This window comes from Phocoena phocoena, chromosome 14 (assembly GCF_963924675.1).
Source record: "Phocoena phocoena chromosome 14, mPhoPho1.1, whole genome shotgun sequence".
Taxonomy (NCBI): Eukaryota; Metazoa; Chordata; class Mammalia; order Artiodactyla; family Phocoenidae; genus Phocoena; species Phocoena phocoena.
In genome coordinates this window covers 69,127,439-69,270,966 of record NC_089232.1, presented here as the reverse complement: position 1 = coordinate 69,270,966, position 143,528 = coordinate 69,127,439, and the positions used below count along the sequence as shown (strand labels likewise).

Genomic DNA, 143,528 nt, shown 5'->3' with positions numbered 1-143,528 from the left:
GCCACCAAAGGAGCATAACAAGGCAGTCATGAATTCCTAACTTGGCTGGTTTTTGCTCATGAGACCCATTCACAGCCCAAGTTGTTCCTGATAAAGAATATTTTCCTGTCATGTGGCCTTTCATGTTTGGTATTGGTCCTCATATAACCAAGTGAGTGAGATCAGATTTATCACTGCTTTAAAACCTACATTTACTGCTTGAACTCTGAGTCCCTTAAGCACTTAGCTATTTCATATCTCTTTTAATATAGGATTTAATTTTGTACTTTAAAATGTATATTCCAATATTTAATCAATTATAAAGCCACTTTAGACCATTTTGCTAATACAGCTAGTGTAATGTTTGCGTTTCATCAAATCCTTGTCCATATACTCAATGTAATTTTTACAGAGTTGTAACCACAACATGGATCCTATTTTGTATTTTGTTCTGTCATCTGACATTAGAAAAAAACTTTCCTGTGTCTCTACCTAATTTAGAAATGTAAACTTTTAATTGCCTATCATTTCATTGGAATGTACTATATTTAAACATTTACTTACTGATGAACAAACATTTAGATTATGTTCGATTTTTATTCCTTATTTTATTTAATTAATTAATTTATTTATTTTTGCGGTACGCGGGCCTCTCACTGTTGTGGCCTCTCCCGTTGCGGAGCACAGGCTCCAGACGCGCAGGCTCAGCGGCCATGGCTCACGGGCCCAGCGCTCTGCGGCATGTGGGAATCTTCCCGGACCGGGGCACGAACCCGTGTCCCCTGCATCGGCAGGCGGACTCTCAACCACTGCGCCACCAGGGAAGCCCTATTTTTATTTTTTAATAAATTTATTTATTTATGGCTGCGTTGGGTCTTTGCTGCTGTGCGCGGGCTTTCTCTAGTTGCCGAGAGCAGGGGCTACTCTTTGCTGTGGTGCGCGAGCTTCTCAAGGCAGTGGCTTCTCTTGTTGCGGAGCACGGGCTCTAGGCACGTGGGCTTCAGTAGTTGGGGCACGTGGGCTCTAGAGCACAGGCTCAGCAGTTGTGGTGCACAGGCTTAGTTGCTCCACGGCATGTGAGATCTTCCCGGGGCAGGGCTCGAACCTGTGTCCCCTGCATTGGCAGGCAGATTCCCAACCACTGCGCCACCAGGGAAGTCCCCGATTTTTAAAATTTTAGATAGTGTTTACATCTTTGTGAAAATCACATACATGATTTTATTACCCAGCTGATAATATGTTTTTGAAAATTGAGATTCCCTTAAAAAAAGCTTTTGGGGGCTTCCCTGGTGGCACAGTGGTTGAGAGTCTGCCTGCCGATGCAGGGGACACGGGTTCGTGCCCCAGTCCGGGAAGATCCCACATGCCGCGGAGAGGCTAGGCTCGTGAGCCATGGCCGCTGAGCCTGCGCGTCCAGAGCTTGTGCTCTGCAATGGGAGAGGCCACAACAGTGAGAGGCCCGCGTACCGCAAAAAAAAAAAAAAAAAAAAAAAAAAAATATATATATATAAAAAAAAAAAAAAAAAAAGCTTTTGGTGTGGGGGATGCAGTTTTACTCATAATACCCTGATAGTTCTCACATAAGGAGCAATGCATAAATGTGTGTTAATTCCTTGAAATGCATAATACGTGTCACAAAGTTCCCTGATCAGAGAATGCCTTCTAATCAGTCTTAGCTGGCAAGTTGTTTATCAAAGAACTTGTGTAAATGTAGGAATAAAATTGTCTGAGATAATCAATCATTTTACAAACAGGGCATGTAATAATAATTTGGAGCACAAAGGACTCCAAGCTAAGCCAATTTTACCAATAAATTCTATAAAATTGTGTTGTCTCAATAGCAGATAGCACCAAAAGTTGGCCATAGTGAAAAAAATGAAAGTTGCAAAGAGATGAAACAGTTATGAGAAGCATCTAATACATAGTTAAATTCTAAATATCTGCCAGTAGAATGCCAATAGCCAGGACCAGAAATGACTGTTGGAGCAGCCTAGCAAGTGAGAGAGGTTTGCTCACCATCCAGTAACTGGACTTAAGTTGCACTGAGCTGTTATTTGAGCTGGGCTCAAACCTCCTCTCACATATTTCCTGAGTGCCTGCAAGGAACAGTGTAATTTCCAGGAAGGACCTTGCACGTGGGAGAGAGATGGGGTTTGAATCCTGACTCTGCTACTTTCTAGACGTGAGAGATCTTGGACAAAGTCACCTAATCTTCCCAAGCCTCGGTTTCCTTGTGATTTAAAGGGTTGTTAATATCTTTCTCATAGGTTTATAAGGAGGACTCAAGGGAAAACATGCAGGGAGCCTGGTGGGTACGTCGTAAGCACTCAGTAAGTGGAGCTAATGGTATTCTCTAGGTGCTAAAGTTAGGTGCTTTGAGCTACATGAAGGTATAGAACAGTCTTGTCAAAGTACAGGATTGTCAAATGAACAGGCTGGACAATACGATAGCTGGTGCAGAGGGAATACAGAGCACCTGAGAAGTTCAGTCACAATGGTTCAGGTCCCTCCTCTGTACAGTGAGGAGATGGAGACTAGATTCTATCGGCAGCTCTGATCTGTGACAGCCGTGCTATGTTGCTGCTGAGACTGTCACAATTCCTTCCCAGCTCAAACCGGCAGACTTGCAGTTTGGTACCATCTATCAAAACGAAAACTGCACACACCCTTTAACTGAGCAGTACCGCTTCTGGGAATCTATCCTAAAGAGGTACAAGTATATGTGCATGACGAAAAATAGGAAGGGATATTATTGCAGCATGATTTGTACGAGCAAAAAAATTAGACCCAACCTAAATTCTCAGCATTGGTGAGCTAGTTAAATACATTATGATCCATCCTTACAAAGAAATATTATGTAGCCATTTGAAAAAAATAAGGCAGATAATTTCTGATCTGATAAAGAACAACATCCAGTATATATCAGTGACTAGAAAGGAAAGCAGGCAGACCAATATTTAATGCATGTTTGCCATTTATGTGGTATAAAATATATACATATATGCTTAAATATGCACAGACTGCCCTTGGAAAGAAACACAAGAAAATCCATGATGGTGCTTGTCTCTGGAGGAGGGGACTGGGGGGAACATTTCACTATTTCTATAGTTTTAAATGTTTGTCATGTGTATATTTTACCCGTATAAACAATAACAATAACTTGGCAGCCCTGGTTGGTTCTGGTTGGTCACCTCTCAGAGACTCGAGAAAACTGGAGAAGGGTAGAATTCTGGGCCTCATGCTCAGGGCTTATGTTCTCATATGGACTCCCAGATGGAGGACCCCTAAATAAGCCTGCAGAGTAGGGCTTTCAAGCCTACCGAAGAGACAGCATGTGTAGCCCGTTCAAAGAAGAAAGGCTTTGTGGCCAGGAAGTGAAGATGACGTACTACTGCTGATTCGCAAGTAGCATTTCTGATATTTCCCCTCGTGTTTATTTTTATTCAGGGAAATTTGATTTAAATCTTAGGATGCAGAAGATGAGAAGCACTAATGAGGCATCATGAACCTCCCACAGCGCCGCGTGCATGTGCTCATTCCTTCATCCCTTCCTTCATAGAATAGGTGCTCACTGAACACCTACAGCGGGCCAGGGGTCAACATAGGATATTGGGGCTAAAAAGACCTTAGACAACATTTAATCATTTCACAGAGGAGGAAACTCCGGGGCAATTTAACTTCCGGTGAGCTGTACCAGTGCAGACAGTTTCTGGTAATTGCCCTTTCTGGTCTCCAATGACAGGTTAAGAGACCTCTGGATCCTCCTGGAGAATCAGTTCCCTCATGTAGAGTAGAGTGTTGGTTCCATTCTGGTTACTTTTGGGGCATGTTTTCTCTGTAAAGGCTGTGAAGACAAACTCCTGGGTTCATACCTTTGTGTGATCTCTTCCTGTGACTTGCTTTTAACCAATAGAAGACAACAAAGATGATGGGGATGTCATTCCCTTGACTGTTACGTGATGTAAGACCCCGTCTTCTTGCTAGCAAACTTGCTCTAGACGCGCAGTTTGATGAGCAAGTGTCTGTGCTGGGAAAGCCCACTTGGCAGGAGATTGGGTGGCATCTAGGAGCTGGGTGGCCTCCAGCTAGAAGCCTGTGACCATAAGGAAATGAATTCTGTCAACAACCTGAGCGAGATTGGAAGTGGGTTCTTCCCAGTCAGACCTCCAGATGAGAACACAGCCTGTCCAACACCTTGATTGCAGCCTGTGAGGCTCTAAAGCAGAGAACTTAGGCCTCCTGGCCCACAGAAAGGCAGGTAATGAATATGCGTTGTTTTAAGCCACTAAGTTTGTGGTGATTTGTTAAACAGCATAGAAAACTAATTCACACCTCTCCTGCATCACTGTTTCTAGTCCATGTTTTCTTCACCCGTTTTACCCCGTGAACCCACTGCTTCATTTGTTTATCATTCTCTTTCTGAGTCTTTGCTCGCCCTCCCCCCGCCCCCCGACTCCTGACTTCTGGGGGATAGAGGTGGAGAGCAGCTGTGCTCTGACCCTGACAGGGCTGATGGAAGTCATCAGGCTAGTGGGCACTTCTGGCCCCTGTGGTGGAGGTCCAGCAGAGTGGGGGAGGGTGTTTTGCCCAAGTTGGTGGGGAGGGGGGACTGGGATAGAGCTCTGCCTAGGAATGTACTAGAAAGCAGTCGTGGAGGTGGTCAACACTCCATTTTGTGGCCCTTTTCAATGTATGTAACCTATTCCAGAAGTTGTTTCAGCCTGTCCTCCATTGTTTTTGTTGTGTTTTGTTTTGGTGGTGGAGAGCGTGCTTGTTGAGGACATTCTCCCATTTTAGTCCCTTTTTTGGACCATACCCTGGAACATCTGGCACATCCACTCCAACCTGTTTCTCGACTTATGAGTCAGGCTGAAGTGTCTATTCTTTCCTATTACTGCTTCTTTTTTTTTTTTTTTTTTTTTTGCGGTACGCGGGCCTCTCACTGTTGTGGCCTCTCCCGCTGCGGAGCACAGGCTCCGGACGCGCAGGCTCAGCGGCCATGGCTCACGGGCCCAGCCGCTCCGCGGCATGTGGGATCTTCCCGGACCGGGGCACGAACCCGAGTCCCCTACATCGGCAGGCGGACTCAAAACCGCTGCGCCACCAGGGAAGCCCTATTACTGCTTCTTAAAGCTGGCCTGCAGGCTTAGCTTGAAGCACCTGATGCAAGTTTGGAATAGCTTTGAAGCCTTTTTAACGGCATTATTGAGATGCAATGTAAATACCATAAAGTTCACCCATGTAATGTGTACAATTCAATGATTTCACCATTCTCTAATTTTTGAACATTTCCATCATCCAAAAAGAAACCCTTTACCCCTAAATCACTTCCCATTCCCCTCCCCGACCCCAGCTCCTGGCAACCACTAAATCTACCTTCTATCTCTATAGCTTTGCCTATTCTGGACATTTCATATAAATGGAATCAAATGTGGCCTTTTGTGACTGTTTTTTGTTTTGTTTTGTTTTAATTTTATTTACTTATTTATTTATTGGCTGCGACGGGTCTTCCTTGTTGCGCGCGGGCTTTCTCTAGTTGCAGCGAGCGGGGGCTACTCTTCGTTGCGGTGCGTGGGCTTCGCATTGCTGTGGCTTCTCGTTGCGGAGCATGGGCTTTAGGAACACAGGCTTCAGTAGTTGTGGCACGCGGGCTCAGTCGTTGTGGCTCGCAGGCTCTAGAGCACAGGCTCATTAGTTGTGGTGCACGGGCTTAGTTGTTCCATGGTATGTGGGAACTTCCCGGACCAGGGCTCGAACCCGTGTCTCCTGCATTGGCAGGCAGATCTTTAACCACTGCACCAACAGAGAAACCCCTTTTGTGACTGTTGAAGCTTCGTTTTTTTTAATCTTAAAAAAATAGGGACTTCCCTGGTGGCGCAGTGGTTGAGAGTCCGCCTGCTGATGCAGGGGACACGGGTTCGTGCCCCGGTCCGGGAAGATCCCACATGCCGTGGAGCGGCTAGACCCGTGAGCCATGGCTGCTGAGCCTGCGCGTCCAGAGCCTGTGCTCTGCAACGGGAGAGGCCACAACAGTGAGAGGCCCACGTACCGCAAAAAAAAATTCAGGAACTTCCCTGGAGGACCAGTGGTTAATACTCCACGCTTCCAGTGCAGGGGACGCAGGTTCGATCCCTGGTCAGGGAACTAAGATCCCACATGCACGGCCAAAAGGTTTATTTAAAAAAAAAATGCAGTATCTGCACCCTAGTCCACAATCTACCCTTTTTTGTTTTGATATAAAGTAAAGAAATATATATTTGGTCGTCATTCCCAATTCCTGGCACAGAGCTCGTAAAACTCTTAATTTTCTGAGTGATTGGTGTGAGCGGAGTGTCTTGTTATTCATAATAAGCCCCTTTCCACCTTCCCTGAGTTTATGCTAATAAGGTGACTCTGAGGATGGAGCTGGTTGTCAAGGGAACCAACTAGGTGATGGAGGTTTGGAACTGTCAGCCCCACCCCTCACCCCTCACCCCACCTCCAGCGAGAGAAAAGGAACTGGAGATTGGGTTAATCACCAAGGCCCAGTGATTTAATCACTCATGCCTGTGTAATGGAACCTTCATAAAACCCAAAGGAGTTTAGAGAGCTTCCACATTAGTGAACACATCAAGGTGCAGGGAGGGTGGTGCACCAGAGAGGGTATGGAAGCTCCAAGTCCCTTCCCCATACCTTGCCCTGTGCATGTCTTCCATCTGGCTGTTCCTGAGTTGTATCCAGTAATAGTAAGTAAAGTGTTTCTCTGAGGTTTGTGAGCTATTCTAGCGAATTAGCAAACTCCAAGAGGGCATTGTGGGAACCCCAGATTTATAGTTGGATGGTCAGAAGTACAGGTGACAACTGGCCTCTGCAGCTGGGGACAGTCTTGTGGGACTGAGCCCTTAGCTTCCAGAGTCCGCACTAGCTTCCGGTGGTTAGTGTCAGAAGTGCTGTGAATAGAGAAACAGTTTTCCCTTGGATAGTACCACAGGTTTTCAGCCATTCCCCATTGATGGGCATTCAATTTGTTTCCAGTTTTCTGGGTTTTTTGCCCTACCAGCAGTGCTGCAGTAGACTCTCTGTACATGTCTCCTTAAGTTCTCGTGCTTTTATGTCTATGGATGGAGCCCTACGAGTGGAGCTGCTGAGTCAGAGATCTTTTTAAAATTTTAATAGAGGCTTTCAGGCTGTTTCCCAAAAGTGTGTAATAATTTGCATTTCCATCAGCAAGGCCTACGCAACCTCTCCCAACCCCCACCCCTCCTCCCCCAAGTCCTGCCAACATCAGGTATCACTCTGGAATTTTTGCCATTTCTGATGGATATGAAGTGGCACCTCATTATGACTTTTATTTGCATCTCCTTGATTACTGGCAAGGTTGAACATCTTTCTATATGTTGTGGGTCATTTAGATTTGCTCTTCTACGTATCACTTATCCATATCCTGTGCCCATCTTTCTCCTGGTTGTATTTTTCTTATCAATTTGTAAGAGTTCATAGCTGTCATATGCACTAAACATGTTTTCTCAGGCTATTTATTGCTTATTGACTTTATTTCTATGGTATGATTTTTATATCAAATGAGATCACCTTCTGTAATATCACATTTAAAAATTTTTATAAGGTCAGAAATGTGACTTTTCTTTTATGACTTCTGGGTTTCTAGATTGACGTAAAAGGTCTCCCCTGCTTCTAGGTTATACATGTACTTTCCTGGGCTTTCTTCTAATATTTTTAACTGTTTTATGTTTTACATGTAAATAAATTCCAGATGGGTTACAGATTTGGGTATGAGCTATAAGGTAGGGAGCCAGCTTAATTTTCTTCCAGATAAATAGCCAGGGATGCCAGCACCATCTATTATTAAGTAAATCATTTTTCCCCCTGCTGAACTGAAATATCTCTTTTGTTGGATTTAATTGAAATCCGCTACCAATTGCCTTACTCTTTTCCACTTCTCTGTCTATTCATATGCTGATACCGTACAGATTTAATTACAGTAATTTCATATAGTATCTTTTATTATTTCTAAGGAAGTCCTTTACCTACCCCACAGTATTCCTTTCCATAATTTTCTTGACTCTTCTCAATTCTATTATTATCTGTTTCAAAATAAACCCTTTGGGAATTCTAATAGGAATTTCATGACACTTATCTATTAATTTTGGGATAATTGACATTTTATGATATTAGCTTTTCCTGTCTGAATATATTTGTTTCATTGTGTTTACATCCTATTTTATGTACTTTGAGAAGTTCTATAGGAGTCTGTGCCTGTCTTCGTTTTTTGTTTTTGGTCTCTTTTTGTGTGAAGTTGTATTGAGATATAACTTATATACAATAAAATTCACCCACTATAAGTGTACAATTCACTGATTATTAGTATATTTAAAGGGTTTGCCACCATCATGCAATTTACTTTTAGAAAATTTCTATCACCCCCAAAAGAAAACTCAAGCCCATTTGCATTTACTCCCATTTCCACCCGCAACCTTGGGCAGCCTCTAAACAAAATAGATCCAAATAGAGAAAATACTTTATATTTAGATTTGCCTTTTCTGGACTATTCTTAGTGTTTTATTTTTTTATGCATAAGTGTTTTCCAGTGTTCTTCACTATTGTGAACACAATATCTTTTCCTGTTTCTATTTCAAACTGGCTGACTGCTAGCATAGCAAAAAAATATTTTGATTTTATTTATCTTATAATCTGTTGTCTTACCAATTTTCATAGGTTTTCTAGGTATACAATCATAACACAATTTATCTCTTTTTTTCCATTTTATCTTGAGGATTTAATTTTCTTATTGCATTTTTAAGCAAATTGCAAACATCATTTAATAATCGTAGTCGGAGAAGGCATCCCTGCTTTATTCCTAATTTTGATGACTATGAGTTGCCGTCAAAATGTAATTTATTGACAACTGTTGATGAACTGCAGAGGCAGGGAAAGTCAAAAGAAGGTTGAGAGGGAGTTACCTTTCCGTTGCCATTTCTTTTAAGGCTGGTATGAAATAGTTATATGTTTCCTTAATCATTGGCTGCACTGCATAGTGCCTTAGTCACTTAAAAATAAATACAATTAAAATTTCAGTTCCTCAGTTTCAAGTGCTCAGTAACCACACGTGGCTAGTGGCTACCTCATTGGACAGCACAGCTCTTAGACCCTGGGTGGGCAAACCACCAGCAGCTTAGAGTGGTGGTTACAGTTTTAAGGGATTACTTAAAACAAAACAGAATATGTGACAGAACCCAAATTGGTCCAAAGGCCTTTTACAGAAAAAGTTTGGAGACCCCTGGTCGAGAATATTGTCTCTCCAACTGAGTCATTTTTATATACCTTCTTTCCGTTTTTCTTATTACAATATCATCTGTGAGATAGATGCTTAATATTTTTCTTTAAATAAGCTTGACTTTTTAAAAAAAGAAATATTATATCAATACCATAAATGGAAATGTTTGCCATAAATAAATAACTAGAAAAATAAATAGAATGAAAGCCAACCGATGTTATTAAATTCCAATAACAAACTAGACTTTGCTCTTTCTTTTGTTAAAAAAGAGAAATTAGCAAGTGCTAAGTATTAGACGAGACACATCCACCACCTGAGAGGTGTTCCATGATGTAATCAGAAGTAGAAAAAGAGAACTGAAAAAGAAACCGCCTCCTCACTCATGATTCAAGGTCACTTATGTCCGGGGACGTGTACAGGTGTCTCCCGCTTCAAAAGCTCATTTTATGGCTGCTTCAGTTTTACGAAAGACCTACATGAGTACCTGTTTTCGCTAACCGACAGAAAGAGGATTTCTGCTTTTAGGAACAAAGGCAAAAAGCGAAAACAGTGTTCAGCTTTTGTTTTGCTGAGACCCTTTACAGAGGCAACGCGCACCTCAAGATAGGAGTGGCGCCGCCAAGCTCCCTCCCCGGGAACTACACTCGGCGTCTCAGCATCAGGCTGCCAGAGCTTTGAACTGTGTCTGTGAGCACTTTATCTAGATTTATTTTGTGCATCCATTAGCAAGATGTGTCCTAAGGTAATTGCTTCTTTGCTTTAGGCCACTTTGCTTAGAAGGTTTTCATAGGAATGCTCTACCAATGGGGGAGGGAGGGACACATACCTTCTGGAATCACCTGTAGTGTTCCTCAATTTTGGAACACTAGGCTGAGGGGAGAGGAGGTGGGGAGCATGAACTTGGCATAGGCGATGGCTGGTGCTGGGGTGGCCTAACTAGAGGAGCAATATTTAGACACCTTCCTTACCATTACCAGTTCAAGGGTGTACAAGATACATTTGTGTCGCTTTTTACTCTAGGTTAGAGCACCAGATGTAAATTTATAATTGGACCATATCACTTTAACCTCCACAGAAATGTCATTGCTGAGTTAAAATTTAATGATATTTCCTCAGCCTTTTATTGATGTTTGCTCTATATTAAAAATGACCACTGGGAAAATATTTCTCCTCCTTCTACAAAACTGCAATAAAATATATCTATTTCTTATTTTCCTTAAAGAGTAACCCAATAAATTCCTTCTAGAATTATCTACATAGAGAGCAGACCTGCTTTCTCGAAAACATTCTAAGACCTTCTTTTGAATGTTCGTTTAGGTAGAGGAGAGCAGGGAATTATTTGGGATTCAAAATGCTTTTCCTTTGGGTGAATCGGAGCCTCCCTTTTATCCAATAATAAGAAGAGTTTTCCCCTTCCCTCCCAAACCATTTCACCCTTTGCTCTAACTGCCAGGAAGTTTGGCATTAAATATAATTCCTACTAAATTGTATCTCTTCTTTTTCTGAGTTCCCTTTAGCAGTCCTCTTTTTAATGCGTTTTTGTTGCTTTTAAGTCAACCTTGCTGAGGTGTAATTTACATAAAATATACATAACCATTTTCAGTGTTAAGAGTTTTGACATATTTATATACCTGCATAATCACTACCACAATTGAAATATGGAATATTTTTATTACCACCCAAAGTTCCCTTGTGCCTCCTTCTGTTCAATCCCCTTTCCTCCTCCCTCCCCAGTCAGTGATCTGCTATCACTGTAGAGCAGTGTTTCTCTACCAGGGGAGAGTTTGCCCCTTAGGGGCCAATATGGCAATGTCTGGAGACATTTTTGTTGTCACAACTGTGCAGGTGCTACTGGCGTCAGTGGGTCGAGGCCAAGAATACTGCTAAATATGCTACAATGCACGGGATAGTCCCTGCAACAAAGAATTAACCAACCCAAAATTTCAGTCGTGCCAAGACTAGGAAGCCCTACTCTAGGTATCCATTTGGGCAAGCAAACGGTATCCCACGGCTCAAATCCAGCCTCATTGCCTGGTTTTGTGCAGCCCATAAGTTAGAAATGGGTTCAATATGTACTCCAGCATGACTGGCTTCTTTCACTTAGCATGATGTTCCCCCACGTTGTAGCGTGACTCAGTACCTCTTCTCTTTTTATTGCTGAGTAATATTCCATTGCATGGATTTGACACATTTGTTTATCTTTCATCAGTTGATGGAGGTTTGGATTGTTTCAACCTTTTGGCTATTATAAATAATGCTGCTACGAACATTCTTGTGTGAGTTTTTGTGTGAACATATGTTTTCATTTCTTTTGGGTGTACAATATACTTAAGAGTGGAACTTCTGGGTCATACAGTGATTCTATAACTTTTTGAGGAATTTGCCAGACTGTTTTCTAAAGCAGGTGCATCATTTTACATTTCTACTGCAGTACATGAAGCTTCCAGTTTCTCTCCACATCCCCGCCAACACTTGTTATTATCTGTCTTTTTTATTATAACCATCCTAGTGGGTGTGAAGTGGTATCCCATTGTGGTTTTGATTTGCATCCCACGGATTGCTAAATGAGCATCTTTTCATGTGTTTATTAGCCATTCATATATATTCTTCAGAGGAATGTTGATTCAGATCCTTTGCCCATTTTTAAATTGGGTTATGTCTTTTTATTACAGAGTCGTAGAAATTCTTTATATATTCCAGATATAAGTCCCTTGTCAGATATCTGATTTGCAAATCTCCCCTTCTCTGGGAGTTAGTTCCTTTTTATTAATGAGTATTATTCCCTTGTTCATTTGGGAGTTAGTAGTGTACTCACGATTTGTTTATCCACTCACTTGCTGGTAGACGCTAGGGTTGTTTCCAGTTTGGGGTTATTATGAAAAAAAGTTATTCCAAGGATAAGTCTTTGCATGCACGTACCTTTATATCTCTCTGGCAAATATCTATAGAGTGGGACTACTGAGTCGTCTGGTAAGTGTATGTCTAACTTTATGAGAAATTGCCAAAATATTTTCAAAAATGGTTGCACAATCTTACATTCCTACCAGCGATGCACAAGAGTTCCAGTTGTTCCACATCCATTCTAACCTTGATATTACTGGTCTTTTTAAGTTTAGCCATTCTAATGGGTAGTGATATTTCATTATGGTTTTAATTTGCATTTCCCTGGTAATCAATGATGTTGACATCTTTTCATGTGCTTATTTGCCATTTGTATCTTTTTTGTGAAGTGTCTTTTCAAATCTTTTGCTCATTTTTTATTGTATTGTTTGTCTTCTTATTGAGTAAAGAAATTCTCTTCATGTTCTGGATATGTCCTTTGCAGGTATATGTTTTGCAAATAGTTTGTCCCAGTCTATGACTTTTCACTTTCTTAACAGTATCTTTTAAAGAGCAAAAGTTTTAAATTTTGATTAAGTTCCATTTATCAGTTTTATCTTTTAGGGTTCATGCTTTTTTTTTGTCCTAACCCAAGATCCTAAAGACTTTCTCCTATGTTTTCTTTTAGAGGTTTATAGTTTAGTATTTATGATTAGGTCTATTATCCATTTTGAATTCATTTTTTCCCCACATGGAAGTACATTTGCTTAGCATCATTTGTTGAAAAGACTACTTTTCCTCCATTGAATTACTTTGTCAAAAATCAATTGACCGTACATATATGTAGGCCTATTTCTGGACGCTCCATTCTGCACTATCCATATATTTGTCTGTTCTTAAACCAGTACCACACTCTCTTGATTACTGTAGCTTTATAGTAAGTCTTGAAATCAGGTAATGTAAGTCTTCCAGTTTTGTTCTTTTTCAAAATAAGTTTGCCTATTCTAGGTTGTACACATTTTTATATAACTTTAGAATCAGCTTATCAATATCCATAAGAAGGTCTGTTAGGGTTTTGATTGAGGTTGTGTTGAATCTCTAAATCAAATTGGGGAGAACTGTCATCTTAACAATGTCGAGTCTTCCAATCCACAAACAAAAAAGTAAAGATTTCATTTACTTAGTTCTTCTCTAGTTTCTGTTAACAATGTTGTGTAGCTTTCGTTGTACAAGTTTTGCACACCTTCTGTCAAATTCATCATGCTTTTGGTGCTACTGTAAATGAGATAAATGTTTTGATCATGTAAGCTGCCTCATTCTGTGGATCACTTGATGACCCTCAACAGAAGCAGGCAAATTGGGAAGGACTAGAACTGGAGTGGGTGGGGGTGGGGTGAGGGGACAACTAGTCACAGACACTGGAGCACCTTCGTTCCACTGCTCAGCACACCCACGATGGTGGAGACCACAGCTGGTAGGAACCCAGGCATGTGTCAGAAAACAGCAGGTAGAGCACAGTGACGGAAGTGTGGGCACAGGTGGTGAGAGGAAGCAGTTGGTGTCAGAAGAGTGTGCCAACAGGTGGAGGGGCCCCAGACACAGATGGGCAGGACTTGACTCCCAGAAAAGGCAACAAGAAGGAAGAGCATGCCAGCCTACCAGGCATGAGATAGTGGACCCTTTACCAAGCAGGGCTTGGGCGCAAGGCATCTGGTACCTGATGTGGAATCTGGGGTCTGACCCTCTACAGCTGAAGAGGTAGAGCGCACATTCAGGGCTTGTCCAGAACCAAGTGTCCTAACTGGGTGTCTTAGCATGTTGGACTCTAGTCTTTAGACTTGTCTTCAGGAATTGGTCCTTGGCCTGGGCTGGGGCTGGAGAGGAGGCTGCCAGGTACTAGGAACCTAGGGAATCTGGCCAGCCCTTCTGGGAAGGAAAGGGAAATAAATTGTGTTTATAAAGGTAATTGGGAGTCTGTCATCAGTTCCAGCTCCTCCCCTTTTCTAGTGTGAGCAGATGAACAAGAAAAAGAGGAAATGCTGGCATTCAGGGTGAATTGCATGGGCAGACAACCAGACTTCCCATTACTCCCATTTACTTGCTTTCAAGAGATGTAGACTTATTCATCCCTTTTGTTGGCGGTTACACAGCAGGTGCCCCACAGCCCAGCAAGTGCTGAAGGAAAGGCTCATTAGCTCTTTTTGTTTAAGTGAATGAAGGTATCTCTACTTTTTCAGACTCAACCACCAGGAAAAGCTTTTGGACCCGGAACAATCCATTGCACCCCCTCTCCAACTGTTCATTCAAGGAGGGCAGCAGCCAGATGGGCCGGGTTAGAGAGGGTGTTCAACTCCTGTTTTTCAGCCATTTGAAAAGACTCTGTCTTGTCTGGGGCCCCGGTGAATGGAGTGGAGGAAGGGGGCCATTCGCTATTGCCTGTGGAGGTGGCCCCCATTTGCTCTCTTCATTGAAGATGATGCCCCTGGTGCTGGCTTGGTCCCAGGGTGGGAGGTGGAGTGTCTTTCACTGAGATAGGGGACACTGGAAGAGGAGCCAGGTGCAGAAAGAGTATGATGAGCTTAGTTTTAGATGTGATGAGTTTGAAGGGCCAGTGAGACATCAGAGCAGAGCGATCCCATAGGCCATGAGATGTACTGATGAATGGTAGTTGAATAAATGTACAAGAGATGTTGACTTGCTAGTGGATTGCCTGCGCTGGCACAGACTTCCTCAGAGTGTACTCCAATGCTGCTGCTCGCTTGACCAGGGCTATCGTCAATTCCACAGCTAGTTTGTTATAAAAATATTTATGTAATCAAATAGTACCGAGAGACTGAGTCCTGCTGCAATTCCCTTTCTCTGGGACAACTGCAGTTAATAGCGTTTTATGCAGAAAGCTCATTTATATGTGAGTTTATGTATATAGATGAATATTTATAAATGAGATTTACATATAAATGAGATTTAATATTCATATATATATATATATATATATATATATATATATGAAATCTCACTTATATGTAAATACACAAGTAGATACACACACCACAGGTCCTGTTCTGTAACCTGCTTTTCTTAACTTAGCTCTGAATCGTAGACAGCCTCCCATGTCAGTACTTAGAGATCTAAACAATCCTTTTCAATGGCTGCACAGCCTTCTATTGTGTGAATATGCCATTATTTATTTAAACAGTCCTCAGGCTGATAGACCTTCAGCTTGTTCTCAAAATATTTGCTATTATAAACAGCAGTGCAACAAAATACCCACATAATACATTTTTGTGCCATGGTCCAACTGTTTTCTTAGAAGTTTTTAGATGTGGAATGCACATTTTAAGTTTTCATACAGACAGATTTCATGCAGATTTCCTTCTGATGAGATGGTACCAATTTGAACTACTAATGGTATCTGAGAGTGAGTCCATGCTTTTCTCACTTGCTCTGGGCTTTGTTCTCTTTTATCTATGCCATTATGATAAGTGAAAAATGTAATTTCATTGTTTTCATTCACATATCTTTGATTATTAATAAAGATACACATTATTTCATTTGCTTCTTAGCTGTCTATAGTCCCCCTACCCCTGTGGGTTACCTATTCATATCCTTTGCCTATTTTTTGTACTGGAGTGTTTGTCTTTCTCTTAAGATTCATAAGTGCTCTTACGTATCACAGTTATCCTTAGTTAGGGTTAGTTATATGGTGCACACATGTCATAACTAGTTTTTATTTGTGTTTGTTAAAAGTAGTTTGTGGTATCTTTTGCTGCATCACAGGTTTTCATTGTTATTTTAGTCATATCTACATCAGTCTTATGTTTTATAGTTTCTGGCTTTAGATTATGCTAAGAAAATCGTAACCCATCCAAAATTTATAAAAATATCTGTGTTTCCTTCTAGTACTTTATACTTTTATTTTTTATGTAAAATGTAAATCTAATGATGTCACTTCCTTCTTTGCCATATCAGCAAGCCTGCCTGATGCACTTCCGTAGCACTTAGTGTGGCTAGGCCACACTCTTGGCCTAGTCCACCAGGCCGTGGACGATCTGGGCTCTGCCTATTCTCCATCCTCATAAGTCAAAAGTATCAACCATCCCCAAAGCACTGCTCTGCTTCCGTTTGCAACGCCCATGCTTGTCTTCTCCCCCACTGTCTGGTGAACTCCTAAGCAACTATCAAGGCTCACCTCAAGGGCACTTCCTCTGCGAAGCAGCCTTTTATCCCAGTCAATGTTAAGTGCTTCCTGCCCCTCCTGGGACTGACACAGCTGTTCTCTTAACTCAGGGTGAAATTTTTGTTTATACATTTCTTTCCACTGCAAACTTGTGAGCTCCGGGGCTGGGGGGTGGGGGCGTGCAGCATCTGGCACTTGGTACAGTACCATTTAGCAGGTGCTAAGCCTGCCCCTGTGATCTGATTTGCATCTTAGCAAGCTCAATGTGCTAACAGTGTGGAGGCTGGGAGGCCAATTAGAACTCTCCAGGTAATAGTGATGTCCCCATCCAGGTAGCTGACAAGGACCTGGACTGAGGTGGTGGGTTTGGAGAAAGGAGTTTAAGAAACAGATTTAGTGGGTAGAATGGACAGTGCTTGAGTAGAGTGTTTTGTTTCAAGTGTCTCCTAAATGTTCAACAAACGAGTAAATAAAAATGTTAGCCTATTAGCACCGTCCAGACCTTTTGCTTTTGGTATTATTTGGTGTTTAGAATTACCCCTACTCCTATTCCTTTCCGTGAAGCTGTGTGATGTTGGCTAGTCATCACCTCCAGTCATCATCTGTCGAGTGGAGATAGCCTATCACCTCCAAGGGCAACTGCGAGGTTGTTTCAATTAAATGCCATGTGTTATGAGCCTTCACAGCCCCTAACATAGTAGCACTCAGTAAATGTTAACAGTCTGGCCTCCGCCACCTGCTTACCTTGGGTGATTGGGTCAGTTGCCATCTTCTGACTGACCTAAGGGATTCCTAGAGAGAGAAGCTGAAATCAGCATTTATTATTGCGTTTCCACACAGCACAGGCGTGCCCTGACAGCTGGTCTCCATCTGTCCGCAGCTCTCTGCTCGCTCTGTTTGCCCATGCTGCCATTCTTACTGTCGTCCCCAGTCTGTTTTCCTTTTCCTCCAGAGACCCTCCCAGCATTCAGTCCTTTCCAAGCTCTGCTCCTTCCTTTTCTATTCCGTGAGCATTACGTAATTAACCTACTGCATCCTCCTGCCAGGATCATAGCAGTCACTGCTCTCCCAGCCTCCCTTCAACCTGTGCCTGGTAAACAAGCAGGAAGACCCGCCCCCGAATCATGGTTATATCCCCTGACCACACTCAGCATCCTGCTGTGAATGCTCCAGGCCTTCCCAGGCCCAGCGGATCTCATTCAGAAGCCTGAGCCTCTTGCTCTGCACACCCTGGCTCTCCAAGCTGCTTCCTCATCCCAGCCTAACCTCTCTGCTCCAAGGCCGTTAGTCGGCTTGCCATTCCCAGCCCATCTTTGCTTACTTCTGCCCCTTGTCTTTTTTTCATCCCGCAGAATGCCTGCTTTGTTCCTCTGCCCCAGGCTTGCACCAAACACCCTCACAACTGGCACAGAACTCTCTTTTGAGATGCCTTCCTTGCCATTGCTAACAGCCCATTACTGTGGCTAACGCTTTGTACTCATAAAATGCTTTCCCACCGCTGTCTCATATGATCAATCCTCCTGCTTTCCTTCAACTGGCATTTAATGAGTCCACTCTGCATACCCACCCTGGGAAGGATAAAATAAGGTATAACCTTTGCTCTCTAGGAGCTCCAGTCTAGTAAGTACGAATTCCAACCCACAGTTTCCTTGGCCATAAAATGGGGATGATAATGTTTAATGACCTCACAGGGTTGTTGCAAGATTTATATGAAGTTGTGTGTGACACAAAAAGAGCTTAATAGCAGTGATGTGGATGGATGGTGCCGATGGCCACTTTATAGCTGTGCAGACGGGCTTGGAGCTGTTGAGGATGTGCCCACAGTCACACGGCTAGAGGGACAAAGCCAAGTTCGGTGCTTGTAGCACAGCCCTACCCCGTCGCCCACTCCATCTCCTCCCCATATCCCCCTTTGCTTCCTTTGTGTCCCACTCACTCTCAATCACTGCTCCCTTAAACAGGTCTCTGAAATACAGACGCAATCAGGCTAATGGCATCACTGCCCCAGTCAAGGGGAAGTTGGTCATTTTCATCCCTAGTCCTTTCTTTAAGCCTCCTAAGCATGCCCACTTGGCCTGCCACTCCAGGTGCTTCCCGCAAGTGCCCGGCTGTGTCACCCATGTGAGTTTGTCTCTAAGAAGCAGTTGATAAGCTCACCGTGGCTCACCCGCCTTCCTGCCCATCTCCCCAAAGTTGGGTTCCATTAGTCATGTCTGTCCATGGGCACTGATGAGGTTTGCTTCTCAGGCTCCAGGAATTCTGGATTGGGGTAAAAATACCCATCTGCCTCAGTGATGGAGGTGAGTCTGGTCCATGAGAAGGCAGCTGGCAGAAGCAGGCACAGGAAGAGGGTCACTGATTGAGCGGAAACACTAATGGTGTTAAGTCAATGGCAGGTAAAAGCATTGCATTTGGGAGAGAGGCCTGGAAGCACATTTTAAGCCCAAGTTGAAATATCTGGTACCTCTTTAAAGGAGTCATATCACAGAGAAAAAAAGTTTGTGTCCTTCAGAAATCTACTTAAGAGTCGATATAAGGAAGGAGATTGGTTTGTTTCAAAGCCCAGTCCTTTTAGGAAATCTTCCAGAAGGTGATAGGGTGATGGCAAGACCGACTGAAAAGAAGAGAGAACGTCTTTCACCTTATGTCCATTTATTTCAAACAATATAGAAGTATTTATGTCGTTTTAAATGACCATATTTACTTTTCATTATAAAATTAATATATAGAAAATTTGAAAAATCAGAAGGGGAAATCACCTACAATCCCATAACAGACCTTGTTGTTTATTTTCCTCTGGTCTATTTTTTGAATGCATATTTTCACATGGTTGTAATAGTACTTGACATACCATTTTTGTATACTGGCACGCAGTTCTGTTTTTGTTTTTTGTTTTTTTTTTAATTGTGAAATGTTTTATGGGATACATCCAGAAGAGCACAGAAAATATACGGACAGTTTAAAGAATAATTTAAATTACTTTAACTCCCACCCAGGTAAAAGACTCGAGTATTTACAGCTCTCAAGAAGCTTGTGGCCCTCCCCAAACACAGCCCCCTCTCCCCCAGAGAGACCCACCAATCTGACTTTTCTGAGAACCTTTTCCTTGGCCTTTTCTTCATAGCTCTACCACTATGTGCCTATAATTCACTTTTTCCTGTTTTTGAATGTTATATGAATGGAATCATACCTTACTTTTTGTGTCTTGCTTCTTTCCTTCAATTATTGTTTTCAAGACATTGTATATGGCTGTAGTTAGTTCATACTCATTTTCAGTTTAAAAGAGTAGTTTTATTTTCCTGCTCTGTTTCTATCCCAAATCTAGACTTTATCACGTAGCCCAGGTTGGTGATGCTTTCATAGTTGGGAGAACTCATTCCTTTCCCCTGCTTGTGGCTTTCCCCAACCTCTGCCTGAGAATGTAGGTCTCAGTGGGAAGAGCACTTCCCCTTTTTCTGGCCATGGCACTGGCCCTCTCTGCCATTTGGCTGGCGTTCTGGGAAGCAGCCACTCTGTGGGCCGCTGGAGACCCTTGAGCTGCAGCTGCCGTCCTTCCAAGGGAGTCGATGGAATTATTTCTGGGGCCTGGAGACAGCTGGCGAGAGCATGGAGAGCACAGCAGGGCTGAGGAATCTGCCAGAGGACTGGCCAGAACCGGGAAGGTTCTGGTGGTGGTGGTGACACTACTGGTCACGAAAAGCCAGGTGTTCTCTGGCTAAAGCCTCAGTCGGGAGTCAGGAAGCCTCGTCTCCAGTGTGTGCACACCTTCCTCTCCCCTTCTTCCAGGGCCCTGGAGCAGCTGGGCTCACGGAAGGGGGATTTAACTCATACTGGTGTTTGCTGGTGCCCAGCCTCTCCGGGTCTCAAATGAGCCTCCTGACCTCAGGGAGTAAGTGGGCACCTGAAAGGAGCTATGTTGCTGCCCAAATGCCAGAAACTGGGCATGCTGGGCTGGGATGCCCACACGGACACACACGTGTGTCAGCGCACGGAGAAGCCTGTTCCGGGTCAGCAACACACACACTCACATGCCCGCTCAGCTTTGCCTTCTAACAACTGCCCAATTTCTCTCATAGCTAATCTTGTCGAACAAGTGGCCCGCGGCTCCATTTCTTACCACTCTCTCACAGCTAATCCTTTGGAATTTCGCTTTTGCTCTCTTGAGCACTGATTGTGCTAGCTCGGTAAGCCGCACCCTGCTGGGCCGGGCCAGGCCAGATGAACCCATGGGATTAAAACCACTTACTTGATTTTAGCCTGTTGAGGACTCACCCCTGTTGGATTTGTATACACTTTCCCGGAAGCCAGGCCCACCTCTTGGACTTTACTTGTAGCAGCTCCCTGGTCCTAAGCTGGTATTTTATACTTTCTCAGGGGCAAGCCCTTCCTTGGTCATCACATTGACAGACTGCGGTCATCCCCTTTCCTGTTACTGCCTGAAGAGGCTGCCCTGGTGCTTGGCTCTCACCGGTAGTCTTGCCCTTTCCCGTCCTACCTGGTCTAGTTCCACCTTCTGTACCATGTGGTAGCAAAGGTGGTGGCAGTATTCCAGGTGCAGATGCTTCATGGTCTTGTACAGATGGTCCCCAGTTACAAATACCCTGGGCCAGCCTTCACCTGCCACCCATAGCCCTGACCCTGCCCAGCCCCTGGGTTAAAGGAAACAGGGCCCCTGGGATGGTAGAGGCTTCCTGGCTAGCCAGTTAGATGCAGAAACAGTGCGTTGCCAGCAGATGAAGGATACAGTGTGTCTCAGGGTGGGTGTAAAATCGGCCACAGCCTCTCTAGCCTCTGCCCTCACCGAGCTAGCCACCCCTTGGCCTGACCAGCCGTTCTTCCTGTCCAGGTCCCTGGCCTCCAGGTCCCCACCGGTCCTTGGAGAGCCCCAGATGAGAGACGGAGGACCTGCCCTTTTACCTCCCCCAGTTCCTCTTCCCACGGTTGACTTCTACTTCCAGAATCCCTCAAAACTTTTTGCACAAAACTCCCAGGTGCGTGCCAGCCCTCCTGGACACTGATGCTGGCCTGGGTTGGAGAGGGATCCAGGGAAAGTCCCGGATTTCCGGGTGGGTGGTGGGAACAGTGCAGTTGGTTTGGGGCCAGGTGAATGGTGCTGCCTGTAGGACATCCCAGTGGAGTGGTCCAGTGGGCGTTTGGATGATATTAAAACTCCCCCACTCCTTCGTTCTTAGCATAGTGGAGTTTCCCAGATTCCTTCTTACTTGGCAAGCAGAAAGCTAGGTGGTGAAGAAATCAGTCATAGAGCAGGTGAAGTGTGACTATGGGATGTGGGAAGAGGTCCTCAGGGGGTGGGAGCAGCTGTGATCTTGTCCTTTTGTTTTTCTTACTTGTCACCTAATTGTTATTAGTCATTAGTTCATACAGATTGACTAGGGGAGAAGTTACCTCCAGGAGGGGAATGTGGGTTGGGATGAAGGAGGTGCTGACTCTTGAACACGGAAATGACAATGTTGAGTTCCCAGGTGTTTGTGTCATTATTCTTTGTACCTTACACGTAGGTTATAAATGTTATTTAAAATCTACTCAAGAGTTCATAAAGCCAATTAAGAATTAGTTATAAAATCACACTGTGCTTTAGCATTAGTTAAGAACTGTTTAGTGCTTTACTATTTAGAAAGCAATTTACTTTTTAAAAAAAATAAATTTATTAACTTAAACACTTAGCTGTTTCCCACTCACCTCACACTTCTCTTTTTTTTTGGTTTTTGTGTTCTGCTGAACCGTTAATTTATTCTCATTTTCAACTCCAAGAGCACCCCTTTCTGGAATCGTTCCAGGGTGCTCTAAGCGCAAACAAACACCCCTCTCCCATTGTTCTGTCTCTCTTCCCTGTGTGCTGATCAGAAGAAGAAAAACAGCTGCATGGTTTTGTTTTCTTTTCCAAACCCGTGACATATATTGCCCTTTGATCCTTTAGCAAATGTTATCTGCTTGGAGCAAGGGACAAGACATGCCATTCACTTAGCGTTTCCCCTGTGACCTGAGCGGCTTCACCTCCCCTCCAGCTTCTACTCCGGGTTGCCATTAGGGTCGGCTTAAATGCCACAGACCCTTCATGTCATGGCGCAGTGTGTAGCTCTTGCCTATTCCTGGCTATCACAGTGACCAAGCGTGTGTAAAATCACACATTTTCCTGTGGATTCTACTGAAAGAGGAAATATGAGCCTTAAACCAGTGCCTGTTAAGAGGAAATATACATCTTAAACCAATAACTGTCAGGTTAGTTTTAAGGTCTTTCTGTGAGAAGTGTCCCTTTGCAGTCTTCTGGCTTGTGTGTCTGTGCCCAGCGTGAAGCCGCCCGGAGTCGGCCCCGCTGAGCTGCCGGCAGGAGGCAGCTGTGCCGGACAGACTGTGCCGCTCTCGTCTCACGCCTCCCTGCAGGCTCGGGGAAGTGTGGAAGGTGATGACAGAAGCAGGCAGCTCCAAACACGGTGTTGGGGTCGGCGGAACGAACACTGTGCACCTTCTAGGAGTGTGGGGCGTGTGCATTTCGTGAATGAGAAACAGAGCTGCCCGTAGCCTTGACTGTCCACTTGGCAGGACGCACCCCCGGCCGCGCGCATTCCTGCCCTGGAAGCTGCTCAGCAGCGGGAAAAAGGGCAGGAGGGTGGGCGGTGCGGGAAATGTACTGTCATCCAGCAAGACAGTTGTTGGAGGGCAGATGGCAATAATTGCTACTATTTTAAACATGAAGAGGCTTTCTCATGAAAGACTGAGCTCCCAGCTTACACTGCTGTCCCTCCCCACCCAGAAGTCCCTGTTTCCCCCAGCCTGCACATCACCTTAGCTCTGACCCACCACTGGTTTAGGAATATAAGGACCAGGAAATTGGGGGATACGAGCTGGGTACACCTGGATAAATCTTTGCATATTGGAGATATCCACCATCTTGCTGTGGAAGGTGTCATTCCCTGAATAAATTGTAAAATTCTTAAGATTCTTAATATTTGTAGCATAACACCACCCCATTAGTCCTGGACTGGTTCCCTTTGATTCAAGGTCACTGTTGGTAAAGTCCAGGACTGGAGGGAAAGTCAGAGGGGACTTGAATCTATGCAGCTCTAGAATTCCATTCCTCTGGTTTATTTTTTATAATAGCATTGAACTATCTGGCAGTTTTTCCCCATTTCTTCCTGGGAGGACAGATATGTGGTTTGAATCCTTTTGTTCGAATAAACAGAAGAAGTGGATGATCAAAGTTTTTGGTTAAACAAATGGGAGTGTGGGGATACAGTCAGAAGTCTTTAAAGGAGGTGTATTTATTTTAAGGCCCAGTTGTTACTCAAAGATGATTTGATTATAATATTTATTTCTATCTAATGTGGTATCTTAGTCAGCTTGAGCTGCTATAATAAGAATACCATAAACTGGGTGGCTTAAACAACAGAAGCTCACTCCTCACAGCTCTGAAGCCTGGGAAGTCCAAGATCAATGTGCCAGCCAATTCCGCTCCTGACGGGAACTTGCTTGCTTGCAGTCAGTCATCTTCTCTCTGTGTCTTCATATGGCAGAGAGAGAGAGAGAGAGAGAGAGAGAGAGAGAGATCCTGTGTCTCTTCTTATAAGGGCACTATATGACCCTCATGACCAAAATATCTCCCAAAGATCCCATCTCCAAATATTATCACATTGGGATTAAGGCTTCAACATATGAATTTGGAGGAGGGGGAGCCTAAACATTCAATCCATAGCATGTAGTAAGCCAGTGGGCGGGATATTGGCTCTATCTATACAGTTATGATGTTTGGGGATAAAATCGGTGACTCGAAGAATCATAAATTAGTAAAACTGATCCTGAGCTTCTTGACCATGACCATTGACAAGAATGTTCTTTGAATGTGCTGCCCCAACCAGAGCAGAGGGAAAGACAGTCATAGCTGGTGGCATTTGCACTGCTTAAGCATTGCAGTGTTTCAGCAACTGTGCTCAAATCCTTTCCCTTTTGGGGGGACTCTGAAGAGGTCCAAAGTATCTCCCCACTCACCCACCCCCTCACTCTGTAATGTTCATATATGCATAGTACACTCACAGACAGCAGGCACACTGTGGGAAAACATGTCAGTGGGTCTTTCCTTTCTTTCGTTTAGCAAAGACTAGCAGGGAAAGCTGTAGGAATGAGGTGCTAATGAGGTTGCTGGGGGAGGTGAGAAGCATAATGAATGTCAACCATCACACAAGTCAACAGCAAGGGGGGACCAGGAGGGATTAGACATCTTGGTGATGTAGACAATCTGGAAATGTAGAAATGTGGGGAGGATACTTGTGTAACAAGACACCCCTCCCATCACCAACCTGCTGGCTTCATCCAGTCACAGTTGTGGTGTCTGGTACCTGGTGAGAGGCACCCAGTGTCCCCTGGACACTTGAGCCACTTAGTAATGCAATTATTTGTGTCTCTTTCGCCCACTAGACTGAGTTTCTTGAGAGCAGGTCCTGTGTGCCTTCAGAGTTGTCTCCAGTGCTTGACACTGAGAAGGAGTGAAGTTATAGAATATTTTCATGCACACAAATGTTCATTTTAAAAAGATATTCTCCAAAAGCACCTTGGGCAGGGAGATATGATATTATCCAACCACACCAATCCAGGCCTGGAGTGTTCTAAGGCTTTGGTAAACCCAAAAGACTGAAGTCCTGCAGGTAGTTATGATGACAACAACCTCCAGTCTGAAGGTGATAGTCTACCAGAGGGTTGGAGGGAGCTGACAGTATTGTGCCTAATCAGGCCTAGCAGCCAGGCCACTATTTACACTGAAGCCATTATTTACAGAGTTGGTTTCCAGTGAGGAAATCTCTTCCTGGCTGGTAGCTGGCCACCTTCTCACTGTGTCCTCACATGGCCTTTCTTCTGCGCATAAGCATGGTGCACAGGGGTAAGAGGGGGTAGGGGAGAGAGGGAAAGCTCTCTGTTGTCTCATCTTATGAGCACACTAATCCTATCTGATCAGGGCCCCACCCTTATGACCTCATTTAACCTTAAAAACTTCCTTAGAGGCCCCATCTTCAAATATAGCCACTCTGGAGGTTAGAGCTTCAACATATGAATTTTGGGAGGACACAAACATTCAGTTCATAACTGCTCTGAAAACGACTATCTGGGTTTCAATTCCTACTCTTACAAACTAGCTGTGTGACCTTGAGGAAGTTCCTTTAACTTTTCTAAGCATCAGCTTCCTCATGGTAAAACTGGGGACAATAATGGTACCTATCTCAGGGTACTGTAAAGATCAAATTAGATGATGTATCTGATGGGCTTAGGGAGGGGCCCATTATCCAGTAGGTGTTTACTAATTGTTAAGATCATTAACAGCACCCTCCAAGTTCTGAGAATGAGTTCCCTCTAAGGTAGTCCTGGGAGTCCAGTCCAGCCTGGATTTCCAGGACTAGGTCAGGCTGTGTGAATGGGATTTCCAGACCAGAGAGGTTCCCGGACTCCCCAGTATTGTTGAGGGAGCCCAGCCTTTTCAGAGCCTGGTTAGCCTTCAGGGATTTCCAACAAGGAAGTGGAAAATGACCGGGTGAGTCATGGTGGCAGCCCAAGTGTTCTAGAGAAGGATTCAGTGTTATGGCTGGTGGTAGCAGGTTCTTTTTTCATCTCCTTGCATGGAGAGTGGCAGAGGGAGGGACTGAGCTCACTGGACCTGAATGAAGGGTCACATTGGATTCCTTCTGCCTTCTTTGTAGCTTAAAAAGAAGAAGAACAACAACAACAAAAACCTTCTTTTATGCGGTACGCGGGCCTCTCACTGTTGTGGCCTCTCCCGTTGCGGAGCACAGGCTCCGGACGCGCAGGCTCAGCGGCCACGGCTCACGGGCCCAGCCGCTCCGCGGCATGTGGGATCTTCCCGGACCGGGGCACGAACCCACGTCCCCTGCATCGGCAGGCGGACTCCCAACCACTGCGCCACCAGGGAAGCCCCAAAAAAAACTTCTTGACACAACTTTTCAGATTCTAAAAGGTAGTACAAGTTTATCGTATAAAATTTGAAAAATATAGAAAACTATCAAGAACATAAAAATCACCTGAAACTCTTCTACCCAGAGTTAACTTTGGTAACCTTTCCTTTAAGTCACAGACCTGGGTATGAAGCCCATCCTTCCATGCTGGAGTGGTGTGACCTTTAATGGGATACATGTTCTTTTCTTTTTTTTTTTAAGGTAGACTTTTTTTTTTTTTTTTTTTAGTATTTATTTATTTGGTTGCTCCGGGTCTTAGTTGCAGCAGGCTGGCTCCTTAGTTGAGGCTCGCCAGCTCCTTAGTTGCAGCACTTGGGCTCCTTAGTTGTGGCATGCAAACTCTTAGTTGCCGCATGCCTGTGGGATCTAGTTCCCTGACTAGGGATCAAACCCGGGCCCCCTGAATTGGGAGCTCAGAGTCTTATCCATTTACCTACTTCCTCATCTTAAAACGAGGCTAATACTTCCTGCCTTGTTCCTACTTCTCGGGGTTGCCATGTGAATTAAATTCCAGGCACGGGGTGTTAGCTTACTAAAAGCTGTTTTCTTATTTCTACTGAAGAAAACACCCTTGGCTTCTGATTCCCGCATCAAAGCTCAGATAAGAATCCCCCATAAATCATTATCGTATCACCCTTTCAGGGTCTCCGCCCTCCAGGAGTGTGCTATGAGCATGTGTTCTGGATTAATAAGCAAATCAATATCCTCATTTACCACACTGACATAATGACTATGCAGCAATTTCCCAGCATAAATATTCCTATTTCTCCTCTTACTAAAAGCTGCTTTAAAAGATGAGGATTATATATTTGCACAGAGGATTATGTGTGTCTTACCATCATTTCCCTCTGAGAACTTGCATCTCTCCTTTTGTGGTCACACCTGGCCTTGGCTTTGTAATGAGAGAGAGAGAGAGAGAGAGACTGCATCTCTGAGGCTTTCTGAACTTCCTTTGGCCAGAATGGCTTTGTCCGTCACTTAAGAACCAAACTCATTTCCTGATTATTGTGTATTAAATTAAAATTCCAGTTTTCAGATTTTAGGACAAAACTTCCCCGGAAATATGTCAGCTTCATTCCAGCTTCAGACAATGGGCTTATTGCTGTGACTGTACCTGTCCCCCCATCCTTATGGCCTACCCAACTCCTCCCCACTGCCTCTGCCCAGGGCCTTCCATACTAGGGGAGGGACCCCTCCTCCCCAAAGGCCAGAATGATACCTGGCAAGGACCAGATGTTCATGGAGGACAATGTTGCTGTGTAAGGGAACAGGGTTCACTCCCAGCCACCTGTCTTGTTTCCCAACACTGCCCCTAATAGACCACCCTCTCCTGAGAGCAGGAGGACCTGGTAATTGAGGCTGAATAGGTACTGTAAACTTGCTTGGTGTGGAGATTCCATGCACTCCAATCTGGTCAACTTGACAAAAAAACAACTGCCTAACCAAGTGTGTCCAGGAGAGCAGGCTAAACTCTCCAGATAGTTGACTTATTTCCTTACAAGAGCTATTCCTTCAACGGATTGTGAGACCTTTTCATCCTGGGACAAAGCCTTCCTGTACTTTGCCTAGTGGCAGGCAAAATGAAATGACAAGGATGAGAGATAGTATGTCGCTTCCTTTGCTCTGTTCACAGTGATGTGCTGTATTAGAAAAGGGATGAAAGTTGAGCATTATCCTGGACATAGAGTTGCCAAATATCCTGGACAACAAATATGGAATTGGCCTACCGCTTGTTGCTTTAAACCATTTGATTGTCAGGGTGCAACAAGTAAATGCAGCCAAAACTTCATTTGTGAACAGTTTTGAGTTTCCTATACTGGATGCTGGGGATGAGGACCAGGCAGAAACGCTGTTTGCTGCTACGCCTTTGACTTTGAGGACTTAGTCCAGAGGTGGAGATAGACTCCAGTGCCTCATGAAGGTACAGAGGGAGTTGGGGAAGGCTTCTCAGAAGAGGGAACAATTGATTGGATCCTGAAGAATAAGTTTACCGTGTAGAAAGGTGGGCTTTATTGAGCCCACAGAGACACTGCAGTGGTGTAGTCTCCCTCCCCCGGTCAGATTGTGTCCTATATTTTCTAAGCCTAAGTAAAAATCATTTCTGTTCAGATATTGAATGGTCAAGATAGTCGCCAAATCAACCTGCATTAAACGTATATATCAATTAGGGGAGAATTGACATCTTTACTATGCTGGGTCTTCCAATCCATGAACATTGTATGTCTCTCCACTTATTTATTTCTTTGGTTTCTTTCATCAGCATTTTGTAGCTTTCAGCATACAAATCCTGTATATTTTCTTAGATTTCTACCTAAATATTTCAATTTTTTTGTGTGTCCATTTGTTCATCGTTAGTATATAGAAAAACAATAGCTTTTTGTATGTTGTCTTGTACCTTGTGACCTTGCTGAACTGACATTTGTTCTAGGAGATTTTTTGTAGATTCTTTGAGATTTTCTGCATAGCCCCCATCACGTCACCTGCAAATAAGAATGGTTTTATTTTTCCCTTTTCAGTCTATATGCCTTTTATTTCATTTTCTTTTGTTATAGTGCTAGCTAGAACTCCTTTGTTGAATAACAGTGGTGAGAGTAGACATCCTTGCCTTATTCCCACTTTAGGGGGAAAGTATTCAGTCTTTCGTAAATTCTGATATGAGCTATAGGTTTTTTGGTGATGTTCTTTAATTTTTTTTTTTTTTTTGATGTTCTTTAATTTTTAAAATTTTTTTATTTATTTATTTTTGGCTGTGTTGGGTCTTCGTTGCTGCGTGTGGGCTTTCTCTAGTTGCGCTGAGCAAGGGTTACTCTTCGTTACAGTGCACAGGCTTTACATTTCAGTGGCTTCTCTTGTTGGGGAGCACGGGCTCTAGGTGCACAGGCTTCCGTAGTTGCAGCACGTGGCATGTGGGATCTTCCCGGATGGGAGATCCAACCCATATCCCCTGCATTGGCAGGCGGATTCTTAAGCACTGCACCACCAGGGAAGCCCCTGGTGATGTTCTTTATCAACTTGAGGAAGTTAACTTCTTTTCCTACTTTCCTGAGAGTTTTTTTTTATCATGAATGGTGTTAAATTTTGTCCAGTGCCTTTTCTGCATCAATTTATATGATTATGTGATTTTTTTCTTCTTTAGCCTGTTAATATGGTGGATTACACTGATTGATTTTCAAATATTGAGCAAGCTTTGCATCCCTGGAAGTAATTCCATTTGCATAGTGGGATTCTTTAATCCTTTTACGTATTGCTGAATTCTGTTTGCTGATATTTCGTTAGAAATTTTTGTATCTACATTCATGAGGGATATTACTTTATAGTTTGTTTGTTTGTTTGTTTTTCTGCACTGTCTTTCTCTATCTTTGGTATCAGGGCAGTACTGACTTCATAAACTGACTTGGGAAGGTTTCCTTCTCTATTTTCTAGAAGAGATTGGGGTTAATTCCTCTTTAAGTGTATGGTAGAGTTCTATGGCTTTTGAAAAGTTGATTCTGGGGACGCAATCTGGACCAAATAAAGCTGAATCGTGGGGGTGGGACTTGAGCATATCAGATGAGCTTATCAGTGTGCAGCCAGCTGTGGAGCTTCAGTGTGGTCGTGGACTTCTTGAGACAAACATAGGAGGGTGAACTGAATCAGAATCCATCTGAAGAATGACATGAATTAAGCAGCTGTGAGGCTTGGAGACTTTGGCTCTCTGAGACACGTCCCAGGAGCCTCTGATATCTTCAGGACCATATGCTATAGCGGGGACATTGGTCATACAAGACGTCTGGGTTTGACTTGGCTACTTACTAGCCATAAATTCCTTATTGGCAATTTCAGTTTTCTCGTCTGTAAAATGCCACTTGTTGGGTTGATTTAGGAATAAGATGAGACAAGAGACATGAAAATGCTTTAGAACCACCACAACTTCTTGAGAAGGTGAAAATTGATGTTTCTTTGGGCCCCAGCTTCACCCTTACTGCTGTGGTGTCATGATTCCCAATGAGTCCTGCTGTGAGGTCGGTGGGAGGCTTGTGACCCCAGCTGGCTATAGGACCAGTGTCCTCAGGCTGTGGAGAAACTTCCTCCCCATCCCTGCTCACTTACTCTGCCCATGGAGTTTGGGCTCTCACAGGAAAGGGTGGGACCTTGGTGACAGTGAAAAGGAATTTTGACCTTGACCAGTGCCCCCTCTCACCTTTCACAGGAACATGCTTGCCAATTCAGCCAGTGTGCGGATTCTCATCAAGGGAGGCAAGGTTGTGAATGATGACTGCACCCACGAGGCTGATGTCTACATTGAGAATGGCATCATCCAGCAGGTGGGCCGTGAGCTCATGATCCCCGGAGGGGCCAAGGTGATTGATGCCACTGGGAAACTGGTGATCCCCGGAGGCATCGACACCAGCACCCACTTCCACCAGACCTTCATGAACGCCACATGCGTGGACGATTTCTACCACGGGACCAAGGTAATGCTTCTGTTTGGGGAAAGTGCCTTCCTCGGTGGTTTCCTCTGTTTCTGGGGCTGCTCTGGACTAGATCCACATGAACAGGGTGCTCCTGCTGTATTGCTCAAAGGAGAAGGGTGCTCTTGAAGGGGCCACTGTGGCAACTAAAATAGGAAATTTCAGGCTAAATGTCGTAGATTTCTATGATTATGGAAAAGGAGGCATTTAAGCTTATTTTGCTGATCACATCACTTACTGAGGCACCCAGGCCAGGAACTGATTTTATTTTTATATTTTCATGTCATGTAGTACAGACCTAGAGGAAGAGGACAGTTAGCTGGACTTTGTTATTGTACATGTGTGGGGCAGGAGGTGTGCGTGTGGGGGGGGGGGTAGGTCTGAGGGACTGCTTTATGTATGATAAGCTAAATTAATTTCCCCAAAATTGTGAAAAATAGATATGCCTATTCTAAATGACGTTAATGCTAGAATTATGAGACAGACATAGTTAACTGTCTTTTATTATCTTTCCTAGCTTGTTCTTTTTAAAAACAGCTTGAAAGATACTGGTGGTAGGCCCTCTTTTCAGAGTGAATTATCATGGACAATATTTAAGAATTACTGAGCTGGGCCTGAGCTACTTTATGTCCCTAAATGCAAAATACAAAAATTCAGACCTGTGAAACAAATGAATCAGGAGGAATTATGTTTCGCCAAAAGAGTCACAAATAGGTTCTTTCACCCTTTCTCTGTGCTCCAGAATCCTGTCGTTGCTGTCATCCCTGTGTGTTGTAATTATCTGTAATACACAGGCCTCTCCCTGGACACCAGACTATGGGCTCCTTAAGGGCAAGACCTGACTGTATTCTTCTGCTTTCCCAGAGCCTGGCCTTGACCTGGAATGAGAGTAGCTGGCCAGCAATTGTTTGTTGAATGAATAAGTGATTGATACTTATCCATGCGGTCTCTACATCCAGCTGTGCATCAGATTCATCTATGAAGACTTTTTTCAAATGCAGAGTTGAATCAGCATCTTGAGGGTCAGAAGTCCCTGGCCCTGGCAGCAGCCCTCTGTACTGTCTGATTTATAAAGGACTTGGCCTCTAATGCTCCCTGGGTGAAAGGAGTCCACCAGTGGCAGCAGTCCTATGTCCTACTTTGGCCCACTGCCTCAAATCCCCATTGGCCCTGTACCTTAAAATCTCACCTGTGTTCTACTTGGGGTTCTCAGGGAGTCCCTCTCCCATGCTCAGTGCACTCCCCCTGGGATCCATCTTCCTGGGGGCTCCAGTGCTCCGGCTGTTAGGCACAACAGATAAGGCTCCCCAAACCCACCCTGAAGAGCCTGGCTGGGGCTGCCAGGCAGGCCGAGGCTGGCCCACCTCAGGCAGATGTCCCTTAAGGTCTCCCTGAGGATATGCCTCCTTCCCAGTCCAGACGCAACAGATCAGACCCGCAGAAGGCTGAGCTGTGAGGAGTCACAGTAGCCATGGCCCAGCCTCTGCTGAGGCAAGGATGCCGCCAGGCCTACTGAATACTCTGGCATCCCAGGCCACACCTGCCCACTTGAGCCCAGCCCTGGGAATAGAAGGGATTGGTGGACCTGCCCTACTTTCTCCTCTGAGAATTACTCCAGGGCCCTGCAGGTTAGGCTTCACTAATGAATGGGGAGCCCCACCCTCATAAACTCTTGCAGGGTCCTCTTGGGGGGACTCTGGTGGCAGTCGGGGCCTTTCTGAAGAGAGTGAGCACATCCAGCTCACCATCCCCATGCACTTGAGCCCCGCCAGGCCAGGCCTGCTTCATTTGTGGTTATTTTTATTGAAGTATAGCATACATACAGAGAAGCGCACAGGTTCTAAGGTACACAGAATCATCACAACTGAACACACCCTTGTAACCAGCACCCAAATCGAGAAACCAAACATTGCCAGCACCCAGTAGGCCCCCTTGTGCCCCCTCCTAGTCACTACTCCTCACCAAGGATAACAACTATCCTGACTTCTAATACCATAGTTTAAAAAAAGTAACAGCTTAATGGAGATATAACTCACACTCCATACAATTTGCCTATTTAAAGTGCAGAAGTGGGCGGTTTTCAGCATATTCGCCATCGGTTTTGACCGTTTGCTTTATGTGAATGGAATCAGGCAGCCTGTACCCTTGCGTTGGCTTCCTTGGCTCAACGTCATTTTTGTGAAATTCAGCCATGTTGTTGCATGTTGTACCTCACTGCTTCATAGTACTGTACTGTACAAGAGCCCACAGAGTACCTAGACATTCTGCTGTCAGCGGGCACTTGGGTGGTTGCTACTTCGGGGCTATGACAAATGCTGTTGCTGTGGATGTTCTCATCCGTGTCTTTTAGTAAACGTGTGTGCACATTTCTACTGGGCATATTCCTGGGAGTGGGATTGCTGGGTCATAGAAGACACACATGTTTAGCTCTGGGAGAGACTGCCACATTGTTTTCCAGTTTGGTTGTAACAGTTTATACTCCCAGCAAGAGAGTAAGAGAGGACCCGGTATTTACCACCACCAACATGCCTACCAGCCTCTGGGAGAGGAGGCTGGCCTTTCTTTGTTTTATTTTCCACATTGTAATCTGCCGGGGCCTCATTAGCCGGGAGTGACGAGTTTTCCCCTGAGAGCCTTCAGCTCTTTACAGCGAATGAAGACCTTTGCACGTGCATCTTTGTGCAAGGTGGTGGGTAACTTTTGATCTTTTCCAGGCTTCTCATCCATGGAAGCAGCTGTCTCTGCAAAAACACAGAAAAGCCCCTGTGTGATTAAGGGTCCCACCTCTCCCAGTTCCTGCAGGATCAGACACCCCCAATCCATGCCAGCCCCAAGTTATAGGAAAATTTAAGGCCCATAAACGCCAAGCCACTCTGGCTGCTCGCATCACGTAAACTGACCTTTTGTTACATCCACCCCCTAAGTAAGATCGGACCTTGTCCTTGTGCCGTAGCTCATACTGAGCGTCTGTTTCATAACACAGCCCCTGACGCAGTCCTCCCCAGACCCCTCTGGGAGACCCTGCCCAGAGTCCTGCCTCAGACATCCCAGCCTCCCAAGAACTGGCTTCCTGCCCCGTCCCCCTCCCCCCCCACTCCTGGATTGCTCCTCCCTGTTGGTGCTCCTATGGCTGGATATTTTGGCTTCCTCTTATCTCTAATTCCTGACAATCTCCTGGGGAGAGAAAATGCTCTCCTGTTGCACTGCTGATGTCAGGGATGCGTGGATTTAATTATTCACACAGCCTGTGGCACTCAGGCCCAGGCTGTGCGCCCCGATAGACTGCCGCTGACCTACTTTGCACCTTCTAAGAAAGGTAACGGTTGATTTGCTTTAAGCATCTGGGTTTATAATAGAATAATAACCCCAAGGAAAAGCTCACCCTTGTGATCAGCCTATAGAGAAAGAGAGATCGAGTTGCGCCTTTTAGTTCCCCTCTGACAGATCCGAAGGGCCTTGAGCTCTGCACCCCCTGAGCTATGGCCTGCCTGTCAATTGGGCGGCAGCAGCCAGGGCTGGGAAAACAAAACCGTTGAAAGCCTGGCTTTTCTGAGAGCATCTGGGTCTCCGTTGTACCGGGTCTGAAGGGGTTTCTCTAGCGCTTCTTTAACACACGCTTTGCCCGCCTCTGCTTCTGTTAGAAGCTGGGGCACGCTCTGCCTGGCTCCCCTTCCTCTGCCCCCCTTGCTCACAGCCCGGGCACTCCATCCTCCTCCCCGCCTCCTCCACGCCTCCAACCTGCAGGCCCCTCCCTCCCAGAGGCCCAGAACCTGGTCTCCAGAGATGCCAGGACGCCCTGCTTGTTAAAAATGCCCCCATGGAGGAAGGGGGTTATCTCCTGTGGGAAGGCAGGGGCAGGAGGGGAGGGAGGAGAGCCAGTGACACCAACTGTGTTAATAAAGGTCTAGGATTTCACTTGGGTCACGGGGGTCTTTATCATTATCCTACTTAGCTTACTCATAAGTTATGCTTATTCTTTGGTGTGAATCTAGTATTACATAATAAGAATGTTAATGCAGGCTGCTGAGCCCCACCCCACCAGTGGCCCGGTGGGAATATCGGAATCAAGCTACAGGCACAGCCCCTTCACTAAGATGGTGACAGAGGGGGCAGCAGGGACAATGGGGAAATGCTTCCTAGATGCCTTTTCTGCCTCCCACTCCTCCAAAAATAGACTGAGAACCACTGTCTAGGCCAATGGTTTTCAACCTTTGGAAGCAAATTACAGTAAAACTACTTGGGGAATTATTTTAGAAATACATGTCCATACCCCTCCTCTCTACTGCCTGCACCCTCCACTCCAGACTAATGAAATCAATGTCTCTAGGTCTGCCTCTTCCCCCATCTGTATTTTTTTCTAATTTTTTTTTTTAATTTAAAAAAAAATTTTTTTTTTTGGCTGTGTTGGGTCTTCATTGCTGCACGCGGGCTTTCTCTAGTTGCGGCGAGCGGAGGCTACTCTTCGTTGCAGTGCGCGGGCTTCTCATTGCAGTGGCGGAGCTCAGACTCTAGAGTACAGGCTCAGTAGCGCCTACATGGGCTTAGTTGCTCTGCGGCATGTGGGATCTTCCCGGACCAGGGATCGAACCCGTGTCCCCTGCATTGGCAGGCAGATTCTTGTCCACTGCGCCACCAGGGAAGCCCATGTATTTTTTTTTTAAAGCATCCTTGATGATCCTAACACTAGCATGCGGATTATTAAGGAACCTTCTCGGCTATTTTGAATGGCACGTTGTCCTGGCTGTTACTCCGGTTGCCTGTCTGACCCTCACCTTATGTGCCAGAATGACATCTGAATCCCCTTCGAAAACTTGGGCTTGTCTTGCCTCACCCTTGCCAGTATTATTTATTAGTTTCTCTCCTTCTATTCACATTATAGGGTCCCATTATTGGGTTCCCAAGCCCCAGCCTGGGGCCTAGAACCCCTGTACTTGCTAAGTGTCCCTGGTGCTGTGCTCTGCCCTCCTGTCTGTACCGCATAGGCATCATCAATGAGCGGCGGATTGGCCATGGTCAAGATGTCATCAAATGGAAATCCAGCTGGGTCTGTGCCTCTTTGAGGACCCAGAGACTCTCTCTTGTCTGTGCCAGGGCCATCTGGTCACTGAGACAGCCTCCCACTAACTCAAAACCATCAGCAGCAGGACATCTATTCTTGTAGTCAAACCACAAGGGGAGCCAAATCCTAACCCAAAGAGTGTTTGTCTAGAACAGGATCAGCCTAGCAGATGTACGGTGGCACAGGCTAGGTGGCCTGCCACTTCCCGCCCCCGGTGGAGGGTCCTGACCCTACCTCCCTCCTCCCACTGCAGAGGACTAAACCTATCAGAGTCCTGGGATATGACCCGCTGGGACATAAATAAATTCCCTTTGTTGTCCAGCCTGCCAACCTTCTTACCAAGGAGCCCATGTATCCATTGGGCAGACTGTTTTTGCTATTTTGCCTTTGAAACTTGCTCTTTGGGCTTTAAACCTTTAAATGCTGCTCACTTCCTTTCTTCTTTTTTCTTGACTCTGTTATTCTGTCCATTTCTGTTTAATTCTAGCCAAAATCTCTTTCCAGTCTTTTTGCTCTGCAGTAACACTTCCTGCTTATCGGGATCCAGACTCATACAGTCTTGCTTATTAACTGATGTTCCCAAGTTCACTTCATTCCGGTAAAAAAACTGGAGGGATCTTAGAAATATAGCCCCACCCTCCCATTGATAGGGAGAGAGAGTGAATGAGTTGCCCCAGGTCCCAGAGATAGTTGGACCAGACTGTAAGTTTCTCAGTCTGAGGCCCTTTTCACCACACCACTCAGAGGATCCTGAAACCCCAGATTCTGGACAGTCACCCCTTTCAGACAGCCTATGACCCCTCAGTAGGCTGCATGCAAATAGTTAACTCGACACTGTGTGGCTCCAAACTTGCCTGGACCAGATAAAGGCATCAAGGAACTGATGCATCAGGCAGACAGCAGAGTAAGCTCTCTGCCTCCCCAAGATGGCGGCTTTATAACGCACCACTGTCCCTAGAGGAATAACACTGATGTCAGTGCCTTAGAGCTGACGTTTTTTACCATTTACAAATGGTTGTTGTGGGGATTAAATGAGTTGATGCGTGAAAAACACTGCACACAGTGCCTGGCACAGAGTACGTGCATGATAACTGTTAGTCCCCAGGCTGAGTACCTGCTTCCACCCTAGGCCTGGCCTTCACTCTGCCTGGTTTCTTGGGTTACTTGATCCACCCACTTTGGCTTTGCAATGAGATTGTTCTACTGTCCATCTAGTGCCCGTGCTGCCTATGTCCCTGGCTTTGCCAGCAGGGTCATGTCCTGCTTGAGAACTTGCAGTGGCTCCCTGTTGTCTAGTTTGGAGTCCTAGATCTTCACCCTGGACAGCTCACCATCTGACCTTGCCCTCTCCATCCAATCCTCACTGCCCACGTGTGCCCATCCATCAGGAAAGGGGTTTTCTCAGCCCCCTTCGCTATGAATGTCCCATGCTCGCTCCTGCCATCCCTTCCCACCCGTCCACAGAAGGCCTTCACGACCTACCAAGCTCATGTCACATTCTTCCTCCAGCTAATTCAGCCCCAGGATCCACTTTCTTCTCCTTAGCTGAAATAAAGTGTCATCCTGGGGCTTTCAAATTGTTTCCTATGTGAAGTTTGTCTCTCAACTGGATTGAAAACTTTGAGGGGCAGAGACGACGATTTATATTTAACTCGTGACTCACCACAGACTCACAAAGATTTAAACATGTAGTACAATAGATGCTCAAGAAATAGTTGAATGTCTACATAGGGTGGCAGTCGTGAGCCCAGGCTGGGGTGGACGGCCAAAGTTTGAATTTCAGCTCCACATTTACTGGTTGTGTGATTTGGACGAGTTAATCTCTCTCTGTGTTTCTGTTTCCTTCTCTGGAAAATGGAGATTATGATAATACTTTATGTGTGTTGAGATACTACTGGTAAAGAACTTAAAACAGTACTTGGTAGTTCCCTGGCAGTCTAGTGGTTAGGACTCGGTACTTTCACTGCCGTGGCCAGGGTTCAGTCCCTGGTTGGGCAACTGAGATCCTACAAGCCACGTGGCCAAAAATAAAAAATGAATAAAAATTTTAAAATAAAAAATATATTTAAAAAACAGTACTTGGTGCTTACTAAGCACTATATGAGTGTTTGTTAAATAAATAGATCATGGGGCTTCCCTGGTGGCGCAGTGGTTGAGGGTCCGCCTGCCGATGCAGGGGACGCGGGTTCGTGCCCCGGTCCAGGAGGATACCACATGCCGCGGAGCAGCTGGGCCCGTGAGCCATGGACACTGAGCCTGCGCGTCCGGAGCCTGTACTCCGCAATGGGAGAGGCCACAACAGTGAGAGGCCTGCGTACCGCAAAAAAAATAATAAAAATAAATAAATAAAAATAAATAAATAAAGAGATCGTGGTGATTGAGGACCAACCCCTGAAAAATCCATTTGTGAAGTTTCCTCACAGGCATACGTATTAAAGTGTTAGACATCAAATAGGAATTACAAAATTGGTTTCTGTCTCTACTGTCAGGGTTGACTGTGTGTGTTATAGATTTCAAATGGAGCCTAAATAGTACTGGTGATGACTTCTAGATAATTTTCTTTCTCTTTTCTTTCTCTTAAAAACAGAAATATCCAGTCATAAACTCAGCACGTAGCAGGAGCTATTTAAAGATGTCCTGCTTCAAATCAGGTATCTCGTATAACAAAACCTTGCTGGCAACTTTCACTGTACATCTATGTTAATTGGCAGGCCAACATGTAGGCCAGGTTGACTCTTCTTAGAACAAATGTAAGAGAGATCTATCATTTCTTATGAATTTTTACATCTAGCATTGGAAAAAAATCTCCCATGGTGACCAAGCAACTCCTCATTTCCTAGAATAAGAGTGTTTGCAAAGAATTGATCCATACAGAGAGATTACTGCTTTTTAAAACCTTTGGTTCAAGAATAGAGATAAATGTACCCTTTGTGATTAAACCCAAGCATCTTGGAAACCTTTCATGTCTCATACTAGCTCTGCTTTTATACTCTCATCCAGCATCTCTGGGATTTAAAAAAAGATAGAAGAAAAATAAATCGTGTATTGTATGTATACTTCAGTGATACATATAGTATATGAATGATGTATTTTTCTTCCTCCTATTTCTTTTCGTAAAGACTGAATACTTTTTAATATTTCAAGAAATATTTGAATATGGCCTTCTGGAAGGCTTCAAAAATCTCAGTTGAAAATATCTCTTCTCCTCACTGAGGTTGCCTCCTATCTGAAGTGGCCATATTTCTGTGTTGAATGTCAGGTACACATCTTAGAATGGTTCACTGGCAGGTAGAAATGTGTGTAGACGCTGTATCTTCTCCCTTACGTGGTTTCCGCCTCATTGTTCCCTCAGGTTATCCCTGTAGCCAACCATGTTTTTCTCTCCTTCTGATCCTTTTTTAATTCTTGTTATTTAAAAATTAGGTGCCGTAAGGATCCCTAATTGGTGACTATGTGAGGATAAAGCTGTAGGCCAGCTATAGTTAAGAACTTTCTCATTCACCAGTGTGGTTCTTTGTTTGTTTGTTTGTTTTGGCTGTGTTGGATCTTCGTTGCTGCGCACAGGCTTTCTCTAGTTGTGACGAGTCAGGACTACTCTTTGTTGTGGTGTGCGGGCTTCTCATTGCGGTGGCTTCTCTTGTTGCGGAGCATGGGCTCTAGGTGCGCGGGCTTCAGTAGTTGTGGCTCGTGGGCTCTAGAGCACAGGCTCAGTAGTTGTGGTGCACGGGCTTAGTTGCTCTGTGGCATGTGGGATCTTCCCAGACCAGGGATCAAACCCATGTCTCCCGCATTGGCAGGTGGATTCTTAACCACTGCACCACCAGGGAAGTCCCTCATTCACAAATGCTTATCTCTCACACTACACACACACTCACACACTTAGACACTTTCACATACTCTCACGGTCGCACACTTACACACGCACTCTCACATACACACACGTGCACTCACTCGTGCACACAGTTTTAGAGCTGGAAGTGCCACTGGAGATTAATGAATTCAACCCCTCATCTATAAATAACTTTCCTCTTTAGATTTAAACTCTCCACAGTGTTCTCAATATTTAAAAATAAAATTAAGCTTGATGAATGTTGGTGAACTCTATTCTTCGGAAGAGTACGTACAGAATGAAGAAGGTCATGATTGGGTAGCCCAGGAAGCCACTTTTTTTTTTTTTTAATCTATGTGTTATGGTTTTTTTTTAAACAACTTGATTAAGGTATAATTGACATACAATAAGCCACACATTTTTAAAGTGTATGGTTTGATACACTTTGACATATGTATATACTGCGAAGGATCACCATTAATATAATAAACACATCCATCACCGCCACCCCCCCCAGCCAAAGTTTCTCGGTGTCCCTTGTAATCCTTCCCTGCGCTGGCAACCACTGATCTGTTTTCTGTCACTATAGATTAATTTGCATTTTCTCACATTTTTATATAATGGAAAATACAGTATGTATTTCTTTTTTGGTCTGGTTTCTGACTTAGCATTATTAAGTTTTTGGCAACTACAGATAAAGCGACTATGAATATCTGTGTACACGTGTTTGTGTGGACACATGCTTACATTCCCCTGTGTAATTACCTAGAAGTGGGACGCCTAGAATATATGGTAGGTGTACATTTAGCTTTTTAAGAAATTGCCAAAGTGGTTTCCAAAGTGGTTGTAACATTTTCTGTTCCTTCCAGGCTCCACATTTTTGCCATCACTTGTTATGGTCAGTCTTTTTAATTTTAGCCATCTAACAGATGTATCAGTGGTAGCTCACTATGGTTTTAATTTGCACTTCCCTAGTGTTGAATGTCTCTACATGTGCTTATTTGCCCTCTGTATATCTTTGGTGAAGAGTTCACATCTTTTCCCTATGTTTTGAGTCATTGGTCTTGTTTTCTTTTTTTTTTTTTATGAAATGTAAAGAATAGGTAAATCTTTATTTTTTCCTTTCTAGTTTTATGGAAATATAGTTTATATACAGCACTGTATAAGTTTAAGATGTACAGCATAATGATTTGACTTATATACTTCATGAACAGATTACCACAATAAGTTTAGTGACCATCCATCATCCCATATAAATACAAAATAAAAGAAAAAAGAGGGACTTCCCTGGTGGTCCAGTGGGTAAGACTCCACGTTCCCAGTGCAGGGGGCCCAGGTTCGATCCCTGATCAGGGAACTAGATCCCACATGCATGCCACAACTAAGAAACCCGCATGCCGCAGTGAAGGTCCTGTGTGCCACAACTAAGACCCGGTGCAGCCAAAATAAATAAATAATTTTTTTTAAGAAAAGGAAAAAAAAATTTTCCTTGTGATGAGAACTCCTAGGATTTACTCTTTTAATGACTTTCACCTATAACATCCAGCAGTGTTAATTATATTTATCATGTCATACATTACATCCCTAGTACTTATTTACCTTACAACTGAAAAATATGGAATGCTTCAGGAATCTGTGTGTCATCCTTGTGCAGGGACCATGCTAATCTTCTCCGTATTGTTCCAAATTTAGTGTTGCCAAAGTGAGCACTGTTTGTCTTCTTTTTATTGGGTTGTCAGAGTTGTTTATATGTTCTAGCTACAAGTCATTTGTTGGGTACATGTTTTGCAAACATTTTCTCCCTGGCTATGACTTACCTCTTCATTTTCTTAACAATGTCATTGGAAGAGCAAAAGTTTTTCATTTTGAACTTCAGTTTATTAATTCTTTTTCTTTCATAGTTTGTTTTTCGTGCTGTAACTGAGAAATTTTTGTGAAATCCAAGGTCACTAAGATTTTCTCCTATGTTTTCTTTTAGAAGTGTTATAATCTTAGCTCTTACATTGAGGTCAATGATTCATTTTAAGTTAGTTTTTATATATGGTATCCAGTAAGGGTTGAGGTTCAGTTTTTTTACATATGGCTATCCAATTGTTCTAGCACCATTTGTTGAAAAGATCATCCCTTGTCAAAAATCAGTTGACCATATATGTGTGGGTCTATTTTTGCACTCTCTTTTCTGTTCTTTTGATCTATGTATCTATCTTTACACCTATACCACAATGTCTTGATTATGATAGCTTTAGAGTAAGTCCTGAAAGCCGATGGTGGAAGTCTTCCAACTTTGTCCTTCTTTTTCAAAGTTGTTTTGGCCATTCTATATCCTTGGAAGCAAACTTTTTTAGTGCAGGCTGTAAACCAAAAACTTAAGAGAAGAGTAAACTCAGTGCATTAACCAAGCACTTGATAAACATTCTCAGCCCTTAGCATGGTCTCTTTCTGTTAGCCAACAGTTAAGAATTTTCTTTAGAATCTTCTGAAGTTATTTGGAGAGAAAAAAATCTGTGATGTGTGTGTGTTAAAAGGAACTTAACTGAGTGCTGGGGGTTCAGATGAGGTCCATGAGGATGTTCCATGATACTTGGCTACATATTGATCTCAATATATTTTCTTCACGTGACCCATATCTTTATGTATAATAAGTTGTGATGGCGTCACAGGGAAGCGTTCATTCTGCTTCCTCTTTGTCTTACAGTTAGTCAGTGGAGAACAGAAGTGGGCCGGGGAGTTCTGAGTGGACCAGGTTAGGATAAAACTTACATGAACTGAAATTCTAACCACTGAGCTGTTGCCACCCTCTCCCCTTCCCTCTGTCAGGTTTCCATTCTGTTTGGTACCCTTTGTTACCACCAGGCCTGGGCTGTAGCTCTTTCCTGGTTTGGTGCCCTGACTCTCACTTTGCCAGGCTTAAGATAACTAGGACTTATATTCGGGAGAGCACGCTTGTTCTGAATCTCTAAGCCCCGGACATAGTGGCCCATCAAAGAGTCTACTTTTCCTGCTGTGTGGAAAATACAGTGTTCAGCCTGGAGCGTGTGGAGCCTCTGACAGGCTCTGGGTTCCCAGACCCCCAGGTGGCATCTGGCAGTGCATGGCTCTGCGTAGGACCTGCAGCTACGTTTCCAGCCGCTGTCCCCTCCAGGAGGGCTGCACTGCCCTGTCAGGCCCAGCATTTCTGTATCCCTTATACACGTATCGTCATCTTTAAAGCCCCCCTCAGGCAGGCCTTATTTTCCTTCCTTTGCAGGTGGAGAAGCTGAGTCTCAGGGAGTGAAATGCCTTTCCAAGCTAGCAAGTACAGGCATAGGCCTCCCTGCCTCCCAGAGCAGACGCCAGCCCGCATTCCCCAGCATCAGCACCTAGCACGGCCTCAGGACAGCCTTCCTCGGCAGCTTGATGGCACTATTATCACTGAGCTTTGCGACCAAAATGAAGACTCGCTGACACTGGAGTAGATGAGGGAAGGAGAGCAGATGGGGTCACATGTGGTTTATTTCTGGACTGTTGACCAACCCCTCGTGTCTGGCATCTTTGGGCAGTCTGGACTTTTAATAAAGATGGTCATGACCTGCTTACCTGTAAACTTTCCCGCTTTGGGATTAGAAGGGGCTTTGCTAAGGAGGAAAATGACAAAGGGCGTCTCCGGGCCCTATTTTAGAACGGTTTCCCCTGGCCCCCCGGCTTCTCAGAAGCTGGCAGCCATGTTCTCTCCGCCACACAACTCTCTCTGAGGATCATCTCCGGTCTCCATGGTAACTGCATGTCGGGAGACAGCCTGCTCTGTTCTGTGGCTTTGTATTAAACACAATGATTTAAAGTGGATGCTCGGCAGTGAAGATAATCATTCTGGATTAGAGAGATGCCTGGAGATCCTCATTTCATAATTTTAGATGTTGGCACAATTCTCAGGTTTAGCCCTGTAATTGAAGCCCAAGCCACACCTACCCCTCTGTTTCTAAACTGCAGTTAGGTCCAATTTCACTTGGGCTTTTCTCCGTCCTTTGACAGAGGAATCTAGGAGCCAGGGAGCCCCGCAGTCAGACCAGGGCTATCTTGAGCTCTAGAAGGGGCGGCATAATGTAAAGGAAACCTAGGATGCTAGCGGCAGATAGACCCTCATTCAGTCTGGCTGCACGATTTCCTCTGTGCCCCATTTTTCTTATCTGTAAGACGAGAGGAGTAACCTCTACCCTACAGAGTCATATATTTTTAAATTTTCTATTGTGATAAAATATATATAAATAACGTAAAATTTATCATTTCAGTCATTTTTAAGTGTACAGTTCAGTGACATTAAGTACGTTCACAGTGTTGTCACCACAATAATCCATTTCCATCACTTGTTCATCTTCCCCAGCTGAAATTCTGTACTCCGTAAATACTAACTTTCCCATCCCCCACTCCTCCCAGCCCCTGGCAACCACCATTACACTTTCCATCTCTATGAAGTTGACTATTCTAGATACCTCGTAGAAGTGGAATCACACATTTTTTTGTCCATCTATGACTGGCTTATTTCCCTGAGCATAATGTCCTCCAGTTTCAACCATGTTGGAGCACGTCATAATTTCTTTCCTTTTTTAAGGTTGGATAACATCCATTTTATGTACGTACCACATCATGTTTATTCATTCATCTGTCGATAGACACTTGGTTGCCTCCACATTTTGGCTATTATGAGTAATGCTGCTATGCACACGGGTATACAGATATCTGTTTGAGTCCTTGCTTTAAATTACAGAGTCATTCTGAGGATCAAATAAGATAATAAATACGAATAATATTAGGAACGTTGCACAAAGCAGGCTCTCAGTAAATGTTCATTTCTCTCCTGAACGTGAGTTCAGCCTAGGTGCTAACTGCCACAGTGGTCCAATGGCTTCCGCGGGAGTGGTGTCACTTTTTGCTAGCTTCTGTGTCCCCGGGACATGCTAGTCTGTTGGGTCTGGGAATTAACACAATTCATTCCCAGGTTTAAAGGAAATGTCTTAACCACAGAAATGTGCATCGTCTTATGATAAAAACTATGCATCCTTTTACATTTCTCCCACCATTTGGTATTCATGTATTCCTAGTTCTAAAATGAGAAAATGTTAGGGCTGATGTATATACTTCCTTATCTGTTGTCTATTTTAAGTATACCAGGTGGGAGACCCTGAATCTGCAGTTGGGATTGCCCCAGGCTATGAAGCTCTGTGCTTAGTTGCTATTTGTTGGTATCAAATCTATTCTCAGGGTTACGGAAGAGTATGAGATTTGGAATAAAAATACCTGGATCCCAGTCTCGGCTTATGTCTCAGAAACCGAGATGGTGAAAACATCTGTCCAACACGGTGGTCATGAAGCTTAGGTGAGGGCAGCACTTGGCTGTGCAGGTGACCCTCTCCTGGAGCACTTCGTGTTGGTCTGCATCCCTTCAGGAGATTTTCTCCGGGTCTAGTTTCATCCCAAAGTTTCTATAGTGGGGGTTATTCCCCTGCTGCCCTGGGCCCCTTCAGGGTTGAGAATCCAGAGCGAGGAGCCATCTTTCCCTTTGCAATTAGCTTTCCTGCCACAAGGCCACTGCACAAGCAGCCCTGGAGACAGCGAGCACCTCTTTGTCTTCAGGAATTTGCAACAGAAGCGAAGGGGCAGCAAGAGCTCTTGCACAGCCTGGTCTGACCTGCGCCTGACCCAGCTGCTCCCCACAGCGTAGCAGTCAGGCCTGTTCTTTATTGATGGGGCTGAAGGGAGGAGGGCGGCTGGGGATTTCACACTGAATCCCTACCTTTCTGTCTCTCAGCAGCGCTTGCAGCTGGCTGTGTCCTGTGTGCCCAGGGTCTACCTGTTGAGCAGGGGCCAGGCAGGCTTATATCAGGGCTTCCCAAGCAGATGTGTTCACTGTCCCTGAGACCGGAAGGCTACCCTGGTACGCTCGCATCTGGGAAGGGGAGCTTGGGTTTCCCTCGAAGACATCTTAACTTCTAGGGCAGCTCACCTCTTCTTGAAGCCAGTGAGCCAGGGAGATTGTTGCGCTGGTGACAGGGTTTTCTTGGCTTCCATAACCCCATGCCAGCCTGCTCTCCCTTCTGCCTCTTGACTCTCCTTTCCAGTCTCCTTCCGTGGTCTTGTCTGTCTTACTCCTCTCCTCTGTGGTTGCTTCTCAGGATCCTATCCCAGGTTGCCTTCTCCCCCTCCCCACCTTCTCTCCCCAGGTGATCTGTCACTGATGACTCCCAGGCTTACAGCTACAGCCTAGACACCTCCGTGCACCTGCCCCAAACCCAACGCATCCATCACAACCCCACTCCTCTCCCGGGGACCCCTCCTTCCAGGAACGGCACCCACATCCTCCCAAGCCAGAGCTTACTGGCTCAAGACCACAGGACTCCTCAGCGATAAAGCCAGACCTCGGACCCAGGTGTGCCAGGCTCCAGAGTTCAGGCCTCGCCCACCAGAGCACCCTGCCTTCACGTACCATCGGAGAATCGAACTGTATTTCTAACAAACATAAAAGTTCAGATGTCACTCTAAGCCCCAAACCAACTCTGCTCTGGGACCCCTCCCCATTTTTGGCTGTGCTGGACCTCCACCTGGATGCCTTTGTCAGTCCGTCCCTGGACTCCCCACTCCCTCAGCAATCCCAGCCTGCTTTCTCTGTCCCAGCTCCTGGCTTCATGGAACTGACCCCTTATAATATGGCAGGTTTACTTCAGCCCTCCCTCGTTGATGCTGTAGTGCATTTCCCATACAGTTTTCTTAAACCTCGTCTCGGCTCAGACTGACACTCCTAATTTTCCCAAAACCTTTCCTCTGTTTTGCTAAGAAGTCTGGGACCAAGGGCCTGGGCACCCTCAGCTCTCCTCCATGTCACCTCAGCTCATCTCCTCCTCTATCCATCCCCCTCCTAAATGAATGGGAAGAGATGTCCTTCCCAGCCTAGTAGATATGAATATCAACCCTCAGTTTCCTCATCTGAATAATGGGGAGAATAATACATATTTTTTCTTTTTTTTTTTTTTTTAAGCAGAGATCTTCTTAGAAGCCCATATGATTTAAATTTATTTATTTATTTATTTATGGCTGTGTTGGGTCTTCGTTTCTGTGCGAGGGCTTTCCCTAGTTGTGGCAAGCGGGGGCCGCTCTTCATCGCGGTGCGCGGGCCTCTCACTATCGTGGCCTCTCTCGTTGCGGAGCACAGGCTCCGGACACGCAGGCTCAGTAATCGTGGCTCACGGGCCCAACTGCTCCGCGGCATGTGGGATCCTCCCAGACCAGGGCTCAAACCCGCGTCCCCCGCATTGGCAGGCAGACTCTCAACCACTGCGCCACCAGGGAAGCCCAATAATACATATTTCACAGGACTGTTGTGAGAATTAAATAGCCACAGAGTATGTGCTCAATGGATGTTGGTTATAATTAGCAATTTTCATGTGCTCCATGGTCCCTCCGTCAGCTCTGCATTAAGATTTCTAAAGACTCTCTTCCCTCCTAAATTTGGTTGTTCCTCTCCTGATACTATTTTTTCAGCCACACAGGCATAAAACCTCCCCTGTTATTTACATCCTCTCCTCTTCTGTCATCAAACCTGGCTGCTACTTCTTCCCCGAAACAGGTTTCCCATATGTCATTCATCCCAGTCCGCAGGTTGGGGTCCATCATCTCAGCACTGCAGTCGAGTTTGCACTGAGCAGTCAGGGTCATGTTCTGGAGTCTGATTTTCATACCCAGAAGCCTGCTGTGACTACAGACATGTCCAGGGATGGGGGTGACCAGAGTCCTCTCTGTAAATGTGCTCCTAAACCCCACACTCCCGAAGCCCCCTCATCACCACTACCCCCACACACACAAGTTGCTAAACTTTGCTGATTGATGGAATCCAAGTTCATCAAGGTCCACACAGTTTGCCTCAGCCAAGACCAAAGATCTATTCTCTGTCCTCTGGCTGTGTCGCCGGCTCTGCCCACATCATTTCCTACCCCAGAGTGTCTCATCCTGCCCCCTTCCAGCTCTCAGCCTGCCCATCCTACTGTGTCCTTCCCCTCCTCTGGTCTGTTGAACTTGATGTTGCCGTCTCCATTGAGGAATGTTATCTTGTGCTGCTTGGTACTCTCATTATTTTGAAGTCATTTCTATTAGAAATGAACGTTTTTCCTGTCCTATTTGCTAACTGGACTCTAAGCGCCTTAAGGTACTTATATCTCTCACTTCTTCTGGAGCATCTGATACATATAACACGGTGTGCACATTCATGCTACCTACAAATTATGCTTATTGTTTATTAACTAAAATAGCTCTAATGGTAGTATAAGTCACTAGTATTTATTGGGCTCCTACTATGTGCAGGTGCTGTCCCAGGTGCTTTACGTGCATTATCTCATTTAATCCTCAGGGTAACCCCACAAGGGGTGTATTATTACTCCATTTTACAAATGGGGAAAATGAAGCTCAAAGAGATTATATAACTTGCCCAAGATCTTATAACCATAAGTGATGGAGCTAGGATTTAAACCTAGATCTGCCTGCCTTAAAGTCTGGTTCTTGTCACTCTACTACTTTGCCTCTAAATATAGCATTAATGTGTTTTAAAAATGGCAAGCCGGGGACTTCCCTGGTGGTGCAGTGGTTAAGAATCTGCCTGCCAATGCAGGGGACACGGGTTCGAGCCCTGTTCCAGGAAGATCCCATATGCCGTGGAGCAACTAAGCCCGTGAGCCACAACTACTGAGCCTGCTCTCTAGAGCCCGTGAGCCACAACTACTGAGCCCGTGTGCCTAAAGCCCGTGATGTGCAACAAGAGAAGCCACCGCAATGGGAAGCCCGCAAACCGCAACGAAGAGTAGCCCCCGCTCGCCGCAACTAGAGAAAGCCCGCGCACAGCAACGAAGACCCAACGCAGCCAAAAATAAATAAATAAAGTAAATAAATTTTTTTTAATGGCAAGCAGGTTAAGTGTGGGAAAATGTCCTTTTCCCAAGGTATATTGCAGATTGAATGTTGCCTGTCTCCTCTGCTGAAAATTCAAAGAATGAAGGGTGAGTTTTAGATATGGTAATGCTTAACAGTGAGAGCATTGCAAGGTCAGAAGTGGGACCATGCCCTAGATGAAGTAATAGAGGCTGGGACCCAGAAGGTAGGAGTGAAAAGTAAAAGGAAATTGAGAAGTGCAGTTAATTATAAATGTGCAATTTGCTGAAGAATGAGCTCAACAGGTCAAGAAAAGGCTTGGGAGCTGTCTGTAGCTAGAGGGACAGTGGGTGGTCCCAAGGAACAATCATGTATCACTTGGTGTCCTGGAGAAAAGCTGGTTGCAGGGAGGGTTTGTGTTGTTTTGTTTGTTTTTCAGAGAAAAGGGGCATCTGATAAAAGGTGTTGGGGAGACTCTAAAAGAGGTTGGAGCAGTGGTCAGCATTCAAGCGGCCTTGAAGGGAATTATCGGAGAAAGGGTTCCAGTGCGAGCTGGATGAATTGACATTGAAGCCGGCGTAAGCCTGTTAAGAGCGTGATCTCCCTAGATCAGGTCAATGTAGCTGATAAAAATGGACTCCTTGTTTAAATACTATTAAGAATTTCAAGATGACAGCAGAGATTAAACCAGGACAGAGCCAGTCTGAGCACAGGGCACTGTGGGACTGCCCAAGCCACATACCCACGGAGCTGGTGTTGGCTGGTGGGCGTATGTTGCAGGATGAGAAAGGTGTTTACTGAGTGCCAGGCATGGTTCTAGGTACCGTACATACATCACCTCACTTGACGAAATGCTCAGTCCCTTCTCTGGGGAGTCTCTCACATCCCAAGGAGTGGTGCTGCTTAAGAGCTGGCTTTCCTGAGGGCCAGAGAGCAGCTAACAAGATCCCTGAAGGGCAAGGAAGTTATTCAGAGCAAGAGAGAAACCACTGATCTGGTTATTTTTTTTTTCTCTTCTACTTTGAGCGAGTATGAATAAAAGATGGAAGATACATTCAATGTGAAAAGAAAAGGAAGTGGTTCAGCAATTCCAAGAGAAGCAGATCCATCTGAACAAGTGATGGCTTTCTCAACTGCATTAAGAAATGTCGAAACATTTGCATTGGACTTAGTTTACAAAGCACATCCAAATACTGGTTATTTGATTCTCAGTGTAGGATTGTTCCCTCTGTGAAGATTGAGTTGCCCTTAATCTATACATCTAGATACTCCAGACCCTGCTATTATGATTCCAATCACCTCCCCCCAAACACACCCATTTTCTGAGCACTAGTGTGAAAATATGTTCACAGGAAGTCCCTACGCCACCCCCAATGAAAAACAACAGGGTACAAAGTTTGTGCCTTGATCTATTGGTTCTTGGCCTTGGAGCCAGAGAACCAAGCCTTTCCCTTTGGGGGGCAGGGTGGAGGGGTAGAGAAAAAACATTGCTACTGGGAACTCAGCAAAACATGATTACAGCTGCAGCAACAGAGAAGATGGTAGAGAATGACTCTCCGAAGATCTTTGTCCTGACAAAACCAGGAAAGGCCAATGCACTGTTCTTTCCAACGCTGTGATGTCAGCAAATAAATTATATCTGAAATTTCTTTCCAATTTGCTGAGCAGGTCCCTGGTCAATACGGAGACCGCCATGTGCCCACAGTGGTCTGATAACTTCTGAAGCATAAAGATGACATTTATAATAACAGGTTTAGGTTGAGTTCAGTACAAGTTCCTGCCAAGCGTATGCCTGGAAACTGTGACATAAAATGGATTACCATTAAGAATATTGGTTTTAAATGTAAAATAGATAGCTAGTGGGAAGCATCTGCATAGCACAGGGAGATCAGCTCGGTGCTTTGTGTCCCCCTAGAGGGGTGAGATAGGGTGGGAGGGAGACGCAAGAGGGAAGGGATATGAGGATGTATACATATAGCTGATTCACTTTATTATACAGCAGAAACTAACACACCATTGTAAAGCAATTATACGCCAATAAAGATGTTAAAAAAAAAGAATACTGGTTTTTCTTAGGGAACAAGTGGATGTGACATGACTGGGCATCAAATAAACCCAGATTTACCCAGCGGTATGTCATAAATATCAAAAACAAAATAATGGTAACCCTTTGAAATAGTAAAATTATGTTCCATATCCTGCCAAATATGTATGATGCTGCTGCGTCTGTTGCTTAAACAAATGGTCCTAAAGTCCATATTAACTTAACAGTGAGAGATGTGAAGCCTCACGTTCACAACAGAAATGAACGCCACATACACAGTGGGGAATGCTTGGCTGGACAGAAGTTTATGTCAAAAAATAAGGGCCTGGGTCAGCCCTTATTTTTATGGCCACTTCAGTCAGCCACCAGGCTCCAGTAGGCCCTAGTGTGTTAGCTGTTCCATGGTCGTGTCTGTCTCCATAAATGAATCTTAATTCTGTCAAATAAAAAAAGCAAGTTGCAAAAGGACATGGACGGTATAATACCACTTGTGTACGTTTTTCAGATTTGCAAAACAAATATAGTAAAAGCATAAAAACATGGATGGGAGAAATTTATATCAACCTCAGGGTTAAGGGATGGGAATAGGATGGAGGGCTCCAGTTGTATGGGAAACATTTTCTTTCATTTTTTAAATTAAAAAGCATGTAAGGTAAATACAGTAAAAAGCTAACATCTGTTCAATTTGAGCAGTGGGTTCATGGGTATGTGTTGTATTATGTTCTGTACTTTTACTGTATGGTTGAAATGTTTCATACATAACTTTAAAAGAAAGTATTTTAAATACATAAACACGGTTAACTAAATTTTAAGTAGTCTTAGTTTCCTCCAAATTAATTTTTTTATGTATACAGTATTATGAAAGTAATATATTCTATGAAATAAATTTCAGAAAATTAGAAAAAATAAATTACTCAGAATCTCATCATCCAAAAACAGTCATTGTTAATGTTTTGGTAGATTTCCTTCTATTTTTGTTTTCTTTGTGTGGGGGTGTGTGTGTTGAAACATACTTCTAAGTATCTTGGGTATGCTTATTGAATTCTGTCTTTTTCACTTGTTATAGCATCACCCTTGTTCCATGAGAAGACTTAGCCTCCATGAACATCATTTCTATTGATTCTTCAGATCTTTCACAGCTTTACTTTTCTTGCATGAAGACAGTTATGAACATTCAGCAGCCACACAGTCACCTTTCCTTTTGATTATCGTAAATATAATCCTTTCGAAAGCCTCCGGAACAGGATTGCATCACGCTCTGCTGTTGATTTGTACAAGGCTGTTTTGTGTGGAATGACAGTAAAAAGGTCTGTCACATCTGTGATATCACATTCCTGCGAAGACTGAGCTTGTCAGCATTCATCCCGTGGGTGGGAACTGTGCATATTTTAGAAGCCAGCTCTGTGTGCATCTTGCCTGGGAGGAAAGCAGCACTAGTGCATCCAGCATCTGGTCTGGGATCCCGAACCCGCAGCTGGGAAAGTGTTTACTGATCCCATTAAACTTTTGCTTTGAGGCCTGGGGTAACAGCAGTAATGATTTTTCCAGATATTTATATGCCCCTTCCCAGCTTATGGAGGTTCTCACAACCACTGCCACCTGGGCTGCTGTGGGCCCCCAGCGGTGACTGCAGAGCAGAGCAGGCACACAGGATTACAACCAGCAATTGGGAAAGTTAGGACCTCTGCCGGATGCTTCTGACTCCATCCAGAACTTTTCAGTTACTATCCTTGGACCCAGGCAAGAGGAGTCTCTGCCATGGGCTCTGGGCTACAGGCAACTCCCCCATGTCTGCCCAGAGCCCACTGTCCCAATCCTGGACCACACTCTGGGGCCCTGGAATCCCCTGACAAAGGGCCTGAGCACTGCCAGGGCCTACATTAGCCTGAATCTGTCCTTCTGGGGGCCAGACCACCACTCTGTGCACGCCTAGCCCCAGGGTGGCATCTTGCAGGAGTGAGCAGAGCTTAGATCCAGGGGCTGCAGGACACATAACCGGAGTTGGAGAGTATGGGCTAGAGGCAGACGCAGAGGCTGAAGGCCAACATCCCCTAGAGTGTAGCTCAGAACTGCAAGCATTCTGAGAATTCTGAACTCAAGCCTGGCCTTCTGAGTCATTATGAACATTATCTGTTAGAGTAGGAGAACAGAGTATACACTGTGTTAACAGTTTGTTAGCTTGACCTGTAACTTTTAACTAGAGATTCAGCAGGTAGACCTCCTTTTCTACTCTCAGAAGCCCACAGATGCTAAGAACGGTCTTGGCTCTCTTATTCCACTGTGCTGTCTCCATATTCCCTTTTTCTTCTATGCAAGTCTACAGACAGATGAGGGAGTGCAAATGAAAACAATCTAGAACCACAGAAGTAAGACAATTTAGTGTGTAACATCCCAATATACCAGACACCCCCGTGTCCACACATAAAAGCAAGAAATGCATTTCAGGACAAAATAGAGTACAACCACCTGCTACGAGGGTGAATCATTCTGGCACAATCCAGCAAAATCAGAAATAGAAGCCGGCTAGTAAAGCTACAATCTGCTGCTCTTCCCCTTCTCTCCGTCTCCCACATCACAATTCCTACGTGTGAGCCTCAGAACTAGCACCCTCTGTTGGTTGCTTTAAGCTATGCAAGAAGTCAGGCCCCTGCGTTTCCCAGGACAACAAGGGCAGTAGTCTCACCCGCCCAGCCAGGGTCAGCGTGGAAAATCAGTGTTGCAAGAGCTTTCATTGTAATTGTTGCTTGGCCGCTGAACTGAATTTTTTTTCAGTCCCTTATTCTCCAGCAGTATTTCTGATTCGTGATCAATGATTTAACTGAATAGAGAAGCATGAAATCATCAAGACAGTTTCATTGTGCTGTTTTCCTCCCATACGGAAAACAGAGATAAACAACTAAACTCTGAATAATGAAACATACATATTAGGACAAAACTTTACAAAGTGATGATTCTCTTGACTTTCACAGCTCTCCAGCAAGGAAGCTGGTCCCATGGTATAGGTAAAGACTCTGTAACAGAATATTTAAAAAATAAATAAATGAAAAATTTTAAAAGAGAAAAAACATACTTGACCTCTTGCATCACAGAGGTCAAGTAACCGGGCTGAGGTTACCCAACTGGGAGGTGGCATAGCAGGGACTTGAACTTGGAGCTGATTCCAGTCACTGTAGGGATCCAAATAAAAGAGTAGGTTTTGTCCAAATTTTAATTCATCAGGAAAAGAGAGTCACCTACATTAAAGCCCTCATAAAGTTTCACATATTATGGGACCTGTCTCAATTTTTATTTTAATAAAGTTTTTTGGAGAACAACCCATTAGCCTGGAATAGCCTTTGGTCAATGCTAGTTTAGGAAGCTCATGGAGGTCACCTGACCAAACTGGTTTTTAAAAAAGTATGTGGGGGCAGACCTTTAATACAGATTTAGTAATTATTCCTGGGAGCATTGTTTGTGATTGCAAATGAGACCTTTTAAAGATTTCTTTTTAAGTGGTATCTCGTGGAGATTGTGGATAGGATCATTTTTTCACCGACAGATCGTACGGGGACCTAAAATGCTCTATCTCAAACAAGACAGATGGAAATGAAGTTAATGTTCTTGGAAAAACTGAAGACAAAGACCCTGATGTGAAGATGCCTATAAAAACTTTGAATAGAATTGTTTCATGAAATGTGAGCGAATAAAACAAAATAATATAGTCAAATTAACATTTTACTATGGTTTACGTATATACGTGTAACTAAAGTAATATTACAAACAGACATATTACATTATGGTAGACATTTGATTACATCATCTATCTATTCAAGTTGGTCAGAAATTGTCTGGGGGGAATCTTCCCATTTGGAAATATAGGCACTGGTAACACACTAAGTCGTTTTTCCCAAGCACTGAGCTGCAACCCAAGATGAGGAAGAAGCAGGTTTGTGTGCTGGATCCACAGTAATGATGAAGATTACACCCTGGCTCCTGTGTTGACAGCTCCTTACATTTTCCCAAACATTGCTGCACTTGGGCCTCTCAGCCTCTTGTGTGGGAGAGTCTGTGGCTGTCCTGAAGGCCCACCTGAGGGCCCAGTGTCCCCACGTCAGCGACTTGGGTGCGGGTAGAGATGTGACGAGATTGCTTTTCCCGTCTCCCTCAGGCAGCACTAGTTGGAGGTACCACCATGATCATCGGCCATGTCCTGCCTGACAAGGAGACCTCCCTTGTGGATGCCTACGAGAAGTGCCGGGGTCTGGCTGACCCCAAGGTCTGCTGTGACTACGCCCTCCATGTGGGGATCCCCTGGTGGGCACCCAAGGTAACAGCACTGGGTGGAACCCCAGAAGAAGAACCAGTGCTCTTTTTGGCAGAGGGGCCATCTGGTGAGAGCCAGCTGGGGGGGTGATGCTGTCCTGCGGTGTGGAACACCCCTCCCACCTCCATCCTAACTCCTTCAAATGCCAAAAGAAAAAACACTTATGATTCTATAAGGGGGGAGGCCTGTTTTGCTTAATTTAAAGAGCCAGTTTTCCAGCGCTCTGACCACAAGGCGCTCAGCATGTCCTGACGCTCTACCTAAGATGTCACTTACGTAGCAAACCCTAAGGGGTTGCTGCTGAGTAGCAAGCTCAGTAAGGGTCAGCCCTGAGGGTCACATCATTTTGTGCTTGGAGTGACAGCACTGAGGTCTCAGAACGGAGGGTCCCGTCCTGGCTCAGTGCCACCTGGTAAGAATGGATTGGGGTGCTTTTTTCCTGCTGGGCCCCAGCTCCTGCTCTGGGCACCCTGAGTTTGCTCCTGGTGTGTGGCTCCCACTGGACCCTTTCTCAGCTCAGCCTCTGTGCCCCTGGCTTTCCTGGCCTCCTGTTGCCCAGGCCCCAGGGCCAGAGTCCAGCCCCTGCTCCCCGATTCCCTCTTCCTCGTTCTTCCTGAGTACAGATATACAGGCATTTAGATTTTGCTTCACTTCTGGAGTTTTACTGCTTCTTGCCCCAGGGAAGCAACCTGGATATTCATTCTTTCATCAAGTGCTCATTACTCACCGTGTGCCACTCAGTACTTGAGCGGGTGCCCTGGAATCGTAACAATAAATAAGCATTAAGAGATTTTGCAAAGTTCTCCAGCTGTGGATCCTGATCTAAAGGGCCTGGCTCCATTCTGAGACAGTGACTTAAAAGCCTGGCTGTACTTCTGCCCTCAGGTACAAGCCTTGAGTGTGGGGCTTACACAGTCTCTTCCATTATATCCAAACTGGTGCTTATGAAAGGCCTTGGAACCCCCCAAACTCACACATGAAGATCCCCCTCCTGGTACCGGCTAAAAGGTACAGACCACACTGAATGTTAGCCATCCTTTATCTCAAATGGAAGTTTTGTCCACTTCGGACACCCTCCTGGATGGGCGACCCCTACCCTGAGCCGCTCTCCTTTCCCTCCTCCAGTGGCCTGGAATAGAGAGGGTCTGCTCAGATTCCCAGCAACACTGAGGCCAAGTCAGCTATCCCTAAGTCCCCAAAGGTTGTGAGGATTTTCATGCATCTAGAATTTTTAATTCTTTTTTATAATAACCAATTTTTTTTCTAATTACAGATTTTAAAAATAGAAAAGAAAGGAAGCACATAATTCAGTCACCCCAACACAATCACTATTGTTATTTTAGCTTATTTCCTTCTGGTCTTTTTTCATAGTAATTCTTTCTCTTAAGTGTGAGCATTTTCCACCTGGCTGCATGGTCTTCATGACCATCAGTGCCATGGCCACTGAATGTTCTGTCAAGTAGACGAATCACAATTTATTTTCCTATTGTTGGGCCAATGTTTCTTCCATTTTTTCCTAGTACAAATAATGTTGGGCTGAATCTCCTTATTCACATAGCTTTGCTTCATGTTTGGCTTTGTCCCTAAGTTAGATTTTCCCCAGGTCTCTGGATTTTTAGCATTAGTACGCCTTCTCTGTAACACCCCTTCTGTTATGGGGGCGGAGGGAACTGGCCACAGGTGTAAAAGTCATTAGTGCATTTACCAATAAGGCTGATTTGGAGGCAGAAACACAGGACAAGCTTATGTGATAGGAGAAACATGCCCAGATCTCGTTTCTATATTTGTGTCACGCTGGACAATTTTCAAAACACTTCCGCATCCATTTGCTCACGTGACCTCACAGCAGCCCATGGAGTGAGAGGAGAGTGAGATACTGCAAGGTTGCGGGTGGTCATGTGGCGACAGAGCCACCTCTCCTCCGCGCTGGGCCAGCGTCTGCCAGTCAGCCTCTTGGCCCTCTGTACTCACGTGGCATTGCCTTTGCATTCTGCTCTCCAGGTGAAAGCAGAAATGGAGACCCTGGTGAGGGAGAAGGGTGTCAACTCGTTCCAGATGTTCATGACCTACAAGGACTTGTATATGCTTCGGGACAGCGAACTGTACCAAGTGTTGCACGCTTGCAAGGATATTGGGGCGATCGCCCGGGTCCATGCTGAAAATGGGGAGCTCGTGGCCGAGGCAAGGCAGTAGAGAATGTTGGGGGAAGTTGGGGGAGCACCGATAGAGACAGTTCTCTGGGGGATTCCTGACCACCCATGACCCTCCCTACAGGGTTCAGATAAAACAAATTATAAAAGAAAGTGTGAGATGGTAACAGCCCAGATGACAGATCTCTGTCCGAAAATCCAAACTTTTCTAGTGTCTGTAAAAAACAAATCTCTCTGTATAGTCCAAAAGGGTTTCTAAGTCTTGGATGATGATGTCTTCATTCAAATATGATACTTAAATTCCATTATCACAGAGGAATTTGGAGCACCTCTAAGAAATATTTTTAATGAGATGTGACGTACAGAATAAATAAGGGTCAACATTCCACTTTCCTGTACCTCCTCAGCGGACCTGAGGTATTATAGAGATCTTCTCACTGGTACCAAGACAGACAAGCCCCTTTGTACTACTGGGTCTTAAGTAGGATACTTGAGGTAAAGGTTAATCTAGGCATCTGTGGAAGCTGGAGATTTAACTAGATTTCCAGTGAGGAAATTCTGATTTGCAGATCAATAAACAGTGTTTGTCTTTAGTGTCCCAGGCCTGTTGGCTGGTCACTGAACTGTATTTTTAAGAGGAAAAGATATTTTCAATCATTATGAAGTGAGACTCAGGGGATCCCTGTCCTCATCCTGCCCTCGTTCTAAGATGGGTGTTACGGAAGTGAGAAAAACAGCAAACCTATTGGAATGGGCTGTGCTGAAAATATTTTACTGTCCCTTGGGTTCAGTATTTTTTTGTATCTATATGATTCTCTCAATTTTCTTTCTTTTGCTCTTATTTAGGGTGCAAAGGAGGCGCTAGATTTGGGTATCACAGGCCCAGAAGGAATTGAGATCAGCCGTCCAGAGGAGGTGAGGAAGATATCCGTGTTCTTTGTCATCACCTTTCCTATAGATTCACAGAACCTTTAGGATAGAAGAGTCATCGGTGAATATGAGTTGTATGGTATTGCTTTCTTCATGGGTGAAATTCCCATCTGGAAGCTTCCCAGGGAACAACTTCCTCCATGCTACAGCCGACCTGCCCTTCAGCTTCCTTGGGGAAGACAACTTTGGGGAAACAGACCCACTTCATTGGGGGCTGATTTCAAGGGTCTGAGGGAGGCCGTGTGAACATGCCAGGGGTTGCTTTGGCCAAAATTGAATCGGGAGAGAAAAGACAGACTGAAAGGGCCTTTAGATGTTAGAAGAAATTCCAGACTATAAGCCAGTGAGTTGGCATTTTGGGGCTGAGATCCCTTTGAGCATCTGTGGAAAACTTTGGACCCTTCCCACTAGAAACGAGAGGCACATGCGTGTCTGTGCTCTTTCCCCCTTTTCCTATTCGTTGCTGAGATGGTGACTAAGCCCTGCTCTCCCTCTGCCCTCTGGTTTTATCCTTGCACAGTTTTGCAGGGTGTCGACACAAATGCCCCCAGGTCCCCCTTGCTGAAGAACTCGGCTCTGGAGGATCACGTTAGATAAATAATGTGTTCTCGCCCTATGACCCTGTTCGGACATGCCTTACCAGTGGTGAGGGGAGAGCTATTTTCCATTTCTTCAAAGCCTTAAATGCAGAGTGGTGGTTGGATGTCCATGAGAGACTGATGGGGAGGCCTTGGGGGACGAGGAGCTGGAGACAGGATGTGATGGTTCTGTCATCAGACAGGAACCAAGTCAGCCTACAGTGGGCCAGCCTGGTGTGGGCGGGGGTCCCACCTTACTCCTGCCGTGGGTTTGTCTCTGTCTGCGAGAGCGCTTGAATATAGCTCCTGTTTGGGCACCTCAGAGTTGATAGAGAAAGACACACCAGCTTCAACAAGGCACTCAGAGTGCCTGTGAGAAGAGGGGTGGCGGGATGCGCACAGGACTGGGCTTTGTGGAGCTCTATGAGGGGGAAGAGAGCGGTGCTGACCGTAGTGGCTGTAATAGCAAGAATACCACCTTCACCATCTACTGATTAAAGGGGAGCATCTAAGGAGGTTTTGCTCCCCAGGGACATTTGGCAATGTCCAGAGATATTTTGGGTTATCCCAACCTGGGGGGTTGGATGTTACTGGCATCTACTAGGTCGAGGTGAAGGATGCTGCCAAAAAGCCTGCAATGTCCGTTCAGCCCCTTCCACAAAGAATTATCTCATCCCAAATGCCACTAGTGCCGAGGTTCAGAAATCCCGATCTAGGCTAATTTTCAGCTTGAAATCAATCAGTATTACTCCTTTGCCACGGTTCTGAGATGGCTGTGGAGAGAATGCACCAGAAACCAGGGAGAGATGTGACTGCAGGTTTTCGTTTGTTCTTGTTTTGTCGTCTTTTAATTAAGCCCTGAGTAGCATCCAGCAAAGACATGCCTAGAACCCTAAGTCCCGGGGTTCTCTCAGTGTGAGCAGAGGTGCCCCTGCCCAGGGTTTCCCCCCGAGCCAGCCCCTGTGGGTGCTGTTTGTCACTCCAGCTCTGAGTCAGACATTCCAGCACTTTCTGCATACGAGGTGGGGTGTCAGGGAGATGTAAGCTTGCTTGGGGAGATGGTGAAGCTTGTTTTCTTCCCGTCCTCTGTTTCTAACAGGTGGAGGCAGAAGCCACTCACCGAGTTATCACCATTGCAAACAGAGTAAGTAGACCCCAGCTCACCCTCAGCCCATTCTCAACTCTGGGGTCAGAACCCAGCCTGTACAGTAGAGTCCCATTCTGCTCTGGGTGCCAGCCCCATGCCTGGCTCCCAGGACCACCAACGAAGGCCGTTTGCTGAATGAACAACACCGTTCCTATTCCCGCAGACCTGGCAGGAGTCCTCCCTGCCACCGGCTCTCCGTTCTACCCTGCTGATCTTGCTGAGACCTGGTTCATTGCTCAAATGGAAATGCCTCCCAGCAGAGGCAGGGCAAGGTGGGGACCACAGAGCCTCATGGCACCTGGAATCTGTTCCTTGTAGAGGAGCAGAGAGACGTTTGCTTAGAGAACCATGATTTGAACCTCCGCCTCTGGGCCATTCATGCTTTTTCCTTGGTATGGTTCAGGGTAAGGGGGCGCTGATGCAGTGTGGTGGTGGGAATAAGCACACACCTTGGGGCCTTGACCAAGGACAAGCTTCCAGTCCCACGCAAGCCAATCAACCACTCCGAGAGACCATTGTATTATCTAAAATTGGAATGATAATATCACCCACTCCTCACAGGACGGTTGTGAGGATCAAAGGAGTCGTGGAAGGAAAAGCACTTTGAAAACAGGAGAACACTGTACCAAGGTCCTTTCTCCTCCTAAACCATTAAGTGTTCTATTTGCTCAGATAATCTGAACTCTAGCTTTCTAAGTGTGGTCTCTGGACCAGCTGCATCAACATCATTTGTTAGAAATAGGAACTCAGAAATGCAAATGCTCAGGCCTGTTCAGACCCACTGAATCAGAAACTGGGGGTGACGCCCAGCAACCTGTGTTTTAACAAGCCCGCTAATGATCCTAATGGGCGCTAACACTTAAGAACTTCTCCTCCAGAAAGACCTAGGCTACCCTGAAGGCTGTGAGCTGAGGATGTGGTGTTGGGAACGCCAGGGGAACACAGAGGCTGGAGGTCCAGTTGGTCTCAGAATTAGTCAGGAAACTTGTGCCAAGCACATCAGATGTCAGGCCAGCCCCTAAATTCTCTATCCTCCTAATCTGACAGGCAAAGAAGGCATTAGAATAACATTTGGGAAAACAGTTTCCCATTAGCCCTTTATAAGTCCAGGAGCTGGACAAGGACATTGTTTTACTGTCGTAACAATAGTTACACTATCAATTGCTTCCTGATGGAAACTTACCCCAGAATTAGGAAAGATCTGAATAACAGAAGGGCAGCTCCTCGTTTTCTTAGTTCAAACACATGCCCAGAGAAGTGAAGCGGTGGACCGTGGTCACACAGCTTGATAGAGGAAGAGCTAATCAGTATTATAATCCAGGTGTCCATTTGCAAGTCTGGTGTAGACTGTGAGCCCTGAACCTCTTGTGTATTGTTTCTTCTCCAGGGTACATTCTGTCTACTGATATGGCAGATGGCAGACATCATCATTTTAGATATGGGATATAATACACAACTGTCTCTAGGTCATCACGTTCATGAATAGGAAATGAAGAGTCCCTCATTTCAAGTTGTAAATAGTCTAGGTGTTGGCTGGTAGAAAATGTGAGGTTCGGCACTTGGCATCTTGCCCTGCTGTCCCCCTGCTGGGCTCTGGTGCTGGGCGCTGCCTGCTCCCTCCTTGTTTCATGGGGTTCCCCAGCCTGCAGGCACCAGCCCTGCATTCCCAGCAGAAGACCGCCACCCTGAGGGGAGTGCTAAGCGATGCAGGGGGCAGCGCTGGGGCCAGGACTGGGCTGGTCCGGTCACCTTGGTCCTTGTTAGGTTATGGGGTTGATGCTCTCTCCTTCCCACCGTGTTTCCCGTCCTTAGACTCACTGTCCCATCTACCTGGTCAACGTGTCCAGCATCTCGGCCGGTGACGTTATTGCAGCTGCTAAGATGCAAGGTGAGTCCGTAGGCTGGGCTGAGCAGCGCCCGTGTGTGGTGGGGCCCAGCAGCTCCATGCACTTCCCAGCCCGGCTCCTGGGGCCAGGCCCTGAGCCTGCCTGTCCCTTTTCTCTCTGGCTGTCTTCCTCACAAGCACCCTGCACTGGCCTGGGTTCAGTGCATTAGCACCAGTGTTTTCCTCTGCACACTTGTTTGCATAACAGCTTTACAGAAGTGTCCGCCACCTCTCCTGGGTCTGGTAAAGTTTTCCAAGCTTTCAATCAACTCATTAACTGGTATTTTTTTCAGTCTCTTGGGTTTTGCTAGTGGTTGCGCTGGTAACCAACATGAAATCCTGGACCAGTTCCAACGGACATTTCAGGGGGGAAATGCCTGGGAAGTCCCTGGAGAAACGACACTGTGAGGGCCCAGCGTCCCTTTCAGGAACCCAGCGTACCAGCCCCAGGGCACCTGTGTGTCGGAGCACCCGGCAGCACCTGAAGGCTTTGTACGTGCTTGGACTCCCAGTCCGGCTCGGGGTGCCAGTGAGGGCCCAGGAACAGGAGAAACAGGTCACGGTCACAAGGCTGAGGATATAAATTGGGAGCAAGGGCCTTCAGCCTTCCCACCACATTGCACTCCAAATCCTGACTCTTGCTTCTTCAGCGGGACCCCCTTCGCCGTCTCTCCTGTGCTGTTGTTCCAGCCTCCCACCTCCGTCTCCCTGCCCTCTATCCCCTGCTACAGTGCCACCCCCAGTTTTCTCCTGAAGCTGCTCCCAGCAGCCGCCTGCTCAGAAAACAGACGAGTGCTGCCCCGCCTCGGCGCCCTCGCCCTTCTGTCCTTGCCTGCAGTCAGCACGGGGACAGAGAACAGTCTGACCTTGCCCTCAAATGCCCAGCTGAGCTCGGGCAAGTCCCTTCCTCTCTGACTTCAGCTCCTTCACCTGCCCCGTGAGAGGCTCAGACCAATGATCTCCCAGGTTCACTGGCCTCCTGGTGATGGTTTGAACCCTCTCCTTTCAGGGAAGGTCGTGCTGGCCGAGACCACCACCGCGCACGCCACACTGACGGGCTTACACTACTACCACCAGGACTGGTCCCATGCAGCCGCCTACGTCACGGTGCCTCCCCTGAGACTGGACACCAACACCTCAACCTACCTCATGAGCCTGCTGGCCAAGTAAGGTGTTTCAGCAGGACCACGGCGCGGCATTATCTCACGATGTGCACCATTCCGGGAATTTGTAGATCTTTAAGGTGATACCGTAGAGGCCCCAAACCTGACCTAAGTTTGATTTTGTTGTGTCCAGAGGATGATTTTTGCTTTTGTTAGCTTCTCCATGCGGCTCCTATCACCACTTGATTTGGATGAGAGCTTCTGAGGTGACGAGTAAAGAGCGTATATAAAACTGTGAAAAGTGGTTATTCAGAATTTCAAAGGATATTGACACCTTACACTGGAGACCACTGGGGAACTATAGGACGTGGTCTCTGACTTACCCTAGAAAATCTGTGCATCTTTCTATCTCTCGTCTTTCTTCACCTCTCCCTCTTCTCATTGTGTCCCACGTGGTTTTCTCTCGTTGTATGTACCTCCCTCCTTCCATGTGTTTCTCCCTCCTTTCTTTCCTCTTCCCCTTTTCCTTCTGCACCTCCTCCCTCTTTCCCCGTAACATCTTCCTCCAGACCTCCCTTTCCCCAGCTCTTCTTTTTCTAACACTGCTTTTCCCCTTTCCATCCAGGTCTAGATAAAATGCTTTAATGAATCGTCTGAATTTGTTGGGACACAAACATGGAAAGATTTTGTTTCGTTTTGCTTCAAATTCTTTCTTGCCTCTAGTGACATTTTGATACTGGTAAAGGCCATTGCTTTTTCTTCTCTTTTGCTTATTGAAGTCCAGTTCAGTTTAAAAGTCAGTCTCTTCCCCTCCCCACCCCCCAGCTCAGAGAATTAATAGGGGTTAGGATTAAAGGGGTGGGGAATTCCATTCCATACCCAACACGATCTGTACTCCTGCACTAATCGTTGCTGCTTCTCTGGCTAAAAGTGACTGGCCTTTGGGCCCTCCTTGTATGGGGCATGTGCCCAGATACAGGCTCTCTTGAGTCACCCTCACGCAGTCCTCTGACACAGGAGATGGAGTGCAGCTTGACCTCTCCTTCCCGTGCCTTCCCGGCTTCCAGAACTAGCAATTCCCTGTGAACAAGAATCTGGCCAAGCAGCTTAAGCCTGGCCGCCTTCTACAGTATCTGGGGCCCAGAGCAAGCTCACACAGCTTTGCCACTCCCTACAGTGGGAGGGCAGGCGGGCCCCCACCCCTGGCTCTCCTCACCCAGAGGCTCAGGCAGGTGCCCGCTGCTGGCACCTCTGTTCTCCACAGGTGAACCTCTTGAAATGTCCCCTCTTGAGACTAGTTGGGGGAGAGGAAAGCACCATTCAACCCATGAAAAGAGGAAGAAGGGAGAGACTGCAGGACTCACCATTCTGCCAACACCTCAGTCGCCCTCCCTGTCTTCTGCTGTTACAAGATCTAGGGGTGGTGATACACCTCTGTTAGGGTGATGGTGGGGGGGTGTTGATGTAAGTGACCAGCTCCAGTTGGAGGTGGCTGTCGTTAGATAATGGGGCTTTTATTTCATCCATGTCCTTAGTTTTCAGTCCTGGTTGGCTAACAACTGGAAAATTTCCACTCCACATCCTGCTACGTTAACAACCGAAAGAGCAGTGTGGGGCTTTCCAAACACAACTGGAGTGCAGGCAGTAGGGCCCCGGGGTGAAGGTGGCCCCTGGAGGGGCAGGATATGCTGTGGCACAGCGGCCGTAATTAAAGTCTGTCCATAGTTTTGCTGTGATTCTGAGCAGCGGCAGCTCTGACAGATTTAACCAATTTGAGAGAGTAAAGGGAGAAATGCTAGATCAGCTCTTTCTTTTAAAAATGCTTGTTGTTGGGAAAAACCGGCCTCCTTTTCATCATTATCAACACAGCAAAAGCAAACAAGTTTCGAGAACCCACTATAAGAATTTGGGCTCAGTTTCAAGATCAAAGAATCTTTTGAAATACCTCTGCTTGCCACAAGCAAATTTACTGAAAGAACAAAAAGGTAGTAAAACTCCCAACCCACCCAAATTACAGTGCCCAAAGCCACACAAATTTAAATAGACAGGGGAAGAAAAGTATTATTAATCGAATAATTCAAGTTTTTATATCTAGCCTATTTTGTCAAATTTATTTAAATTATTATTATTTTATTATTATTATTTTTTTTTTTTTGCGGTTCGCGGGCCTCTCACTGCTGTGGCCTCTCCCGTTGCGGAGCACAGGCTCCGGACGCGCAGGCTCAGCAGCCATGGCTCACGGGCCCAGCCGCTCCGCGGCATGTGGGATCTTCCCAGACCGGGCACGAGCCTGTGTCCCCTGCATCGGCAGGCGAACTCTCAACCACTGCGCCACCAGGGAAGCCCTGTTTAAATTATTTAACTAACTTCTATTCATTTAAATAGAATTATAATTTCATGTGAACTATTATGAGAATAGTTTGAATCCCAGTTTTTAATATTTATTTATTTGGTTGCATTGGGTCTTAGTTGCAGCAAGCGGGCTCCTTCGTTGCAGCTCATGGGCTCCTTAGTTGCGACTCGCTGGCTCCTTAGTTATAGCACACGAACTCTTAGTTACGGCATGTGGGATCTAGTTCCCAGATCAGGGATCGAACCCAGGCCCCCTGCATTGGAAGCTCAGAGTCTTAACCACTGTGCCACCAGGGAAGTCCCCAAATCCCTTTTTTAATCAGTGCATATTGTAAACGTGTGGTTTTATAGAATTTGGAGCATAGTTTTTACATTTTTAGGAATTTATGATTACTAAAATTTTGCTTCTATGACATTGTTGGTGATAATTGGTATTATGCAAAATACTTGATAGAAAACCCAGACACCAATTATCATATAAGAAAATATGAGCTGTTTCATAATGATATACTTTAGGATGTGGTTTCTTCGAATATACCAGGGTAATAAGTACAATCTATAGATATAAGGATTTGTCCTTTATTTAAAATCTGACTTCTCAAAGGGATCAGAAATTTTTTCATTTGAACATATATATTTTTTAAGTACTTAACAAAAGGCAGTGGTGTTTTAAACTTTAAAGAGTAAGGGTGGGTCTGTCATACCTCTCAGATTCAGGGCAGCATCAGGGGACCCCAAAAGCCCTTCTGGAATGTGCCCCCCCATTCACTCTTGCCTAGTAAGCACTTATTTGTGTAGGGGCCTTTTTAGAAAAGTGGGTGCTCGGTAAGACTTGTCAGTTAAAGCATGGGGTCCTGGGGTCCCAGACCCTCAACCCAGGACTCTGATGGGCATCTTCTGATCTGAGCCCTACCCGGGTGTCTGGAGGATCCCTGAGGAGAAAGTGAAAACCTAAAGATTCTGTTTATCTCTGGTGGGTTCTGCGGGTCTGGGGGATGTGGGGATCCCCAGGAGACCCTAGAATAAACCCTCTGCTCTGTGGAAGAGCCCCTCCCGCAGTCTCTGAGAGGGCCCAGAACAGCGCCTTTGGCGCAGGGAGCTACCAGCCCATGCCACAGAGTGGCACGCTATGTGCACTCTCACTGATGTAAGTCTCTGCCCCGAGTTCTGAGCTGGCCCGGAACCCCTCGAGAGCCTGGCCGTGCCTTACCCACCGTAGCCTCAGCAACCATTTGAGGACCATGTTCACAGATGGCAGCGGCGATGAACCACTGGCATGTCGTTGCTGGTTGATCAAGGCAGACTTCTCTTCCGTCTTGTCCTTCCTCTTCCCTGCAGGGCCAGGAGAGCCCTCACATCCAAGCAAAGCTTAACAGGGAACTCGAGTGTTTTACCAAGCACATGCTTATTGCCAGCAGGGCCTGGTGCAGGTTGAGGAGGGAGATGAGAGGGAGTCGGCATATGGTTCTGTGGAAGTAAAACTACCTCCACCCTCTCACTTTAGTTAAACTCTTATTTATTTATTTATTTTTGGCTGCATTGGGTCTTCATTGCTGTGCGCAGGCTTTCTCTAGTTGCAGCGAGCGGGGGCTACTCTTCGTTGCGGTGCGCGGGCTTCGTTGTGGTGGCTACTCTTGTGGAGCACGGGCTCTAGGCGCGCGGTTTTCAGTAACTGTGGCACACAGGCTCAGTAGCTGTGGCACGCAGGCTCAGTAGTTGTGGTGCACGGGATTAGTTGCCCCACGGCACGTGGGATCTTCCCAGACCAGGGCTTGAACCCATGTCCCCTGCATTGGCAGGCGGATTCTTAACCACTGTGCCACCAGGGAAGCCCTTAGTTAAACTCTTAAGTTCAATTTTTCTCCACCCGTTAGTTCTCTTAACATCCAAAGACTCTCAGTGTCTCCCGTGACGCTGGCATTCTGTGCCACAGTTGGCACGTACGCTCATTCTGCAGATGTGTAAACTGAGGTTCTCACAGATAACTCGCTAGAGGCCATACAGCTATGAAGTGGCAGAGCCGAGATCGAAACCAGCTTTGCCGGGTTTCCAAGTGAAGGTTTTATCTCGGTCCCTGTCCCCACCCTCTGGGACCCTGGCCTCCCCTCCCCTTACTGGTCATGTCCTTCTCTCTACCCAGTGATACTCTGAACATTGTGGCGTCAGATCACCGGCCTTTCACCACGAAGCAGAAAGCTATGGGCAAGGAGGACTTCACCAAGATCCCACACGGCGTAAGCGGCGTACAGGACCGCATGAGCGTCATCTGGGAGAGAGGAGTGGTATGTTCCCACGACCCCTCCCCACTCTGGGCCTCGGAAGAATTTTCACCCTTAGGAGGGCTGGGTCAACCACAGCTCCTGTTTCACTCAAAAGGAAAACAGAAGAGGTCTTTTTTTTTTCCCTGATCGGAAAGGTAATAATGCCTAGCATAAAAATTTGGAAAATACGGCAAAGTATTAGGAAAAAAACCCATAATTCCATACTGGGAAATTATTAATATTTTGGTATATTTCTTTCCAGCTCTATGCATGTACTATACATTATTTTAATTACTGGGTTCATCTTCTTTTCATATAACAGTGTATTTTGAGTGTCTTCCTGTATCAGTAAAAATTCTTTAAAAACATATTTTTAATGGCTAAATAATATTCCCTCCAACGGCAGTGCCATACTTCAATGAATCCTTCCACGATGTTTGGAACTTTCAGCTGTTTCAAATTTTTGCTCTTAAAAATAATGCTGCAGAGAATCTCTTTGTTCATGAGTGTACATCAGCATTTCTAATTATTTCCTGAGGACAGATTCCTAGAAGCGGATTTCTGGGCCAAGGGATATGAACCTTTTTAAAGATCTTGATATCTTTTGTCCAATAATAAAGGTAGAGGCTGGGACTTCATTTGAATACCTCCTGTTCTGCCCATGAAGAATAAGTAGTTTTGATCTTGACCTATCACAGATTAGATGCAGCATAGAGTATGAGGCCAAAGAGATTTGAAATCCTCAAGCCTAAACAACCAGCTCGGGGAAGACCCATGAGGCAGCTTCAGAATCCCCTTTGAAAAGGGTCCACGGTGCCTTCATGGGTGGGACGATAAGATCCTTTCCAGGAGAGAATATATGTCCCTTCGTGGATGCAGGGAAGCTCCTGATTTATCCAGAGTGAGTACCGAGTAGACCTGGTTTTACAAACAGGAGGTAGATTTGCACCAGGAAAGCAACCTTTTGGAACAAGGGCCCACCCGCCCCCATTGCTGCAAGAAGGAGAGAGGAGTAGCATGGAACCAAGCCTAGCAAGTTGGCTCATCTGAGATGATGCCCGTGGCGTTGTCCTTCTCAGCACCATTGTTCTGAGCAACTAAAAGCCCTCAGGCCAGGGTCAAGCGTGACCCAGGATTTGAGGCACACACACAGGGCCTCGGTTGACCTAACACTTTTGCAATGTTTCAGGTTGGAGGAAAAATGGATGAGAACCGTTTTGTGGCTGTTACCAGTTCCAATGCAGCGAAGATTCTCAACCTGTATCCCCGCAAGGGCCGCATCATCCCTGGAGCCGATGCCGACGTGGTGGTGTGGGACCCAGAAGCTACAAAGTAAAACCCGCTGCTAGTCTCCAGGGCTAGAGGGACTTGGGATTTTAAGGGCCTTATATTACAGAGCTCCAAAAGCATATCTTCTTTGCACTACTTATAGCATAGAGCAAGATGACCCTAAGGTGTGCTCAATTCAACAAATACTTGAGGGCTTGCCATGGTCCAAGCACTAGGAATGCAACAGTGAACAAGAAGGTCTGAAGATCTGCTATAGTGCAGCTCCATGTGCACAGCACTTTACAGTTTTTCAGAGCTAGGTCACATCAACTATCTCGTTTGCTTTTCACATAGCCCCAAGCAGCACTTAAGCCTAAAGTTCTTATTTCCATTTTACTGTTGAAGAAACTAAGAGCAGAGAGTAGAGGGACTCCCCACATGACATAGCTAATAATTGGCTGAACCAGATAGATGTCCTGACACTCAGTTCCAGACTCTTCCACCAACACTCTGCTTCTCCCGTTGAGGGTGTGGGTCCCCTTGAGCACACAGCGCTTGACACCCATGGCGTTAATGAACACAAGTTGAGTGGGTAAATGAAGTGAATCAGGAGTTATCAAGCCACAGGATAACTCACCTGTTATGAGCATCATCTTTTTTTTTTAGTTAATTTATTTTGTTTTGGCTGCATTGAGTCCTCATTGTTCCGCACAGGCTTTCTCTAGTTCCGGCGAGCAGGGGCTACTCTTCCTTGCGGTGCGCTGGCTTCTCACTGCGGTGGCTTCTCTTGTTGCAGAGCATGGGCTCTAGGTGCACAAGCTTCAGTAGTTGTGGCACACTGGCTCAGTCGTTGTGGCTTGCGGGCTCTAGAGAGCAGCCTCAGTAGTTGTGGTGCACGTGCTTAGCTGCTCCGCGACATGTGGGATCTTCCCGGATCGGGGTTCGAACCCCTGTCCCCTGCACTGGCAGGCGGATTCCCAACCACTGCGCCACCAGGGAAGCCCCAGGGCATCATCTTTACTCAGAGATTTGAGCAGGGTAATGGGGATTGTTTTTTAATGTTAAATTTCATCCATTCACTCAACAAATAGAAAAGTGCCACCATTTGCTGAGCACTTTTCTAGGTGCACAAGCTAGCAGCGAACAAGATAGACAAAAATGTGCCGGGAATTTGAAGATAAAAAGTTGAATTGCAAAGAAACGCACCTCCCTGCTGGGATCCCCACACTGCTTCTCCATTAGGGCACTTGAGAAGCTGGGTTCTGCTTCTAGCCTGGGGCTGGTCCCTGCTGCTGCTGCAGGTGTGGCTGTTAGGGATTGCTATTGGCAGAAAGACCCCTAGAGTACAGCCCAGTGTATTAGTCCGCTAGGGCTGCCATAACAAAATACCACAGACGGGAGGCTTAAACAGTAGAAATTTATTTTCTCACAGTTCTGGAGACTAGAAGTCCAAGATCAAGGGGTCAGCAGAGTTGATTTCATTCTGAGGCCTCTCTCCTTGGTTTGTAGATGGCCATCTTCTCCCTCTGTCTTCACATGGCACTTCCTCTGTGTGTGCACTTCTAGTATCTCAATTTCCTCTTCTTATCAGGACACCCATTTGATTGGATTAGGGTCCACCTATATGACCTCATTTCACTTTAATTGGTTCTTTAAAGGCCCTATCTCCAAATACAGTCACATTCTGAGGTACTGGGGGCTAGGACTTCAACATATAAATTTGTGGGGCACACAGTCCATCCTAGCCTTTGGGGGTCATCCCTTCCTACTGAGCGTTATCCCTTCCCACTGAGCATCTTCCCTTCCCACTGAGCATCTTCCCTTCCCACTGAGCATCTTCCCTTCCCACTGAGCATCTTCCCTTCCCACTGAACATCTTCCCTTCCCACTGAGCATCATCCCTTCCCACTGAGCATCTTCCCTTCCCACTGAGCATCACCCCTTCCCACTGAGCATCTTCCCTTCCCACTGAGCATCTTCCCTTCCCACTGAGCATCTTCCCTTCCCACTGAGCATCATCCCTTCCCACTGAGCATCTTCCCTTCCCACTGAACATCTTCCCTTCTCACTGAGCATCTTCCCTTCCCACTGAGCATCATCCCTTCCCACTGAGCATCTTTCCTTCCCACTGAGCATCACCCCTTCCCACTGAGCATCTTCCCTTCCCACTGAGCATCTTCCCTTCCCACTGAGCATCTTCCCTTCCCACTGAGCATCATCCCTTCCCACTGAGCATCTTCCCTTCCCACTGAGCATCATCCCTTCCCACTGAGCATCTTCCCTTCCCACTGAGCATCTTCCCTTCCCACTGAGCATCATCCCTTCCCACTGAGCATCATCCCTTCCCACTGAGCATCATCCCTTCCCACTGAGCATCTTCCCTTCCCACTGAGCATCATCCCTTCCCACTGAGCATCTTCCCTTCCCACTGAGCATCTTCCCTTCCCACTGAGCATCTTCCCCTCCCACTGAGCATCATCCCTTCCCACTGAGCATCTTCCCTTCCCACTGAGCATCTTCCCTTCCCACTGAGCATCTTCCCTTCCCACTGAGCATCATCCCTTCCCACTGAGCATCATCCCTTCCCACTGAGCATCATCCCTTCCCACTGAGAATCTTCCCTTCCCACTGAGCATTTTCCCTTCCCACTGAGCATCTTCCCTTCCCACTGAGCATCTTCCCTTCCCACTGAGCATCTTCCCTTCCCACTGAGCATCATCCTTTCCCACTGAGCATCTTCCTTTCCCACTGAGCATCTTCCCTTCCCACTGAGCATTATCCCTTCCCACTGAGCATTATCCCTTCCCACTGAGCGTTATCCCTTCCCACTGAGCATCTTCCCTTCCCACTGAGCATCTTCCCTTCCCACTGAGCATCATCCCTTCCCACTGAGCATCTTCCCTTCCCACTGAGCATCTTCCCTTCCCACTGAGCATCTTCTCTTCCCACTGAGCATCTTCCCTTCCCACTGAGCATTATCCCTTCCCACTGAGCGTTATCCCTTCCCACTGAGCATCTTCCCTTCCCACTGAGCATCTTCCCTTCCCACTGAGCATCATCCCTTCCCACTGAGCATCTTCCCTTCCCACTGAGCATTTTCCCTTCCCACTGAGCATCACCCCTTCCCACTGAGCATCTTCCCTTCCCACTGAGCATCATCCCTTCCCACTGAGCATCATCCCTTCCCACTGAGCATCTTCCCTTCCCACTGAGCATCTTCCCTTCCCACTGAGCATCTTCCCTTCCCACTGAGCATCTTCCCTTCCCACTGAGCATCATCCCTTCCCACTGAGCATCATCCCTTCCCACTGAGAATCTTCCCTTCCCACTGAGCATTTTCCCTTCCCACTGAGCATCTTCCCTTCCCACTGAGCATCTTCCCTTCCCACTGAGCATCTTCCCTTCCCACTGAGCATCATCCTTTCCCACTGAGCATCTTCCTTTCCCACTGAGCATCTTCCCTTCCCACTGAGCATTATCCCTTCCCACTGAGCATTATCCCTTCCCACTGAGCGTTATCCCTTCCCACTGAGCATCTTCCCTTCCCACTGAGCATCTTCCCTTCCCACTGAGCATCTTCCCTTCCCACTGAGCATCTTCCCTTCCCACTGAGCATCATCCCTTCCCACTGAGCATCTTCCCTTCCCACTGAGCATCTTCCCTTCCCACTGAGCATCTTCTCTTCCCACTGAGCATCTTCCCTTCCCACTGAGCATTATCCCTTCCCACTGAGCGTTATCCCTTCCCACTGAGCATCTTCCCTTCCCACTGAGCATCTTCCCTTCCCACTGAGCATCATCCCTTCCCACTGAGCATCTTCCCTTCCCACTGAGCATTTTCCCTTCCCACTGAGCATCACCCCTTCCCACTGAGCATCTTCCCTTCCCACTGAGCATCATCCCTTCCCACTGAGCATCATCCCTTCCCACTGAGCATCTTCCCTTCCCACTGAGCATCTTCCCTTCCCACTGAGCATCATCCCTTCCCACTGAGCATCTTCCCTTCCCACTGAGCATCATCCCTTCCCACTGAGCATCATCCCTTCCCACTGAGCATCTTCCCTTCCCACTGAGCATCATCCCTTCCCACTGAGCATCTTCCCTTCCCACTGAGCATCTTCCCTTCCCACTGAGCATCTTCCCTTCCCACTGAGCATCATCCCTTCCCACTGAGCATCTTCCCTTCCCACTGAGCATCATCCCTTCCCACTGAGCATCTTCCCTTCCCACTGAGCATCTTCCCTTCCCACTGAGCATCTTCTCTTCCCACTGAGCATCTTCCCTTCCCACTGAGCATTATCCCTTCCCACTGAGCGTTATCCCTTCCCACTGAGCATCTTCCCTTCCCACTGAGCATCATCCCTTCCCACTGAGCATCTTCCCTTCCCACTGAGCATCTTCCCTTCCCACTGAGCATCTTCTCTTCCCACTGAGCATCTTCCCTTCCCACTGAGCATTATCCCTTCCCACTGAGCGTTATCCCTTCCCACTGAGCATCTTCCCTTCCCACTGAGCATCTTCCCTTCCCACTGAGCATCATCCCTTCCCACTGAGCATCTTCCCTTCCCACTGAGCATTTTCCCTTCCCACTGAGCATCACCCCTTCCCACTGAGCATCTTCCCTTCCCACTGAGCATCATCCCTTCCCACTGAGCATCATCCCTTCCCACTGAGCATCTTCCCTTCCCACTGAGCATCTTCCCTTCCCACTGAGCATCATCCCTTCCCACTGAGCATCTTCCCTTCCCACTGAGCATCATCCCTTCCCACTGAGCATCTTCCCTTCCCACTGAGCATCTTCCCTTCCCACTGAGCATCTTCTCTTCCCACTGAGCATCTTCCCTTCCCACTGAGCATTATCCCTTCCCACTGAGCGTTATCCCTTCCCACTGAGCATCTTCCCTTCCCACTGAGCATCTTCCCTTCCCACTGAGCATCATCCCTTCCCACTGAGCATCTTCCCTTCCCACTGAGCATTTTCCCTTCCCACTGAGCATCACCCCTTCCCACTGAGCATCTTCCCTTCCCACTGAGCATCATCCCTTCCCACTGAGCATCATCCCTTCCCACTGAGCATCTTCCCTTCCCACTGAGCATCTTCCCTTCCCACTGAGCATCATCCCTTCCCACTGAGCATCTTCCCTTCCCACTGAGCATCATCCCTTCCCACTGAGCATCTTCCCTTCCCACTGAGCATCTTCCCTTCCCACTGAGCATCTTCTCTTCCCACTGAGCATCTTCCCTTCCCACTGAGCATTATCCCTTCCCACTGAGCGTTATCCCTTCCCACTGAGCATCTTCCCTTCCCACTGAGCATCTTCCCTTCCCACTGAGCATCATCCCTTCCCACTGAGCATCTTCCCTTCCCACTGAGCATTTTCCCTTCCCACTGAGCATCACCCCTTCCCACTGAGCATCTTCCCTTCCCACTGAGCATCATCCCTTCCCACTGAGCATCTTCCCTTCCCACTGAGCATCATCCCTTCCCACTGAGCATCTTCCCTTCCCACTGAGCATCTTCCCTTCCCACTGAGCATCTTCTCTTCCCACTGAGCATCTTCCCTTCCCACTGAGCATTATCCCTTCCCACTGAGCGTTATCCCTTCCCACTGAGCATCTTCCCTTCCCACTGAGCATCATCCCTTCCCACTGAGCATCATCCCTTCCCACTGAGCATCTTCCCTTCCCACTGAGCATCTTCCCTTCCCACTGAGCATCATCCCTTCCCACTGAGCATCTTCCCTTCCCACTGAGTATCATCCCTTCCCACTGAGCATCTTCCCTTCCCACTGAACATCTTCCCTTCCCACTGAGTGAGTATTATCCCTTCCCACTGAGCATCTTCCCTTCCTGCTAAGTACATACCTCCTCTCAGAGCATTCTCTCCTGCCACTGCCTTCCCACCAGGACCATCTCAGCCAGCACCCAAGTGCAGGGAGGAGACTTCAACCTGTACGAGAACATGCGTTGCCACGGTGTCCCACTGGTCACCATCAGCCGGGGGCGGGTCGTGTACGAGAACGGCGTCTTCATGTGTGCTGAGGGCACCGGCAAGTTCTGCCCCTTGAGGTCCTTCCCAGACACTGTCTACAAGAAGCTGGTCCAGAGAGAAAAGGTAAGGTGGGGGCGGGGGGGGGGGCGGGGGCGGAGAAGACGTGTGGGAAGAGGTTGAAGACCCCTGGCGGCGACATCTTATATGACTTTTAAATCTCAAAGATGTTCTCACTCTGTCTTTCCACCAAATCTTATTGCCTGAATAGTCACTTTGGGAACAATCAAAATAGTAGAAAAGGAGCACCTGTAACAAAGTAAAATTTATCGGGAAGGGTCCCCAACTCCCTGGGAGCCCAGGGATACTATGAGGTGCTCATAGCTATCCCTGACATCCAAGCTTCTTGTCGTCCCTCAGGGGCAGGGGACTCCTGGCTTGGCCTGGTTGTCATATTTGCCCTGGAGATGCTCTTTCCCCAAAATCCCCACAGCCGCCCTGTAACTGCAGTAGGCTGGGTGGGCTGTGCTGAGTCTGGGCCCCCCAATGAAGTGGTCAAGCCAGATCTAGCTCACTGCCATGCGGGGGTGGCCTGAGGTCTTATCGTGAGAGTTTCATCCAGTCCTCGGATTCCGTAAACACCCTGGGTGTTCACTGAAGCTTGGGGCTCCACCTTATCCCCAGGGATACCAAACTCTGGGTAGAGTTTCACCCAAAAGAAGACTGGCTGTTCCCTCGTTGCTTGGGGATTGACTGTCCAGCCTTATCTTTGAGAGCTGTCCTGACAACCCCGGGTGCTGGGAACCAACTGCAGCCCTGGCCTCTGGGTGGAGAACCCAAATCATCAGAAAAAAACAAATCTGACAAAACTGACAGGTGAAAGCATCATGAGGTCTCCCCTTCCCTTCCTCCGGCATAAAGCAACGTTATCATGGTTCAGAATGCTCCCGCCTAGCTACTTCCAGATTCTGTCTAGAGAGGGTGGGTGTTCTTAGAAATATCGTGACCAAGGGCCTGGGAGCCCCAGCCCAAATGCAGGTCTTCTATCAGGGAGCAGACTTGGATTACCTAAAAAAAAAGCATGACTTTAGTTATCCCAGTATTCAATTCAAAAGCGAACTCAGGATCTCTCGGGTAGGTGAATGGTCCCATCTCCAGTATGCTTCCCAGATGTGGACAATGGCAGGAGACCTCAGCCCCACCTCTGGGGGACGTGCCACAAAGAACTGTAAGAGCGACACATTCACACGCTAGACTACCTGACCAAGGGTGGCAATGATTTAAAATAAGAAAACGGAAAGTAACAAGTGTCAGTGAGGCTATGGAGAAATTGGAGCCCTCGTTCATCGTCAGATGAATGTAAAAGGTGCAGCCACTTTGGAAAACAGTTTGGCAGTTCCCAAAATGTTAGCTATAGAGTCGCCAAAATAACTCAGCGGTTCCACTCTTGGGTATGTACAGAGTCAAGAAAAATGAAAATATATGTCTTCACAAAACCTTGTACATGAATGTCATAGCAGCATTATTCATAAAGGCCAAAAAGTGGGAGCAGTGTACACGTCCATCAACTACTGAATAAACAAAATGTGGTATATCCATACAATGGAATATTATTCAGCCCTAAAAGGGAATGGAGTGCTAATATATGCTACATACAACACACATGACCCTTAAAAGCATCACGCTAAGTGAAAGAGTCCAGTCACAGAAGACCACATATTAAAATATTCCATTCGTATGAAATGTTCAGAAGAAGCAAATCCATAGACAGAAAATAGATTAGTGGTTGCTTAGGGCTGGCCAGAGGGGAGAATGGGAGTGACTGCTCACGGGGACGGAGATTCTTTTGGGGGTGATGAAAATATTTTGGAATTACACAGTGTTGGTGGCACAAACTTGTGAATTACACTAAACACCCCTGAAATGTATTCTTTTAAATGGTGAATTTTATGGTATGTGAATTATATCTCAATTTGAAAAAACAAAAAATCTTTAAACAGTTCTGTGGCTTTCCCAAAAAAAGATGTTTTAGTCAGGAAATAGGATCAAAAGAGGGCAGAGAAAGTGTTTGAAGCCCTTCTAAAAACCAACCTGGGACTTCCCTGGTAGCGCAGTGGTTAGGAATCCACCTGCCAATGCAGGGGACACGGGTTCGATCCCTGGTCCAGGAAGATCCCACATGCTGCGGAGCAGCTAAGCCCGTGTGCCGCAACTACTGAGCCTGTGCTCTAGAGCCCACGAGCCACAACTACTGAGCCTGCGTGCACCTAGAGCCCGTGCTCCGAAACAAGAGAAGCCACCACAATGAGAAGCCCGCATGCCACAGGGAAGAGTAGCCCCCGCTCGTGGCAACTAGAAAAGCCCACGTGCAGCAACGAAGATCCAACGCAGCCAAAACTAATAAAAATAAATAAATAAATAAAAACCAACCTCACAAGAATGTCAGACAGACACCAATTCACATCAGACCGCTCTTAGGGCCAGACATAGTGGAAGAGCTCAGCTTCTAGGACTGATATAAATTCAACTCAGAGGCCCTTTATCCAAAGCACTTATAATGACAACATAAGGTCCTCAAGAAAAAGCCAATTCTATTCCCTATTCTCTGGTATAACCCTTATGTAACAGAATGCAGGTACGCAAAAAACTTCATTTCCCCCAAATTATAAATAAGCAGTCCCTACAGAGCAGGGTCCTCAGGAAAGAAAGTAGCTCTGGGGTTGGGACCAGTTGTATAAAGCCAAAGCAAGGGGCTGCCGGGAGCCGGGTCCTGCCAAGGTCACTCACCCAGGATTCACCAGGTCTGTACTCCTACCCTTCACCCCCGGAACCCCAAAGTGCAGCCTGGTAAAGGCTAAAACACTTCAGACCAGTTTTGACATTCTGAGGACTGAGCTCAACTACAGATCTGTTGGAGAATACAAAGGAATATGTAAGCTGAAGAGCCTTCCAGAAATCACCCTTATCTGTTGTTTCTCTCAACAAGGTTTCCAGCAAGCATTGTGCAGCAAGGAGATTGAGGTTATGTCACTGAAGAGTGCCTGGGGTGTAAATTATTTATGCTGCCGCTTCAGACCTTATGCACACACTCCAACACGCTTCCTCTCGCAGAACTTTGTAATATGATTAAGCCCCGAACTGACCCCTGCAATAAATAATAACAGCTGCTGGTACTTACATGTCACTCACCGTGTGCCAGAGCTTTACGCGTTCTATTTCATTTGATCTCGTAACAACTCTGTATTCTTATAAATAAGAAAACACGCACAGAGAGGTAACGTAACTTGCACAAGGTCACACAGCTTACACGTAACAGAGCTAGGAGTGGAACCCAGGCAGTCTGGCTGTAGAATATAGGCTCTTAACTCTATTGCCTTTGTGAGTACAAAATTAACTACTATTGCTGCCGGGGGATTCTAATCTCCAAATCAGCTGTATTTAGCCTCTATTCCCACAAAGTTGTCAGATCACAATAAAAGGCCTGGCCTCTTGAGAGCCTGGCAAGTGAGGGGATGACATTGCTCCTTGTGAGGTGTGCTCTCTAAAGCTGAATACCTCAGAAGTCTACCCGCTACCTTGGAAAACATTCCACCAATGTCAAGGGGAGTCAGTGGGTATCTCTATGTACATGCATGCAAACACTCACACACATGCACTATTCAGGAGGTACAAGCGGATTCTCTACCTCTGGGTTCAAGGTGCAGGAAGGCTTTGTCACATGCAGTAATTTGGGTCCTAAGAAGAGTGGCAGCTTCCAAAGTCTTATCAGCCATCAAGGAGGCTCTGGTGGTGGTGGTGGCTTGGCCCTGAGGGTTGATGCTGTCTGTGCTCTGATGGCATCATCTTTTCCCCTTTTCTGCTCTCCACCTTCACTAGACCTTAAAGGTGAGGGGAGTGGACCGCACTCCCTACCTGGGGGATGTAGCTGTCGTTGTGCATCCTGGGAAAAAAGAGATGGGAACGCCACTCGCAGACACTCCTACCCGGCCTGTTACCCGACACGGAGGCATGAGGGACCTTCATGAATCCAGCTTCAGCCTCTCTGGTAAGAGCAAGGGCCACTTGGCCTGGCACCTGCATCTCCACCACAGTGAGGGGACAGGAGGAGGGCAGAGGGACTAGGAACCCCACCCCGGCAGAGGGGTTTATGCTGCTTTCCTCTCCATCTTCTCCCTCCCTCCCCGATCCCCTGCCCGGTGTTGACTGCTGGGCCCCATGTTATAGACACACAAATATTGGCGGGCGGGGAAGGAGGGCTCTCCCAGTCCCTGGGCACCAGCCACTCTTAACAGGCCATGGCCCTTTTGGGCCTTCCCCCGTGGTTTCTAAGTTCAAATAGTTTCATCCCTTGAGATATCTTGAGGGCCCTGCACATAGGGATGCCCCAGAGACGATCTGAGCACAGAAGCGTTAACTGCACCCCCATTTCCCACCCTGCTCCTCAGCAGCCTCGCTGAAAGACGTGGTATTTCCCTTATACCCTTTCCTCCCTCATCTTAACCTCAGGTTTGCCACCTTCTTTTCTGCCAGGAATTGTACCGTATGTAATACAATATAGAATATATGGGGTGTATCTATGCTTAGAGACTTTATCGTCGACAGCGTGTGTCCCAGGTGCTCGGCCGTAGTTAAAGGTGGGGGTCATGGCGGCATAAACGGCGAGCCTCACTGGAGAGCAGGCAGAGACGGTAAGATGCCTTCTAAGTCTCGGGACTTCGAGACGTGGGGGCCTTTGGGGTGCTGTTCTTTGATTTTCCAAAGCAGTGGCACACCCTTCCTTCTCGCTCTCTTGCTCACTGAGGCATATGTGCAAAGGTCCACTTGCTAACAGGCATCTCCCTGGTCCGTGTACTTGGCAAGAGACCATACCCCCAGGGCTGGCAGCAGTGAAGGCAGTGTAGCAAGGCAGTTAATCATGGAGGCTCTGAACCAGGAAGACCTGGGTTCAAGTCCAGGCTCTACCACTTATACGCTGTGTGACATTAGCCAAGTTAACTTCCCTGAGCCTCAGTTTCCCCACCTGTAAAATGGGATGGAGTTGGATTGAGGATTAAATTAGATCCTAAGCACCCAGGGGAGCTCACCCTCTGCTTCCTTCCTTGCAGGTTCTCAGATCGATGACCATGTTCCAAAGAGAGCCTCAGCTCGGATCCTCGCCCCCCCCGGAGGCAGGTCAAGTGGCATTTGGTAAAGGCACTGACCAGCCCCCCAAGTGAAGATGCACCGCTGCCACCAGCCCACACGCCCTCCGGCCACAGCTGCAGGGGGCGGGAGAGGCCGGGCTGGGCAGCGCACCACCTGAGGGGGCCCCGGGACACGGGGAGCCCTCCCCATGTCTGACACGTGATTCACTGTGCTTCGAGCCGACCCTAACAGGCACTTTGAGATGTGTTCCTCCTGCTGCAGTCCTTTCCTGCCTTGGCCTCGGCAGGCTTCCCGGGGGCCCATGCTATGCACAGAGCCCAATGCATAGAGCCTGGCCCCGCCCCTCCTCTCACACCCGCCTCTGGGCTGGCCTTGGGAAAGCCCGACCTTAGTGCCCTGCCCCTGGCTGACCCGCCAGCTGTCCAGAGCACTTTAGCAGATGTGTTTTAAAAGAAAAGGACTCCCTCCCCCATCCCCTTCGGCCCAGTGGTCACTTTCCCCAAGTCAGACAGGTGTTAGCATCCCAGCCATGCCCAGGACATCGGTTTTTCCCCACTCATCTCCCGCCCCTGTTTGGTTGTGGCTGGGACACTCTGTGCCCTTTGCCAGCTGCTTCCTCTCCGCCACCCCCCAGGAGTCCCAGGCCCAGAAGGGCTGGCCGGGCGGGCATGAGGCTGGTGCCAGGCGCGTGTATATGATTTTGTTTTGCACGTTTGGTTTGCGCAGTGGTTTGGTTTGACTTGTTTGTGCATCCTGTGAAAAATGACGGTGCTTCGTGTCACTAGCATAGCATAGAAACAGGAATAGATGTGGACCTTAGGAGATGCTGCATCGACACCAACCAGACAGCCTAGGGCACCGATGACAGGGGTGAGAGGGGGATACTGGACTCGCAGGCCCTTTTTCTCCCTTCCTGGAGTCTTCCTGTCCTTCCCCTCCCCTCCTGGTCTAGTTTCCTGCATCCGGAGAGGGTGCCCGGGATGCTGGCCCTGCAGACCTTCAGGGAGCAGGGTGGCCTTTCCCATCTCTGGCCCTGGTCACTCCCAGCACTAACGCCACACACACACACACCCAGCCGCCTGTACGCTTCCGCCTACTGGACCAAGGCCCCGCCGCTCATCCGTGTGATTGGCGAGAGGCCTCATGCCTGCTAAGAGAGATGGGGGTGGGACTAGATCCAGGTGGGAGGCCAGGCCAGCGGGACCTGGTTGTAGCCCACAGCGCTGCTCCGGGGCTGCAGTCTCCTGTGGTCAGCACCTCACCCTAACCTGCCTGTGGCCTCCATCTCCTCCCAGTTGGGCCCTCCCTGCCTCCAAAGCTCCAGGTGGTTTCCATGGAAACACTAGAGGCTGCCCTTGCTAAGCCTTGTTCCTCCCCGGGGAGTGACACCATGTTGCACATTTGGTCTGAGCACCCGGGCTGACACGCGGCTCCTGGTCTCTTGGGCCGGTGGTCATACCCGGCACATCTCTGTAGTGCTTTTCACCTTGTCAAAGCCCTTTCATGTATGAGCTCTCAGTTGCTCCTCACGACAGCTAAGTGTGTATTATTCCCCCCATTTCACAGCTGTGGCCCAGAAAGCTTAGGCCTTCTGACTCCAGAAATGTCCAGGACTGCCCTTAAGAGCTTGGCTGTGTACCCTAGCTGTGGACAGGAGGAGTGGAGTGACATCTCTTGCAGATCCCACCTGAGAGTTTAACCAACTAAAAGACTTACTCTCCCAGTAGGCATTCTGCTTTGTTTTTGCACAGGTAGATAAATTTTTCTTGTAAACAAACTGACGCGTATCACTGTTTGAGCCAGAGCCAGTTACTTGTTGGAGGCCTGCCCTGTGGTTTGAGCTGTCTCCACATCCTCACTTAGGAGCTGAGAGGACTGAGACAGTAACCCAGGAAGCAGAGGCAACAAAGACACTCATGGAGGGTGGTGGCCATGGGGACAGTCGGTGGGGATCTGAGCCTAGGAAATTGTGTGACGCTGACCCCGTGGTACAGCGCACATCATCTTTATTCCTTTCAGCCCTTGCTGGGTCATGGCCCTTGGGCAGATGCCAAAGAGCCAAGCAGTGGTGGTGGCCAGGGGGCAGAGCATCCCTGCTTGGGCTAGGAAAGCTTTACCTTCTCTGAGTGCCTCCGCCCGAGAGATGCGTGGTCCGTGGCTCTGGGAGACCACATGTTGGTGTGGTCCATCGAAGGCCTTCCACTTCATTCACCCCCGACCCTTACATAGACCCACCCTTGCCCAGGAGCTTCTAGATGAAAATCAGAAGGAGGTTCAAGGAACCAAATGAAAGGTCATCCCCTGCCACCCATTCCCTGCCCCTGTGCCGAGCTCCAGCCAGCCCCATCACCAGCCCCACTGGCTCTTGGTTGGAATGAAAAGGGTCTCTGGTTGCACTGAATGCAGCTCTCAAACTGGTCTTGTACTTGCTGAATAAATACTGTTGTTCTTGCCTTAGCTGCTCTCTAGGTTTGTGGGGTTAAGTTAACAGAAAATTGTGCTACTGTGTGTGTGTGTGTGTGTGTGCGCGTGTGTGTAGTGCTAGGAGTCCACAGTAGGTCTCGGTCAAGCCAATGCCGTGATGAGGGCTTTTCCGATACTGACCCAGAAACCACAGAACCACTCGGAAACCCAAACCCCCTCCAGCTGCCCAGGTGGCAGGCACAGCCTGGGGTCGGGATGGAGCCTCCAGCACCCAAGTGACTTCCTCACTCCTCTGTAAATGTCATGGTGCTAAGATTGTGTCAACCCCATGATGACACATGGTCCTGTGCTTTGGCCACCTGACTGAGGCAAAAACAAAACAGCCCGACTCGTTGTGTTCTGGTGCAGGTTTGTATTAAACTGTAGCTACTTCTCACTTGGTCTCAGTTGTGTTTCTTCAAAGAAGAGGGAGCTTGGTAGGGGACCTCTTCTTCCACAGTGGCTGGGATGAGGCTTCAGTTGCTAAAAAAGTCAGCTTTGGGTCTTCACTTGTGTTAGGTGGCAGGTGGCAGCTCACTGGGAGGCCTGAGCAGAGACTGAAGATTAAAAATGTTAAGAGATGGGAGCCTCAGTGGCCCAACAGCTAGTAGTCAGTCCTCTCTCCTGGTGGGAACAAAACCAAGGTTTTTGGTGCCAAATATCCCAGGACAAGTTTGGGCTGAGTTATCTGAAACAGGAATAATTAGGGGAAAACATCAGATACAAAAGACAGGCAGGAGTGGGGATGGGACTAGGCTTTCCCCACCCACCCTTTGTCACCTGTTCTCTTGGTTACCATTTTGGAAACCCATAGCCCCGTCTTCACACTGGAACCCTTGGCTGTTGGAATCATGGTCTCACAAAATCCCATTTCAAAGGACTGTACAAGGCCAGCGTGTCTTCAAAGGACCTGCGGGCTGCTCCCTGGCTCTCCAGAACCCCACCTTTTTCATTGGCCCACTGTGCCTTCAAACCCTTCCATCTGCATCAAGACTAATCTACCTTCTCTTAGATCTCAGCCAGAGGTTGGGGGGTTATCTGATCAAACACTTTCACACTAAAGAGTGAGTGAAATTGTTGCTACCAGTACTATGGGGTCACTTGTACTTCTTAGCCCCAAAATACAAAACCTTAATGAGGGAATTTTAGGTAGAATGGGGAAATAGTTGGGAGCCGGAGAACCTTCTCAGTTCTCACCAGATAAGCAACCCTCCTGCAAATAAGGCAGCCCATGACCAAAAGAAATACCCAGAACACTGCAGTTAGGACAGAGCCCTTCACTGTAATGAAATGAGCTGTGTGTATAAGTTCTACTGGGGTTTCGGAGCCAGATGGAAACACCATTATTGGGCTTGTGAAGGATGCCAAGTCCCTGGGGTGATACTGGGCCAAAGCACCTGTGTTACCCTGTTTCCCCATAGCATGCATGGGAGCACACCAGAATTTGATTAACTGCCAAAAATCCTTTGTAAGTGTTTGAATGAAAAATGGCATGGCAACTCATTTGGCAGGTCATGTGCACGGTAGCAGGTGGTTTATAGAAAAAAAAAAATAAGATACCCAGGAAGACACTGGTCGCCTTTGTACGTATGTAGTCGTGGGAAAACAAAAGACCACAGACTCAGACTTTAAAAGTAACACTTGATCGTTTGTAAGAACCTGCATTTGTGGAAACTGAACCAGCCAGCAGCTAAGCAACCATCCATCACCCTCTATTTCTTCACTCCAATTACAGGCTGACTCTTATATACAGGTACAACCTAACGCTAAGAATTGCCTTGCAGTTGTTGCAGTGGAGGAGGATGGGCCTCATGACACCCAAGTGATGAAGAAGAAACCTCACGATACACGGGCAGCGTAGACCTTCTAGTCCTAAGTTAATAAACGGCTATTTGACCGTGTTGCTGATAACACATTTGAAAGGGCTCTCAGTACTTTTCCAGCAAAACATTCAAGGATCTAACATTTGTTGATACTTGATACCATCTTATAATGATGGCAGCCGAGTTCTTCACCTGCTTCCCTTCATATATTTACAAACCACACATGTACACCTAGAGGTATCTTGTCCGGGTTTGCCCAGACAGTCCTGGTTTAAGTCTATTGCCCTCCAGAATAATTATTAATAGTGCCCCCTTCACTTTCAAATGTGTCTTGGTTTGGACAATAAATAGGTACGCCTATATGTTCATGAGTTTATTAATATGCTTGTCGGGAGTCAAAAGTTTTTCCATCACTGAAAGATGGAGGGCAGGGCATGGTGAGAGGCGAGGAAAAGGGGTCCTTTTTCACGGGTGAGGACTGGAGTTTCTGGTGACGAGCTCTGAATCTCCGCACAGCCCTCGGAGGCCTCGTGAGGTCTCAGTGGCTGTGGATGCAGCAGAGTGGTAAAGGCCTGGGGGCACTTTCCTAGCTTTTCAGTTTAGCTTATAGACCTTATTATTCCATTAAAAGTTGTAAGCCTACCAAATTTTATCACTTACTTTTAAAGGGACTTTGATTCAATTTATAAACTTAAACACATTACAACATTTTAAATTACATTTAAAATTATATTTCCTTTTTAAATACCTTTCCCAAGTACTAAATAGTTATTACCAATCTGACAAACTTAGAAATACAGTGAGCTTAGAGGTTTATTAGATATTTCTTTGCTTAGCATAAATTTAGTCAGTTTTCGACATAAAGTCATAAGTTACACATTTTAAATTAGTTCTGGGGTGCTCACTGTAATAGGCCAAAATTTCTTTTACGAGTATGACATAAACTACCAAATACGCTCAGATCCTCTCTCTCTTTTTAAAACTGAAGTATAGCTGATTTACAATGTTCTTTTAGTTTCAGGTGTACAGCACAGTGATTCTGTATATATGAGTTTCCAGACATAATCAAGACATTTCTAATTAATGGAAATAATGCGTCGAGCTAGCAAGAGAAAGGCACTAGCTGCATACAAAGAATTGGAAACTGAAAGCTGATTCGTCAAAAAAAAAAATACTAGAAGATGGAAGATCATGGAGTATGTTTTCTAAATTTTAAGGGAAAATAATTTCCAACCAAGGTTTCTACACCCGACCAATCTGTCAACCAAGTATCAGTGAAAAGTCATTTTTAGACATGCAAGATTGAAAAGTTTGACCTTTCTTGTACCCTTTCTTAGGAATCCATTTGAGGGTGTGCCCCAACGTATTAAACTGTAATAAAAAATAGAAAGACATGGGATAAAGGGGATAGGAGATTCAGCGTAGGTAAGAGGATCAGGAATGGTGTAGAGGGAAATCCCTGGAAGGCAGCTGGGCAGCAGCCTAGAAGACAAGGGGTCCGGAAGGAGCAGCCCTGAGAAAACCCTGACCCGGAGGCTAGAAAATCCATTTGGTCCAGTATTTGCTCTTTTGTCACAATGTGCTATAAATATTTAGCTGAAAGAGGTTCTCAGAACAACCAGAAAGTATCGCCCTGCTCTTGATAAAAGAGAACAGAAGAAGAAAAGATGATTTGCAAAAAGAATGAATTATGGATTCTCTGAGTTTGGGGCTTCCTTACACAAATCTAATTTAACCTCTGCAGAAATTTCTACCACATCCCTGACAGATCATCTAGCCCCCAGGATCCAGGACATTTAGTCCAGTGACAGGGAAGTGCCTTCCCCAGGCATACTATCCCACTCCCCCAGAGCTCTGTTTGTTCAATATTACTTCCCTAATTGAAACGGAATTCTGTCTCTCTGCACCTAATGCCCGTGTGCCCTATAGGTGTTCCCTCTGGAGGAGCACAGAGCAAATAGCCACCCCATTCATGTAACAGCTCTTCCCATATGTGCACTTCATAGTGGGCTCCGTCCTGCCCACCCCACTCAGGTTTCCTCTAAGCCAGTAGCTCTCAAACTCTGGCTTTGCCTCAGAATCACCGGGAGTGCTTATTTAAACACAGCTCACGGGGTCCCACCCCAAGAGCTTCTGACTCAGTAGGTCTGCTGTGGGCCAAACATTTCTACAAGTTCAGGTGTGCTGAGAACCAAACTTTGGGAACCACTGCTCTAAGCAAACAGCTCCCCTTCTGTCGGCTGTCGGTCCATGGCATTGTTTTCATGCCACTCATCCTGAAATGTGGCCCCAAGCCTCCAGAATGGAGGTTCTGGTGCTTCTTTTTTTTTTTTTTTTTTTGTCCAAATTATTTTTATTTATTTTTTAACATCTTTATTGGAGTATAATTGCTTTACAATGGTGTGTTAGTTTCTGCTTTATAACAAAGTGAATCACCTATACGTGTACATATATCCCCATATCTCCTCCCTCTTGCGTCTCCCTCCCACCTTCCCTATCCCACCCCTCTAGGTGGTCACAAAGCACCGAGCTGATCTCCCTGTGCTATGCGGCTGCTTCCCACTAGCTATCTATTTTACGTTTGGTAGTGAATATATGTCCATGCCACGCTCTCACTTTGTCCCAGCTTAGCCTTCCCCCTCCCCATATCCTCAAGTCCATTCTCTAGTAGGTCTGTGTCTTTATTCCCATGTGTCTTAACCCACAATGACTCCCTGGAGACTGCAAGGAACAGCCTGAGGGGCAGAGGGCCCTGGAGAAGTAAAGCCCTGAGAAATGACCTCCTTTGGAGAGTGAGTGCCTTCAGTTCCTGGTGGGGGGGGGGGGGGCGGTGCAGAGCAGCAGCTGTACACTGAAAATGCCAGGAAGGTATATCTTCCCCTGCCCCTTTCCACTGTTGGGCTGGCCTCCTCTTCTATCCTCTTTCTGCCTTGTTCAGCCTTTTGCTGCTCCCCAAAGTCCTGGGTCCATGAGATGGCCCCTGGCCACAGTACTACCCATAAAGGCCTCCAGGTGGCGCTTTAAGCTTATCAGTGCCTGCTTCTTTGGCTTAAGGTGCCAAAGCTGACCTAACCTAGGTGAACTGGTAAGGCCCAAGAAAGGCCAATATGTCCAGGTCACCATGGCCTCAGTCCCAGCCCCCAGAGCAGCTTGGGATCAGGGCAACCTTGAGTGTGAGTGCGGGGCCATAGCAGCCCTTCTGCTACCAGGAGAACCCCTGGGGAAGTTGTCCCTTTCAAGGCCAATGTCTAAGCTAAAGTTGCAAGATTTAACAAAAATACAGGATGCTTAGTTAAATCTGACTTTCAGATAACAAGTAACTTTTAGAATTTTTTAGTGTAGATATGTCTCAAATAGTGTCTGTGGCATACTTATACTGAAAAATTATTTGTTGTTTACCTGAAATTCAAATTTAACTAGGCATCTTATATTCATGTGGCAACTCTAGGTTTACGTTCATGAGTTTTACATCTTCCATGTAATGCGTGCTTATGGAATATCTGCCAAGCATGTGTTAGATACTACAAAAATGAATCAAGTGCAGCTTCTGTGTTTAGAGATTAGTTTGGGGAAAGTACATATTGAGAAATAATTGTAGTACAGAAGGCATAGGAAGCATGGGATAGTGGAAGTTTGGGGTTTGGTGTTGGCTTTAGGTTCCGACCCGGCTCCTGACGTGCACTAGCTGTGTGACTTTACTTAACCTCTCTGGGCCTCTACTGTTTATTGTGAAAATGGGAATGATACCAACCTCAGGAGGTGACCAGGGAGGTTATAGGAAATGGTACGTATTTCATGCCTGGCTATAGTAGCAGCTAAATAAATGCTAATTTCCCCTTTGTAAACAAGAAATACTGTGAGAGAGAGACAAATAAAAGTGCCAGAGTAGCAAAGAGCTTTACCTGCTTTGAGAAGGTCTCTATAAAGAATGTAACACTTCAGTTCTTAAATAAAAATAACAACTGATACTGTTTATTGAATGCCCACAGCATGCCAAGCATTGTCCTAAGCACCGGATAAACAAGATCCCACCTAATTCTTAAGTCTCTGAGGCTTTTACTGTTATTATCCCTACTTTACAGATGAAGAAACTGAGTTAAATAGCTTGCCGTAGAGTTAGGGAGTGATAGATTTAGTATTTCAACTCAAGTCCACGTAGCTCCCAAACCTTGCCTTAACCTCTGTTTAATGCTGTCTTCGCGTGAATTGGCCCTTGACATTTGAGGTGGGGATCGCTACGAAGAGAAGCACGATTTGTGTCCACTGAGCTGCAGAAACAGTGGATGCTGATGCAAAAGCTGGGGCAGGTGAAAGAGAAGAGTCTTGGGAGATACATGCACCCCAATGTTCATTGCAGCACTATTTACAATAGCCAGGACGTGGAAGCAACATAAATATCCATCAACAGAGGAATGGATAAAGAAGATGTGCTACATCTATACAATGGAATATTACTCAGCCATTAAAAAGAATGAAATAGGGCTTCCCTGGTGGCGCAGTGGTTGAGAGTCCGCCTGCCGATGCAGGGGACACGGGTTCGTGCCCTGGTCCGGGAAGATCCCACATGCCGTGGAGCGGCTGTGCCCATGAGCCATGGCCGCTGAGCCTGCGCGTCCAGAGCCTGTGCTCCGCAACGGGAGAGGCCACAGCAGTGAGAGGCCTGTGTACAGCAAAAAAAAAAAAAAAAAAAAAGAATGAAATAATGCCATTTGCAGCAACGTGGATGGACCTAGAGATTGTCATCCTGAGTGAAGTAAGTCAGAGAAAGAGAAATATCATAGGATATCACTTATATGTGGAATCAAAAAAAGGGTTCCAGTGACTTATCTACAAAACAGAAATAGAGTTACAGATGTAGAAAACAAACTTACGGTTACCAGGGGGTAAGGGGGGGGAGGGATAAATAGGAAGATTGGGATTGGCATATACACACTATTGTATATAAAATAGATAACTAATAAGGACTGTATAGCACAGGGAGCTGTACTCAATACTCTGTAATGGCCTATATGGAAAAAAAAATCTAAAAAAGAGTGGATATACGTATACATATAACTGAGTCACTTTACTGTACACCTGAAACTAACACAACATTGTAAATCAACTATATGCCAATAAAAAAAAAAAAAGTCCTGGGGCCTGGAGGCCACCTCAGACTCATGCAAGTTAATCCAAGCCTTTACCACCCACCTGCTCATCGTGGTGGGCATTTTCCACCAAAAGCAGGGTAACATCTTGCCATCTAAGCCACTGGTCTAAAGGTGCTGTTCAAGCTGGATACAGTAGGTAATTAATGTCCACAGGAGGTCTGTCTTAAGACCTTTGCAAATTCTAAGTTTGCATATTTGCTCCTATATAATGTATCAGGGTATAACTGAGGGGGAGAATCAAGTGACCTCTTGACCTTAATAAGAGTTTGGTTACTATTGATAGTTACCATTTATTGGGTATTTACTGTGTGTCAGGCACTGCCAGTCATTTTTCATACATTATCTCACTTAACCATCGCAACAACAAATGAGAAAAACCAAGGCCCAAGGTCGCATAAAAGAGGAAATATTGGACCCAAGGCTTGTGCAGCTCCAGCGGGGGTGGGGGTGATGGTGTTAGATTCGCTCTCTAGATAAGGTCACCTGCTTCAAGTCTTGGGATTAAAAGTTATTCCTCAACAAAATTACATACTGTTTCCATGGGTCCCTTGTAAAGTTTAAAACCATGTCAAGGGTTCCTATATGTGGGAATCAGTCCTATTTGAGTGTCCTGTTCCACTTTTAGCTAGTTTCAAATGAATAACGGACACTGTCAGTAACAGTGACCAGCACTGCAGCTCCTCTCTGCCCTCACCTCACGGTTAGGGCAGCCCTGCAAGTGCCCATCTAAAGTCTAGCCCCCTGTCAGCCAGAGTTGACCCACTCTCTCAGACTCCCTCAACCACTTGGCTTCCCCAGTCACCCTGGGCAAAGCACAAAAGGTCAAGTTGTTTTTAACTTGCTTGGCTATTTTCATTCCCATGTGAGGTGCTAAGTGTACAAAGGTAAATAAGATATGGTCTCTGAGAGTAAGGACCTCGGGTGGGGAGAGATGAGAGTAAGGACCTCGGGTGGGGAGAGACGTGAATAAGCTTGGTATCGTAACACAAGGCAATGTGAGGCCGTGACAAGAACGTACCTCGTACCAAAGAGAACCTGTCAACTGTCTGGAGTAGGTCCCTGACAGTGTCACAGAGGAAATGACACTAAAGCTTGTCTTGGAGAATGAGTGGGAGTTTGCAGAATGAGGGGAAAGGGGGACTCCAAGCAGGGTGAACCCCGTAACGGTGGCTCAGCTGTGAAACAGAACAGGTTTCTTGGCCAACCACAAGTGCTTCCTCTTTGTGGCTGACATATATTGGGAGAGGTAATGAGGCTGGGGGCATAAGAGGAGTGGAAGGTGAAGTGGAAATGGTTAGTAGGGGCCAGATTAGAGCAGAGCTTCTCTACCATGTGAAAGAGTCTGAACTTTTATCCTTCAAGCCAGTGTGTCTCAAACATTCCACTCAAGTACCCCAAAAGGCAGTGTGGAGAGTTCAGGCCTGGAGGTATCTTGAGTTCAAACTCTCTAAACGTCTTGTCTTTAAAATCATGTGATTCTTGCATTCTACTTCATCATATGTCTGGGTTTTTTAAAAATATTTTTAAATGTTTTCCTGAATCTCTAAATAAAATTGAAGCTTGAGGAAGATATAACTATTTTATAGCTCCTCACTCTGTTTCCTTACATGACTCCCCCATGCCCAGAAGTTGTTTCAGCCAGTTTGAGAAGGGCAGCCATAGGGACTTAGGCAGAGGAGTTATGTTGATAAGATTTATCTTCTAGATAGAGCCTCCTAGCTGGTGTTGAGGATGGGTCAGAAGTGGGAGAGACTAGAGGAAGAGAGACCAGGTGGGGGGCTCTGCAGTGACCCAGGCAAGAGATGGTAAAGGTGATGGAGATAAAGAAGGAGAACAGACCTGAGAGCTATTTAAAAATGGAATTGATAGTGTTGGAAAACTGTTCTGGTATAAGCAGTTGGAGAGAAGATGTGGGTTAGGATCACCCTCAAGTTTTTCTTGGATAGTGATGTCATTAACAATAATAGGGAATATAAGAAAGTTAGGTTTGTGAGGGGGGAAGGGTAAATAAGTTTAATTTAAGCCTATTGAGTTTGAGGTGCCTGTGGGACATAGGGTTGGAGATATCTAGAGAGCAATTACATATACAGGTCTGACAGTTGGAAGAGCTGATTGGGATGGAGATACAGATTCAGAAGTCATGGGAATACCTGAGGCCACTCAAGAAGTATGTATAGAGGGAGGAGAGAGAAATGAGATGGGAATCCCTGGGATGTTTAAGGGCAGATTTAGAAAGTAAGGGAGAATGGAAAAAGGAATGTCAAAAAGTCAAGAGGACTCATCACTTCCTGGTGAATGGCCAATTCCAGGGCTGAGGTAGGGAAAGTACAAGATGAGCCGGGAACATCTTTTACCAGAAAGCAAGGGAAGGTTCAAAGGATGATGGGGACAAATCCAAAGGACACAGGGGCCAACTTGAAGTTTCTTCCTCTGGCCAAATCTGTGGCCATTGAACATCAAAACAAATAAGAAGAAAGGATTATAACCCACTGGGGGGGAAATCCCTGTCAACACTGATATAAATAAATAAATGGCAGTGGGTCTGAACCCTAAACCAGGAACTGGCAATGTGTGCCCATTGGATTTCAGAAACGCTATGAACTAGTAACTGCTGTGTGTGCCTTTTTTTTCTCCTTTTCGAAATGATAGTGTCCATAGAAATTACCCTATATGCCTGTGCCTCTGGTGTATGCTGGGTACGCATAAGGCAGATGATGTGTCTCTTTACTTCACAGGTCTTCAGATCAAGAGGACTGGTACTCAAGGAGTTATATCCAAGGGACTGGGCCTGAAAAGCCATATCCACACTGGGCCCTGAGTTAGATGTTGAGATCCTGGACTTCAAGTTGGTGCTGTCATGGATTGAGACTTGGGGGTCTTGAGGGAGGGGATGAGTGTATTTTGCATTGAGTGGCATGTGAGTTCTTGTCATTAGGTGGTAGGGTGTAGCAGATAGCATTTTCCAAAGATGATTCAACAATATCTCTCATCCATGCTCTTATTACGTGACTTGGACATTGCTCCCTCTGAGAGGTGTGGCCTATGTTCCCTTCCTTTGATATTAGGTAGACTTGGTGACGTTGTTCAACCAATAGGATATGGTAGAAGTGATGTCTGAGGCAAGGTTATAAAAAAAGATGCAGGGGCTTCCCTGGTGGTCCAGTGGTTAAGACTCCACTTTCCAGTGCAAGGGGTGTGGGTTTCAATCCCTGGTCGGGGAGCTAAGATCCCACGTGTGTCGCCGCCAAAAAACCAAAACAGAATACAGAAGCAATATTGTGACAAATTCAATAGAGAGTTTAAAAATGGTCCACGTCAAAAAAAATCTTTAAAAAAAAAATGATGCAGCTTTTCTCTTACTATTATATTCACCCTTGAAACCTTCAACTACCATATAAGTATTCCAACTGTCCCAAAGCCACCATGTAGTGAGAAAGCTAGCTCTGAGACAATATGAAGAGAGAGGGTTGTCTAGTTAGCCCCCTGCTGTTTTTAAGCTCCAGCCACCATCTGACTGTAACCACTTGAGAAACCCTGAGTCAGAGCCACCCAGCGGAGCTCTTCCTGAATTCCCATCCCACAGAAACAGAGATAATGAAATGGTTATTGTTTTAAACCACTAAATTGAAGTGATTTGTTTTGCAGCAATAGATAACTGACACACAGTAAAATGTTAACACGTGGAGAATCTGGATGAAGGGTGTACAGAAACTCTTTGTAGAATGGTCATTTATCCCATGTGTGACAAATGGGTGGGGATACAAGGACCATAGTCTCTTCTCGGGATTACTCAGGACCAGCCAGCTACCTCTGATGCCAGCTACCATCCAAGTCCACACCTACAACCATGGAGATGTGCTGGAACTTCAGAATGGAGAAGCAAAATAAACTGAGTCTGAAAATTTTCCCTTGTCCTTGTGACACCCAGACACCCTATAGATACAGTTAGGAACAGCTTCAGTTCTCCAACTCTGTAGCTAGGAAAAGTGTAGCCTGCATTTTTACTGTCCTAACCCCTTGATTTGCTCTGGGAATTATCCTCTACAAGAAAACCTCTCCTTTCTGAGAACTGCCTTGGATGGGTGGAGACAGTCTTGACTCAGCATATGCTGTGTCCCTCTCTATTCTTACTCTATTTGTAGTCAGCTGCCTTCTCCTTCTCTCCTGAGAAAATGGGCTCAGTCAGAGTGCTTTGACACCCATAGTCCTGGGGTGGAATCTCTGGGAGCTATACAGGGAGACTCAGAAAAGAATGCTAGCCTACGAATTCTTACTTCTGAGTCATTCAAAGAGAATGCAGCATGTCAACAAGCCCAGCAGAATCCAGTAATGTTCACCAAGAGCGCTGGATCTGAGCTGGGTTAGGAGATGGTAGAATAGTAAGGCATGAAGAGCTTGTACTGATTATAGAGGGTGACAGGAATCATTGAAGAGGTCAGTACCTTGTGAGAAAATTTATTCAGTGGAAACATTAGGGACAGTGTAGAAGGGAGACTAGCTACAGGTGAGGAGTCAGGAAATAGAGAATGCCAGAGTCTAAATTAATAGATGACTAGAGTTTTGGCATTAAGATGGAGAGCTAAGTGAGTGAGAGAGGTGTAATAGTATCTGTGGTACTTAAAGATTAAATATGTGCAAAGATCATATGGAAAATATTACTGGAGACTCTGAGGCAGTTAGGTCAGAGAAAGTGAGGATGAACAAAAAAAAATTTTAACCTTTGACTCCTTTCACTTATTTCTTTGGAGTCAAAGAAGATACCTCTTTGAAAACTCTTTGAAGAAAATCTTTGTCTTCACTTGATCCAGTTCCATAAGCACTTATTGGAACTCTACTATGTTTCATATTGGGTGCTAGATGCTGAGGGAGCAGATGAATAAGACAGAATTCCTGCCTACAAGGGGCATGTAGTCTGGTTGAAGAGACACATGCAAACCAAGGACAATACTGTAAGATGTGTATGGAGGTATACAAAAGGAGGTATGTACAAGATGGGTACAGAGGTGACCTTAAGATATCCACGGGAGTCAGGGCTGAGGGAAGGAGACCCAGAAGTAGTTTGCACAAAGAGAACCAAGCTAATGAAATCATGAAATGGTGAGCATAGTGGAACCCTGGGTGGAGTACTGGAGGACAAGGACAGTAGGTGTGGACAGGAAGAAGAGGGATCTAGAAGAACTGGGGAGATCCATAAAAGCTGACCTAGAACAGGGAATTTGGGAACACCAATGAACATATCAAGGAGGGAGCTAGTTATGAGGGGGTAGAATTTAAACTAGCTAGTGGGCAAGATGAAGAAACAGGTATCGTTTACAAATGCATTGGGACAGAGACAATAAGGTTGATAAAAATTCGTGACCTGTGTATAGAAGACTTTGTTAGCTCCGTTTAGAGGTAAAGGTATAGACTTTTTGGCAGGAGACAAAAAGGAATGCTTAACACAGGCAGAGGAAAATTGAATTTGGGGATTAGAGTAACAGGCTGCGACTGAAAGCCATAAACCAAGAGAGGAGAGAAAACCCAGCCTTAGCTCTCTCCTGTTGCTAAAAAAGAAGAAATATTCTCCCCTTTCTCCTTTGCAGTAGCCGTGAGACAGATAAGAATCCGTCATCTAGAGGGAGGAGATATGGGGATACATGTATATGTATAGTTGGTTCACTTTGTTATAAAGCAGAAACTAACACACCATTGTAAAGCAATAAAGATGTTAAAAAAAAAAAAAAGAATCCGTCATCTGGCTACTATGGAATCAGGTGTAAATGGTTGTTCTTTCTGAGATCAGTTAGGGTGGAGGAATTGTTACGCCGTTGCTAAGGAAAGAGGAAGGGGCTGTTTCCAGTTGCCATGGTGACAAGGTAAGAGCGTTCCCTCGATACCGCCGTAAATTTATGAGGCGGTGTCCTCTCCTTGTTGCTATGGCAACTTAGAGGGACTGTTCTCGTCGTCCCCACCTCCCATCGCAGTTGCTAACACAAGGTGGAAGTAGGGGCTGTCCTTCCCTCTCCAACCAGTTGCCTTGGAGACGGCTGGTGCCCTGGCCCCGCCCCGCTCGGACTGACAGCGGTGGCCGCATCGCGCCTGCGCAGTGCTCTCTTCCCCCGCAGTCTCTGTGCGTTGAAGCCGGAGACCGCGGCGGCCTCTGTTAGGACCCTCCGCCCCAGAGCCGCCGGCCGGAGCCGCAGCCTCAGCCGCAGCGCCCCCGCCGCCTGTCCCCCTCCCCCGCTGCCTCCGCCGGAGCCATCTCGCGCACTGTGAGTCCAGGCCGAGGCGGCTGACGCCGTGGGGCTGAGTCAGCGGGAGGCCCGGGCCCGAGCTGGGGGAGGGGAACCGAGTTGCCCCCCTCGCCTCCCGACCCGCGCACCCGCCCCCCAACTGCGTCTCCCCCACGCCCAACGCCTTTCCTCCACCCCTCTCTCCCGGGCTCCCCGCGGCCTCAGCCGTCAGGCCTCCCCGAGCCACTCCCCCTCCCCTTCTCTCCCCACAGACCCACCTTGGGGCTTCTTCCCCGCTGGATGCGGCGCTACCACACCTCTGCTCTGGACAGACTTTTCCCCAAAAAACTGCCCCCCGTTCGCCCTTGTCCCTTCTCCTTACTCCTCTTGGGCCTGACATCTCCGGCCTCTCGGGTTTTCCCCAGTGATATGCCAGAAAAAGAGTGACAAGGGAGAGAGCGAGGGGAGACGGGGGGGGGGGGGGGGGGGGTGGGGGGAGGGGGGACGTTGTGCCTGCCCAAACGTTGGGGCCTCAGGTTTCCTACCCACACGCTCCTGCCCCGGCTGGCGTGGGGAAGCAGGTCTGGACAGTACTAGCTGGCTGCTAAGAGCTTGTGGGGCTTTCCGAGTAGATGTGCTGGGAAGCGTTCCGCCCCATCATCATGATCAGCTACTGCTTAGTGAGCACTCGCTAGTGCACGGTGGCCTTCTAGTGGGCTGAGCTCTGGCTTTGGCGGGCGCTGTGGAGAGGGACTGGAGAGAGTGGAGGGAGGGGAAGAAAAGGTTGCGTTTGGGAGCTGAAGTTCCTGCGCTTCCAGTGCGTTGTTGTGAATAAGCATCTTGCAGTACTCTTTAACATGCTTTCCATCCCCCCCCCGCCCCCCCGCCCCCCCCCCCGCAGTACAACATGGATATAATGGGAGGTTTGGAAACAGGCCTGATAGCCGTAGCAAATGCTTACTGTTTGTATATTGAAGGGTTGTGATCTCTGATACCTGTAAATTCCAAGTGGTAACCAACTGGGCAAGAGTGAGTTTTAACATAACATGTGCAGAGCGGAGAAGGAGGAGGAGAACTGAGGTTTCTCTCTGGTGTAGGGCTGAGGCTTGCACCCCCTGTTTCCTGCAGCTGTGTCTCTGTGGGGGCTGTCACCTGATAGGGGTTCTAGCACATTTGAGCAATTCCCTGGGTTATGTTTGCTACCCATCCACCTGCCCATCGTGCATTCCCTGATCTTGGAATAGAGCAGGATCCCAAACTGTTTTCTTTTTTCGGAAGAAATGGAGCTGAAGTTAGAGTTGGTGCGCACAGCCAGAAGCTGTCTCTTAATAAACGTGCCTCAACTCGAGGGCTCCTAACTACTGTGTGTACCTCATTGCCAACTTCCTTTGATTCTTTTTTTTTGCTTGCAGATCTCAGTGTACTGTTAGAAAATGTGTGTAAATATCACCCAGTTAAACTGTAGAAGAGGCTTTGGGTTTTTTTACTTTAGGGTGCAAAGGGCGTAGATGGTTCAGTTCTAAAAATCATGGTGAAGAACCCACAAATTTGGAGTTTCTGGCTTGCAAACGGTGAGAAATAACGATTTTGCGCCTTGACTTTGCTCAATCATGTCCTATTGGCAGCCTCCTCAGAGCCACTCCCCGCCCCCATGCCCATCAGATTAGTTTACAGTAGCAAGGACGGCTGTCGCCCTAGTTTTAAACATAGAGATGAAGTTCAGGAAAACTACTGCCCCCATGCAGCAGCGCAGTTTCTTCTGTTTCGAATGCCAGTCTGGGGTTTGGTGGGATGCACCTGCCTGCGGGGCGATGGGAACTGTGGGGCCTGAGAGTTACATTCCTTCTGTGTGGTCCTCTCTGTGTTGCATAGCTCACCGAAATACCCGAGCAGGGCAGGAGCAGACAGCTGTGCTGGAGAGCTGCTCCTCCTGGGTTGAGTGTATTTTGGGAATCAGCCATATTACTGGGGTGGAGGGTTGTGAATTAAGAAGCAAGAAGATGTGTCAAGGCTAGATAGATCAGGAGGGTGTGAGTAAAATGTCCCCTTTACAGTTTACTGTGGGATAGGACATTTCCAGAGCATCACAGTGGCTTTTATATAGGTTAATTTGCCTTTAAAATCCATACCTGTATTTTATGAGATAATGATGCAATGCCTTTTAAACTGCTGCTGTTGGGAAACAGGACTGATACCTGTGTCTCATACGTTGCCTATCCAGTTGTTACTGAGTGTAATTGTTAAGATCAGGGAGAGGGACATGATTTGAACCAAATTAGACCTAAATCTATGTGATCTATGTTGTAGTTTTGTAGCACTATATTTCCTTGATTCTAAGACACACCAGCAGTTTACCAGCAGCTTTTAGGTAAACTCATTTAACACTACCAGATCAAAATATGTATGTTGAGCCTACGGTGCCTCCTAATTTCAGGAACATTAAAATAGCCAGGAGGCGGCAAGATTTGAAGGAGGGATTTGCGTGTCTTAGAACTGAGAATGATATTTATAATATTCCCAGGGATGTGACGATCCTGAGAGCGCATGCATTGTGAGGACGGATTTCCTTAAGTCCTTTCCCTAAGCCAGCCTACTCTGTGGGGTCGTGTACGTAAGATGATTGACTGCAGTTAGGCATGGCAGTTGGCTATTGAAGAGAGGAAAGTTCCTGTGTGGGGATCCATCCCAAGGCCTTCATATGGTACCCTCCAGAAGCAGAGCCAACTAGCTGGCAGCAAACATCGTATGAGCTATACCTGAATTTAGCCAAGTAACATCTTTCAGAAGCTGAGCAGAAAATGTAATTTTTCTGAACCAAAATGCATCTGATTTGTTCACAGACATATTTGTAAAGATCCTAAGGCACGTGTCCTCCCCCACATAGGATGTTAGAAGTGGAGAGGACTTCAGATGGTTCAGTGTTCTCATTTCCAGATTTCAGTATGAGACACCAAGAGTTAGTGACTTGCCTGAGGTCACCCAACTAATGTAGGAAGTATGTGAAAACATTTTGTCAGCTGTGTACACCATGCAAATTAATGTTGGTAGTTATTAGTGGCTGAGTCAGGATTAGAACCCAGATTGCCAGTCTAGGGCTATTCTACAATACCATGTTACCTCATCCCTCATATTTAATATTCTAGAGGGTTTTAATAAAAAATAATTTAGTAGTCTGTAATTAGCCCTGTAGACAAGGGCATGTTTTTTGTCTGATTGCAAAGCCAGGTGAAATTGAGTGTCACACTGTCTAATTAAATATTTATTCTTGCCATCTCAAAAATATTTTTTCCCCACGCAGTGCATTTCAACTTCAAGGAAGTTTTTCCTTTCTTAAATTTACATCATCTAACGTAAAGCAAACGCGAAGGTGGGTGTTTGAAGTCTTCGCAACTTATCTGTGAGGCTACTGCTGTATTCCAGGAAGCAAGGTGGAGAGGGCTGAAAGGGGGCCGAGAGGAGGAGCAAACTGGATTATCTTCCAGCTCCCAGAATGTAACCTTCTGTGGTTCCTGGAAGCCATAGAGATTTCTAACCCCTATCCTTGAGAAAGGGAGGTGGTCTGGCCTCTGGAAGCAGACAAACCTGCGTTCAAATCCCAGTCCCACCACTTCCTGACCATGTGGCCTTGCGTGAGTTATGGAACCTGAGTGCCAGTTTTCTCATCTGCAAGCCTGAAATGATACCCATCTGTTTTACAGGGTGGTTGGGAGGATTAAATGAAAGGAAGTGTGTAGAGTACCTGCTTAATAAGAGGTAGCAACCATTAATTTATATTACTAAAGTATAAAATAAAAAATAATGCTTTCCACATTTTATCATGACCTAAGTCCATCTTGGCCCCCCAGTTCAGCAACCCCCATCTCCCAGCAGGCCTCTCGGTGTGTTTGACATGCACAGAGGGATTTATCCTGTGAAGACCTGGCACTTGCAGTGTTATTTCAACTGCCAAAATAGGAGTATATGAACTGCCCCTTTGTCTCCATGTATTCAGCTGACCTGGTTATCTGAAAGGCTGGCAGGGCGGGAGCAGTTGATTGGGAGAGCAGAGACTTCGTGCGTTTGTGTATGTCATGGTGGCGGTTAGTCCTCCGCTGGGGAGGCCATTCTGGGGAGTGATCTTAATTTGAAATGGAAAAGCTGCTGAGCTCTCCCTCGTGAGTCAAGCTCGCAGTGGCCTTCATTCAGTTCCTCTACTATTAGAGGTGTAGCTTTAATTGGTGACTGCTCAGATCAGCTCTGCATCTGGGAGATGTGGAGGGCCCAGGAGAGGAGCTACCTGCCTTAGGAGGGAAACCTCCTTGCTAGTGAGGAGAGGTAAAGGGAGGGCATTTGGGGTGGCAACGGTTCCAGATGGAGTCAAGGCAGAGACTGCCACGTAATTAGGGAGCCCGGGGAAGCCATTCAGGTGGGACACAAATGAATTTAAGTTCCTAAAAATTTCATTTGGAAAGAAAATACTCATAAATAGGCATCTTAGGACTGAAAATTTAAACACAATAGTTTTAACCTCGGGGAAGTGGAATTTGAGTGTGGAGGAGTGAAAAGGACACTCAAAGGAGAACTCCTTTCTTTCATATATAATTCTATCTGTGAATTGTTGTAAGAAGCCTGTGTGCTTTTGTAATTTAATGAAGACCAATAGAGTTGGTATTGGTTGTTTTTCAGTAAGTACATTTTGGTGAGCAAGAAGCAGTTGCCTTTACTTGGAGCCGTCAATGCTTGGGGCAGATAGGGTTAGACTGCTTCCTTCAAACAGGCCAAGCCAGTTTGCACCAAACCAGGCTCGTAGGTAAGGACAGGACCCTCCAAAGTGGCTTCTTCCTGGCAGCCCAGGGTACTTCACTGACCTCCTACCTCACCACCTCTTCCTAGTCTCTTCACTCCCTTCTTGAGAATTGTCCCTTCCTTCTCTTGAACAGTTGAAGTAATCATTGTTATTCTAATAAGCTATTTTAATTTTCAACTATTGATGAAAATGGCATCTGACCAGATGACCTTTATGAAAACTCTGTGCCCCTTACTTAGCATGAAGAGGGCTTGAGGCTTCCCTGGTGGCGCAGTGGTTGAGAGTCCGCCTGCCAATGCAGGGGACACGGGTTCGTGCCCCAGTCCGGGAAGATCCCACATGCCGCGGAGCGGCTGGGCCCATGAGCCACGGCCGCTGAGCCTGCACGTCCGGAGCCTGTGCTCCGCAACGGGAAAGGCCACAACAGTGAGAGGCCCCCGTACCGCGCAAAAAAAAAAAAGAGGGCTTGAATTGTAACGGCGCCCAGCTGAAATGCTGACCTACTCTGTTATGGTAGCCGCATTTTAGATCAGATCGGGCTGATAAAGCACCACTTTCCCACAGTGATTTATTAACTGCTTCCCCTAGGAACCACTGATAAACTGACCAAATTATTAAGTATGATTGAGCTTTAATTTTCTCCTAAGTTGGTCAGTTGTGTTTCCTAGCCAGGTGTCCTGTTTATTATAGAAAGATGACACACCTATCATTGGACACGTGCTTTGACTTGCTTAACCAAGCGTTAGGATGGGTTATGATGAGTAATCCACATTCCATCACGCAGTCTTCCCTTTGGCCAAGAGTACAGATTTGGGCGACAGTTGGCCAAGGTTGGTGAGGCTTCCTGTGGCCAAGGATGGTTTTTCCTCTGTGTAGAGTGGACTGGCTAATACTGGCCTAAGTCCAATATCTTCTTCTCACTAGCATCGTGCCCTACCAACTTTCCTAAACGGGTATAACGTTACATCGGTGTTTTGAGCTCTGGACACATTATTTGCCTGAAGTAAATAAAGATTTGGCCTATCTAAATGTTGTGACTCCACGTAAAATGATTTTTTTCCTGAAACTATTTCTTGTATATAGGAGATACATACCAGTTGTGTGATATGTTTAAAATAACTGAGCAAGAAGCATGGCTTCAAATTTGCCCAAGTAGTTTTGACATTATGTATCAAAAACGTTAAAAGGAGCATATGTTTAGATCAGAGATTGCTGTTCTAGGAATATTGCGAAAATCAGAGATGTATATAAAAATAGCTATACAGTGATTTTTATTAATGCAACATTATTAATTATAATCATTATTAATAACATCAAATAGTTAAAACAACCAAAAGGATCAATAATTAGGCATTGGTCAGTTCACCTAGATGAAATACTGCACAGGCATCAAAAATCTTGTAGAATATTTTTTGATATCAGAAACTTTTGATATAATCAATGAAAAAAGGATGCAAAATTGTGTGTCAAGAATGATACCAACTTTATTTTAAAATATATGAAAAGGTACTAGAAGGGCATATGCCAAAACCATAAGTGATTATCTTTAAGTAACGAGATTACTTTTATTTCTGAGTGCTTCTCAGTGTGTTCCAAAGTTTTCTGCATTAAGCAGCTATAACTTTCATTACAAAATTTTTAAACCAGCGATGTGTAGTTTCCATGTAGTAGAACAATCGCTAAGAAAATCTCAAGGTATTTAATTTTTTATTATTTTGTTTCACTATGGTCATGATTCAAGGTAAACACTTCTCAAAGGTGTTCCTTTAGATAGTACTTCATTTCTTCTTTGAGAGAGAGCGTGCCTGGAGTGTTACTGTGTGAGTGTGTGACTTAAAACCGTAGTCTAGAAACTCTCAAGTCCAACTGTCTTGAGACGTCTTGAGAAATGAAGTAGTCTCCCTTGACTCAAATGAGATATAAAAAAAACTATGAAAAGAAAGTGTCTTACAATATAGTCTTCTTTGCCTCTTAACTTTTGCTGTTTAGATTTATCAGATTTCAGTAAAACCCCGTGTACCACAGGGCTCCATTTGGGTGGGCTTTTTCTCCCCATGTCTTTGCAGATTCTCTGGTGTCCTGGTTCCCCCGTGTCTCAGGGGCCTTATTTGAGGCTTTCTCCCTTGTTTTGGCGGTTGTGCACCTATCTGAACTATCTGTTTTGAAAGACTCCACCCAGGCCTGCAGCAGCCTCCTTCCTCCCTTTGCCCTGGCCATATTCTGTTCCGCCGTCAGCTCAGAGGCCCTTTTTCTTCCAGGCGTGGGTGGAGAAGGTTGGGTGGCCACCTGGCAGCAGAAGCCCACTGCTGGGATGGGCTGGGCGGGTCCCTGGAGCTGCTGACTGTGATGGGAGGGGCTGGCCCGGCCGCTGCTGTCCTCTCGTTCATTTTCCCATCCACGCACACACTGTGCATCATCTCTGTGGCCTGTCCAGTGGGCTGATACCTGCCCTCTACCAGTGGTGGTGTCGGCCCACCTCTGAGCGCCGGGACGTAGAGCTGAGGAACCATGTGGTTTATCACACAGCTCGGCCTGTGCTGCTATATAAATGTTTTCTAAGCAGGGTCTGCCTCTTCTTCCAAGTGGTTCTGACTCCCCAGACACCTGTCCCAGACAGGGTGGAGGCCTACCCTGCCACCTAGGATTATTAGTGAACATGTCTTTGGGTGTGGCTCGCTGGGGACACTCCACCACCTGGAAAGAGCGACTGTGGGAGAAGCATTCATCTTCTCTTGAGGGTGTTGTCCAGGTCACCTGGTAATTTAAATGGTGTTTCCTGCCTGGTAAGAAATGAAATCTCAGCTGCTCTGAGTCAGCAGGATCATAGTTGAACTGCTGTGTGTTGTGCCATGTGAAAGGGGCAGGCCTTGGACCACTGGATGAAATTAAATATCCCTTCCCATATGGGGAGTGTCTCACTGAAGGCTTATCTCCCGTGGTGTAACATGCACTGTGTAGCTAGACTTTTCTGCAGCACCAGACTCTTGGCAGACAGCCGTCAGCCCCCACTCCCATCCCTGCAGATTATTGCCGCTTATCAGGGTCTCTGGTTCAGTCTGTGATCTGCCCTGATTTTAGATGGGTAGATTTCACCGCTGAAAGCTCCCGGTTTGGGCATCCTGTTAACACCTTTAAGTGACAGGACCACTGCTAAGTACAGAGATGTGTTATGCTGGCCCTAAAATAGCAAGGTACAGTGCTTTGAGAGTGGATAACATTTGTATTCCCCAGATAGTATAGTTTCCAGGTTTATAGGTTATTCATATAAATTTGCGTATTGTCTTCTTAAGGCCTTATTCTGAGTGTACTCTCAATAAGATCTCTCCAAGTCCTTTCTGTTTTGTATTCTGAGTCATTATGGGGTATAAAAGAAATGAGATTCAACCCCTGTCCATGAGAAACTTCAGCCTGGTTTGGAAGATAAGGTGGATGTGTGGAATGATTAGCATGCATGACGACACTGGGGGTTGATAATACATCTGTGCTCCTTTGTGGTATAAGCCATGGTCCCTGCCCTTAAGGAACTCAGCTAACATTCTGGCAGGAGAATTGGACACAAAATTATATAAATCGCTATCACACAATGGGGCGGGAACACCAGCAGTGATGGGAAAGGGTGCTTTGGTAACCCAGGCAGAAGAGTGACCCTGAGCGTGTAAGAGCTGGGGGAGCCTTCAGAGAGGGAAGCATATCGGAGCTGGGTATGCAGGGTAGCACAGGATCCCACCCACCAGAGGACAGGTAGTAGGAGAGTTCAGGCAAAAGAAATGAAAAGAACAGCATATTGTGAGTCACTGGCACTACAGAGTCTAAATTCAAAGAGGGCTCTGAGAGGAAAAAGTCAGAAAAGACCTCACGAAGGGAGCAGACCCTGAGCGTGTCCTGCAGAAGAGAAGGCTCTGAGTAGACAGGACACCAGAGAGGGCTTGCCACGAGGCAAGGTGGACTGGCCAAGGATCGTAAGTAGGTCACCTTTACCAGACTGAGGCTGTGGGAGTTTGCACAACATTGCGAACATTAGTCAGAAATTAGGAAGTTGAAGAGACAGTTTGGAGATAAGTTTTGGTTTAGGCATGGAGAACTAAAGATGACAATTGGAGACATCCAAGTGGAGTGAGCACAAAAGCCCAGAAGCTGAGGATGAGGTTGGATGGAGCTATGGGTGTGAGAGTCAACAACACAGGAGCGATGGCTTCCCTGAAAGGGGGTTTCTCCAGGGGTCTCGGGTACAGAGCACAAAGACCAGAGCCCCAAGTAGTAAGCTTTGAGAATTGTCCATAATTAGGAAAAAAGTGAAGCAATGTGGGGAAGTAGGAGGTTTCAGAGCAAGGGAAGAGAGCTTCAGTGCTGCTGGTTTAACTAGGCTTAAGGATTCATCCAGAAGAAAATCATGGCAAGGGTGTCACTCCAGTGAAACGCTGGAGATGGAAGCCAGATTGGGTAGCATTAAGCAGGGAACTGGGTACAGAGCAAGTAGAGGCAATAGATAGTCACCAGAGAACGGCAACAGGGAAGGGGAGAAAAGTAGTAACCAGAAGAAGCAGCGGGATCAAACTTTTTTTGTTACAATTCTGTTCCTTATCATCAAACATATATAAAATTTTAGTAAGCATGTATTTTTTGTTTATGTAGTTTTTGTGTATTGAAGTGTGCTTCATCTACAGATTTCTCTATATCAGCATAATCCATAGATTTGTCACTGCAAATATCCCATTCCCTCTGTGGTATTCCATTATAGTGATACCAAAATGTGCTTAACCATCAATCTATTATTGGGCAATTAGGATATTTCCAATATTTTGCAAGCGTAAGTATCTCTGCTCTGAACATCACTGTACAAATTCCTTTTTTTTCCTTTTTGGGTTATTTCTTCAGAGGTATATCCTATAAAGCAGAGTTACTGAGGCAAATGGTACAAACCAGGTTAGGTTTTTTTAAATTGACATATAACATTATATTGGTTTCAGTTGTGCAAATAATGATTCAATATTTGTATACACTGCAAAAAGATCACCATGATAAGTCTAGTTAACCTACATCACCATACATAGTTACAGTTATTTTTGTTATGATCTTTTAAGATCTGCTCTCTTAGTGACTTGCAAATACATAATACAGTATCATTAACTATAGTCACCATGCTATACATTATATTCCCCAGGACTTATTTATTTTATAACCGGAAGTTTGTGCCTTTTGACCACGTTCACCCAGTTCCCTCACCCCCACCCCGACCTCTGGCAACCACCGATCCGTTCTCTGTGTCTATGAGTTCAGTGTTTTTAGATTTCACATATAAGCGAGATAATACAGTATTTTCTTTCTCTGTCCAATTTACTTCTTTTAGCATAATGCCCTCGAGGTCAATCTGTGTTGTAGATGGCAGGATTCCCTTCTTTTCTTTGGATGAATAATATTCCGTTCTGTATATATACCACAGTTTCTTTATCCGTTCATCCACTGATGGACACTTAGATTGTTTCCATATTGTTGTTGTTTTAATGGCCTTATTACACATTGTTCTCCATGGTGATCCAACCAACTTACAATCAGAGTAAGAGTTTAGTACTGACTTGGAATAATTTCTGAAAATAAGGAGACATGAGCATGTGTGTTGGTGGAAAGGAAAAGGAGTTATTTGAGGAAAATAATCCACATACAAGAGAGAAAGCGAGCAAATAGGAATGATCTTGAGAACACCAGGGAAGGGATAACTTTGCAGGAGAGGGAAGGACTCCCTTCCTCTGAGACTGATAGGAGGAGAGTGTAAAGCTCTTTGTACCCCTGACTTGCAGGGTGAAGTCCAGGGGAGATAACTAATAAAAGACCTTTCCCTTAGTGAGACAGAGCCAAGGCTGCTTGCTGAGGTCGGGGGCGAGGTCCTGAAGGTCTGAATTAACCACTGTGAGAAATGAGCCTGGGCTTTTGAGAGGTGAATGAAAGTCTTGTTGTGCAAGGGTGAGGGCTGAGTTGGGCCCATGAATTCCTAAGGGCTAAGTCTCTGAAGTCCTCTAGCCTGGAGAAGCAGCAGTAAGTGGGGCAGCACGAGGATGGGGGTGGCTTAGCATGCTCGTGGCAAGGTTTCTGGGGAGGCAGAGTTTGAGATGGCAGTGAAGCAGCTGGCCCTAAGGTCAGAGGTGGAAGGAAGCACTGCAAATCTAAGACAGGCACTGGTTGTCAGCAGAATGAGGGGGAAAGTAATTACAGGCTCCAGTGAGAACAGAAAGGGAGGTTGGAAGGTGAGTGATGAGCCGTGAGGAGGTTTTTGACAGAGGAAGATTTTAATTTTAAGAGGCTGTTTTTACTTTTAATTATTCACCTTTGTAGAATGTTTGGGGGTGTTTTTGTTGTTGTTTTTTGCTGTTGTTGTTTCTTCCCTTAACATATGGGCACGTATTACTAGCAACATTTTTGTAGCTAAAATCTCTGGTGTAGCGCTGTGCTTCCAGGGTGTGGCAGGATTACCTCTGAGGTTGATGGAGGAGAAACGAAGATGGAGGAGCTTCACAGAGTCCGGCTTGATAAGGGGCTTGCACCATGAGGTGTCTTTGGTTTCAGCCATTGCTCCTGTGGTCACAGCTTGTCGCTACGGAGTGGCACCCAACCACCAGCCCTTATCCACCCACATGGTTTTAGTGTTTAAAACCTGAGCAGGCTGACCTTCCCTAGGCTCGGCAGTCATATTTTCGATGCACTGTTGTGTGGGCCTGGCTGTTTCCCACTCTGCCCGGGAGCCCTACCGAGCCATTCCTCTCTGGCCTCTGTCCGTGAAGGTTCTTCCTCCAGGCAGATACAGCCCCTTGCCAGGGACGCAGTTTTGTGAGTGGACTGTGGGTTCCGTTTCAGCCTCACTCATCCCCTCCATGGGTGCTTTGTGCAGTGTACAAACTGTGCAACTGTATAGAGCAGCTCTGTTTCTCTCTTGCCTGTTTTGAAACTTGGCCTAAGGCCCTTGCCTCCTGCAACCGGTCTCCTTCTCATGTCCTCCTAGATCATCCACTTTGACCCTGACTCTGACTGACACCCTTCGTTGTGGCCTCTATTCCACTTGCCGTATTCACGTTACCATCATACCGCACAACTAAAGTGCTTTACACAGCTGACCATGCATAGCAGTCACAGGGGCCAAGCAGGGAACTGAGCAAAGTGGAAACACATGGAAAGGGAGTGCCAACATCAACACAGGGACATGGAAAAGCCAGGGCCAGCGCTCTGCATCCTTTCCAGGGCCTTCAGCTGAGTCTAAACCTTGCCTGGACATTTTGTAAATGGTGTTTCATTAAAGCCAGGACTAAGCAGGAGTACGGCTCCCAGCCAGCCCCTACCAGGAAGGAGCAAACAGCTCGCCAGAGCAGGCCTCAAGCCAGGTGGGGTAGGCACTAAGGTGCATTGTTTTGCATGGAGAATTAAACGGGCCCTTTGTAAACATAGCCCCCTGCCGTTGCTCCTTTCTCTTGCCTCCTAGTCAGCCTAGGTCTGAATAATTAGCCCTTGGCCCATCAGTAGCAAAATGAAGAGGAAGACTACAGCTAATAGGCTGCAGTACACTTAAGAACCTTGAACTCGGAGTTAGGAGACTTGGGCTTAGAGTTACACGACCTTGAACAAGGCACATCTCTTCCTTGATCCCCACTTTCCTTTTCTATTAAATGAGGGGCCTTTGCATATGCTGTTCTCTCTGTCGGGAGCATTCTTTCCTGGCCTTTTTGGGCCGAGTCTCCGTAACCTCACTGTGTCTTGGCCTAAATGTCCTTCCCTAGGGGAAAGTGTTCTGTAACCTCCATCCTCACTCCACTCTATGTTGGGGACCCCACGACAGGGTTTTTCAAATGGTAGATTACAACCACTAATTGGTTGTGAGACCAATTTATTGGGTTGTAACCAGCATTTTCTAAACGAAAAGACCAGGGAATTCCCTGGTGGTCCAGTGGTTAGGACTCCGTGCTTCCACTGCAGGGGACACAGGTTCAATCCCTGGTCGGGGATCCCACAAGCAACGTGGTACAGCCAAAAAAAAAAAAAAAAACAAATGAAAAGACCAGAAAATATCAGAGGGCATCACTCATAGTAAGAGTAAGAATTGTTTAATGGAACTCTTGTTTTATTATCTATGTCTGGGTGTGTGTGTTTGTGTATGTATTGGATTGAATATAAAATGTATCTTTCACTAAGAGGCAGAAAGCCATTGCTTTCAAAACACCCTAGTCGTATATGTTTAGTATACAGCACTTAATGAGATTATAATTACATAGCTATTTGTATGATTTTATTACTACTTACCTATTTCACTAGGTAACAGGCTTCATGAATCAAGGATCAAGACTGACTGACTCATCCATATGAGACCTAGAAATTGTGGAGGCTCAACAAATAATTGCTGAACGAGTGGATTTCTGAGGGGTACCTTGTTGCTGTCGGTCCTCAGTTCTGTGAGGCAGTTCCTGGGAGTGACTAGATAGTGGCTGCAATAATAAACCAAAAGCCCTCACATTCGTCCCTACTGGACAAAAGTAACAGAAGGAGTGGCTCTTGGACCTCTCGGTCTCCACGTTAGCAAGGAGTGGCACCGGAAACCGGGAAGGCCAAACCAGCTCCCCTGAGAGGGAGAAGGGAAGAAGAGGACAGATACTACCACCCTATTCAGCAAGGCCTAACTTGGGCAGAGGTACCTTTCCAGTAACAGAGAGACAGGACGTTCAGAGACCAAAACCTCCACGTAATCTGTGCTCACATAAAGACAAAGGCGACTCGCCTAGTGTAAGCTCTCCCAAGGGCCCATTTCCCACTCTCCTGGGTATGGGCGACCGGCCCATGACCCAGGAGTCCCCTGGGTTCCCGGGATAGACTCCAGAGCTCCTCTCCCTCCTGTAGCACCCTCACCCCGCCCCCCAGCTTCCAGAGAACTTATCTGCTTCTTGAGGCGTCTTTCCGAACCTAGCCAGCCTCACAACAGGTAGAATCAGTACCCTGCGCCTTCCCAGACGTGACAAGCCTCTGACTGTAGCCCAGAGGACTCCCCATGGCCTGGAAGGCTACATTAGCAAGACCCAGCCAGGCACTGCCTTGGCCCAGAGCTGTTCTGGGATGTGCTAAAGATCGTAACTCGAGAGGACTTTGTTTCCTAGGCCCGGAGGCCCTGTCGGGAGGACTTCAGGAAGTCCGATTTGCTGCTTCATCTTCAGAGTCCATCATCTGAACTCAGATAGTTCTGGCAGCATCTAGCTGTTCTGTGGAAACCATGTTACTTCCTGCCTGGAGCAGATGACCTCTTTGGGAGGGACGAGGGGATTATAACTAGATGTTTTAGAGCTCCTAGAACTGTTTGGTCTTCTGGCATCGACAGCCCCTTCTAAAAGTCTCTCCCGAGAGGCCGCCAGTTGGCTTCCTTAGGAAGCTTTCTCAGGCACCCGAGCCGCCCTTGGTGGTTGAGGGCAGGAGGCGAGCTAAGAGAAAGGACCGAGAAGCCTTTACTACAGGTTGTCCCTAAACAGCAGCCGCCTCTCACCTCTGGTCGTTTGCCCCCTGTTGGAGATTTAGGGTTTGGAAAAGGATTCTCCGGAGAGCTGCCAAGTCCTGTCATTCCTCTGAACAACACCCTTGAGAATTTTTGTATCACTTGTCTCATTCTCACCCTAATAATCCGTGCGTCCTAATTTGTATCCATACGTTAGCTTTCCTATGAATTAAAAAAAAAATTATTCTCAAAAATCACTGTCACCTAGCCCATATTTCAGAAAAGTTTCTTAGAGCAATGTGCGTTTAACTAATGCCTTTAGTGTATAGTAGTCGTCAAAAAAACCTTTTCTGGATAACAAATGTAAGTCAAAATTCCCTTTACAATATTTTAAAATTAAAACATTACAGAAATGCTTAATGTAGAAAGTAGAAGTCTTCCATAACCTTGTCCCCCAAGGAGAAATCAGTGCCACAATTTTGTTGAATATTCCAGCTTTTTTTCTGCATACATACTCTAACGTATTTATTATTTCTTTCTAAAAACACGAGATCCTACTATTTTTCATTTATAGAAAAAATGGAAAAGATAGAAAAAAGTAAACAAGGAAATTAAAGCCATTGTAATTCCACCACTCAAACAATAGTGGCATCAAGGGGTGGCCATGGTGGGCTTTAGTACTGCCCCCTTGCAGAGCCGCCCAGGTGAACCTATAGTCCAAACACAAATGTGTGTGGTTCTGCAAACACAGTTTCAAGACTCTCTTCTGTCTCCCTCTTCCCACCAGATTACCAGCCCCAAGCCCCTCCATGCACAAAACCTGTTGCCACCACTGTTGTTTGCTACGGTGAATGCGTTGCTACATTTTCTTCCAGTTTTTAATTACGTTAAGATCCTGTCCACTTACAATGTCTCCAGTAGTCATGTTCAAGAACCAGTGCAAGATACACGTGGAAAGCACTTTCCATTGTCCCAGGTAACATCATACTTGGTTTTGTCCCCAGTAGCACTATTTCCAAGACACTGAAATAACGTCAGGGAACTTTGTTTTGAATTCATCCCTGGAAGATGCTTTCACTGTGCTAGTGAAGAAGCTGAAACATAGGGCCAGTGACTTGTTTAAGCAGAATAAAGCTCTGCCTCAGCTAGACTTACCTACAGATGTCTAAATGTGTCGGGATTGCTAGCTGAATTGCCTAAATTCACTGAAACACTGAAGGAGTAGAAGGGACATTCCCAGGTTCTGAATTCTTCCTTCCCCAGCCTAGTTATCAGCTGCTTAGTACCATTTAGATAGATGTGCTTCAGCCCTGAGGGAGGTTAGGATATGTGCTGTTGAAACTCTTTTCTTTCCTTTGGGGAAGGATGTTGGCTCTTCCTCAGAGTCAGTCCGAATCCCACCTGGGCCATCCTCCCAGCTCATGAGATGTTTCACGGTATTCTAGTTCTAGGTTCTCTTCTGTACATCTCATTTCTCCATGTTCTGACAGTGTGGATCTGAGTAGGTGAAGCCATCCTCATAGAGGTAACATGGCAGAGGTAGGCTCCACCACCTCAGGTCTGGCCTAGGCCAGTGCCAAGGTCACAGAACAACCAGCATAACCCAGAGCCATCTCCACAGAGTAGGAGAACAAAGAGGGACTCCTCAGCTTAGAGAATCCAAGTGAGAGGAGATATGATCAGTCTGTGTATTAGTTTCCTATTGCTGCTATAACAGATTACCATGAACGTAGTTGCTTAGAACAATGTAAATCTATTATCTTACAGTTCTGGGGGTCTGAAATAGGTATAGTGGGCCAAACGTTGTCTCCCCAAGTCCTAATCCTCAAAACCTGTGAATATTACCTTATACGACAAAAGGTGTGATTAAGAATCTTGAAAGGGGGTGCTTACCCTGGATTATCTGGGTGGGCCCTAGATTCAGTCATAGGTATCCTTATAAGTGAGAGATGGAGGGAGTCTTGAGAGAGAAGAGGAGGAGACAGTGTGACCACAGAGGCAGAGATTGGAGTGATGTGGTCACAAGCCAAGGAATGCCTGGAGCCACCAGAAACTAGAAAAGGCAAAGAACAGATTCCCCCTAGAGCCTGCAAAGGGAGTGCAGCCCAGCTGACACCTTGATTTTGGACTTCTGACCTCCAGAACAGTGAGAGAATAAATTTCTGTTCATTTAAGCTATCCAGTGTGTGGCAATTTGCTACAGCAGCCCTAGGAAACCAACGCAGTGGGTTAAAAATCAAGGTGTTGGCAAGGCTGCGTTCCTTCTGGAGGCTCTCGGAGAAGATCCTTTCCTCGCCTTTTCCAGCTTCTAGAGGCTGCCTGCATTCCTTGGCTTGTGGCCCTGCATCACTCTGACCTTGGCTGCCGTCATCACATCTTCTCTCTGACCCCTCCCTTCCCCCTTATAAGGACCCCTGTGATTATGTTAGGGCCACCTGGATAATCCAGACTAATCTTCCCATCATAAAATCCTTAATTAATCTGCAATGCCTCTTTTGCCACTTAAGGTACCATATTCACATGTTCCAGGGATTAGGACAATGACATTTTGTGGGGGCCTACCACAGTCTGCAGATCCTAAAGGGTGTGGGTAAGAATGATGGATCTGGGCTTCCCTGGTGGCGCAGTGGTTGAGAGTCCGCCTGCCAATGCAGGGGACACGGGTTCGTGCCCCAGTCCGGGAGGATCCCACATGCCGCGGAGCGGCTGGGCCCGTGAGCCATGGCCGCTAAGCCTGCGCGTCCGGAGCCTGTGCTCCGCAATGGGAGAGGCCACAGCAGTGAGAGACCCGCGTACCGCAAAAAAGAAAAAAAAAGAAAAAAGAATGATGGATCTGTTTACCACATCCCTGAGTGTTCAAATTAGATGCTACTCCCTGAAGTGAGAAAGGCAGTATCAAAGGAAACACGTCTTTTGCAGAGGTAGTACACATGGAATGCATTACACTCACAGGTTCTTCTAGGCAGAAAATGGTAATAAATAAATAAATTTTTTAAAGAGATGGGGTATGAACGTGAGCTAGGCAAGGTGAAGTTCTCCCTTTAAGCTTTCGAGGTGACGACATGTGGCGGGGGTGTCTCCTACAGCCTTCACCTTTGGTGCTTATCGAGCAGCCTAGCTGAATGGGTCTGTAAGGGCATTTCGTGCAGCCATCAGTCATAGAACTGTTGCCCTGTTGGAGCTGAGCCAAAGGATGAGTCACAAGAAGTATACATGGTACTGGGGTTAGAGGTAATGGGGCAAGTTCATTGTAATGGCTTGGGGAGTTCAGCATACAGGGCATGTGGGAGATGTTATGGCTCCATCGTAAAAGATGGAAGTGGTTCGTGGGGGTGTTGGTCAGACGGGAGAGTGAGAAGCTGAAGATCCACCGTTTGAAACATATTTCCACCTAGAGGGGTCAGTACTCAAGAGAGAGCAACCCAGTAATAGTTGCTCTTGAAGGCAGGTGGAATTACTCGAGGCAGTCTGAACACACATCAAAACCATCAGAAGCAGAGTCCCCATTCTGCTCCTACCTGTCTCTCTGACTGTGGGAAATAATTATTTCTTCCTCAGAAGTGAATAAAACTTCCTACTTGGAGAGGATGATAAGTCATTAATTATTCATGTTTATTTTCATATTTACAGATGAAAGGCATGCTGACTTCAAAGAAGTAGAGTTAGGACAGGAGGAAGAGAATTAATTCTCAACATTAAAATTATCTACTAGAAAACACTCAAGGCCTATTTTGAAAAGGTTTTTCATGATTGAATATAAAGCTGGAGAGTGTTAAAAGGAGATTTGACAACCAATAAAGGGATCAGAGAATAGTCCATTAGGGCAGAAGTGTTTGTGTTCCTAACCACTCACACTCATTTCTAGGACGAGCCATTAGACAAAGGTGTCCTACATGCTTGTGAAACACGATGAGAAGTTATGGTGAGTGCTTTGGAACCTCGCCAGATAATTAATGGCTTAATTCTGCTTCAGCTCCTCTCTTCATAACACAAAGGTCTGAGACTCCAATTAATGAATTTCACTTTAAAAAGAAGCAGCTTATTGGATACATGCTCTAGTTTAGAGCATGAAGCTCAAGGTAGGGGACAAAAAAGAACCCATCATCCTAGGGCCACCTCTCTATAGACCACACTACTCTCCTCTCCTAGGCAGACGGACCGGCTGGAGGCCGGGTTCTAACTGCCAGTGCCACTGTTACGTGGTGTGTCTCTTGGCTCACTGGTCTGAGCAGCACATCAGGAAACACCCACTAAGCTCCGGAGGCCCTGGGCAGCTCCTACTTGGTTGTTACCAGGGGAGGAATGGCTTGTCTCTGCTGTGAGCTGGATACTGTGCAGGATGCTTTCCACATACTGCCTCGATTAATGAGAAAAGTGATCCAAAGTCTGTAATTCAGGGGAAGGGACAATAATATCATGAACAGGATGAAAGGCAGGTTTGAATTCTGTTCTCAACTTCCGTGTTCACTCACTGTGGTAGGAAGTTGAGTTCCCCAGTGCCTCTATTTATCCTTCTACAAAATGAGGTTATTACCTGTTCCCATCACCCAACCATGATGTCAACATTGGGAATACTTTGAACTTCTCAGATGAAAGATGATATAAAACTACAAAGTGAAAAGTTGGTGTAGGAGAGGATGCTAGAAGACTGAGAATGAAACGGCCAAGTGAGAGTAAAACGTAAGGATGCCAGCATTTTCTCCTGTGCCACCATGGGGGCTTTCTGGGCCTTCCATTTGCCTTGTCTTATGGAGGATGGTGTGAATCCACACTATCATAGAAGGGGAGACAGACTAGTGTATTGGTAAGAGCAAAGACTTGGGTTCACCAACCTGCTGAGTCTCAAGATAGGAGACAGCACAGCTAGTTTTAAGACACTCCCAAGGTGCTTCTGATGCACAGCAAAGTTCGAGGAACAGCGTGTTCCAGACTGCTGATGGTCCCTCAAAGACGCTGTGTGTTTCCACACCTCGCAAGCGCGCTCGGGCTGTCCCCGCTCCCTTCCTTCATCACAAGCATCGGCTTTTCTTACTATGATGAACTCCAGTTCTTCTCTCAAGGCCAGATCACATATCACCTTTTGCCCAAAACTTTCCCTAACCTTTTCAGAGAAATTAATTATTCTTGAGTACAAAAGACTATGCAACCATCAGAGAATGAGGTGAACCTCTGTACACTGCATGGCAAAGTAACCATGATATTTTTAAAGGGAAAAAAGGTCATAGAATGTTTATATTTGCTTTAAACAATGGAACAAATGTGTGTATACATAGTTTGAGTATGTATATTAAAAGATCTGAAGAATACACATACCTGATACCAGGACTTTTTTTATTTTATACACATCTATAGTATTTGAATTTCAATACCACTTTTTTACTTTTTCAAATTCAATAACAGCTAAAGTGATTACCAAGAGAGTAATTGCTCAAATAATTACCAGGGAAGAATGGATTGGTTTTATAGCCCTCGCATGTGTCATCATTCTGTGTGTGTCTCTCCGTGGGTCGGCTGTGAGCTCCTTGACGGCAGGGGCCTCATCCTGTTGATCTGCCTGTCACCGGTGCCCGACACTGTCCCTGACACATGGTGGATACACAGTGTGTACTTACTGAATTTAGAAGATCTAAATCAGAGTCCGGGGAGGCTTGGTTCATCAGGACCATACATATGAAAATTGATTTCCTGTCCTTCACCACCACCACCAACCCTCACACATCCTTCCTTTATGCCAACTTCCTATGGAAAACTGGATGTGTATAATTGTTTAGCCTCATGATTTGGGGAAATCAGAAACTGTTATTCCTTCTGTAAGTAAGGGAGAAGAATAAAGGAGATATGTTCATATTTATTATATTTACATCTAAAAACTACAGCAGTGCTTTTTGTCCAAAAAAGGTTTTCAAGTCATATTTTATGGGAAGCAGGACACTCATTCTCACTGAGTAATGTTCTCAGATTTTTTTTTTTAATACTAACCTATTCTAGAAGTTGTGGATGGATTGTTTGAGGGGAAGAGAAAACAGATCTCTCAACAAACATTAAGCACCTACTTTGCACCATGCTTTAGAATTAAAAATACTAATGTAAGTCACTGCCCTTGCCCTGAATTCGTGTTGTAGTTTTAATACACCCTGCTATAATCACTTGGTGCGTATGGGTGTGACTCCCTGCCCAGTGAAATGGCAGGTTGAGGACCAGCTGCCGAGCCCTCTGCCCCCTTCTCAGCCTTACCAACACTGATGCTTGCTAGATTTAGGAAATAACGGCAGTTCTGGTACTTTGTCCTACTAGTGTAGGCCCAGCTTGGTCCTGGCCACTGGTTGGGCCTGAAGGTTCATGCTCAGCAGGAAAGCCAGAACTATAATGGACACCTTAAGAGCCACGTTCTCCTGCGTAGAGGGTGGGCTTTTCCCACAAGACAGAAGCTTACTGAGAATATTGACTTTAAGGAATGCTTCCAGATACCTCAGGATTTGGCTAGAGCCCTAATCTTTGTAGGTGGGAGCTGTCCAACATTTCAGCATACTTTTGCATCGGCCCGCTCTGAAAGATGTGTATTGACGATCGATCTGTCTGTTTTCACTGTTTTGTTTTGTGCCATATTCTAAGGGAAATGACGCAGCTCAGGATCTAGCCTCTCAGGTCTTTAGATCTGATACTTCAATAATCAGCTCTACTTAAGGTCACTCAGCCCTGAGAAAACCGACCTATATTTGTTTGCTCAGGCACATTTGTACCAGAAAGTACATTTAATACAACAAGGGATATACTCCTTCCCTATACGGGGCCTTGAAAATCAGAAAAGCAATCAGAGCTTGCTCCGTGAGCATAAAATCAGAGCAAATAGAGTTGCAAGACGTTAATAAATGATATATCATCACACTCTGGTCAAGCTTAATTAATTCTCCCCTCTCCACTAGAAGAGGCACCGTCCTAGTGACTAGAATGCCAGTGTCGACTAAACAGAGTGCCACTCCTTGGATAATGTTAAAATTGCACGAACATAGGTTTACTTTCCAGGCACTTTTTTTTTCTAGGTCCCACGATAACCACCCCTCCGTTTATTATTACCTTTACAACCGGATTCTACATAATGACATGTGACAGTTTTTCTAAGTTTGTAGCTTATTTTGCATTGATAAAGGTGCTGCCTTGTGACCTCTAGGGAGAAGTATTTGTCTTGTTTACAGCGTCTCCAAGTCACACTATTCCTCACGATAGGTAATCCCGTCTGTACCATGTAGGTACTTGTTAGCAGGGATCAGTAGACATTTTCTGTAAGGGCCAATATTTTACACTTCGCCACCTGCACAGTCTCAGTCAAGACTATTCAGTTCTGCTGTTGCAACACGAAAGCAGCCACAGACAATACGTAAATGAGTGAGTGAGTGTGGTTGTCTTCTGATAAAACTTTGTTGACAGAAAAAGGGAGCTCTATGCATAAAACTGATAACTAATAAGAACCTGCTATATAAAAAAATAAAATAAAATTCAAATACTAAAAAAAGGAGCTCTAGCTCATAATTGCTGACCCCTACTTACTAGTCATAATCACCGAGGGGGCTCGTTTTTGTCCTTTCCTGACTTTACTTCAGTCCTCTTTTATCATAAATATTAATATGATGCTTAAGTCTTCAAAAGAGGTTTTTACTCTCCCCTAAGAGGACCAGGAATCCTTAGAGAAATGGATTTTTCCAAGATGGAGGCAGGAGAGGTGCAAGTTGAGCCTGGAGCATCTTTTTACACCAGAAAGTAAGGAACTTCTCCAAGAATGTTAGGGATGTGTCATAAAAGACATAGGAACCAGCTGAAAGGGGCTCCCAATGGCCAATACTGGGACAGTTTGAGCATCCAAATAAATGATAGTAATGTATTATAGCCCATTGAATAAAATAATCTGTGAGTTTTTACTGATCTAAAGAGATAAATGAAAAATAAATGGAGGGGAACGATGGTGTTAATGATGGTGTTAGGAGAAAAACGTGCTTCTCAAACAGGTTGGAGGTCAAATAAGAATCACTTGGCGAGCTTTTCCACATACCTGAGCCTCTTTCTAGAGGGGTGTGTGTGTGTGTGTGTGTGTGTGTGTGTGTGTGTTGGAATATCTCTCTCTGGGAGACACTGCTGAGCCTTCCCTGTTTGGAGACCACCCATGTTTGGGCCATAGAGGACAATGGGAAGACAGCAGATGGGAGTATTGTATCTTGAGTCTGCTTGGCCCATTCATGCCTGTCCATCGTGTCTATTCCTTCTGTTATCCTTATCAGAGTGTATGGTCTTCTTGGAAGCTGGTGGGTCCAAAAAGTGGAGCTCTTGCCTCTGGGGTCCTTGAGCAGCCATGAGAAATAGATGAGACATTAGGAGACTGATGTTTCCTTAACTAGCAGAGACCACCACCTATAATGTTTCCTTTTTAAGCTCTTCACCCGAGGAACAGAAAATATCTGGAAAAAAAATATCTAGTGAAGAATTAGCTCTCACTTTCCAGTGAATTTTCAGGAGGGAAAAGACAAGCCCACTAGCAGGCAAATTAAAGTTGTGAAGTGAGCATTTAAAACATTTTTATTCTACTGTGAACAATAGATATGTGGGACCAAAATGTATAATACATGATATGCGATCCCTGACTTCAAGGCACATATGTTTGGGAAAATATGGGGAAAAATTAAGTGACAATATAAAGGATAGATTGGTACCTTAAATGTTGTGTGGCAGGCCACATATATACTTAATCACCAAATGAATTACGCAAACTCATAAAATTCATTAAATATAGAGGGATAAGGAATTGCCAAAGGCTAGAGTGGTCAGAGAAGACAGAGTAATACAATCAGCATCTATTGGAAGGGACCTTAAGAGGTCACCTAAAAATAAAAGCTCACCTAGTCCAGCCTTCACTCTGGTTCTTGACCTTGCTAGACGTCCCCAAAGGGTGTCATCCAGCTTCAAAACTTGCCATGATGGGACCTTACCCCTTTCTGGGATAGCCATGCTGCCTTTAGCTCCGCTGGAAAAATTTTTCTTCAGTTGGTCAAAATCTGTCTTTTTGTATCTCCAGCACTTTGGTCACAATTACATCCCTTGTGGCCACAGAGAAGTCTAATTCTCAGTCTTCCCCGGGTAGCTCTTCAAGTCATTACAGATAGTTCTTGGGTCAGCCTGAGTTTTTCTTCCATCTCTAAACTAAACCCCCAGTTTCTCCATCAGATCCTCACATGACCTGGATTTGAGTATATTCACTGCATCCACTGTCATGGTCACTCTCCGTCAAACATACCCCTGCTCGTGAATGTTATTCTAAAAGTTTGCTTCCCAGAACTGAATTCAGTATTCCAGGTGTGGTCTGACAAGCCCAGAGGGGAGCAATACTTTTTTCATCCTAGAAGAAGGACTTTATAATCAGATATCTGGCTTCAAACCAGTTCTGTTCCTACCAGCTATGTTACATCAGGCAAGTTACTTAAGCTCTCTGAGTCTCAGTTTAGATCTACTAATATCTGAGAACATACCATGTGCTGGGCACCATACTAGGGATGCAGAGACTTAATCCCAGCCCTCAAGAAGTTCACAGTGAAGTGGAAGAAAAAGGTATGATAAGTACTGTCTATGTTAGAAGTACACCTACACGTATTACAGAAACACCTAGAAGGCCAGGCCAACCTAACTCAGCCCAGCGGAAGGGGGTGAGAATCAGGGAGTTGACACTTGAGATGAATCTGGAGGTTAGGCTGGCATTTTCCAGGTGAAAATCAGTGGCAAGGAAGGGAAGGCATTTCCAACAGAAGAAAAGTATGAGCAAAAAGCGCCAAAGTCTGACTCAGCCTGGTATGGTGTCTTAGAGCTGGAACGTAGAGTGGGAAGGGGACATGATGGTGCGAAGGGCGGCTGGAGAGGCAGACAGGTGCCCGTCGTGGGAAACGTGATGGAGGGCAGGGGAAGACATTGGATCTGGGGTTGCTTTAATGGTAGTCTGCAAAGTAGTGGGTATGAAGCCCAGAAAATGGAGCTGATGATACCCTTAGCCCAGTCATACTCCCCATGTTGTGAGGAGTAAGTGAGGTAAAAAAAAATGCACAGCAGGGTCAGGGCCATGACGGGCTCAGTCAGTGGGGTCCTCTTCCCCAGCCTCTGCCACTGTTGCCTTTTGTCAGCCCCATCACAGTGGCAACTCACACGGAGCTCTCATCAGTTCAAACCCCATAAGTGTTCGCAGAGCCTTAGGTCCCCTGCCACATCGCTTCCTGCCATTTGGTTTTCAAGATCCAAATGTAGAACCTCATGTGTATTTCTTTGGAATGGTTTAGCCCCTTGCCATAGGCCGTCACAGCAATCTGGTATCCTGATTCTATCAGCCAGTGGTTGCGGAAGTGGTGGAACATGAGCCTCATCTTAAAAGGAAGAAGGCATCCAGGTATGAGTCAGGGCTGGCAGGGCTTCAGTATTAGGAAGAGTGGTGGCAGGAGAGCACCAGTCTGAGGCTGAGGGTCTAAGGAATGGAGAAGGCAAAGAAAAGAACAGGAGGGAAGGAGTGGAGTGAAATTGTGAACACCAGCGCAAGAAGTTTAGTCTCTATCCTATAGATTCTATATAGGTGTAAAGGGCCACTGGAGGTTTGGTGTCGGGGGGGAGGCAAGGATTCAAAGCGGTGTTTTTAGAAAGTTTGTCCTGCAATGAGAAAGTTTAATGGAGACTACAGTCAGGAATACCATCAAGTCACAAAGTGCCAATTTGGACAAGGAGGATGTCAGTGATAATGGAAGGGATGAGATGGATGAGAAAAATCAATGACTTGACAACTTGGACATAATGGGAGAGATAGGATTAGATCCAAATACATTTTTTTTTTTTTTTTTTTTTTTTGCGGTACGTGGGCCTCTCACTGTTGTGGCCTCTCCCGTTGCGGATCCGGACGCGCAGGCCCAGCGGCCATGGCTCACGGGCCCAGCCGCTCCGCGGCATGTGGGATCCTCCCAGACCGGGGCACGAACGCACGTCCCCTGCATCAGCAGGCGGACTCTCAACCACTGCGCCACCAGGGAAGCCCTATTTAATATCTTTATTGGAGTATAATTGCTTTACAATGGTGTGTTAGTTTCTGCTTTATAACAAAGTGAATCAGCTATACATATACATATATATCCCCGTATCTCCCTGCTTTTTTTAAAACTATATTTTATTGAGTTTTTTTCTTGTCATAAAAGTTATACATATTCACTGTAAAAAATTTAGAAAATCCAGATAACTCCAAAGAAGAAAATCAAAATCCCCTGTAACCCCACTATCGGACAGAACCAAAATTATTACTTAAGAATATACCCTCACATTATTCTTCTATGCCTGTGGGTATATTTCTGCTCTGTAACACTTTCCCCCAATTTAATGTATTGTAAACATCTTTCCATGTCTTTCAGTTGGGATTATGTTTTGGTACAAGTAACAGCAAACCCTAACCCAAACCAACAGTGGCTTAAACAAATTATAGGGGTATTTTCCTCACATGCTAGGAGTCTGGAAGTAGGAGATACAGGCAGGGAGAACAGCTCAAGGACATCATCAAGGACACTCCAGCTCCTTAGCTTGTTGGGTGTTACCTCATGTCTCCAGGTGGCTCTTAGTTGTGAGAGGCTGGGAAGCAAATATTTCATTTTTCTGACCTCTCTAGTGGAGAAAGGCGGGGGAAAATGCTGTTGGGAGTGGGTGCTGAGTCAGCCAGCCAACGGTGCCAAAGAGGCGCTACATATTCTTCTACAACATTGTTTTCTTAAGCAGCTGCATAGTTTAGATGTACCATGATTTGTTTAACCATTCCTTGTTGTTGATCATTTCACTTGTTTCCAGTTTTTCATTATTATAAATATGCTTCTATGTATTAAAGCTTTATATATAGCCATAATTGTTGCTACAGTATAAAATTCCTTAATTCTATAAGTGGAATTAAGGTCCAAAAATATGTAAAAATGTAAAGGCTTTTAATATATTTTTTGGCCAAATTGCCCTTCAAAAAGATTGTACCGAATTACACTCTCACCAACAATGTTTAAAAGAGTACAATTCCGGGCTTCCCTGGTGGCGCAGTGGTTGAGAGTCCGCCTGCCGATGCGGGGGACGCGGGTTCGTGCCCCAGTCCGGGAAGATCCCACATGCCGCGGAGTGGCTGGCCCGTGACCCATGGCTGCTGAGCCTGCGCATCCGGAGCCTGTGCTCTGCAACGGGAGAGGCCACAGCAGTGAGAGGCCCGCATAGCACCAAAAAAAAAAAAAAAAAAGAGTACAATTCCCTGCACCCTCAACAACAGGTTTTTGTTTGTTTGTCATTAAGCTATTATCCTATGACCATTATGCGGATTTAACTTAGTACTAGCCCTGACCAGACTGAAGTGCCCTGAAGCCTCTGGGAACCCAGAGGAGGGACACTGAGAACCTCAGCCAGCCCCCACCCTTCCCCATCCCTGCCCGGAGGTGCAGGTCTGCAGGGCGTCCTGTGCTTCCAGGTGGCAGGTGCGAGTCCTCGTCCTGGCGGGCACTGCAGAGGACTCGTGATGTTTCTGGTGAGCATGTACGTCACTCATCTACCTTTATTTTGAAAGTCCTTTCTGCCACTGTGGAGTCATCATCATTTGTCCCGTCTTAGTCCTAAGGCAAGGCCCTCCTGGCCTGTCTGGGACTGAGGTGCTTCTGGGAGCTGGCCTCTTGAAACAAGGCTCCCCCCACCCCCGCATCCAGATGTGCCTCAGGTAAGGTAGCCTTACAGGCCTACTTCACTCTGTAACAGAGGGAAGGCCGAGAAGACGGTATTGGTAGATTCTTGGGAGGTATTTTAATCCTATTAAGCTGCTTTGGGGACATGCTGCAGTTTCCTGGGGAGGCGGCCAGAAAAGTAAATTATCCCTGCACATCCCTTTGAAATAATTATTAACTAGTCAGCAGTTAGCCACTGCGCACAGTCCTTCTCCTCAAATGAGGAGTCCTCTAGGGGTGAGAGGATTCCTCTGGCCAAGTCATGTCTGTGCACACAGTAGGTGCTTAAATACTCATATGTGTAGGCATAGATTCGTGTGTGAACAAATGAGTGACTGATGAACCCCAGTGAGTCTGTGCTCAGTGCAGGAGCAGAGGCCAGGCCCTAGCACCACACCACCACCATCCAAAATAAGAAAAAGAAGAGGAAAACACAGGCCGGACACTCTATGACAGAAGTCACAGCAAGATCCTTTCTGACCCACCTCCCAGAGAAACGGAAATAACAACAAAAATAAACAAATGGGACCTAATGAAACTTAAAAGCTTTTGCACAGCAAAGGAAACCATAAACAAGACGAAAAGATAACCCTCAGAATGGGAGAAAATATTTGCAAACGAAGCAACTGACAAAGGATTAATCTCCGAAATATACAAGCAGCTCATGCAGCTCAATATCAAAAAAACAAACAACCCAATCGAAAAATGGGCAGAAGACCTAAATAGACATTTCTCCAAAGAAGATATACAGATTGCCAACAAACACATGAAAGAATGCTCAACGTCACTAATCGTTAGAGAAATGCAAATCAAAACTACATTGAGGTATCACCTCACACCAGTCAGAATGGCCATCATCAAAAAATCTACAAACAATAAATGTTGGAGAGGGTGTGGAGAAAAGGGAGCCCTCTTGCACTGTTGGTGGGAATGTAAATTGATACAGCCACTATGGAGAACAGTATGGAGGTTCCTGAAAAATAGAACTACCATACGACCCAGCAATCCCACTACTGGGCATATACCCTGAGGAAACCATAATTTAAAAAGAGTCATGTACCACAATGTTCATTGCAGCTCTATTTACAATAGCCAGGACATGGAAGCAACCTAAGTGTCCATCAACAGATGAATGGATAAAGAAGATGTGGCACATATATACAATGGCATATTACTCAGCCATAAAAAGAAACAAAATTGAGTTATTTGTAATGAGGTGGATGGACCTCGGGTCTGTCATACAGAGTGAAGTAAGTCAGAAAGAGAAAAACAAATACCGTATGCTAACACATATATATGGAATCTAAAAAAAAAAAAAAAAAAGGTTCTGAAGAACCTAGGAGCAGGACAGGAATAAAGACGCAGATGTAGAGAATGGACTTGAGGACACGGGGAGGGGGAACGGTAAGCTGGGACGAAGTGAGAGAGTGGCATGGACATATATACACTACCAAATGTAAGATAGATAGCTAGTGGGAAGCAGCCGCATAGCACAGGGAGATCAGCCTGGTGCTTTGTGACCACCTAGAGGGGTGGGATAGGGAGGGTGGGAGCGAGAGGGAAGAGGGAGGAGATATGGGGATATATGTATACGTATAGCTGATTCACTTTGTTATAAAGCAGAAACTAACATACCATTGTAAAGCAATTATACTCCAATAAAGATGTTTAAGAAAAAAAAACTATTCAGAGGAAAAATAAAAAGATAAGAAAAAGAAAACACCAGAATTGTGATTCCAGGAAGGAAACGCTAAGGATTCTATTTAAGCAGTCCCTTCACGACCTTACCCTGACCTCCAGAGAGGCTGCACGCAGAGTGTGAGAAGCAGTATCCTGAGGAAACTGAGCTCTCTGCGAGCTTTCCTTTGAAGGCGTGGTTTGAGGCTACCGTCAGTTACTACCACAGTGAGGGGAGAGAAGGGAAGAGAACGTTATGTACGTGTGAGATCTGGAAAAACCTTCAGCGTTACAAGAAAAGAAAGCAACCCTGATTCCCCATTAGTGGCCAAGCTTTTGGTTCTTAGATCAAGGCCCAGTTTTTGCTCCTTGAATTATCCAACAGTCTCTTTTTCCTAGAGTGGAAACCAATAGGCCAAAATGACCTCATTGAGAACAAGACATCTAAAAGTAGAGCAGCAGGATTCAAAGTATTACTCCAGTGACTAGAAATATGTGGGAGAGAAAGTAATAGGATTTCACTGGGGGTAAGCCTGCCTATTGAGAAACGTTGTGTATTTTCAGTGAGCTACAAACATTGTACAGCATGAAGGACCATCAAATTTAAAGGACACCTTAAAACCAAGTGGACAAAAGCCCCCACTAGCTTAGCCACTAGGACTAATTCCCTTCAGAGAGCTAAGTAGGCCTTGCCACAGTCAAGAGAGACTGCAGTAGACTTGATGTCTGATGAGTCCCATGAAATTGACTCATAATGTCAACAGTTTATCCAGATCTCTCACACAGGGACAGACATGTTTATGGTAATTAGGTGAGCCCAGAGTGGGAGGTTGCTGAAGGGCTGATTTAACTCACAAAAGGCCTCTTCATGTTGAGATTCCCAGGGAAGGGACTTGTATACCAAGGACTTGATTAAGTTATAAATGTGATAATTGCAGAAAAGTTGGAAAGTTTTGAATGGCCTATAATCAGCAGTAAAGGATTTACCTCCTTGGGATAAATCATGCCTGGGTAATGAACTTTACTTTGACAAAATTGTAACTTCTCTTTAAAAACCGTATGCCCTTTGGGACTTCCCTGGTGGCCCAGTGGTTAAGACTCCGTGCTTCTACTGCAGGGGGCACAGGTTCGATCCCTGGTAAGGGAACTAAGATCCCGCGTGTCACGTGGAGCGGCCACAAAAACAGAAACAAAAACAAACTTATGTCCTTTCTGAAAGAAAATAATAGCTAGAAACAATCTTAGAGCTTCCCTCATCTTTGGGATACGACAAAAGGTCATCCACATAAAGAATCACAGGGAAATTTAAGGTCCTTGAGGTTGTGGTTGAGGACTTGTGAAAGTAGGAATAGCCTCAGATCTTTTGGGCATAACAGTCCAGTTATACTGTTGATTTTCCCAGAAGGAGGCAAACACATGTTGACTATTTTGGTCTAAAGGAACACTAAAGAAAGCAGAACATGAACCTATGACTGTAAAATATGCAACCTCAGGAGGCACTAGAGATAAAAGAGTATTTGGTTCTGGTCAGGGGATGACTATTCTATTTATGGCTTCAAGGTCCTGAGTAAATCTGTATCCCCACACCTTGGGTAGGGTTATTATGAGGACTTGTTCAAGATATGATGTGTCCTTTCTCTATTATGCTTTTTACTATTTATTTTAGTCTTTCTTTAGCTTCTGATTTAAGAAGGTTTTGTGCAAGTTTGGGTAGAAATTTAGACAGGTCATTCTGAACCTTAATGGATTCAGCCTCAATAATCCTGCAGACACTTGACGTTTGAAACTTTGTTCCCCTTTCATTTTAAAGCGCCTCTCAATTTTGTTCAGCTTGAAGGCTGCCTGAACTGGCCACTATGATTCTAAAGCATGCTTGCTGAAATTATGCCACCTAGAAAGATAAATTCACACACTTGGGTTACAGTATAAATGCCTGTAAGAAGCAGGAGCCTGGGCTGGAGGGGCACAAACTTAGGTTTAAACTGAGACAAACCCATAATTTTTGGAATAGTCAGTCTGAAGCGTTGCTTGTGTACCTGTGTTTTCTCAACCCCCTCCCCAACCTAATGCCTGGGTCTCCCACCTACAAAACCCAATCAGATTTGTAGTTCCAGAGGACAGAAAAGTATGGAGAGATCTCTGCCAGAGCCAGACGGTCACGGACAAAGCAAGAGAAGATTGAGGAAGGTTCTCACAGGGTTTTTTGTAATTGCCAAAAACTGGAAACAACCCAGATGTCCTTCAGGGGGTGAATGGATAAACCGTGGCATATCCATACTTGTACCATTGTTTGGACTACTATGTAGCAATAAAAAAGAACTATTAATCCGTGCGACAACTTGGGTGGAACTCGAAGGTATTATGCTAAGAAAAAAAAAGCTGATCTCAAAAGGTTGTTGTATGATCCCATTTCTGTAACATTCTTAAAATTACAAAATTATAGTGATAGAAAACATATCTTTGGTTACCAGGGATTAGAGTAGGAGGAGGGCATGGCTATAAAGGGGTGGCATGAGGGAGTTTCTTTGAGGTTATAGAATAGTCTGTGCCCTAGCAGAGTGGTGATTACCTGAATCTGTACATGTGATAAAATTTCATAGACTGGACCACAACAACGCAAAATAAGGGTGAGTGTAAAAACTGATGAAATCCAAATGAGGTCTGTAGCTTAGTTAATAACGTACCCATGTCAATCTCCTGGCCTTAACAATTGTTATGTAAGATGTTATTGGGGAAGCTGGATGGGGATATTTGGGAATTCTTTGTCCTATTTTGCAATTGTGAGTCTAAAATTATTTCAAAATAAAAAGTTTACGAAAATTTGGAGGGGCACTGATTTCTGCAAGCAGCACTTGGGAATCTCTTCAGTTCTTACTGGAAAAGATAATATAAACTAAAGCCTCAAGAGTTATCAATTTAATGCAGTTTCTAAGCATTGTAATTTCATTTTCTATATTTTTGATTTGGAAATTACACTCAGCTACTATTTTAACTATAGTAGTGTTACAAATATTTTTGTATTGTTACAGATATATACATGGGGGAAAACATCCCTTGCTGAGTTTCCCCCAGGATGGAATAACTCCCAGCTGCCTTACAGAGCTCTCGGTTGTAGCTTCTGTCTACCTTTAACCACATCTCCTTCTGCCCGCAACATGCATTCTGGGGTGAACTATTTGTAATCCTCTCCTTCCTCCCAGTCTGTTCCTCTATCCTTTTGACTCTTATTTGCTTGATGAGCTTTTCCTTCAAGACCCAGCTCAAACTATGCTTCCTCTAGAAGCCGTCCCTGACCCAGGAAGCAGAGCTGCCCAGCAGCATGCCCTTCCTGTATCTGGGGTTGTAGTGTAATGTGTCGCCCTTTGGTTATTATGTTCACTTGTCTAACTCCCACCCTAGTCTGCGAACTCCTCAAGGGGCCAGACTGGGTCCCTTTCCTTTCCTTAGGCCCCATGCCTGGCTCAGTGCCTGGAACATACACTCCATAAACGGTGATCAATGAGTAAGTGAATCTGAGGCTCTGGTAAGTCCTTAGTAACAAATTTTGTTTATTCTACCCTTCCTTAATAATTTTCAACAAAACTAAAGACCAAAAGGGGATTTGATTAACCACAGTTAAACAACAGTATATTAATATTTAAAACATTTTCCAAACATTCAACTTAGTCAAGACTTTATTATATTAAAATTTGTTCCCATTCTTTCTTTTCGTTCATGACACCATGTTGTAAAAAGCTTTAGTAAGACCATGAGGTTGCACTCATGAGCCTCCTTAGACAGATACGATCTAGAATTTAAGGATAGGACATGAGTTTTCCAGAGTTTACTGAAAGAAGCGAGGTGTTCTCCGCCTCGCAAGCCGTCACTCTCTAGTCCACCTGCAGTGCTGCAGCGGACCCAGTGGCCTTGGTGATGAACCCCTGATTCCCCTCCTCAGCATCCTCTCGGGCAAATGATCCGGGACTCTGTAATTGTCTGCAGGTCTAGCTTCTGTCCTCACACTCCAACAAAACGACTCAGAGTTTCATCATTTCTTTGCACAATCTAATGACCATTTCTCTATCCAAGGTCTGGTAACTTCATTAAACAGGGCAGGTAACCTCCTCCTTGAAATTGGTCCCTCCCTTGGCTCCTGGGACTCCACATACCTCTCCCATTTCCTCTCTTGATCGCATCCTGTAACAGTCCTCTAAGATTTAATCATTGGTCTCATGCTCATTTTTCAAATAAAAGTAATAATAAACATGTTTCCCAAGTTCCAAATTTTCCATATTCTCTTCCCTGCTTTCTGTTGTCCTGTCATCTATAAAGGCCTAAATTAGGTGCCACCTACCCCCAGAAGCCATCTAACTACTGAGGCCCCACTCATCCTTTACACTCTCCTGGAGCACTTAAAAGCCAAATACCCTTGCACAAGTTAGTACTTCATATATTCTCTTGGAACTATAAAACAAGGAAATCTCTTGTTTTATGAATTACTCTTATTTCTTCAACCAAACAAAGGCTCCTTAAGGAGAAGACCCATGACTTAAAATCATTCCATGTCCTCATGGTGCCTTGGGGGGTACTTAGCACATTATGGTAGTGGTCAGTAAGCACTTGCTGAGTGACATTAGAGCAATGTTTCAGTAGCTTGGAAAGAGAAATATGAAGAAGAAAAACCGGGTCTTCCCTGGTGGCACAGTGGTTGAGAATCCGCCTGCCAATGCAGGGGACATGGGTTCGAGCCCTGGTCTGGGAAGATCCCACGTGCCGCAGAGCAACTAAGCCCATGAACCACAGCTACTGAGCCTGCGCTCTAGAGCCCGCAAGCCACAACTACTGAGCCCGCGAGCCACAACTACTGAAGCCCGTGTGCCTAGAGCCCGTGCTCTGCAACAAGAGAAGCCGCTGCAATGAGAAAAAGCCCGCGCACCACAACAAAGAGTAGCCCCTGCTCACAGCAACTAGAGAAAGCCCACGTGCAGCAACGAAGACCCAATGCAGCCAAAAATAAAGAAATAAATAAAAATGAAAAAGACTCAAAATTAGAAAGAGCACTATGGTCTTTGGCACACGGTGACTGTCAGAAGAAACAGCTCTTGACTGGGTTGTGGCAGGTCATCCTCCAGATCAGCTGGAACCCCATTCAAGGATCGGACTGAGGTCGTGGCTTTGGGACCAGCCTGCTCTGCAGGGTCTGGTGATTTGCTAAACCGTTTCCTATGCTAGGACCATAAGGTTCACGGTGCAGTCACTGGTAACAGGAAAGGCAGTTATAGCTCTCATCAGGAGAGGTGCAGCTGCTGGCCATTCTGCAGCCTGCGGCTTCCAGCATGGTCCTCAAAACCAAATCTCCACATCCTGTGGCCGGGAAGAGCTTCTCGAGACCATCCAGCTCCTTCCCGGATACCTAGGACTGTACTTAGAGCTAGGCATTATATTCCTTATTAAATCGTAAATAAGGCTGCGTAACTCTGAAAGCTCACATTCTAATATTTAATAACCTTGTCACTGGCCTAAATCTAATTTTGGCTTTTTGTTTTTAAGCCTTCAGTGGAACTCTGCCTTCCACAAATATGTCCTGAAAATAATTCGGGGACCCTTGGTCTTCTCTAATTCTTTGGTTCCTAGAAGAACTCCCTGCAGTTCCCAGGTCTCTACCCTCTGCGCCCAACGGCTATGAGGGAAACACCAGGTCTTTTGGTCCTGCAGGGGGTGTTGGGCATGCCTCAAGCAGGCTCCTTTAAGAATACCAGATCTCCAGTCAGACAACTTGGCTTTAAATCCTCGCTCTGACATTTCCTAGCTGCTTGACTTTGGGCCTCAGTCTCCTCATCTATAAAAAGGGGACAAAACAGTCCGCATTTCATAGAGCTGTTACGAGGGCTAGGTGAGTCATGTATACAAAGCGCTGAGCAGAGGCCGGCACACAGCAAGTACTCGGTCAGCGTTATCAGCATTACTGAGGCAGACACTGAGAATCCAAGGGCACCTGTTTGAGAAGCAGGCGCCCAACACACATCCAGCTTCAGGCCTCCGAGACTGTAGAACACCAGTCTGAGAGGGAGACAAGACTACAGAACTGTGCTTTTTCTGCCCCTTCTGCCTGGGGACTGCCATCTGGGCTTCCTGAAGCTGGGCCTCTAACCACGATCCTTCCCCAACTCCAGATTTCCCATATATTCTACTTTGTAGATGCATCCTACCGGCCAGGAAAACTGGAACAGATGCTGTGGGATCAGAGGAGAGAGAACTCTGATGAGCTTGCCAAAACGTTTCCCACTCCTGACATGGGGCTATGCCCGTTGTCACTGGGCTACCCCTTCCTGCCCGGGCCCAGGGGGTCTGAAGTCACCTGTTGGGAAAGTCTGCAAAATTGTTACTCCTTGCCCCGCTGGGTCACACATCCAGATTATTCTGGGGTTGCATGGGGGCAATATGTGCAGGCAGGGATGAATGGTTCTGAGAGACTGGAAGAACCCTGCCGGCGGGTCACAAAGCCCTGGCAGACGCAACCAATCACCTTCTTCTCATGGCTGACCAAAGACCTGACTCACAGGGAGGCTCAGACTCCCAAAGCTGAATTGAAAAGGTGGAGATGGGGCAGGTGGAGTAGTTCCACGGCTGGTGGGGAACCAGCGCACGCCCACTCCAGCAGATCTAGGACAGGGATCTGGACGGTGCAAGTTCAGGTAGGGACTGGAGCTTCTCCAGGATTCTTTTCTCACAACACTTTTAGGTCATGTCGCTCTTCCCTAAGATCCTGAGCCCTGCCGAGGTCCCAGCCACTGGAGTCTTGAACGTGTCCTGCTGAACACGATGTAAACTCTGAAGAGACAGATCTGGATCATGCTGCCATGCCCCCTTGTGGCTGCTGTCCCGGGGAAGGAGTCCTCTGGGGAGTCCTGGCCAGATGGCTCTATCTGGTCATAACTCAGAGGGTTAATGGAAACCCGGGAGGGGAGTAAACAGAACTCCTCACTTGCTAAAATTAATCCATTTTTAGTAGGATCCGTGTCGGTGGGCGGGTAGAAGGTTAAACCTTTCTTTCCAAAGGTTCTCTACTGGACATCTTTAAGTTCCACAAACACCTACTTTTTAAGTCAACAAACTTTCACGATGGGAGCTGCCATCAAAACAAGGCTACCCGCAGCAGGCTCCTGGAGCTGTGCAGTGTGGGGAAGCGAGGCTTAATGGTAGAACATGTGGCTTGGCCGTGGACTCAGCCACCAACTGCCTGTGAGACTTTGAGCGAGTAGTTTGAAGTATCCAAGCCTCAGTTTTCAAGCCTGAAGAATCAGAATGATTCTCTTGAGCACGGGATTGCTGTGGGGTTAATGAGGGACCCCGTCGGTGGGAACCAGAGGTTAATCCTCTCTCCGCGTTGGGGGCTGAACAACCTTCATGACAGGCAGAGGAGGACTGATGTGTCTGACTCATGTTCTTCCCAGCACCCTGGAAAGCTCCCCACAGAGTTCCGGTCAGGGTTCTGAGCAGGGGGAGAGCAGGGGCAGGCGTGGCTTTTGGTTGTGACCCTCTGGCAGCTATGCTGGAGCTCTGGTGCCCATTTCTTTCCTTAATTAGTACTGGCTCAGGGCCCCGGATGCAATAAAATATTGCCGAAAGAACGAATGAATGAATGAATGGGAGAGGCTGAACTGCAGTGTGGGGTTTCAGGTGGCAGGTGGGCTCAGAAAGTGTGGTTTTCTGGCCACATTCCCTATCTGTTGACCCCAAGGAGCAGGAGAGTAGAAGGCTGGCTGCACCTGCTGGCCGCACACAACTAGATGCGGCACATGGATGCAGCATGAAGCCCCTGGATGCTCAGCAGGAGATTGAAAAACACCTCTTCCTCTGAGGCAAGGAAAAGAGAAACTATATAACATGGCGATATAGCTGCCGGACTCCTCAGAGCAGGGCTTTGGGGTGGATCTGAGAACAGAACTCGGTACCTGTTGGGAGGATGCCCCAGTCGGACTGGCTCTCAGTCCAGCTCTGTGCACACCGCCGGGGAGGGGATTGCTGGCCCATCTGCGGCCTGAACATAAAGAGAGAGGGGGACTGCAGCGGCTGCTGGGACATGTGGGGAAAAGAACGTTTGTGTCTGTGGCACTAGTGGGCCTGGTGTCTCCTTACTGATCCTTCATGCTTCAAAAGCAGTTCTGGTCTTGGGGGGCACATTCAAGCCATGTCACTTTATGTTCCTTTCAAATGATGTTTCTTCAGCCCGTGTGGCTGACAGCTGTCATCTGGCCAAGTGGCATGTGCTCCCCTCCTCTGAAACTGGAGTCTATGAATCATTCAGCCTACTTTCCCTCAACCCCAGGCCCAGCCCTTCTCTGCTCTCAGAGCCCCTCCCCCACCACAGCCAATCCACCAGTTTTATTTCCATGCCTTTTTGACAGACTGCTCATTTAATACTCTAACCTTTCCACCAGCAAGTCTACCTAACAACGTCCAGAACAAACCTGACAAGGTTCCACATCTGTGTCTCTGTCCTCTCTTGTGCAGACTCTCATTCTGCGCGTCCCCGAGACTCGACTCTACCTGCCCCCCCGCAGGCGATGGTCGTTCCCCCTCAGTGGGGACGTGCACGGGAGGGGTACGTTCAGGCCTGCCCACCTTCCAATAGCTTCTCTCCTGGTCTGCCATGGTGGTTGAAGTTCCCACCATGAATGCTACTCTTGTGGATTATAGCATTTGTCTCCCAAAAGCCTTAGTTACCATCTCAGTTTCGAATATGAGGAGATGAAGGCTCTGGGTGCACCCACTTGCTCAGACTCAGGATCAACCACTGGCAAGGCCAGAGCATGACCCCAGGCCATCTGCACCCAAAGCCTTCGCTCCTCCCACACCATGGCACCAGGGAAGGAAGAGCGACTTGATTTTGCACAGCTCTAGTGCAGGATGACTTGCTCTGGTTTAGGCCAGTGAGCATTAAGAGAAAGGAAAGGAAGTGTCACGGGGACGGGGTTGGAAGACCCTGCTATTGTAGCCCTTGGAACAGAGCCTGCCTCCTCTGGGTGGTTGCCTACCATTCTCTCAGGGGAGGTGAAGCAGCCCTTGGTTACAGGTGTAGTCAACTTTAAGAGTTGTCTCAGACATTGTCTCTGCTGGATTTGGAGGCAACTGGTCCACTTAGGGCTAGATGCTTGGGCAAATGCTTTATATGCCGCCTCCACCCCCAGAAGCTGCTCTGATTTGAATCGAGGCCTGAGTCAACCCCCAATACAGTAAGTGGTCAGAAGTTGGACCCGTTGATGAGTTTAACTTATGGCTTTGGGGAAGCGGGAGGTTGGTTTAGTCGAGTCCAGAATCTTAGAGTAGGCCTAATGCCCTAGGCCACTCCAACTGGTTCAGTTCTCAGAGGACACCTGGGTCAGGAACAAGGACTCCACTCAAGCCCGTGCCCTGACACCACCAGGTTTTGACCAAACCAGGCTTCCTCTTTGAGGGACAAGGTCAAAGTTAGGGGCTCTCCCTTTTCTAAACTGAGCTAGGGAGAGAGGGATTTGGGGATGGGAGAAACTTTTAAAGGAGTCTTTTGCCCAGGACCTGGGTGCCACCTGCTGGCCATAATTTAGTTGTATTTATAGGGCCAAATCTGGGAGAGGAAAATTAAAAGGGCATCCTGCCCTCCCCACCATGATGAGGAATAAGGGAACTAGGAGGCTGGTTTCTTCGTGACCGCCCCCCCCCCACCCAAGCAAGTGTGACTGAGAATCCTTGCAGAGACCCCCAAGTGTCTTGGATGAGTCCTCCTGAGCCAAAATGGACCTCAGCTGGGCCAGAGGGTAGCATCACCTGAAAGAACCAGAGCCAGTCGCAAGTGGAGACAAAGCTCTGCTCCACGTTATCAACTGCCCACTCACACCCACTTCCCCAAAAGCGCCACAGGAGGTAAAAAGCATAATTGCTGGTTTGGCCCTGAGAGGAGCCATTTTTTTCCAGCTTTCTCCTTACAGGCACTGTTGGCTCTTCGGGGACCCTAGATTCAGACTAATCAAAGGTGTGGAAAATGCCCTTCCATCATCAGGCACGGACAGAGCTGGGAATGTCTGGCCAAGCTGAGAAGATTTGGGCATTTTTCCAGTACCTGTGTAGCTTTTGGTGACTCTTAGGGCCCTGATAGCAAGGTCTTTAGTTGTGTTCTGGAAGGGAGACTGGAGATTTTTCATACGTACCAAGGAGGAAAATAGCCAACGCTGTACCCCAGGGAGGTCGCAAAACACCCCGATATCCCAGCCTGTGCCATTGCAATGCAGGCCAGGCAATCCCAGCCAAGCACATGCATCAGATGAGGACTTTGGTTCTAATACCTTGTTGTGCACCAGGAGGAGTTTTTAAATTATATAGCTATAAAATAACTATAAAATATATAGCTATACACGCACATATATATAGATATAACACTAAATATATTATACGGTCAGCCCTCCGTATTCGTGGGTTCCATAGTCATGAATTCAACCAACCATAGATGGAAAATATTTGAAAAAAAAAATTCCAGAAAGTTCCAAAAAGTAAAACTTGAATTTGCCATGAACCAGCAGCTATTTACATAGTGTTTACATTGTATTAGGTATTATAAATACTCTAGAGATGACTTAAAGTATACAGGAGGATGTGCATAGGTTATTTGCAAATACCATGCCATTTTACATAAGGGACTTGAGCATCCACAGAGTTTGCTATCCATGGTGGTCCTGGAACAAATCTCCCATGGACACTGAGAGCCAACTATACTATACATTATGTATAAATAGATTGGTATATATCATAGGTAGTGTATCATATATAGTTATACATACTATATATGAATATGTACTATGTTATATATAAATATATATTAATGTATATTTATATAGTGTGTTATATATAATTGCATATATACTATGTAATAATATACATGATGTGGTTATATATAATATTTAGAGAGGCTAGGGAACCACAGGAAAGCTGCCCTCAGGTTAGAAGACCCTTGAAGCTCAAATGATTGCAGTCAGAAACTGGAGGATTAGTTTAGACTAGGACCAGTGCCTCTGCCTTTCTTCAATAACCAGCACTTGAAACTCGTACACAGTAAACAGGAAAAAAATCCCTAAAGTGGCTCAGGAATTCCCAGGGCCAACCTAAGACCACCCTACTCCTCCCAGAACCACCCCTGACCAGCCCAGACTCTGTACCCCAGGAGCACAGGGACAGAGCAGCCCCCAAGACCTCATGGAGAAATGAGTCCCAAAGCCTGTGGTAGGCCAGTATCGAGAATGGCTTGTCCCCTCTGCACTGAGATCCCACAGGCCTCTGCAGACCCCCGAAGGCCTGGCAGGTTCTGACCGTTCTTACTGGGGCCGTTCAAATCCATTCTCCAGCTGTGCACGCTCTCTCCTTCCTGACTTTCTGTAGCACCTACCGTTTTCACCACACTTTGGGGCATCTGGTTATACTGTTCTCCTGTGTGTTGGTCTCCCCAGTGAGACTATAAACTCCTTGATGACAAGGGCAAATCTTTCTATTTCTCAGAGTCCCTAACTAAATACTCATCAAAGTACAATGCACTTGCCTTGACCCTACCCATCTGCCTGTCTAATCAAGTCTGGTGTCCAGGCGCTCCTGCCACGCCTGCTGAGGTTACTTTAGGTGAGTTCCCTGGAAATTAAGAAGCGCTCTCCTAACTCTAGTCTCTGTGATTGTCATTCACTGAGAATTGATCTAGAACCCCAAAGTGAATGAAACAGCCTGGCCGTTGAGTTTACAGTCAGGTGGAAGGGACAGACAGGAGAATGTGATCAACACCATGATTGAGTAAGCTCAGGGTGACAGAGAGACACAGATGAAGACCATGTCTCCCTGCACCGGGGCTCAGAGAATGTGTCTTGGAGGAGATGGAGCCCAAGCTGAGTCCAGAAGGTTGAGTAGGGGAGGGAGGGTCCCGGCCAGAAGGTGATAAAAGATGGTTCAGAAAGAGGAGGAAAGGTGAGGAGGTGTCACTTAGTCATTCAACAAATTTGCTGAATACCTTGCCTGTGACAGGCCTAGAAACACCACTACTGGCTTTGAGATGCTTACTGATGAGGGAGGCAGGCATTTCAGCAAGTCCAGTGGTTAGTGCAAGGGTCAGGTTACAGGGCGGTGGCTCAAAACCACTGTGTAAGAGGGGACTCAAGTGCAGTCAAAATTACCCTCAGAAATCTCTGGAATTGTCAGCTCCTGAGTCCTTAGGAGCTGCCAAGATGATAATTTTTGTTGCTCTTGGCTTTTTGGCTCTGTCTGGCTTCCCTTTCCCTGGGCAATGAAGGACCAGGTCTATTTTTAAGAGGAGGAAGGACTAAGAATAAACAAGAGGGTTTCTTGATTTTTCTTCAAAAAATTTATTGAAGTTAAATGTGCATCTAGCGAGGTTCCATTATATATACTTGGGGTGAGGCCGTGGGGGAGCACAGCCTAGCAGATACCAACTGAGCCTCTTCTCTAAAGCAGCTTCTCTAATTTAGCTGTGCCTGTAGACCCTCTTGGTCAAGTACAGTTTCTGACTCAGTAGATCTAGGGCGAGGCTCAAGAATTAGAATTTCTAACTTGAAATTTCTAACAAGCTGATGCCCATAGAGCACCAAAGCTGCTCCAGGAACCACAGTTTGAGAACCTCTAGAGCAGAGAATGAGTGGACTTTGGGGGTGGCGGCTGCATTCCAGGCAGAGGGTGAGTAGAGAGCTGCCCGTGGCTCCCAGTTGGGGGATCAAAGTAGAAGACAGGGCTGGAGAGGGAGGGCTCATTGAAAAGCTTCATAAGTGATGGGGAGGGGGTCACATTATAAGAGCAGATGCCCACAGGGGACCCGGAAGTGGGCTGGGTGTATTCTTCCTTCAGGGAGACAATCTGCGTATTAAACCTAAATATTCTTCACTCCAGAAATATGTACTCTCACAACTGGTGAAATACGCAGTCCTGTTTCTCCATTTATGATAAAGACCTAGTTACAAGAGACATTTCCCTCTCTCTTAACAGTGCAAGTCAGTAATGACAACTGACACTTGACCTCTGCGTGGGGATGGGGGAGGGTAAGGAGGCGCTCACACCCACTGTGTAAGGGGGGTGGGGAGAAGGAGGTAGGGGCGTGGCCAGGGCTGCTTTCACATAGATTCTGACCGCAGCAGTGTCAGGGATGGACTAGGGGAGGGAGTGCCTGGGGGCTGGAAGGCCCCCTAGGAGGCTTCTGTTAGCCTTGGCTGGAGAGAATGGATGCAGAAACCCCGAGGCAGCAGGAGGCGAGGCGAAGAGCAGGACACACTGGGAAGGCAGAGGAGCCGGGCTCACTGAATGATGGGCTCTGAGCATGAGGGGGAGTAAGCTGTCTGGGACGACCCCACAGGTTTCCAGCGTGGGTGACTGGGTGCCTGGTGGTGACCTTCACTGGGATAACGAATACAAGAGCAGAAGCATGTGTTGAGGGAAGTTTCTGGATAAGCGGAATTTAGGTGCCTGTGGATGGGCCAGCAGGCCACAGGGATTATAGGGCATGAAGTCGGAGCAGAGGCGAAGGTTAGTCAGCTTTCTAGAACCCAAATCTGGTCAAGTACTGTCTGCTTAAAATCCTCTAATGGCTTCCCTTGTTTAAACAGGGAGTCCAGACTCCTCCTCATGGTAACCAAAGCCCGTCGCTACCAGCCCCTTCCAGTCTCGTTGCGCCACACCCCAACACAAACACCCACTCCCCAGGCCTGCTGAACAGCTCAGAGTCCCGGAATAAGCCATGCCTTTTTTCTTGATAGTCCTGGGGCCTGCACTGCCCTTCTACCCCATCCCCTGTATGTTCAGAAAATTCGTACCCCTTTCAGGCTGCTCTGAAGTCTTCGCTGACCCTGTCAAGCAGAAGGGATCCCTCCCTTCTTTGTGCCATCCCTGAACTTTGCATGTGCTGCTTTTCCTGCCCTGTCACTCCCTGCTGTGGGGATTTGCCTGTCTGTAAACTCCTTGGAGGCAGAGACCACATCTGACTTCGCCACTTCTTAGTGCAGGTCTAGCATATAGTAGACACTCACCAAATGTTTCAAGAGTGAATGAGTACCCCTTCTCCAAGAGGTAAACTGCTGGCCTGGAGGAAGATGCTTCTCGTTTCCCCAGAGACCCTCCAGCTCCCCCTCCTTCGGGCTCAAGAACAGCACAAGCCCCTCGGGGTCTTACCTTGCCTTTCTTCTTTCTTTACAGCTGGGGTATGGCCGTCAATGTGTACTCCACGTCTGTGACCAGTGAGAATCTGAGTCGCCATGATATGCTCGCATGGGTCAATGACTCCCTGCACCTCAACTATACCAAGATAGAGCAGCTCTGCTCAGGTGGGAGGCTGGGAATCGGGGGGAAGTGGGCCCTGCTGGGGGGACAAAGGGGGGTAGGCAGGAGGCAGAACAGCCACAGCGGACAGCGGAGCTTGTAACTGGGATTAAGGAGGAGTGCTGCAGAGCCCTCAACTAGCCAAAGTGTTTGGAGTTGGAGTAAGGAAATAGGGGTCTACGTGGGATGGAAAGAGTAAAAAGCAAAGAGCAGGGGCTTCCCTGGTGGCACAGTGGTTAAGAATCCGCCTGCCAATGCAGGGGGACACGGGTTGGAGCCCTGGCCGGGAAGGTCCCACATGCCATGGAGCAACTAAGCCCGTGCACCACAACTACTGCGCCTGCACTCTAGATCCCGCGAGCCTCAACTACGGAGCCCATGTGCCACAGCTACTGAAGCCTGTGCACCTAGAGCCCATGCTCCGCAACAAGAGAAGCCACCGCAATGAGAAGCCCGTGCACTGCAACGAAGAGTAGCCCCTGCTCACCGCAACTAGAGAAAGCCCACACGTACCAACAAAGACCCAATGCAGCCAAAACTAAATAAATTTATTTTTTAAAAAAAAAACAACCCACAGCTTCCTAAGGAGAGGTTAGGTTACTGTGTTAAAAAAAAAAAAAAAAAAAAAAGCGAAGAGCAGGAGAGGCACAGTAAAGGGCTACAGAAGGGGAGCAGCAGTGGGGACAGGCAGTGAAGCCAGAGGTCACGTGCACCAGGTCCAGCCTAGCCACTTCGGGGGGGGGAGGGTCCAAATCTCAGCTCTTCTTGTAGTGCAACCCTGGACAAGTCACCACACCTCTCTAGGTTTCAGTTTTTCCATCCATGAATGGAGATGACATCAGCTATCTAACCAGGGTTGCGGTTAGGATTAAAGCCCATACGTGCAGTGTTTGATATGGTGCTGGTACATAATTGCATCACTGAATGGCAATTGCTCTCACCCTTGGGAAGTCTGGCCCCGGCTCTGGGAACAGAGAGAGAGAAGAGGAGACGGAGAGGTTTGGGGGAGTGGCCCCAGTTGGCCTGGGGAAGTGAAAACGAGCACCTTGTGTTTCTCCACAGGGGCAGCTTACTGCCAGTTCATGGACATGCTCTTCCCTGGCTGTGTGCACTTGAGGAAGGTGAAGTTCCAGGCCAAGCTAGAGCATGAGTATATTCACAACTTCAAGGTGCTGCAAGCAGCATTCAAGAAGATGGGTGTTGATAAAGTAGGTGCCTGCGCTCTGAGGGGCCCCGAGGAGCTGTGTGACCCTGGGAAAGAAGATGGCCCGCCAGCCAGGGCAGCAGGGGCTGTTGGGGTCAATCCAGTTCTCACGCCTCTCTCCACCCCGACTCTCCAGGGGGCGTGTTCCCCCAGCTCCAGGCTCAGTGGAAAACCCCACAACTTTTGACATCCCATCCTGATGACATTCCTGTCCCTTTCTCCTCTCCGGACCCTACACCCCAGCACTTGAGCCTCGGTATATCGGTCCTATTAAGTTCCTCCTCTGTAAGGCCCAAGAAAAGTCTCCTGGCTCACTCGACTGCCTCAACGGCCCAGGACCCTGGTTCCAGCAGCCCTCACCCCACATGCAGGCACAGCACCAAGGGATGTCTCCCCACACACGTCCTCCTGTGCCTGGAGGAAAGGGCCTGCAGCCTACCCATCTGCTCTGGTGGCACGGGAGGGGGGCCAGGTGGAGGAGGTGGAGGATGCTGCAGCCCGGGGGCTGGCTTTCCTGAGAGCAGTGGCCCTCTCACAGAGAAAGGCAGCCCTGCGGCAGCAGGAGGTTAAAGTTCTCTGCTTATGTGGTCTATTTCAGATCATTCCTGTAGAGAAATTAGTGAAAGGAAAATTCCAAGATAATTTTGAGTTTATTCAGTGGTTTAAGAAATTCTTTGACGCAAACTATGACGGAAAGGATTACAACCCTCTGCTGGCGCGGCAGGGCCAGGACGTAGCACCACCTCCTAATCCAGGTGATCAGATCTTCAACAAATCCAAGAAACTCATTGGCACAGCAGGTAATGTGCCCGAGCTGGGGGAGGGAGTGTGGCGGGCCGGGCCGGAAGGGCTCTACAGCCAGGAGCGGCCCCTGGGCCACCGGCCCGGCCCTGCCAGCCTAGAGGAGACTGTTATCACGGAGTTCAGATGACGCTGCCTGCTGCCCGCTTAGACCAGGGGGAATCACAGTAGGGAGGAGAGGGCTCCAGAGACTGCTACAAAAGGAGAGCCGCCGGCACCGGCCAAGGTGACAGCTGGTGATGGGAGGCCCCGGGGCAATTCCCTCTGTAGCCCGAGCCAACTCCTCTGCCTCAAGATGATGGGGCAGCCCCTGGCTTGGTTCCTCTGTCCAGGTCCATCCAGGCCAAGGGCCTGGGCCGGCACTACAGACGCTTCTTGCCCTCTGCCCACTTGACTCCCCGGGGATGCGAGTTGGCCGAGCTTGACCATATCTTCCCGCATTTCCAAAATCCCACAGCCCTAAGTCCTCAAGAGATGAGTCTCTGGAAGCGAGGCTTTGTCTGGGTTCCAGAGGAGAAGGGGAAAAAGCAACAGGGCCTTTGGGGGATGGGAAGGTTGGCGAGAGCAGAGGCGCAGCCCCATACGCGTCTGAACCCGTCATAGCAGAGCGGCTCCTCTGTGTGTGCTGCTGCCCGCCTGGGGCTGCCCCCACTCCTCTGCTTGCTTTGCATCAGCAGCTCAGTCCTGGGAGCCGCCATAGCTGGACAATAAGTGGCCACAGCATGCCGGGTGTGCAGGGGAGGAGTGGGGTCCCTGAATCAGGCCCGGCAGAGGGCCCTGAGGCAGGGAGCCCAGAGGGGCAGGGGCAGGCTTCTGTGGTCTCCTCCAGAAGGCACCCCCGGGGAGGATGGCTGTGGGCTGGGGTATCTGTTAGCGAAGACCCAGCGAGACCCCGTGCCAGCTGCTTTTCCCCAGGCCCAGGCTGTCAGTGCGAGAGGGCCCTAAACCCTCCAGCCCCACTCCCCAAATTCGCCATCCCAGTTCCCTCCTCTCCCCCTCAGGCCAGCTCTCCTCCCTGCCTACACCTTACACTTTCTTTAGTTCCCTGTAGAGCCTGCTCTCCCAGGCTTGCCAGAGGGCTGCCCCGCTGCTGTGGTGTCACGTGTGGCCGTGGCTTGAGGCCTAGATGTAGATGCCCATCCTGAGAGGGGGAGGTGGGGAGGGCGAGAGTGCCTGCCTTTCGCATGGGCCTGCCCCGCAGTCACACCAGGCTGTCTCGTGCCACGTGAGCTGTGGGCTCACGCAGCCCCGATCTGACTTTTCTCCTCTGGGCAGTTCCACAGAGGACGTCCCCCACAGGCCCCAAAAATATGCAGACCTCCGGCCGGCTGAGCAACGTGGCTCCACCCTGCATCCTCCGGAAGAATCCTCCATCGGCCCGAAATGGTGGCCATGAGACCGATGCCCAGATTCTTGAACTCAACCAGCAGGTGAGTGGCGTGGACACTGCCAGCTGAGAAAGCCCCGCCACAAAAGCCAGGCCCCCGGGGCGTCAGGGCGGGAAGGGAGTCCGAGGCAGGGGTCTCTGGCTTGAACACCACCTTCTCCCCGAGCAGCTATTGGATTTGAAGCTGACCGTGGATGGGCTGGAGAAGGAGCGCGACTTCTACTTCAGCAAACTCCGGGACATTGAGCTCATCTGCCAGGAACACGAAAGCGAGAACAGCCCCGTCATCTCGGGCATCATCGGCATTCTCTATGCCACCGAGGTGAGTCCCGCCAGTGCCTGCTGAGCCTCCCGCACTCCCGCCGGACCCTCACACCAGAAGGGGCCTTGGAGAACGTGGGCCGATGAGGGCAGCCAGCCGAAGTCACCAGCCCAAGGTCTCACAGGGCGTGAGCAGGGCAAGTAGGACAGGAACCTGGGCCCTGGCTCCCAAGCTACCCTCAGGAGTCCGCACCCTCAGCCTGCCTGCCTGGCTCACCTCCTGTCTCCCTTCCGCCCTCCAGGAAGGATTTGCACCCCCGGAGGACGATGAGATCGAGGAACACCAACAGGAAGACCAGGACGAGTACTGAGGGCGGCTCCAGCCCTGGCTGACTGCACGGTTGCCGTGCCCCTCACCCCGCTCCCATGCCCACATTATAATCCTTCCCTGACAGCCAGCTGGCCGGGTGCTTTGTGTCAGTGCCGTGGCCCTGGGGAGCCTGGCGAGCAGGGCTTGGGGGGTGGGGGGCAGGTGAGCAGGTAGAGGCCCCTCCTCCTGTGGCAGAGGCCCAGTTGGGCGGGACCCCTGCCCACTCCCCACCCCTATTTATTTCCGTGGTCTCTGTGCTGTGTCGGCCAACACTTCCCAGGAGGCTGCTGCCGCCCACCCCAGCCAGCCGCCTGCTCCCCTGACAGCCAGCAGCTGTATATTTGACAAAGTCATTGGTATATTTTTACTTACTGGATTTTCCTTGCACTTTACCCGTTCTTTTCCCAGGGCTGACAGCACGGGCTCTGGGGCAGCGTGTCTGGCTTGGCCTCCCTTCCCCGTTGCCAGGGCTGTGGCAGGACTCACCGATTCTTATTTATTTTGTCTTTTGACTTCCCAGTAGTTGAGGGAAAGGCTGATGTCAGGAGAGGGATAGGGTGACTGAGGAGGGGGTGCCTTAGGCCCCGGTGGTCAGGGAGAGTGAGGGGAGCACGTGAGGGATGAAAATGACCTCCTGGCACCAGGCTTGCCCACCCTCGGCCCCCTGACCCCAGCACCGAAGCCCAGCACTGCCCCGAGGCCCCCAGCCACTCCCCCTGCAGCTTGGTTCATACCACACATTCTCTGCCTGGACCCTCCTGTACGTCTGCCTCCCCTCTGCCCGCCTCCCCAACCCCTGCCCCTCGGGCCACCCAGCCTGCATACGTGTTCACTTTTATTTAAATAAACTTGTGTGGTAAAAGTCCATACCACGTCTCCCTCCACTGAGCCACAGCCTGGCTCTCAGCGCTCTTCTCCTGAGCGACCCCATCTCCAGAGGCAATGGCCATGGAGCACAGCACCCCTGCCGTCCTCCCTCGGGCCCAGAAACCACCACTGGCTTAGCCTCAAGAGCCCAGCTCTGACCCAGCCCCCATCTCCCAACGCTGATGCCCGGGCTTTAAGGGCTTGCCATTCCCTGAAGAGGAACAAAGTTCAGGGCCATGGCCGTGATGATGGGCAGCCCAGTAAAGCAGCTGTGGGGTAACAGGGGGGCCTGGCTGAGAGGTGCTTTGTTTCAGTCCCCTTTGGGCCAGTATGACTGCATATTGTCCCCCACCCTTGTCAAAGCTCATATGCCCCACAACAGTGATCCCGCTGCGGACAAGGGCTCATGTGACAGAGCTGAG

General features: G+C 46.7%; 2 protein-coding genes and 1 non-coding gene across 4 annotated transcripts; 2 read left to right on the top strand and 1 right to left on the bottom strand.

Moving 5' to 3' along the window:
* Positions 1-30,414: 30,414 nt before the first annotated feature.
* On the top strand, positions 30,415-79,647 carry DPYSL5 (dihydropyrimidinase like 5). Its single transcript, XM_065891179.1, has 12 exons — positions 30,415-30,675; positions 54,638-54,796; positions 56,795-56,974; positions 57,790-57,858; positions 59,551-59,595; positions 61,411-61,486; positions 62,493-62,649; positions 67,079-67,220; positions 68,389-68,531; positions 74,375-74,582; positions 78,333-78,501; positions 79,562-79,647. The coding sequence occupies exons 1-12, from the start codon at positions 30,415-30,417 to the stop codon at positions 79,645-79,647; spliced, it is 1,695 nt and encodes a 564-aa protein (XP_065747251.1).
* Positions 41,170-41,277, bottom strand: LOC136134278 (U6 spliceosomal RNA). The gene has a single exon (XR_010656559.1). It is a non-coding gene; the product is annotated as a U6 spliceosomal RNA (small nuclear RNA).
* A 15,481-nt stretch (positions 79,648-95,128) lies between the features above and the next one.
* MAPRE3 (microtubule associated protein RP/EB family member 3) lies at positions 95,129-143,104 on the top strand. 2 transcript variants are annotated; one of them, XM_065891067.1, is made up of 7 exons: positions 95,129-95,288; positions 138,094-138,221; positions 139,279-139,424; positions 140,019-140,175; positions 141,497-141,651; positions 141,778-141,930; positions 142,172-143,104. In XM_065891067.1, exons 2-7 carry the CDS (start codon positions 138,101-138,103, stop codon positions 142,238-142,240), a joined length of 801 nt encoding a protein of 266 aa, XP_065747139.1. In that variant the 5' UTR covers positions 95,129-95,288; positions 138,094-138,100; the 3' UTR covers positions 142,241-143,104. The 2 variants fall into 2 exon arrangements, with proteins under 2 accessions (XP_065747139.1, XP_065747140.1); XM_065891068.1 differs by lacking the exon at positions 95,129-95,288 and having other exon boundaries at positions 138,095-138,221; positions 140,019-140,220; positions 142,172-142,240.
* The last annotated feature ends 424 nt before the right edge of the window (positions 143,105-143,528 follow it).

Coding starts and splice junctions, on each gene's coding strand:
- DPYSL5 (XM_065891179.1), top strand. CDS start 30,415: ATGCTTGCCAATTCAGCCAGTGTGCGGATTCTCATCAAGGGAGGCAAG. Junction 67,221..68,388: donor TCATCTGGGAGAGAGGAGTG/GTATGTTCCCAC, acceptor GCAATGTTTCAG/GTTGGAGGAAAAATGGATGA. Junction 74,583..78,332: donor AGCTGGTCCAGAGAGAAAAG/GTAAGGTGGGGG, acceptor CACCTTCACTAG/ACCTTAAAGGTGAGGGGAGT.
- MAPRE3 (XM_065891068.1), top strand. CDS start 138,101: ATGGCCGTCAATGTGTACTCCACGTCTGTGACCAGTGAGAATCTGAGT. Junction 138,222..139,278: donor GATAGAGCAGCTCTGCTCAG/GTGGGAGGCTGG, acceptor GTTTCTCCACAG/GGGCAGCTTACTGCCAGTTC. Junction 141,931..142,171: donor GCATTCTCTATGCCACCGAG/GTGAGTCCCGCC, acceptor TCCGCCCTCCAG/GAAGGATTTGCACCCCCGGA.